The sequence below is a fragment of the Cydia amplana genome, chromosome 16, assembly GCF_948474715.1.
Source record: "Cydia amplana chromosome 16, ilCydAmpl1.1, whole genome shotgun sequence".
NCBI classification, from domain to species: domain Eukaryota; kingdom Metazoa; phylum Arthropoda; class Insecta; order Lepidoptera; family Tortricidae; genus Cydia; species Cydia amplana.
In genome coordinates, this window is record NC_086084.1 from 5,911,332 (window position 1) to 6,055,510 (window position 144,179).

The 144,179-nt window shown below is 37.5% G+C and overlaps 2 protein-coding genes and 4 non-coding genes across 6 annotated transcripts; 2 read left to right on the top strand and 4 right to left on the bottom strand.

The window, feature by feature from the left end:
* Window positions 1–421: 421 nt before the first annotated feature.
* Window positions 422–65,718, bottom strand: LOC134655342 (uncharacterized). Its single transcript, XM_063510793.1, has 10 exons — window positions 65,375–65,718; window positions 46,370–46,406; window positions 9,073–9,223; window positions 8,851–8,982; window positions 6,182–6,292; window positions 5,509–5,642; window positions 4,259–4,427; window positions 3,466–3,920; window positions 3,099–3,323; window positions 422–2,956 (listed from the first exon to the last, which is right to left on the bottom strand). The coding sequence occupies exons 3-10, from the start codon at window positions 9,167–9,169 to the stop codon at window positions 422–424; spliced, it is 3,858 nt and encodes a 1,285-aa protein (XP_063366863.1). The 5' UTR covers window positions 9,170–9,223; window positions 46,370–46,406; window positions 65,375–65,718.
* Window positions 65,719–73,637: 7,919 nt separating this feature from the next.
* Trnal-aag (transfer RNA leucine (anticodon AAG)) lies at window positions 73,638–73,719 on the bottom strand. The gene has a single exon. It is a non-coding gene; the product is annotated as a tRNA-Leu (tRNA).
* A 20,025-nt stretch (window positions 73,720–93,744) lies between these two features.
* Window positions 93,745–93,818, bottom strand: Trnai-aau (transfer RNA isoleucine (anticodon AAU)). The gene has a single exon. It is a non-coding gene; the product is annotated as a tRNA-Ile (tRNA).
* Window positions 93,819–95,180: 1,362 nt separating this feature from the next.
* On the top strand, window positions 95,181–95,254 carry Trnai-aau (transfer RNA isoleucine (anticodon AAU)). Its single transcript has one exon. It is a non-coding gene; the product is annotated as a tRNA-Ile (tRNA).
* A 7,996-nt stretch (window positions 95,255–103,250) lies between these two features.
* On the bottom strand, window positions 103,251–113,588 carry LOC134655282 (uncharacterized). The gene is made up of 9 exons (XM_063510733.1): window positions 113,335–113,588; window positions 112,686–112,829; window positions 111,919–112,029; window positions 110,716–110,849; window positions 107,044–107,182; window positions 106,545–106,810; window positions 106,135–106,248; window positions 105,777–106,070; window positions 103,251–105,692 (listed from the first exon to the last, which is right to left on the bottom strand). Exons 1-9 carry the CDS (start codon window positions 113,450–113,452, stop codon window positions 103,317–103,319), a joined length of 3,696 nt encoding a protein of 1,231 aa, XP_063366803.1. The 5' UTR covers window positions 113,453–113,588; the 3' UTR covers window positions 103,251–103,316.
* Trnae-cuc (transfer RNA glutamic acid (anticodon CUC)) lies at window positions 110,886–110,957 on the top strand. Its single transcript has one exon. It is a non-coding gene; the product is annotated as a tRNA-Glu (tRNA).
* Window positions 113,589–144,179: the final 30,591 nt, after the last annotated feature.

A 144,179-nucleotide genomic window follows, 5' to 3' on the forward strand; every position in this document is an offset into this window, starting at 1 on the left:
GTTAAATTGGCAATTGTATGGGTGCCGACATATCTATATAATTTATATTATTTTAAAGATTCAGTTCAAAAAATACACAGCATATACCTATGAACTTGTGTTTACTTTCACAAAAGTAAGAATAGGAATGAGATGAACTCCCTGTTTACAACATCATAATAACAAGCTTATTCTATTATTGCATTGCACAACCGGCCATTTAATTATCTACATTATAACTAACTAAATACTATTGCTTATTTGCAACGTAAATAAATAATAACTAATAACTATTAACAACTCTTAGGAGAGGTATCGTGTATCAGTACTTGTATATTTTACAAACATAAAATTATAATTTAATTAGAAATACATTTTATAATTACATAAAAATTGATATTGCACATTATATTGCACAAATATGTTTTATTGCGTATTGTTATCATTGGAAATGGTTTTTGAAACGTCTTCCACTACTTCTTGCACTTTTGTCACTTTCTACAACGTTTACTTCTTGCTTTCTATAGCTATCGAAATACACCGAATGTGTTTCTACGCTCTCCGCACCTGATTCACTTCTAGCCTCGTTTTCAGTGTCATCACTTTCACTACAACTCACTATTTTAGCTATCACTAATTTCCTTTGAATTTGTCTCGATCCAGCGGAGTCACTGCTGAGATACCCTGAGTCTTCAACATGTTGTCCTTTTTTACGTTTCATCCTAAAAGTTTTACCAGAAAGCTCTTTAGGTTCTTTTACAAATGTGTTGGTGTTTACTGGATTGCTGCTGTATCTTCTGTCTGTCCGTCTTCTATTAGATATTCTACAGAAATCTTCAGCCTGTCTTGCTACTTCTTCCCTCGCGTCAGTGTCAATGTTTTCGTAGTCCGAGAATGGCATTTGGGCAGAAGCTCTCGTTGGACCGCAAGGATGTCCTATACTGGATTTACGAACGTTACTATTTCTAAAGCTGAGGTCAGTTGTCGTATTCTTCGTAAATGTTCTCGGACTGAGGCTTCTGCCATTCAAGTTTTTTGGAAGATTTTCTTGTGATAGTATTGAACTTTCTACTCTCCGGGGTGGAAAGCTCGGCTGTTCATATATTGGATGGTCATTTGTTGGTGGAAGTGGAGGCAGAATGTCTGGTCTTGCTAAACTTTTAATTTGCTTTATAGTTGGCGGTGTACATTGTCGTTGTCTCTTCGAGTGCCTGAGTTCTAGAGTAAGAATACGGCCTTCTTCTGTAGCCCAGTCCGCTGCGACCTCTTCCCAGGTTTCCGACGTGTCATCTAGACTTTTAGAATCATTGAATGTGGTAGGAGATAGTTTAGGGCGTTCATAAATATTTTTCCGGGATTCGTAATCGTTTCTTAAACTATTGAATTTTGACGCACTGACCATTGCTTCTGATTTTTTGAACGTTCCGCTGCTGCGTAATTGAATACGTTGATTGACAGGACTACCGTCGATGTCAATGTTTTTAATGAGGTCCTTTCTACTGAATTGACTGTTTTCGTCTGTCTGTTTATATTTGGGATGTTTGCGATCCAATGTGTCGGGTTCAAATCCATCTGATTCATGAATCTTTATGTAATTTTCAGGAGGATCTTTAACTTCAATAGTAAGACAGCCCGGTTTTTCCTCGGAGTTATCGCCTGCGCGACGTATTTTTCTACTTCCCATTGAACAATCTGATCCACTTGGTGAAGTAGGAGTACTACCAAAGTTGTAATTATTGTTAACATATACCTCACTCACTAAACTATAGCTGTTATTTGGGCTGTTGTTGTTAGCTTCTATATTACTGACGTTGTTTATTACTTTCTTTGCCTCTATTATTTCATAATGATCGTGTTCAATGCAAACCTCTCTTTGTGGGGATGGAGTGTTGCTATTGCTCCTTGAATGCGTCTTATAAACTGCATTAGTCATTGTAAGTTCTTCTTCTAATGGTAAAGCATTGCTCAGGCTTGGACTAGCTTGAGAAGACGGCACGTCAGGGTATTCAGGTGGAGTTTCAAGCCCCTTTTTGGTAGATGTTCTCTCTAAACTATCAGTTTCATAGTCATTAATGGGTGGGCTTTCAGAGTTCTTTCTAGCAGCGTTCGTACTTTTCTGACCGACTCTTTCTTCGTCAGAACTGTTATGGTTGTAGGATTTGCTACAGTTTTCAAGAGCTATAGCTTCATTCACCATATCAGGGAGAGAATTTTTATTGATTATAAACTTATTTCTGTGTTGGTTAGTGATAGGCTTACTTCTCAGACTCCCGGTGCGATAATCGCACAATCCAATTGGTCTGATATCATCTATTCTGGAAATAGTCTGTCCGTAATAGTTCCTGTTGTTATTATGTGTAATTTTATCAAATTCAGGTAAAGGTAGATTATAGCTATATGTTCTCAATGGTGGTTCAGATCTCACATACATAGTTGATGTTTTTGTAATGTTTTCAGTAAAAGTCATAGGATTAGACGCTGTAAAACTATTTTGTTTTCTTACTTTACAATTTGTTTCCGTACTTGGAAGAGATAAAAGAGAGTTGACTAGGCCATTCTGGCTTGCTGGTTGAAAATCATTATAGAACGATTGTTTCCCAGTAGGAATATTTTCTAGCCACTTGCGAATGCTGTTTTGCTTTTCTCCTTTACTACTTAGACAGCTTGAGCAGGCAGGTATGTCATATTTTACGAAATTATGTACTTCGCTGCCATTTTCCGTTTTACAACCTGGACATCCTACGCAATTTATAGATCTCTTTCTACTATTTTCCCTCTTAAGGCTGACAACGCTTCCGCTTCTTTGACTGCCTAGGCCTTGGTATATGTCTAAACTGTTTCCATGTGAGGGATAGGTCTCTTCTTCAGGTATCTCATTTAGAACTGGCTGGAATCTTTTTGCTGCCATTTTATGTTTAGCGACTGCGATGACTTCTCTTATTTTAGTTAGGAATTCTAAAGCAGCGGGTGGTGGCTCCTGCAAAAGAAAACGTATTTTAGTTTTAATCTTTGGGAGCGTTCAAGTATTATGTAACGCAATTTTTGGACATTTTTGACGTAATACTTGAACGCTCCCTTTATGACTCCCGAATCTGAAACATATTAAAGACCATACTGACCGCCATTAGGTGTGGTTCGAAATAAGCCGGATTGAAGTATAGCTTTCTTCTCGTAGTGCCGACTGGTCGTGCTATTTCCCGGTCGTCAGTTGTTTCCACGATGGATACATGTTCATCTGGAAGGCGTTCGATTCCCGACTCGTCTCGGTGAGTTACGTCGGAGCAGCTATTTCTAATCTTCACTTCTGAATAATGGGAATGTATAAGAGCTGACGTTGTCTGATCCTGAAAAAAACATACATTAAACTTGACCATACGTTTATTTAGTTAAAATGTTTCAACGTTTTTTTGTTCATTAAGAGTTCATTCTGGGCCAATTTTGAAGACAAGCGGGAATAAAACTTTCTAATATATTTTTTCTACTTACGTTGAAAGTATGATCTTCGCTTCTAACGCTACTCTCGGCAAAGTCTTCCGAATCAGACATCGTACTACCAGAATCGCTTGGAAAACTATGCTTGATCTGATGAAACGAACGACTCATTCCTATCAAGGGATTATTTTTGACTACGCCGTCATCCGTATCCAAAGAACTCGGTATTGACTGGACTCTTTCATTGTTGATTCGAACTATGTCGCGTTCAGTTATGATAGAACCATTTTTATTCTTCAAACTTTTTAATCGTCTTGAGCTTGCTTCGGTTGCTTCAGAGCCTTTCTTTCTTTTCCGTATGTGTAGGTAGAGGAAGACTGATGCAACATAGATTAGACCGAGAAGGAGAGAGCTGATGCCGATCGCAACATATTCTGTGACAGTTAGTCCTGATGTGGTGGTTGCTCCTGATGTCTGCGCGTTTGGAGCAAATTGGACTTCAGTTACATCTGAAACAGATATAAAAGATATATCGATACTGTTTTCTCGATTCATAGCCACGTTTTCTCTAGATTTTGTAATAGTAAACTGTGGACTATACAAGCGACGCACTTGGTGAGGCAAGTCTGCGTGGCGCGGTAGCGCACTGACGTCATTCGTGCTAACTCTAAAGGGGCCCACTGATTAACAGTCCGCCGGATGATATCGGCCTGTCAGTTACAACAAAAAGTTGACAGCTCCGAACAACTGACAGGCCGATACCGTCCGGCGGACTGGTAATCAGTGGGCCCTTAACGCCATCCTTGAACTCCGCTCTGACCTAAGAATTTGAACAGTTTGTACTTACTTGAGAGTGGTTTAGGGGCGGTCCCTTGCACCCTGAAACCGACGCACGGCGTGAAAACTCCCCTCAAGTCGAGAGGAGAGGCGGGAGCAGCGGCAACATCTCGACACAGCAGGCGCACCACCATCATTCGGCCCGACATACTCGCTCGCACCTCGTCTTCGCCGCTCCACTGGAAATATTATAATAATTGGTCAGTTTATTCTTATTCTGATTCACTTAACTTGCGTGAATGGATCAAATTTATTAAAATTCTCATTACTATTTTTGGGGCAGTCAGTTTCCATCGGCTCAGGGACTTTATAAAGATCTTTATGGTAGGTATAGATATGGTTAAGAACCGAGTCTCATCACGTCAATTACATTATTTGTCAATTTCCCAATGTTGGTTTGGTTGCCGTCATTTCCCAATCTGAGGAGGCTGTTTTGTATGACTAATTCTCTATTTATATGTTAAATATACAAGTGAAGTAAAGTCATCTTTAACACAGACAGGTTATCCTACTGTTTACCTCTGAATTTAAGCATTCCTTCTCCCCTTTACCGCTTCGTCATCTTGTAAAACTTAAACAGTTTAACATTACTACTTACACTTTTTAGGGTTCCGTAGCCAAACGGCAAAAAACGGAACCCTTATAGATTCGTCATGTCTGTCTGTCTGTCTGTCTGTCCGTCTGTCCGTCTGTCCGTCTGTCTGCCGTCCGTATGTCACAGCCACTTTTCTCCGAAACTATAAGAACTATACTGTTGAAACTTGGTAAGTAGATGTATTCTGTGAACCGCATTAAGATTTTCACACAAAAATAGAAAAAAAAACAATAAATTTTTGGGGTTCCCCATACTTCGAACTGAAACTCAAAATTTTTTTTTTCATCAAACTCATACGTGTGGGGTATCTATGGATAGGTCTGCAAAAATGATATTGAGGTTTCTAATATCATTTTTTTCTAAACTGAATAGTTTGCGCGAGAGACACTTCCAAAGTGGTAAAATGTGTGTCCCCCCCCTGTAACTTCTAAAATAAGAGAATGATAAAACTAAAAAAAATATATGATGTACATTACCATGTAAACTTCCACCGAAAATTGGTTTGAACGAGATCTAGTAAGTAGTTTTTTTTTATACGTCATAAATCGCCTAAATACGGAACCCTTCATGGGTGAGTCCGACTCGCACTTGGCCGCTTTTTTTTACTATGACATTTAGCTGCCTATTTTGCTTGCGAAAGTATATCACGTAGATTGATTACTTACCTGTAGAAAAGTCCGTCCCTCATCGCGAAAAAGACTGAAAGGAACGTCTGCGTCTAGCGTGTTGCGAAGATCCACGAAGCCTTTTGGAGTTAGGAACTGAGCACCAGACACTGCGCATATAGGAGTCTTGACACCTGTCAATAATAATTTAAATGTCATTTTGAATTGGCTATATTTATATATTCCAAGTTACGTATTTGTTAGACTGCAAAATATTGGAATAAGTTTTTTTCACGACGTATTTGAAAATTTAATGGTGAAACCTAAATACATCTTACATAGGAATTCAAAAGTATGCAGTGAAACCTAGTTCAGCTATCAAGCGCTCCGAGATGTACTTGTGATTCAACATGTTCAGTTACCTGCAAATATGTTACTCTGCGAAGGCCGTAAAAATATGTGCCACGCTCTTATGGCTCTACAAATAAGATCGTGTCAGATATTTTTGCGGCCTTCGTTGTGTAACATATTGTAGGTGACTGTTACTAACTAAAGTTCTTTTGCCTAGATACTTACGGTACATATCACCTATTATTAAATAGGTGATAGGCATAGTTTAGAAACATATATATGCATTGAACAACGTTCTGGTAAGATTGAAGCTTTGTACGGCAGGCTTAGCGCAGAGTTCAACGCTTGAGCGCTGTCACACAAACAAAGACTAAATCCTCACCTTGAAAGGTAATATCCTTCGACGGATGAATGATTTGTCCTTTCAGCGGCAGATACACGAACGGTATCCGCTGCACGCCCACGCCGGTCCCGAAGCTTGCCAGCGAACATTCTGCAAATTAAATGAATCCCTTCATAACAAAAGGCTTAAGCTCGTATTCAACACATGTAATTGTCAAAGCCGATTAAGCCACTGAATTTTTTTGGACTATAAACACATAAAATGACACAAAACCTTAAGAGTATACTGTCGCTTATGGCGTTTCTCGATGTCGTCGCTTATTAAGCTCCTCATTTGTAATGGAATTAAGACTAATACCTGACCGTGCAAAAGATAAGCTCATTTCGGAAATTCATGTATTATTAACGGTATAAATTAAAACATATATTTTACGGGATCCGGTAAGGTAGTTGATGCGATTACGACTCTAATTTATGCAGATTAAAAATATTGTTTATCGCGAGCTTTAAAAGTGTCCCGCTGAAACACAGGTCAAATACTTCGGAGTGTGCTATTATAATGTCCTATAAAAGTTTTATCTCATTATGATATAAAATATCGTGGTGTCTTATCGTATGAATTAAAATATTTTCGAAGAGGGCCCAATTATATGAAAATCTACACCGGCAATATTGGTCAAAAAGGCCTTCGTTATTGGTCAAGTGATTCCCATCAAAGTTACCTCTGTCCTTTTTTTACGGAGTGGGAATGCATTTTCGCACGGTGTGTGGGACTCGCCGCAGTTCTGTCCTGTAAAGTGTGGCTACGAGGCTAATCGTGTAGCTTTATAAAATAAGGCCAATATTTTCATTAGTACCGTAGACGGGTTTATACTGGACAGTTTGAAGGGTAACATGTTCAATGTTCATGAGGGTTTGATAGTGTGGGCGAACGGAGTACGTGTAGTAATGCTTTCACATACAACCTATGCAGCAGGGCATTACATTTTATAATAATTGTAATACACAGCGGGAGGCATTGCACAAGTGGAGCAGGGTCTTCATGTGTTTAACTAATACCGTCGGTAGTTCGTCTAAAAGTTTTGTTGGCTGAATATAGATAATCGTCCCAATTTTGTTACAAGTTCATTTAATTTTCTTATAACTTAAGTAGGTATATGTCGTTTTTTTGAATTAACACATGTAATGTAAAGCTACTAAATCAATTCCCTACAAATAAATGAAAAAAATACGCAAGGTGATCATTTTTTAATGTAAAAAATATTTTGTAAATGAATTTGTCTTTGCATTTCTTGCCTATCAAAAACAGCCTCTGTGCGTCGCAAATACATAATTCATCTGAGTCCATAAATATTTTTATCAATTTCCGTGTGCAAATTTTGGTGTTGTTATTCCGATGAGAATGTTATGCGGTAAGATCGATACAAAATATATTTCGACCACCTTGGAGTTTCAACCTTGGGTTTGTAAAATGTTAAATTTTATATTCTTATGAGAAACATATTTACTTGGGTCAAAATATATTTGGTACATCAAATTGTTTACCTTTTTCTAGGGCACACCAATCTACAAGGTTTTCCCAAAAAATCCAAATAGGTACATATATTCCTATTAATCCAGCTTTGATGATTCATTTGAAGACAAGTCACATTTCCGGAAAGTGCAATCTTATTTGAACCTTAAATCGGAATGCTAAAGTTGAATTTCTATTCGAGCGTATATGATAATTCGTACGTACGATGCCTGGGAAAGGGTAAAAAGCACTTTTGATCACAGGATTAATAAAATTCTCACGGTCCAACAAAACCCTTAATTGTTTCAATTCAAAGCTTTAATTTAACGTATGAGTCGCGCGACAACACTTCTTAAACAACATCATCATTGACCCCATTCTATTTATCCGTTTAACGTTCATTTCAACACCTGTAGGGCTAAGATGGTCGGCTCTTTATCATTTGTCACCATGGCTGTCACCTTCTAACAAATATGTAAGTGCGAAAGTGACGCATGGCATGACAAGTGATAAAAATGCGACCATGATAGCTGGTCTGATCGCAACTACGATGACAATGCAACAATCAGAAACACTCCATTTAAACCGTAATTTTTACCTAAACTTATTTACTTAACGACATCGATGGGCGTCGAAGTGAGTTGTTACTCTAAAATTCTATGTTTGCCGGATTTTTAAGTATCACAATGTTTGGCCAACACCTAAATGACTCGAGTATTTTGAGACGGTGAGTAAATACGTGTCTTTGTAAAGCAAACGGAGACTTTCAACTGTGTCTACTTAAGAAAAAGCAGGTGTCTTGGCGTTGAAGACGTGCTCGTGAGACAAGCATCTAGATGAGATGACATCACGAGTAACGCGATTTCTTTTATGACGCATTTTCTTGTTTTTTGTTCGTAACTCTAGAAATTAGTGTGTTTCGTCATTTGACGTTAGCACGCTAAAAATGAAATAATTTCTTTCTAAACAGTTATGAAATTTTATTTATTACGCCCGCTCAGAATCCTACGCTTAGGTTGTAAAATTAAGCTGTTGGTTAATTTAATTCTTGGGCCTAAGTGACAAAATTGGTGAAAATACGCAAGCGCAGCCAGCGCAGATAGATAGCGGTGACGAGTTCGCATAAGGAAGTTCCAAAATTACCAAAAATACGCCTGTTGGTACCTACATGTTGGGTGTGATGAGGAAATACGTACCTGGCAGGTCGTCGACGCACAGTTCCCGGTCCTCCCTGAAGAGCGGCGCTCGGTGCGGGCACGCGCAAGTGCACGCGGCGTCTGCGGCGCGCGCGCCGTGCTCCGCGCATTGCGTGGGTCCGCATTCAACGCCTGGAATATGAGGAAATTACATGTTGACGAGCGGAAACTGATGTGAGAGGATTAGGTATTTATTTAATACCAAAAATAGACAAGCATTACCAGTGAGCGAGAACACGTCGCCCGTGTCCCGGCGCGCTAGCTCGCTCACGCTGGCGCCGGCCGCGCTCGCTAGCGCCAGCAGCACCAGCGGCAGCATGCTAGCCCCCGCCGGCGCCCGGCCATTCGACCAATCGCATCGCTCACTCCGCTTCTGTGAACAAGGAATAACTTTTGAGTATCTTTGTTTACAAGTCTATCATTTGGGAATTATTTTCTTAAAAAAAAAAACAACGGGTTGCACTCCGGGAGTGCCGACAGAAGTGAAAACTCAATGGCTAGTCCAAAATGTCTGCAGCACTATGTATAATTGACCCATCCTCCTTTCTATTGAAAAACTTTAGTTCCGAAATTTGTAGCGTTAATTGATTAAAATTCGAATAGAAATTGTAAAGTTACCTTGCAGACCTCGCATCTAAAGATATTTGGTCATGATATTTTGAGTTTTATTCACCAGTACTAGAGTTCACTTTTATTAGCGATTTCATCAAGATGTAGCTTTATTGAATTATATTTGAGTGATATAAAGTTAGAATGTAACTGTGAGATCCTCGTATTTCAGCCCGTACAAGATTAGAACCTTTTTCATGTAATGTCATTGAGTTTTTCTTTATTGATTTAAATGCCATTTAAATGAGTAATGAGTGGCCATCTAAACCTTACGGTCACGTGATCGCCTTACACTGTCTCGAGTTTATAATTATTTCTCCACCTCAAAGAGTGCCCAGCGCCGCTAAAGAAGTTTTCACTTCAAAAACTAACACATTTCTTTCGGTCCAAGTTCCTTGCCGAATCGACAGTTACGAGTTTGCTCAAATGCTTATACGTAATTATTGTAAGGTTTTTGTTGTGTTTTAGTGAATCCATACGCAACCTGTTAATTAATTAGTTAACACATCATAAAAGTGATATTCTATTCTATTTTGATTCTATTTTGTAAAAGTGTGAAAATGCAATTTTATTTCACACCTCAACCTCATTAACACACCGCTCTCTTCAACTTGAAACTCGTTTAATAAGATAAGAATTTTTAAGTTAAATTTACAAAACAGTATGTAAGCTCTTTATCTTAGCAATACATCTAACCCTAACCTTTAAATTCAATTGTTTTTCTACCACAACTACCTACGTATCCTACACACCTAACGATCACTTTCCGTTGGAATCAAAGTTAATATTTTGCATGACATCTGAATAGGCTAAATAAGTGAAAACAAGCGCTGAAGCGAGGCAAAAGGTAAAAAGAAGTGAGTGAAAGCTCGCAACGTCGCAAAAATTCATTCATTGTTGATGGGCGATTTCACTCGGTTCACATGATTTCCTCTACCTTGGATATGGGAGCTGTGGTGGGTAATTATTTTCCTCATCACTTAGTCGTATGTTACAATTGCTACTTATCGAAGGCGAGCCGGAAACTCGTCAAATAAGGCCTTTAGATAGATAAAAAGTCTGCTTATCAGGAGGCGCAGATATGATGGTCGGACTTATCTACGTCTGTCTCTCATCTTAGCGTTAATCACAGTTTTTACGGCGACGGAATTAGCCACATTGACCTTAGCCGTTTACTGAAGTAGCTGTCAAATAAAAGCTTATACAGACAAAAGGTACCTATAATAAAACATCTTGGTGTTTTATTACCACTATTACCACAGAATAAATAATAGTACTATTAGGTACAGAAGACTCACTCTCTAACAAAACGTGTCCGTTACGATCAGCACAGATATGGCCGCTAGGTGGCGACAGCGCCACGCGCGGCTTATGGCTAGCCACCAAAATTGGTGTGGAACGGATTTACTTTTAGCTACCTGTAGCAAAGCGACGAAATCGCAGAGTGAGCAACGCCTGCTATTACTCATTAATCTTTCTACCACGTTTGATAATTTTAGCATCAAATTCAATTTCTGCACGTTATTAAGGTAGCTGCCGCACGACCCGACATAGTAGACATTGTGAAATGCCCCTAATACCCATTAGCTGAGACCCTGCTGTGGTCATACACTATTGACAGTTTACAAAAGTTTAGAGATACGATGAGCACTTGGTCGTCTATCTTTGTAGCGAGAAACTTCCATATTGGTCCTCGATGTCGATGAGTCACAAAATCTTTGAAATCTCAGTGTCAAAAACTGAACCCACTACAACTCAGTCATAATACTCATAATACTCACAATAGCCCATCAAAAGCCTTAAACCAATCGGTACCTAACTTACTTCATTGATACATTTCGTAATATGTCAAATCCGATCAAAAATAACATATCGATCTATAATTACCCAGTCCAAACAGGAATTAGAGTGGTGGCAAAGTCAATGGACTAGCCCTGTCACTGAGGCACACGTCAAATTGTTGACTTTTTGTAAATCCGTGTTTGTGACCACAGATTGGTAGATATTTGCCTAACTGTCTCGCGCATGCTCTAACTCAACGGCTTTATATATTATTGAAGTGTTAATTTTCCGCGGTGTTAACTAATGACTTGAGCTAACTCGACGCACACGGCGGTGGGCATCCTTTCTGTAACTGGTCGTGTGAAATTACAATTACTGCTCAGTCGAACACCAGCGTAACCGTGATCTCGAGTTCCTTATCCACTATAAGCAATCGAAGATCGCACTTATAGTGGCTGGTCCGAGCAATCGCTTCCCTAATCGGATCGGGATACTTGCCATAGTTAGTTCGTCTTTCTTGCTCTCACTTGATGCTGCTTAAGTGTGAGCGAGAGAATTAATAGAAATGTCTCTTAACTCAAGTGGAAGATGCTCTGGACCCCCATGACATCTCGCACGTCTTTGCGCTAACTTGATATGAAAGCACACGATCCATCTTACAATATTAAGGTCTTAACACTCCTAGCACAGGTATGACTGTTTAGATGTAAGTAGATAGTGTTCTAGTTTGAGGTTGTCGAGAATGCTAAGCTTAACAAGCCTGAAAAGCGAAGGATGCAAGTGTTGGTGACGTTTAGCGTATGCAGATTTAATCATTTTAGTAACTATAGTTAATAAAAGTGACTATGTATATACGTAGTGACTGAGGTGACTAGTACGAGTTTTTTTTTTTAATTTTTAACTTCTTGTACTTAATAGACCAACTTGAACTGTTTCCAGTTTTTTGTTCGGCTGCCTAAACTTCTTGAACGGTTTTTTTTATTTACCTGACTGAAGAATGGAATCCATAAATAAATGACGGCAAACTAACTAATTATGGGCAATATGTAAGAAACTTTTAATTTTGAAGTGATATTATTTGTCTCAGTAAAGATAATGTCCGGATCGAATCAGAAGTCGTTTATATATTTCTATTATTACTTAATATATGCAATAAACATCAAAACAAAGTTAAACCTCAATATATTTCCCTTGGCTCTACAAATAGATAGCCTTATCACGGCTGCGCGATCGCATTTCAATATTCAATATAGCAAATATGGACAGTCATATACGGCACTGCAAATGCCTGTCTTTGCAGGGTGCTGTTACGGCCCGCCCCGGAAACGGGCCTGCTCTGATCTATCCGTCGATATCCAACGTAAAGATAATAATTGATGCATAACGACCAATGCAACTAGATCTGTACTGTCCGATGCTGAGAGCAGATACCGAGACAATTCAGTTGCTTAGGACTCGTATGAGTACGGAAAACATATGTTTATGATTTCAATCGATTCAATTCAGTACATTAGAGGATTCAATATTTCAAAGGAACCTAATCGCACTTAGAGGTATAGGTACCACCCGTACGGAAATTGCGCCGAAATGTATTTTATAAGTTTTTGTATATACATATTTATTTTCATTCGAGTCATCGCTGCTTTGAGTGAATAACGTAGGCTTAGCGATCTAATTATTTGGTTGTTTTAGCAATATTCTATTGTCAAGAAAATTGGTTTTCCAGAATTTTCACACCTTTACTGAAGGTAAAAAAGAGGGTTTCGACTTCGACGACCTACGTCTGTCAACCAGATAAATTTTTTTAACCTTTTAACGGCCAGAAATTTTTGATCGAGCGTGCTCGTGTCGCCACCGACAGTAATTGTACCACGCAGAGTAAGGTTGGCATAGTTACGGGAGTTATAAATGTGATGTAAAAACCAAATCAGATCTTTGTCTTATTTATCAGACTGTGGTGAAATGAGCTGGATATGTAATGTCTTATATATCAGACTCTGGCGGTTAAAGGGTTAATGCATTTATGTCCAATTGATGTTGCTATTATAGGTATTCATACAATACAATCAGCTTACCAACGTGTCTTTACAAAATTAAAAAAGACACGTTGTTTATGTGATTCTAGTTCCAATCCCTCGGTATTAAGGTTGACCCAAATCCTCCCATATATTTGTCATGTGTTTAAGGAGATTACAGTATTTGTGGGAAAGGCCTAGGGCGCAAGTGACACCGGTTCAACTGGTTAATGCCTAGTATTTATTTCTAGTTCGTCTTATGAAGATTAATGAGTGGTTAGGGCTTGCTAGTTCTTGCAATTAGGTGGATTCCTACGTGGAACTAGGATATGAGCGCTTTCCGGTACCATTCAGAAATTAGTATTGAGTCAACCCACGTAGGTAAGTATTACAATTAAACTGCCTATCGATTTTTTTTAAATCTAGAATAGGCCCTGTGCAAGTCCCAAACTTCTTATGCTCCTAAAAGCATCTCATGCTCTTATATTTTGTGCGTCATTATCGTGATCTTTAGATTATTTTATGATAAATGATTTCAAATTGACCAATGTTACGAATCGTTAACGTCCCAAGAATATGCGCCCTTTTATTAAAAATAAATTATGTACTTCTGCAGAACAATGCAGTGCGTTACTGAATAAATTTGTATAAACTCCGAAATAACACATTTGTTTTTATGCAAGGTCATCCGAATACAAAACCGGCCAAGAGAATCGGGGCCTTGATCAGTATAGACTAGAGTTAAGTGCATAATATACCATTTAGAGTTTAGACCTAGTACTTAAATAAAATATAAATCAACTTGAAAGTTATTATACTTACAATTTAAAAAACAGCCAACCAAAAATCATTTCAAAATTGAGAAAAGACAAGTGCTCTTAAGTGCACTTGTTGACTGAACTGTTCATCTTAAATGTACTGCCTACAAAGACGGAAATAACGCCATGTCGCTATGGATATACGCCATTTTGTTCAAGTAACGGCGCACGCGCGGCGACAATCCATCGAAATAAAAAGATTCTTGACCATCCCGATCATACGTAATAGCGCGTGACAGACAGCAAACGTACATGAGGCCGATTGTGTTTAATAATTTGATACGGTTTTCATCTAATTTTGATACGACCTTGAATCTTGGTCACCAGGCATCTCACGCGGACCAATAAGTGCGAGTGAAATGCCTTACGAGAGGACTTCTGAGGGACCGCAAAAGTAAAAATTCGAAATTTTGTTATAGCTCTATTGCTTGAATATGCAAGAGTGATAGAGGAGCAGATAAAAAAATCTTGATTTTCGGACTAGGCCCCATGATTACATTTAGATTCACAGTCAAGGCATCAAAAGTACATCAAGTTGTTAAAGCAGAATAGGCTTCCAGCATTTGAATCCGCTGTTTGATAAATACCAAGATTCCGATGCTTACTCGTACTAGACCGAACGCTTGTTATATTGGGATGAGAAATAATACTTTGGTCTCAATGGCGCGTGTCTTTAAAGCTTTGTCAATCCGTCTGTTTATGTTTATACACAAACAATCAAAATTTTATTTGTGGATCCTAATGATGCGTGACATGAGTTCAGTCGTTTTCTTGTGGTTCTTTAAACATTACCAAATGCAGTGTATTTTCATGCATTTTCTCCTGTTGCTATTATCAATTGCATGCATTATTAATAATATCTTATTTATTTTATTTAATCTTTATTGCACATAAGAAAATACACTGTACAAAAGGCGAACTTAATGCCATAAGGCATTCTCTACCAGTCAACCTTTAGGCAAAGCAGATAAGTTGTAGGCGGTGCAAAAAATATGTGGTATAGATGATACAATTACGTACCTGTACGAACACAATACAATCATAAGAAATACACAGACATAAACTTATATAAATATATGTATACAAAAATAAATAATAAATAAATAATATCGTACCTACTCAATTCGTCACGTTCTGTTTTTTTTTAAATAAGTATATATTTTCCTTATATTCCTTGATTTCTCGGCGGCATATGTTTATCGAAGGCGACGAAATCAAGGAATATACATACGGGAAATATATATATATGGAGGTAAAAAAAACAGAATCTGACGAATTGAGAAACTTCGAGATCTTAAATTCGGCTAAATATAAGATTTTTAGCAAAACTCTTACCATTTATTTCTACTAGTTACCACCTAAATTCAGGTAAAAAATTAAGCTATCCGATACCAGAGCGGTCATCGCTTGATCTGTATGAGTTACCGCTGTTCCTGCAGAAAACGACATATCTGACCACACATTCGTTTGTAGACTTTATTTCAGTGCTAAAGAGGTTACAATTGATTGCCCAAATAAATTAGTATAAAATATGAGCTTGTTTGTAAGTTCAGCACAGAAGCCCGTGCCAAGTGTTTGGCCCAATATTTGCAAATGTTTCCTACTCTAACTGTATTAAAACAGCCATAGAAACCATTAGCTAAGGCCGACTAGTTTTGTTCAACATTAATTATATGAGAACACAAATAAAAGCAGCAAACTATTTAAATAATACATTCCAGTCAGTTATTGAGTTCATGACCTGTCTAGGCTTAACCGTGGCAATGGTCACGTTAGAACAAAAAAGTTAGGTGACCCATGACCCAGATTTTCTAAACAACACTTATTTTATTGTTGGTGTAATCATTTGTACTATTTTTCTATCCGCTGCATGAATGCTAAAAATATACGGTATCAATAATTAGTAAGCTAACTTATTTGAATAGGTATCTTATATTGCAAATTCAGGTATTGCATAAAATAAACTACTTATTCAATATTTATGCTACATACCCTCGCCTTATACTTAACTTATACGTTATATTTCTGACATACATCTTGCCTAAAAAAAATACTATCCGTTATTGATTGTTTTATAATTGTACAGTCAAACCTGCTTAATTGGGACCTGAATAAATCGTAAACCTGTAACTGACACTTAAGTTTCGTAAATTAGGAAAATGCGACATAAATTACCTAAGTACCTAATGAATAAAATCTAGTACTAAGAGTCCCGTCTTTATTGCTCGCAATTGTCACTGTATATTAACAGTAAATTACAAAATATACTTATTTTTACAGTTATATTTGCATAAGTGACGCTTTTAAATACATCACAGGGTAGTCTAAACACACCCGAAAGATATTATCCATCGCTCTTAGTTGCTTTGATAACTTTTCACATTATGAATTTTAATTCATAACCATTATTAATTCCATACACAATAAATTATCATCTCCCGAGATTCCATTTGTCGAGGTTTCTCTATATAAACAACCTATCTTGTAAATATAAGTGCATCACGAAGTGCACTCAATTAAAACCCGATTACTTCGTCACCACAATCATCTGGGTGGGCGTCGAACAAATTAATAGCGTATGCTAATATTGCCTCTATCATCCATTAGGCTCGACAACTTATTAAACCAGCGTTGGCTTAATGCCGTCTTGATGAGCAGCGAGTTAGCGAGATTAGGATTACGGTAGCTGCTAATAATAGTTAATAATATTATGATAATGTCGAGGGTTCATCGATCATACTTCAGAATCTTAAGATGGGATAGGTCGAGACATCTTCGTTCGAACCAAGATTCTCTTAGTAGGTACTTTAGTGGGTACATAACTAAAACAATAGAAAGGTGAAAAACTAAGTTAGTTCTGCAGTACAAGTCTTGTAGGTTAAATTGTTATCCGAGCGATATACGTTCGTGTAGTCGTAATATTTAATTGTAAACATTAAACAATTCGACATCAATCAGATAAAACTATCGTCTAATAAAAACTAGTTAAGTTCGAATGCCTCCTTCCAATGTTGCAACTAGCCTCACGATATGTTGTTTCTTGTGGTCTTGTGGTACCTATACATAATTAAAATCCCAATTTACCCAACTAGTTGTTCGTGTACAGTTCATTGTAATCTGCAAGGTTCTTGTCACCTTATATCCTTTCTTAGTGTAAGGCCTGAGTGGACGCTCATGTTGGGCATGCAGCGGGGCGGGGCGTGCGGCGTGCATGTTAAACAAATGCAAGCGTATAGGAGCGGCCTTAGTGCACGCTGCTCAAATCCCTTGTGAGCCCGACGCCACGCTGCACGCCCCGCCGAACGCTCCGCTTCGGGCGTCCACTCAGGCCTTACACTTAAGCTAATTTCACCGCAGACAAATTCCAAATTAAATATTTCGTTAAAAAACACGTCGTTGAGTTCGATTTAGTGCCTATTCGCAGTTTCGCACCTCAGTACGTTAGTTAATAAGCGGATCAGTAATTACGGGTAACAGCTAATCATTTCTCGCGGCTTGATGTCAATGGGTATCGAATACCGAACTCGTATTCGGAAACGAACATTCGATAACAATATAATTCTTAATCAAGATGAAAATCAGTACAAGTATTTTTTTTGTATTAGCCTACTAGTGTGTCCTACTGCTGGGCAGAGGCCTTCCCTCTTTGCCGCCACTTGGCTCTGTCCAATGCACACTCCCGCCATTCCACACAGAATCGAGGTTGTCCCGCCATCTCCGTTTAGGTCTTCCTCTGCTCCGAGATCAAAAGTAAAAGGTAGTAGGTAGCTCCTTTAGTTTGGTAAATCTGAATAACTTCCAGGGTCCTTGCGTATGTGATGTTTTCCATAAGAAGATGTTTTGGTTAATTGCATTGCGACATAATTAAACATGCAGTAATTCTATATTGGTATCCCTTAAAATTGCAGTAAAATGTAATGGGTTGTAAAGTTTATCGATGTTATAATAAGTTGGGGCTGTGAGATGCGACGGTCGTTAACATAAAAGTTTTAAAATGCCAGCAAAATATGTCGTAAAAAATACCGACGAAATCATTTAATTTTGTCACAAGTAGAATGTTTGGTAATGATGCGGTACGGTGTGTCAACGTTCTTTCGGTGTGTGTATGATTGGAAGTCTATATTTTTTGCAAACTTTACCGTCCAAACGTCTTGACGATTTTTAAATGAAGATGATGAGAACGATATACGTAAGCAACAATATTAATTTAATTAGTGGATTTTTACACTTGTACAGAAAATATAGAAAGGAGGAAATTCTCGCTTGAGCTTATGACACGTTAAAATTTGATGCGATATAAATACGCGTCGATATAGTTGAATTTGAACTAAATTCCCATACATAACTCTTCAAATGCCACACTTAAATTCATTTACTCAAATTGATTTTTAAGATACTGTGTTCCTGTGTAGTGTAACTTACTATACTTACATTAATACCTAGTTATAATATTTTTGAAATGTCCGACATTACAAAGCTTATTCCGGTAGATGTGCATGTCACGACAAATATGACAAAGCATTTAGAACCTTACGAGCCCCACGGAAGAGTGGTGTAATTTCTTTTTAACCATTCAATCAATCAATCATGGCACAAATAGACATTGATTGCATGTAAGCAGCCGCATTCGCCTAAAGTAATTAGAATCAATCACTAGAGACGTCTTATTAGAATTACTGGATTATTAACTAAGCTTTGAGAATTCTTTGTCATTTAAAATTGTGTGCCATTGTGTATATTATAAATTTAATTTCGCACTCTTATGTCACCTACTTTGTAAATATTAAGTAGGTCGGTATCGCAAATCTTGTTCCCGTTGTTAGGTGACTATGCATTTATAATATACTGTTAGAACATAATATATTGTTAAGAAATAATTTGTAGTGACGGTCATTGATCAGCGAAAGATGTCTTTGTATTGGTAAGCGATTGATATTTTTATTGTGTTATGTGTCGTATCGCTGCGCTGAAGCGCTGGTGGCCTAGCGGTAAGAGCGTGCGACTTGCAATCCGGAGGTCGCGGGTTCAAACCCCGGCTCGTACTAATGAGTTTTTCGGAACTTATGTACGAGTGACCAGTGTTGGCCGAAAGTTAATGCAAATTGAAAATGCTGGCCATTAACCATTATAAATTGAATCGTAAACTATAATCGTCCGATACGGTTTAAGGTTCAATTTATAATGGTTAATGGCCAACATTTTCAATTCGCATTAACTTTCGGCCAACACTGTGTACGACATATCATTTGATATTTACCAGTCGCTTTTCGGTGAAGGAAAACATCGTGAGGAAATCTAACTAATCCCAATAATGGCCTAGTTTACCCTCTGAGGGTTGGAAGGTCAGATGGCAGTCGCTTTCATAAAAACTAGTGCCCACGCCAATTTCTGGGATTAGTTGCTAAGCGGACCTCAGGCTCCCATAAGCCGTGGTAAAATGCCGGGACAACGCGAGGAAGATGATGATCTGTCGTATCGCATTGTCACGCTCTGTAATCCAAACACCATTCGTCAACCCTTTTGTACGGTCAAAAATTTTAATTTATGACCCATTTCGTACTTCGTCACAGTGCCGATCAATATGAAAGTCGCTAGAAACCTCAGACTATTGTCACTGTGACAAGGTACAAGATGGGTCCTAAATTAAAATCTTTGACTGTACCTAGGGGTCTAGTCAAGATGGCAATCGTTCATGGATAACGCCAATCGAAACTTAAATAATGTATGGAAATAGTCACATGACTCATGAGGAAATAGTCAACTATAATTTAAGTAAGAAATAACTTACTTTACGATGGTGGAGGGTAGAATAAGTTTTCTGCCAACAAACTGCTATGCAGTTTGGCAGATAAGTAACAATAATTATGTAACTTCCCCTTTTAATAATAAATAAATAAATAAAAAAAAAAACTTTTCGTAGCATCTGTCATCCCGGTCAATTTCTAGTAGTAGTAGTAGTAGTAAACTCTTTATTGTACAAAAAGACATTAAAAATAACATACAATTAGTAAGAAGTACAAAGGCGAACTTATCCCTTCGCCTTCGCGGTTCTTATTTATTCCCTTATCATTTTTCTTTTCGTTTGGCGTTTGTCGATTGTACGATTGTCATCTTGGCTTGGTCTCCAAAGCTGTAATTGGTGGCTCTGTGAGCTGTAAGGGGCCCCTAGATTACCAGTCCGCCGGACGATATCAGCCTGTCAGTTAAACGCAAAAGGTGACAGTTCCGAACAACTGACAGGCCGATATCGTACGGCGGACTGGTAATCAGTGGGCCCCTGTAGACCTTTCGAACCCCCATGGCTTTGACATAAAAAAACTGAATAATCATTTGACTTGACATGCGTCAAACTACTGATTATATGCCCAAAAATTTCATGTCTACAATCTGGCTTTTCCCAAGAGCTTGACCCATAACATAACACACTACCTAAGTATGTTACAGCTACAAAAAACATATTTGTCTTCCAATAATAATGAAAGAGATCATTCAACCTCCATACCACCCATTTTGTATGCTAACAATCTATTCGAATACCAAATATTTAATTGACTTCTGTCATAGATGATAGCGTGTACCGTGTACACTGTCAACTATCTATAGGTGATCCTTATTTCTTTTGCATAAGGTTCAGATATGATATGTTAAGTGTTGTGAGATGCCGTGTGAACGTCGGTCTCATAGTATGTCGAATGGGGGCACGTCAATTGTCAATCGGCTGCCGTTGGGATACTGGTGGAACGGAGTTCCCATCACAGACTTAAATATTAGACCTCGCACACACCTTGCGTCTTCAGATTATTGTCAGCCTATTGAAAATGCCTTCCACGCATAAAACACCGTGTAACATGGTCAGCATCTATAGGTAAAATTTGGTTACTTAAAAGCAAACATTTTTTAGTTCCAATGGTGATCAAATCGTATATTCCTTGCATTGACAAAAGAAGGGTTATTTCATACTCATAACATAACTTAATGTAAATATTTCTTTCTTTGTCTATTTTGTTCAATAAGATTAGAATTAAGTCCGAATAATTTTTCGATACATGCTAAAGTTTTTTAAAGTCAAATATGTGACTAAAGAATGAATAAGATTCGTGCTTATTAAAATAGTTGATGCAACATCTACTTATTAAATATGTCTGTGGTTCCCGTGGTAGCGCCGAAAGCATTTCGCGCGAGCACGATATGTAGCGTAGACTTACTAAAGGCCTAAACTAAATAATGAAAAAGCATTGTTGATTCTCATACTTAACGTGTATAAAGGCAGTATGAATAAAATGGGCAGGAAATATAAGATACAAATAAATTTTTAGTAAACATGATATTTTTAAGGGGCCCACTGATTAACAGTCCGCCGGACGATATCGGCCTGTCAGTTAGAACAAAAAGTTGACAGCTTCAAACAACTGACAGGCCGATATCGTCCGGCGGACTGGTCATCAGTGGGCCTCTAAAACTTCGGAATGGGAAAGGAAAGATAAAACTAATCTCTCGTTTATCCTTATTCTTTTGGCATTTGTGTTTGTTAGAGCGCTGCGAAAAAAAGCGCTGGTGGCCTAGCGGTAAGAGCGTGCGACTTGCAATCCGGAGGTCGCGGGTTCGAACCCCGGCTCGTACCAATGAGTTTTTCGGAACTTATGTACGAAATATCATTTGATATTTACCAGTCGCTTTTCGGTGAAGGAAAACATCGTGAGGAAACCGGACTAATCCCAATACGAGCCTAGTTTACCCTCTGGGTTGGAAGGTCAGATGGCAGTCGCTTTCGTAAAACTAGTGCCCACGCCAATTACTGGGATTAGTTGCCAAGCGGACCCCAGGCTCCCATGAGCCGTGGCAAAATGCCGGGACAACGCGAGGAAGATGATGATTTGTGTTTGTTAGAGACACATTTTACCCAATATTTGCCAAGTTTTATTAAAAATAATACTTGTTCTGTATTTTTACTAGCTTAACACCATGCATGCATGGAGTCGCCATCAGATATATCGGAGAGGCCAAGGTGTTGACAAAATGTGAACAAGCACTCTAAACGCCTTGATAATAGAGGCGTGCTTAAATATTTGTGAACACCTTGGCCGCTCCGATATATCTGATGGCGACTAAGTATACAAATTATGAATGTATGTAGGTAGGTTTATGATTATTGTCAGGCAAATTATATGGACTCCACTGCGATAGACTACCCCGCCCCGTACCTAATACACAAAAAATAAGCCTACAGGAGCAACCCAATCACAGAACGAATTGAATTCCTACACATTAATAAAATGTCGTCGTTTCAACTGATTATTCGTGAACCTTATTGCAAGGCGATAAGGTTTAATAAAGGTCAAGTGTATAAGTGTCACGTAAGAAATCTGCTTTTATGTCGTTCAGCTGTCGGCCACCGAGTCGTAAAAGGTAAACCGTTGCCGTTGACATTTTATTGTGGCGTATCGTTGACAATTTAATCTTGTTTAATTATTATTTCTTTAGAGATCCGCGAGCGTTTTCTGGGTAAGTACCCTTTAAGGGTTCCGTGCTCCGTAGTCAACTAGGATCCCTTAAAATTTTGACAAGTGTGTCGGTGCTTCGGTCTTTCCACGGTTTAGGGACTATTAAATTCTTATTATTCTTAATTTGATTGTAATTGAACCTGGTTCTTTATGTCGCTGGGCTCGCTTTTTCTTATACAAATGTTAAAATCTCATTTCGCAATAAAACGTTTGTGTTATACTTACCTCATCATCTTCCTCGCGTTGTCCCGGCATTTTGCCACGGCTCGTGGGAGCCTGGGGTCCGCTTGGCAACTAATCCCAGTAATTGGCGTGGGCACTAGTTTTTACGAAAGCGACTGCCATCTGACCTTTCAACCCAGAGGGTAAAACTAGGCCCGTATTGGGATTAGTCCGGTTTCCTCACGATGTTTTCCTTCACCGAAAAGCGACTGGTAAATATCAAATGATATTTCGTACATAAGTTCCGAAAAACTCATTGGTACGAGCCGGGGTTCGAACCCGCGACCTCCGGATTGCAAGTCGCACGCTCTTACCGCTAGGCCACCAGCGCTTGTGTTATACTTACCTATCACTTCCTAAGTATTAAGATAATACATTTTTTGAAGTGAAAACTGTGCACTTTTTGAGGTGGGGAAAAAGTGTTAAACTCGAGACAGCGTAAGACGATCACGTGACCGTAAGATGGTCACGTGACCGTAAGACGAACACGTGACCTGATCGAAAAACTGTTACATGTAATGTCATTGAGTTTTTCTTTATTGATTTAAATGCCATCTAGTGAGTTTCGCTCTAACTGGTATTAATATAACTAGATAAGATAAGATAAGATACATTTATTGATAAAATTGTACAAATTTTACACGTCAATTCAATGTGGATTCTCTTACCATCATAATATTTAGTATGCTATTTACAATGTCAACCATGTTATTATAAATAGATTTATATAACATTACAATGTTCGTCTGTTTAGTTCGTAGTTAGAGTACTAACAGTGATGTGCTTAGGGGTTTCAAGTAATTAACGCTAACGCTAGATGGCGTTAACCTCAATTATACATAGTGCATTTTGCAATTGTCATTGAGTTTTCACTTCTGCCGGCACTCTCTGAGTGCAACCCGTTGGGTTTTTTTGGGCACCACAGATCACCCGAGGCAGGGGCAGACCAAAAATGAGATGGCGAAACGACCTGGACTCGTTCTGTGGCGACTGGCGGGAACATGCACAAAGCCGTGACGAGTGGCGAAAGACAGGGGAGGCCTTTGCCCAGCAGTGGGACACAATATAGGCTATTAAATTTTTTTTTTTGGTATAAGTATAGTAAAATTACGAACTGACGAATAATTTTGTTTTGGTTTTAAATTCCGCTGTATTTGGTACATTTGTTATTATTGATAGGTAGGTACTGTGCGTTATTTATATTTCTCGTAACTTTTTAGGAAGATTACCGCTAATGATTGAGGAAAAGTAATGTAGGTGGCTAAAGTTATTTACGAGGCTCTGTTTTATTTCTTAATTTGTCCAGGTCTTTATCAGGTCGTCAAATGTTAAACCCAATAAATTAATGTGATATTGATTTTATGGATTGAACATAAAAGATAATTGAATAAAGATATAAAATACTTGTATTTTTATAGCGGTTTTGTATTCGCGATCGCAATATATTTTTTAAATTGCCGCGAGCACAAAAAAAAGAGGAAAATACTCTGTCGGTCCACTTTTCATTTTGGATTTACATAGGTACTTATTTGTAGCGTCTCTAAACATTACTTTCACTGTTTGATCATTGTGCATGACTACATTAGAACAAAAAATATAGAAATATTCATATTCAAAAATAGGTACTAAATTAAATGATTATAGTAGTCGACCACACAGCGCGAAGTCTGCTAACTGTACAATTTAAATTTTAAAATTATTGTGTGGTTTTAAGAATAAATTACTTTGCTTAAAAAAATTAAACCTATACCGTAACCCGTGTTGTATGGTTTATTTTAAGAAACGAAAACCATTAATCATCTAAATTGTATTTCAGAAAATCTTGCAAGTAGAAAGAGTACTAATAATTATAATTTGTATTATCACGCAGATTCTATAAATACATCACCTATGACCGTAATCATACAATCATACCAGCTTGTAAAGAAAAAAGGCAGTAGGCAGTAGCGACTCGTATAAAAAGTTTACATTGGTTAACTTGGATTTTATAAACGTAACTGTCATAATTTTACTTCCAAAGCTTCTTTCAATAGGCAATTTAGAAATAATCTTATTCATCATGGAACCTACACCAACATGCTCATTACGTTTTAATTCCATTGATTGGCAGCAGTCACAGAGCAGGTAGGTTTTTTTACTTTTACACAATTTTGTATATACCTATAACTAAACCATCATGAGGGCATTGGTTCTTCGAAGTACATTAAAAAAGATTGTGTATGTACTTAACTTATTTAATCTACAATTTATACATAGACTCAGTACCTACACTAGTTCATTGGTAGTCTATCTCGCGGGCGAGATACTGTCGCGCCAATCATGTGCTATCCCGGCTGTATTAACATAGGTATAGTAGATAGCAGTGACATATATCCATGGGTAAACCGTAGAAAATTTGACTTACACTTTCGTCGGCTGGGTGGGAATCGGGCTGTATGTTCACCTCACCGCATAAAACTAACTAGTTAGTGGTTGTAGTCAAATAAAGATTAGCGGTCATCAAATTAGACTAATTTTACGACAGTTCCGTCAGATTTACGATTAAAATGAAGAGAGATTGAATGATTTTCTTGAATGAAGAGAGATACAAGAAAAGATTATGGGACAAACATATTCAAACCGACATATACCTAAAAGCAGGTATAAAAACGAACTTTACACACTACTAGTACCAGAGTTTAATACAGTACGTAGCTTTCTACCCAGGAAGATATTTTTGTTTTATTGAAGGCAGTTCTAAACTAAAGCGGGAAACGCGACAGTGCGATGTCATTAAACTATGAGCTGTAATGACATTGACATGACAATAACATTGACTGTCACTCTCACAAAGCCTTCGTTCCTTGTGGTCAAGTATACAACCTGCTAATAGTAACACTGTTGAGTAACCTGATGGACCTTCTGTTTATGCAATAAGGTTCACGAAGTGTCAATGAGTTCATAAAGTGGATGATGGTTAAGTGTCTCATTGCGTCGCGTATTCGCGTTGTTCTCGATGCCCACCTAGGACAGCAGGTCAGGCTAGGCAGCGTACGACAGACGTTTATGAATTCTCAGTAAATTTAGAACGTTACATGTTTTTTGCCTGGACTAGCACGAGTTTTGTCAAATTGTTTTGGACAATGACCATCGTTAGCCGCCGCCATAACGGCCATGCCCCCCTGACCCAAAGTTTTATTTTTTGTTTATGTTAAGATCCGGGAACTGGAGAAACTAGCTTCGGTTTTTACGACATACTTTACATTTTTGCTCAAGTATTATGCATATGTAAATGCTATTATGATTTAAGGGCACATGCTCTAGGGGTCATGTTTCTTGGGAACGATAAAAGTTCCAAATTACTTTTCTATTTCGCACTTAATAGTGTTTTATGTTAACTGACAGTTGTTAAAGTTAAGAATTGTGTTACAAAAGTAAAAGTGTTTTGTATTTACCCTAACAGACGGACATTCCATTCGTACCAATCCATTACATGTCCAATTTTTTCACATAACTTTATCAGGTGTGGTAAATCTGATCATTAACATACTTATGTTCATTATTTATGGGTTTTCTTAAATCTTTAACTCATAAACTGTCTATTGGCCAGTACACTCTGCTACATAATATTTCTAAAAACGTCAATAAAATCCAAATAGAGCACCTAAACAATTTAGTAGCCGTCATATGACTTCTGGTCGTCAAACCAGTATGTGAAGCTTTAGATTTTTATCTGAAACAATAAAACTCCCAACGAAAGCCGGGTTTGTCGTATTTTATTTTGCTTTTGCAAACTGGCTTAGATATATCGAATTCAGTCTCATATGGAATTGAGATTGCCGTCTATTTAATACAATGCCCGGTGAATGCACTTAGGTATAAAAATTGATTTTTTTTAAAGATATTAATTATTCCTATTAAGCTCCTTTTTTATTTCGGCTATAGATTATTATTATTACTGGCCACGCCAATTACTCGGATTAGTTGCCAAGCGGACCCCAGGCTCCCATGAGCCGTGGCAAAATGCCGGGACAACGCGAGGAAGATGATAGATTATTCTCTTTATTTATTTTTGGTCTTAAGTTAGGTTATTTTATAATATGGATATAAAAATAAAATACAAAAACACTTACAAAAACAATACAAAATACTTATAAACATATTATAAAAAACCTAACCTAGGGTGCCGCCAGCAGCGGGGCAAGGCCCAAGCTGCCGGTGGTCAGGGCTGCAGAGAGAGGAACCGGCGGACTATCCGCGCCGTGTCCAAGATCACCGCCTTCTGCATCTGACCCTTGATCCAACCACCTAGCGAGAGTCTCTCAAGATGTTGGTCGAGACTCTTCGCTATTAGACCGTTCACTGAAACGACTATCGGGACAATGATCGTCGAATCAACATCCCACATGGCGGTTATCTCGTGAGCCAAGTCTAGGTACTTGCTGGACTTGTCCTTCTCGGCTCTCACGAGATTCTCATCATGGGGGATGGTGATGTCAACGAGCACGGCCCGGCGTTGCGATCGATCTATTATCACAATGTCAGGCTTATTGGCTACAATAGTCCTGTCAGTGATGACAGATCGATCCCAATAGAGCGTGGCACGACCATTCTCGAGAACTGGCGCAGGTGAATACTTGTAGTACGGTACTTCGCGGTTCACAAGGCCGTATAGAAGAGCAAGCTGCTGGTGTATAATCCTGGCTACGAGATTATGTCTGTGCAAGTACTCGCCGTTCGCAAGATGAGAACAACCGGAAATGATATGCCTGAGTGACTCTCCGGGACGACGGCATGCCCGACAAATGTCGACCGTACCGTCCTTCAGGATATATTTCCGATAGTTGTTCGTCATCATTACTTCGTCCGCAATTGCACAGGCAAAACCCTCGGTTTCTCCGAAGAGGTCCCCGAATCGTAACCAGTTCACCGACGCGAGCAGGTCCACATCGGGTCCCGTGAGGGCCTTGTAGAACCGCCCGTGTAGCACCTTACTCTCCCATGCCGCCTTGCGATCCGCAGTACTTAGTACCACAGGTTTGCGCCAGTTCTCGTTTGCCAAGGAGAGCGGCGTGAGGTTCCTGTCTACTGCCACCACATCACGATGCATCCCACAGTCGTTGTTAAGGAAATAATTCCTGAGATTGTACACCTCGCGGTTGTGGAGATCCTTGGCGTTTAGGAAGCCTCGGCCTCCACATTTCCGTGGGATGTACAATCTCATAACTAAGATTATTATTATTAGTATACATTGTATAGCAACTACACGGAATAAAAGGTCAAGCATACAAATCAGCCAGTACAACAATCAAAAACAATAATTTCGATATTTACAGTTATTTACATAATGTCGTTTACATAATTATTAGACCGCAATTTGAATTCTAATCCTTGTATGGGTGTCCCTAGGCTTCAAGAAACCCAATGTTGCCAGGCTGAAAAGTGGTGCCCTTGAAGTTCCCCCTTACAATTATCCTTACATTCGCCATGGATCTGTTCAACTTTGATATTATTATTAGGGTCAAGTTTTTACTCTCAGTAGTTTACTCTTAGTGAAAAGACCTAAAAGTAACAGGCTCCCCCAGCAGTGATCTTTAGTTTTTAACCATTGATTTGATGCTTCGACTTAAAACACTTCCAAATAACAGCATCTAAGGACCACAGGAAATCTTAACAATCCGCGTCCGTATGGACCAAATTGACATGATAAATTTTCTACGCATTTACGTATCGATATTAGCTGTGCAACGGTGATCCTGAATCGAACACCTATCTGGGATCTGGACAACCGACAATGTACCTTATTTCCAAGGGTTAAGGCTTAGGTCTTGTTTTGGTTGAGGTGTAATTTGGATTAGATTACACACGCACTGTGCCGACGTGACATTGCGCGGACGCTGGTGTCCGCTCCTGTGGATATTAGGTACCAAGTAAATAATAAAGACTTCTCTAAAGGCCCGTCCAATCTAACGAAAGTGGAACTGTATGTTTGCTGCACACTGTATGCAAGCCTTAGATGGGTGGCGCTATTAGGCGCAATCTAAACTAAAGCAATCATTTGTGCGAGTTTTGAATTTGCTAGATCTGGTTGCACCTTGAGACCTATTTCAGGAACAGTAGAAATCTTGCATTACAATTAAGTGTTTCATTGTCATTTAGATTCCAATCATCAACGTAGTAAGATGTAACTAGGAACTTAGTTCTGGATTCTATAAAGTGCTATTTTTTTTTAGGCCTTTATCTGATAGCTCACATGTATAAACATTGACAGTCTGTGTAATTTTCTGGTCTCTGATAATGCTTATTTTAATCATAATCACAGAACAGAGAATTGGCTCGGGAAATTAGATCCGGTGGCAGAGATAACTTGCTTTTCTAGACCTTTTCCCGGTCGCACTGTCGGCTGTAGAACTTGCAGCAGAAATGCTGACAAAAAACAACGATTTGAATAGAACCTTACTTAATTTTCTCAATGAAACCATTTTTATACGGAAAATAGATTAAAGGAAATATTCCATCATATGGCTGTTTCACCCCAATTTATTTGGTATACTTACATCATTCAATAGATGGACTTTAAAAGCCTAATTTTCTTCTTGGACCCATAAGTGGAACCCGCATGAAAAATCCTACACCTTGCTTTTAGAAAAGGTACAGAAAGCTTTTCTCCGCTTCTTGTATAAAAAAACTTACTGGTATTACCCCTTTTTATACCCAACCAAATTTTTACTGGGTATGCTACGCTTTAACTCCCTCGAGATAAGGCGTAATGTTAATCTAATGTCTGCTACATTTAAAATATTAAGGGGAGAGTCAGACTGCTTAGACTTGGTGGCGAAAACGACTACCTTGTTTGTTCCCGACAACTACCTACGTTGTCGTGGCCATCGCCTCCTAGATAATGGAACCTTTCACACGACTGCACACCAGTACTCTCCAATTGTCCGTTCCCGGACACTCCTTAATAATCTTTTATCTTTTGCACCTGACTGCGACTTGTTTGCCGACCAAAGTCGTAAACTTTTTAAAGACTTTTTACGTTTTTGCGAATCAAACATGCAAAGGTAGCTTATTAATCGCTTTATTATTACTTACTTAATTTTACAGTGCATTGGTGTTAGCTGTAATGCTGTAAAATTTGATTTCAATAAATATCAATATCAATAAGTATGGGTATGTTAAAAACATGTTAAAAACTAACTTCTTAAAGCTGTAGGTATGATGAATGCTATAGTGAAATGTACCCAAATATTATTTACCTACCAATATGGGTTGTCCAATATATGACTATCTATCATACAATATAAGAAATATATATTTGATGAACTTTACTCATTAAATCCCGTTAGATTGACATGACAACATCAACATTTCACTCATAATTAATAGTGACGTTAAGGTGCAACTCACCCATCGTCGGCACGCGTCTCACATTCCATTATCGATCTTGTAAATACTGAATGGCATAAAGCGCTCGCTACACTCACGCGGTATTTGTCCGTCAATAACTTTATGGCTCCTCTACACGATGGCCCAGCGCTGGGCCAGCGAGATGGCCATGCGATGGTTGGAACGCAACTACACGATTGGCGACATTCAGTTGTGATCTATCCGGTTTCCAAAATGGACGTGGAAGCATTAGCCGTTGTAGCAATTTATCTATACGCCACGTACCAATATGTTCTTCAAGTAATTAAAAAAAAATGGCGTAGAAGCTGCAGAAGATTTTTGATGATACATACTTCCCGAAAAAAAATGTTAGATTTTTTTAAAGAATTAAATTAATTAAATATCTTTTTAATTTCATGTTACCATACAATTTGCTTAAATTATTTTAGATCATATTATAATTTTGTTACTAACTTACCAACATAGCTGTGCAAATTGTGCAGTGTAGGTACTTACTATGTATAGTTAGATATGTATCTAATATTCATTTATTTAGCTATTAGTATGTATTGTTTAGCTATTAAATGTACTGTCTGCGTAAATTTCCTATTCCTTCATTACTTCCATAATGAGGCCACGTACTCATCATTTTTAATAAAAAAAAAACGTAAATTGATACTGAGCGCAAACGTCCACACTGAACACTCGACCGCGTTCGAGCGCGTACTGTGGATTGGGCCACGTGTAGATGCGTACTGCGTACCGCCATCGCTGGCCCACTACCTTTGATGTGTGCCGAAAAACCGACACCGCGGCCATTCTATCGCCATTCGCCGCGCCATAAGCCAACCGACACCACTACCCTCTCTACACTTTGGCCCACCATATTGGACCACTAGATTGGGCCAACCTGTAGAGGAACCATTGGGGCCACAAAAATTGTTTCGAGCGAATTCGCTTAACAGTGTCGCTCGCCTTTACCCCGACAAATCACTTTTTTCTTCACAAACGAAAGCGTCGCAACGCAGTAATATATGTAGCAAAGACGGCTTTTATTTATTTATTTAAACTTTATTGCACAAATTTACACAAAAACAGTACAAATGGCGGCCCTTGACGCCTTGAGGCATTTTCAGGCAACCATTGGGCTAAATAGAGACAGTTTGTTTGGTGCAGGATTGTAAATAGTGAATATGAAAATAGACACAAGTCGAGACTACCATAATACTTTTATCAAGCGGGGTCGGTACTGCAAGCTGCTGCAATAACTAAATTGCATACAAACGAACCATGATGATGATACGAGTAGATATCGAAGAAAAACACGTAAAGAAAAGCATCTATATGGTGACAATCTGACAATTGACTTTGCCATATTTACGTCAAGTGCAATCTCTCGTATGTTTCGACTTCAACCTTTAGATAGGAATATATCGGCAATTCATGTTGTGGTTTGGGTAAGGTACACGTACCTCTAGGGTTACTAGTGTTAATAGAGAGTAATTTACTACAGTTAGCGTTACTTTCGCTTTACGTATACTACGCGTGGCACATGGCGTACGATGGCCAGGTGAAAAACAATAATATGTATTCAGAAATAAAGTGTAGTAAAAACCACCATTAGGGCTTATTAGGACGGCGCGCGAACTCGTATACGATTTAAGTTACATTGCGGACCATTGAGGTTACATCAATTCAGCCAACCGATCAAACGACGCAATGTAATCAAACTTGCATACGAGTTCTCGCCTTGTCTAAATGAGCCCTTAAAGTGATCGCTCAAGCAAATAAGATACGCTAGTGTAGTGGGCACATTTAATCGCCGATCATTAAATAAGGCGAGTTCTACAGCTGTCGTTAATCATCGAAACTAGCATTAAGTGATGTTTGTATCAAATCATGCCTCGTAATGACTTCTAAAAACTGCCTACTCGGATTAGGAATGATTTTTGTATGTAATTCGGTAGTAATTTCGTGACCCTGTAATTACTGTCACACAATCCTGTCGAGGTATTCGTATTTGATAAACAAATATCGATAAAAAGCGGTCCAAGTGCGAGTCGATTTCGAACAATGTGGTTATTTTTTTTTAATAAGTTTTCACCACATCAGCTCGTAAAGGCCCTATATATAATAGGTATATAAGTAATCTGATGAAGCTACCTATCTATTGCCTTATTATACCCCAAATTCAGATTATGTTAGTAAACGATATATGTAAAAGACATCAACGCGAACGTTTTATGATCTGCGTATCGTAACAGTAATTTCAGATTTTGTAATATCACGGACTTGTATAATTATAATTTAAAAGTGGTCGTGCTCTTTCTTTAAATTATCTTCATCATCATCATATTTTAGCCTTATCCCGATCCTGGGCTAGTCTCATCCAACATCCAAAAGCGACCCACGATTTTTCGAACGTCATCCACCCAACGAGCCAACGTGCAACGGACGCCAGACGCTTCTTTCATCCGAAAGCGGCCACCAATCCGTCAATATTTTGGTCCACCTGCCATCACTCTGCCTGGCAACATGTCCCGCCCAACTCCATTTAAGCTTGGTAATGGTTTGGCTTTTTTTAAATATTATATTTAAACTAACTAGCCTGCCACTGGATTGGAAATGAACACAGCAACAGATTTCCTTTCCCAAGGCAAGGCTTTTCGCATTGGCGTGATAGAACACATTGTCACCTCCTTGCTCAGTATTCTGCAACCAAAACATCAATTGAATTGTGTCCACAAATTGGGCCTACTTTCAACTCCTGCCGACAACCTTTAACGCCTTACTTGCTCACAAAGGGCCGGCTATGCAAACAAACCCAGGCGTATTCCCAACACTCGCTGGCTGAAACAACCACCGAATCAACGAAACCAGAATACAGGGCCTTTAAAAGGTCTAATAAAATGTATACGGCTGCCAACAAAATTTCCTGTCAAAGTGAACTAGCTAATAGTTGCCAAACGTGTAGACTCTGTAGACAGACGGTAGTTTCTTATTCTTGGCTAGGCCTTGGGTATGCATTACCTCAGATAAAGCAGATTGTTTGCACCAGAATTAAGTCTATAATCCAGTACAGTTTGTGTTGTGAATAGCTAGGTTAAAGTAAACGAGGTGTTATTCCAACGTACGCCGCATGTTCACATCTTAATTGGCAAGACGTCCTCTGAATCTGAATAAGGCCTATAAGTTACGGTTGTGAGTTTTACTGAACATGAAGAATAATAACTCGCACAAAGTCTAAGGCTAACGCTCATTTCAATTTTATTTTCTCATATGTATAAGCATACACAAAATAGAAATTATTATAGAAATAAAACAAATTCAGAACTAAAACTATTGAAATATAAGAGAGACAGAAGAGAGAAATATATCTCATGAACTGTGGTAGGATTACTAATAGTATAAGAGGGGTTGAATTGGTTGGGACCATTAAAATGTTTGACTGGGATGATGTAAATAGCTAATTGGTAGTAAAGATCCATTAATTAGCTAAGATCTTATCTTAGATAGCGTGGTATTAAGAGATTTACACTAGTTTTACCTCTTAATTGCAAATCACTTCCCTATACAATGTAATAGGTTCGATTAATAGCTATTAGATACGTATTAAAAATAAACTATATTACAAGCTTTAAAACAAGAAAAGCCGTCTTTAGAAAGGATAAACAAAATACCAAGTATATGTTTGAAGTCGGTGCCAAGCCGAACCGTGAATAACCTTTGGGTAGCTGATCGACTTATGTCAATAATTATCTGAATAGGTACTTAAAAACTCCAGGCGTCAATAATCTAGTCAGTGTCATAACTTAATCGTAACTCTAATTTAAACAACATTTTATCAATGATCCGGTTTTTCTGCATCAGAAACCTATTCAAGTAATTGCTATTTTGCAGTTCATTTTTGACTTATTATATACTTTAATAATAAGGAAGCGCAGATACTTCTTTTAAATGTCATGTCAGTTATTTCGATAATCCTTTAATTAGTTTAGATTAAAAAATGTATAATAACATCATTATGAAAATGATGACCAGACATTAGCAAACAAATGACCATGCATCACAGGTAATAAAACCCGTTATGAATAAAAATAAAATCCATTAGCTTTTTATTGTATATTAAATCCATCTAATTACAGTAATTACATAGATGAAACATAGATTATTAAGAGTTACTTACTCCCAAACTCACTCGGATGTGAAGCTTTTTATGTATAAAAAACACGACGTATGAAAGAAAATTTGACAAATAAAATCTTTAAAAAAAGTTTCCTCAATGCTGAGGATGGTACCTTCTGTTGAACACCAGGTTCCTCCATATAATAGTGTTTTGTTCCTAGCCAAGCCCATGGCTTGCGCAGTTTTAATTACATATGTGCAGTAATTTGAGAATCATACATTTTTTTATTTTATTTTTTATTGTCAAATTTTCATTAAATTTTTAACCTTTTGGACGCCAATGACCGATATATCCGCATCGTAGGTTCAACGCCAAAGACCGATTAATCGGTCACATATCACAGAGCAACATAGACCTACGTGCATATGCATAAAGTTCAATTTCAGTTTTGACATTTCGGTGACGTGGCGTCAGCGTGACAGCTTTTGTGTTTGACACGGCGTCGAAAAGGTTAAGCGAGTTTTCCTTGAATTTATGCTCTCTTTGTTTCTTCGTTTTATGATAGAAAATTACGTTTGTTTGTTGCACTTTTTTGTAAATTCTCAGTTCGTGCCAACTACTAGTAATATTTGTATTAAGTGTTCGCGTAAACTTTGTTAAACCGAGTGCGTTTACAACGGTACTGTTGCGGGTTAATGTGTAGTATTGAACACACAATAGTGCATTCATTATCAGCGCATTTGCTCACGCGTTTTTTGCCTCCAGCAAAAACTTTATTCAATAGAACCACGATAAGAGGGACTTCATTGAATAAATCTCGTTTACACAAAATAAAATTACATTTCGTTATTTTACAACCCGAAAACTTTGCTAAAAATATGGAAGAATCTTAATTGATTCAATGTCAATATTCTCCTTAACTTGAAGTCTTTATATTTGACCATCATATATTCATGTGAATATCTAAGACAAAATAAGCTCTGTAAATCATGACTGCATATTTTTGCACTTATATCTTCTGTAGATATTAAAATGTATTTTAATTATATTTATATCGTTTGAAGCATTAAGGCCGCGGACTGGACGCGTGCAAATCAAAGCATACATAGCACTCCCCCAAATGTACGAACGGGCTTGATTTGCCGATGCTGCTCGCCATGCCGCGCGCCGCTTGCGTCTAGTCCGCGGCCTAAGTCCAACTCTTATAAGCGCCGTTTTAAACGCTTTCCGCAAGATTCCTTTTACCGAAGCTCTACTGTGTAGTTTGCCTGTACAACCGCCGCCGCCGGCGTCTGAGTCGGCAACAATTTCGATGTCAACTTTTTCACATGAGACCCTGCAATCTACAACAAGCTTCTCAGTTTTTACGCACGGAAAGACACTTTGAAGCACAAAATAGAGCACCCGTAGCTTTGTACATGTAAATAGGTTTTTGTTATACCTGATAATGACTAGGAATTTAGAGTTCTTTAGAATATAAAAGGTAAATTGGCTAACGTTAACGCTACTTAAAGAGACAATAAGTGCTGCTAGGTATTCACGCGTTGGTTGCTTCTTTTAGGACCTTTTTTTATCACTACATAGTATAAAACATCCCGCTGTCTGTCTGTCTGTCTGTATGCTTAGATCTCTAAAACTACGCAACGGATTTTGATGCGTTTTTTTTTTATAGATAGAGTGATTCAAGAGGAAGGTTTATGTATAATTTGTTAACCCGTGCGAAGCCGGGGCGGGTCGCTAGTAAAATATATATTAAGTATACTTAGTTAAAAACCTTAATAAATAGAACAGAGTTTTCAGTAAAAAATAGTCCTCACTGAACACTGAAAATAAAATGTTTGAGTAAGAAAATATGTAATAAGATGAAATCAACGGAAGGTAGCATGTATTGTATAGGTACATTCTCATTTAATTAAGACTCAATCATCTTAAATTAAGAAATTAAAAGATTAATTCACATAGGTAGTTGTTTCATAGGAATACCAAACGAGATGTAAAAACATATCTATCACACGTATTGGTGCTAATTATTCCTTGAGAGCAAATCAAGCGTATATCGAGATCGAGTCGCGCGAATCAGTGTGTGATGTCCGTTCACGCATACATACTTAGTTGATAAAGTTGTCTAGGTCACACCAGTAGTATACGTCCTACCAGTATTTTGGTTAGCTAATAGTTCAGTGGATTGGCAACAAGTTTCTACTCACCAGTGGTCAATATTATTTATTGTATAAAGGTTTTTAAGAACTTTAAACACATAGGTACCTAATCCTTATTAATTTTCAATTAATAAAAGCGTTAATCGCACTCGACGTGTTCGTCGATTTGTTGATCGCTTGCGCTCAGTAGTTAAGCAAATGGTAATGGGCGTTTTTTTTTTGTTTTCCTTTACACTTTTTTTTCAAATTTGGGATTTTTTATGTTATTTCTACTCAGAATCACGAGCTCTTTCTATCCTAATAGGAGAAAAAAAGTGTCCCAAAATTTCCATACATTTTTCGATCTTTCCATTCCGCGACCGCCATACAAAGTCTATGAAAAATGGTAACGTAATGGAAATAAAAACCTTAGGACACTTTTTTTCTCGCCCATGAAGGGTTCCGTATTTAGGCGATTTATGACGTATTAAAAAAAAACTACTTGCTAGATCTCGTTCAAACCAATTTTCGGTGGAAGTTTACATGGTAATGTACATCATATATTTTTTTTAGTTTTATCATTCTCTTATTTTAGAAGTTAGGGGGGGGGGGGGACACACATTTTACCACTTTGGAAGTGTCTCTCGCGCAAACTATTCAGTTTAGAAAAAAATGATATTAGAAACCTCAATATCATTTTTGAAGACCTATCCATAGATACCCCACACGTATGGGTTTGATGAAAAAAAAATTTTTGAGTTTCAGTTCGAAGTATGGGGAACCCCAAAAATTTATTGTTTTTTTTCTATTTTTGTGTGAAAATCTTAATGCGGTTCACAGAATACATCTACTTACCAAGTTTCAACAGTATAGTTCTTATAGTTTCGGAGAAAAGTGGCTGTGACATACGGACGGACAGACAGACGGACAGACAGACGGACAGACAGACAGACATGACGAATCTATAAGGGTTCCGTTTTTTGCCATTTAGCTACGGAACCCTAAAAACACCCTAATACACCAGCCCTGCTTGTAATAAAAACTTATCTTGTTGATTTACTTTCTTTCACGTCCTTTACTTGCCTTTATTAGTAACATCCAGTTTCCAGACAAACCCCGATATGGAAACGAGTGTGCTCTATTGAAAGCTGTCTTGAGTAATATTCATTTAAAGCAGCGTTCCTGCCCTTAACTGGCTTTATTGACGTTCAAGCCAAATACTTGACACGCTGGACAAGTCACATGGAAAGTAATCCCGACGGATTTGAAAAATACTGTATTGCTGTTGCACCCATAATTTACACAACGCATTATAACCTGTGGTACACCTTAAACGGATCATATACACGGTGGCTAAAAAATTACTGCATTCCCGATGCCAGGGAGGTTTTGGGGTTATGGGAAAAAAAAAATATTACCCTCCCGTAGAAAATGGACCAGCCAAAATATATGAAACAGCCAAATTTCGGGATCGGTCCCATAGTAAAATAGTAAAAGTTGCTCAGTTTAATCCCGAAACCTCCCTGGTAACGGGAATGCAGTTATTTTTTAGCCACACTGTATACAGAAAAGAACAAAGTTGTTTTGCTTCCTAATAGTTCGTTTGGAGAAAGACCGTGAAGACTCCCTTTTGCTTATTAGGTATATCCACAGTATCTACAAAAACACCTTTTAAGTCTGTCTGCTGTGACGACCGGGCAACTAGTACGGAACCCTAAACTGAGCATGATCCGACATACTCGTGGCCACTTACCTATTTACCGAAAAGAAAGTAACTAACTAAATTTTATTGTAAAAGTGACATGTCACTCAATAAGCACCGTGACATTACAGTCTTTTCTTTAGGTATCACATGATGACGATACTGATAATTATCATTAGAATCATTAGTCACGGATTAGCTTGAGTCTTGTGTCTTCGTATTGCCTGTCAGTCAGACAGACAAACATTGGGTAGACAATAAAAGTTTCAAAAGCCAATGGAGTTTAAAAGAAATCTCAACTTTATTGGAACTCTCATAAAAATAGTTTTGCAGCGACCCCAACAGTTGAAGATTAAATCTTTCTTAACAATAACAAGATAATCCTCAATAAAAATATCAACGTATGCACATAACGAGACAAGCATTATATTCAGGAGACATCATTGTTTAATTTGTTTCCTAATACAATAGTCAATTAGTCATTTACATTCAACACAAATACCTAAGTTTTTCTCTTCAGGTCAAGCCTAGCATGAAACGATTGCTATTATGATTGTCGTCTATGAATTACAAATGACCCAAAAAACGAAATATTTTGATCATGGTACTAACAGAAAATGTTGATAAGATCAGTCACTTTTGTATACCTAACTCTACGATCGCTATTATGATTGTTGCCTATGAATGACCCAAAAAACGAAATATTTTGATCTAGGTCAAACAGAAAATTTTGATAAGATCAGTCACTTTTGTATACCTAACTCTACGGTTTAGTACTTAATTATACTCTGAATATAGGTGACATAGCTTGATTAAAATAATAAATATTCCACAGTCGTGATAAAATATGTATACCTAACAAATCTAACAATTAACAATAGCCGCGCCGCGTACTTCATAAACGGTTAACTAATAAAAAATGTAGAACAACACCACTTAGGTCTTTAGAAACGCTACGGATATCTATTTAATTAGAATTTTTACAATTTGACACAATGCAATATTTTATTTTGGCACGGCTATTTCTGAAATTCGAGCCGGACCATAATTTTTGACCCCTGAGAAAATACTTGTTTAAATTTAGTTGCGAAATCACGCACGACGAGATTTTTAAGAGAAAGCAGTGCGACAATTTTATACTATTGCCACAATCACAGTAATGTCGCCGACATGTGGCGTTCATGTGCGCAGACAGCGGTTTTAGACGCAATTTGCTGCAATTCCGTATCTGTCACATGACGACGCGGTGCAGCCGTAATTGAGGCTTTAGACGATCCACGGGCTATATATAAGTGTTTATATAATGCCACAGGCTCCGTAATCACATCACGCCAATACCCTCTGATGCTTGAACGACAATTTGTAGAAAGACTTTTAAATTGGGCCTTTCTTAGAGTCGAATCACGCTAAGTTTCCATGCCGTGTTATATGTACGCCAAGTATGGAGCTTATAGGGATATGTATGCATTTTTACTGCCAAGTCTATGCAAAGTTAGTATGGTCAGAGTCTAGACACTTTTTCACACTAAATATTTAGGCACACGAGCGTCTTTCAAGTGTACAATCCGTACCGCTAAACGTACCTCTGATGTTAAATTGCCAGTTTGTAGACATATTATTCTATTTTTCTGAAACATGTTTTTCTGTTAGCACACACACGGGCGTCGCTAATTTCCGCGATATTCCGACGGCAACTATTTAGATGCTTTATCAAAAGGACTACTTACCAAATCATGCATAAATCGCGACAAGGTCACAGGGATCATCATATCAAGGCTGTGAATAATTTGATGCGTTTCATATACTGATTAACTGATTAAATTAACATAAAATTAGACAGACATTAATATGACATGTCTCTCAAAAGTCATTACTCATTAAAAATTAAAAAAATGCGACTATTTAATTTAATACCTCCTTCATCTTTGTCGGTAGATATTTAAACAAAAGTAAGAGCATAAACAATTACCTACATCAAATGAATATTCAATCAAAGGCAGAACAAAAAAGATAGATGGCAAAATAATAGCTAACAAGTTGTGCATTCAAGTAGATGAGTAAAACTTTGATTTATCACACTTGTTAATCAAATATCTATTTGTGGGTTGTAATATATTGCTGTGCCTTATGAAAAGAGTTGCCTTCACCTATCTTTTGTCTAGTGACTTATATTCGTACATGATGGCAATAGACTAATTAAGGTTATCTACTGAAAGTCGACGCGGCGCCTTTAATGCTAAGATGCACATATCATTAGTTCTTTCTTCTCTTAATCTGACTTTAAGCTAAATTTTGATACTTAAGCTGTTTTAAAATCGTGATTAGGGATGTATAAAAAATCAATCTCAATTTAGATTGGTAATTTGACGTACGTTTTCAAACACATAAAGCCATAATAGAGCTTAAGATACCACCTGTGTGTTCTTATTAGAATAACGAAAATAAATTACAAAAAGAAGACCAGGTACTCATAAATAGATTGAGCACGGAACAAACTTATCTTCCGATCTAAATCGGAGTGAATCACGTAACCTATAGGCCGTATTCAGTTACGTTAATCTAATACCAATTTAAAATTGATATTTGTGAACCTATCGTCGTCATCTTCTACTTAAGGTATCCCGGTACTAGCCAGTATTTGGTTTTGTACTTACTTCTACACTCTTTACACGATCATGAGAGTCCTCTTTCATTAGCCTTTTTTTGGTACGTCCAGACATCGCTTCTCACGGCGCGATTCGGGAAATGATTTAGAGATTCACTAGATATGAAATAGTAACGATATGTGACGTTTCACGGCAAAAGGTACCATTGCCCCGGCTGAATATTGGAGCGGCGTTAATAATAGCGTAAGCGCCAGCTGCCATAAGGTACCTTTTGCCGTGGAACGTCACATATATTTACTATTTCATATCTAGTGATTCTCAAATTCATTTCCCGAATCGTGCCGTCAGTTTCTTACACAAAAAATATACTATCGATGACATTTGTTTACGCCAAACCTACATACCATAATAAAACCTCCAGAATGCGGACATGCGAAGCTGCCTTTAGTCATTTCCTCGCAGAAATATGACAGGGCTTCTGGTCAATCAGATGTGATGTAAAAAACCGCATGCCTTGCGCACACGCGCGACGACATAGATCGCGTGCTCGGAATCATGCGCAACTAATGGTCCACATTTGTGGTTGGACACACTGCCAGGGATATTACGGTTGAACGTTCAGGCTGACGATAAAAACTGCGCTCTCTGATTTCATTTAGTTGTTACGTATCTTAAAGTCCGATTTACACTGGTTTAACTGGTTGGCAAAGGGAATGCAATGCCGGCATTATCTCGGTAACGTAATGGATCGTGCGGTAATGCATGTGGCGAAAAAATGCGATTGGTGATGCTCCATATGTGCGAGACCGATGATTGTAATGGCTTTGTTGAACGAGCCGGCTTGTGGACGGGGCGGGTGTTTAAGTATATGTAGTTGTATTATTGTTTCACAGGGAAGCTTATTATCTATTTACTGTTAGGACGGCCAAAGACAAAAATAATTAGGTTTCTAAATGACACCTATGGCACCACCCCGGTCTATTCTGATTTGTTCTAAAAACGTTAAGATTTCAAAATGTCTAATTTGAGTTGAATCTGAATATCGTATTTTCCGTTTCAGTTATCCGGATTCAATTCGATTCCCAGACGTCTTTTAACCATACGGTTTCTAAACGCAAATACAAATCAAATATATTATGACATCAAGCGATCGAGTGGAGATATCAAGTGGTAGAGCCAATATTGACACGGGTTTTCCGAAAACCGTAATTATCCACGTAATTGTTTAGAATGAAATTCAATCAAGCTTCTGAATAAATTAAGAGGTGGTAAATTATATTTGATTAGTAAGTACCAAGATAACTACTAAAAGTAAGTACATAACAGGTAACTACTAAAAGTATTTTTACGGGCAAGTTCGACGGCGCTTATGTTGATCCAAGCGACCCAGATATATCAGCTCAGTCAGCTCTTTGTAGTTGGGTGTATCTAGATTGTAATATTCAACGTCTAGGTAAAACTGCATCAATATCATAAAACAATTCAAACGTACAACGTAAAGATACCAAAAAAAATACGAGATCAATATATTTTCCGTGGTAATAAAGTTAGTTTTAAACGTCATAAAAAAGTCTAGTCATAATTAAATCATAATCATAACCATATAAAATACGAGACTATTAGCTGTTTTAAATGAATTATTATTTATGATTTTAAAGTAATTATTATCTTCTCGAAAACTGGTACTGTTTTTGCCATACAAGTATGTGTGGAGATATAATTTATTTTATAGATATTGACACCATTTAATTTTTTACACGTATGATTTTGATTTAATCCAGCACCTAACGGATGTTTATTTTTGAATCAGCGGTTCTATATTTTGAGCCTTATTGATTTTATGCAAGGCTTTTTGTAACACTTGATCGGTCAATCGTTTGCATGAGTTACTGAAGAACATTCAGAAAAAAATTAATATGGTACTTAGTAGGTAGGTATAAAATTTTACTTCAAAAATCGACATTAAGGTAATAAGGTTAATATTATAGAATTTTTGCCGCGACGCCTTATTGTTATACTCGTACACCACCCCCTCGTCTTTTTCAGTATTTAATTTGCCGTTCAAGGCTTTAGTCTACCATTTTCAGGGTAAAAAATAAAACCATGTGACATAATAATCAAATGTCACCATTGTAACGCTCGGATTCAGTCACTTGCCCAGGAAGTCACTTGCCCTAACTGGTTTGTCCTAATGGGCACATGCCCTAACGATCAATTGTCATAACGATTATTTTCCATAATGTAAGGTTCTGAAAAATGATTAGGTTTTAGAACTTGCTGCCACAAAAGTGGGTTAGGTTAGGGTTAGAACTGCGACCCTCGCAAAAAAGAAAACATGCTTAATAACATTAGGATAAGTAATCAATAATTAGGGAAACCAGCATTAGTGTTTTTAGTGTTAGGACAACTGATCATTATGACAAACAATATTAGGGAATGCAAAGATAGGAGAAAATACTTTAGGGATTCAGATATAGATCCGGGCTAAGATGGCCGGCTCTTTATCATTTTTCACCATGGCTGTCACGTTCTAACAAATATGTGCGAAAGTGACGCATGGCATGACAGGTGATAAAAATGCGACCATGATAGCTGGTCTGGAGTAATTATGTAGCCAGTTAGTACTAGGTGTGTACCATGCATGTCACACAGATCACCTCCATAAGATATGCGATCAGTGACTTGTCATTATACCATGATCCAGCTATTTATCACTCCCCTGAAACCGCTGAATCATCAAACCGATTCACAACGATTAACCACATCACACATAAAGCCACTCTTAGTTAGACCTTCAATCACGCATACTTATAACTAAGATAGAGGTTGAGTTATAATGGTACACGCATCGTGATCTCGCCCTGATAACGGGCATGTCACACTGACTTTGATAGTTACTATTTACTGGCCATATGGTCAGCAAAAGCTGTAAAAGTAAGCACCTACGTCAGTCACCGTTAGATATGCCTGGTTTTGATACTGATCTCTGGTACGTTAGATTACACAGTTCTCGTATGTGTAAAATGAGAATGGTAAATTTGGTTTAAAAAAATATAACTTTATTATTCCGGTGACTGCTACCGGTGCTAACTATAGTAACTTTGGTAAGTTAATTTTATTTCTGTTTAAACACTCGTATCCCACTTCACAACTCGTACTACAGATAAAGACCTCAACGTAGCATTACGAGAAACGGTAGGCTTCAATTAAATGTATCTACGAACAACCAGCGCATTCCTAACACTTGACGAGCGTTGGCGAGTCAAAAGCTGCGGAAAACCGATATTTTGCAATATGAAAAGTGGAAAAATGGGAAATTCCATATGTCAAAAATCAAAAAATGTCACCTATTAAAAACTAATAATGTCTTCTATAACCACTAGTACGAAGTGCGTGGTGGGGGGAACTAAAAGCAACGGTAATGGGGTGAAAAAATGGTCCAAAGTTTTGGCCAATTGACAGATTTTTAACTGTCAAATAACTACTCACAACTATCTCCACCTCTTTCACTCTAATAATGCTAGAGCGATAGAGACATATTGAAGATGCACGACCAGTTGCCAGTGATTTTGAGTCGCGTGCGCTCTCGCGAGGGCCGCAATACACAGCCAAGCAGGATCAGACCCGACGCTTATAATCAGATCCTCGGGCAGTGTTACAATTGCTTTCAATACACAGTAAGCTGCGCGCGCGCGCTAAGCTGAATTAATAAAGGGATAAATACATAGCTGACCGTATCAATTACATGGCCCATCGTCGCCACGGGCGCTATTTTTTATGGTTGCGTTCGAATAGTATTTTATACAATCGTGATAGAGCTTTTCAGTCGAGTACCGTGTTTAGGCAACGAAGCTTGCTGAGTTGCCTAAGTAAAGGTACGAGATTGAAAAGCTTGATTATATCATTATTGTATACAATACTTTTTCTACGAGTCAACAAAAAAAAACTTAAAACTCGTAGAAGAATCATATATGTAAGTAGGTAAAAAACCAAAAGTATACAACAGCAGCCGCGATACCTTCATACTCGTACGCGACCCGGCCGGCGACTAAACTGTATCGAAATGAATATTATAGTTGAGTTGGGGTCCCATAGTGAAAAAAGTATGCGATTTCACTTTGGTATACGAAGTCTTAATTCAAGCATTGCAGTCGACAAGTAGAAAAATGTATTTTACGCTCTATTACAATTGAATAAAGTGCATCGGTGTTGTTGACGTTGACGATTTGATGTTGAGGATTGATCAGATTATCCATCCGTATCGATATACCATCATCAAATTTATTTTACTGTGATCATCTTCCTCGCGTTGTCCCGGCATTTTGCCACGGCTTATGGGAGCCTTGGGTCCGCTTGGCAACTAATCCCAGTAATTGGCGTGGGCACTAGTTTTTACGAAAGCGACTGCCATCTGACCTTCTAACCCAGAGACGGTAAACTAGGCCCGTATTGGGATTAGTCCGGTTTGGTATTTTACTGTATTCAACAATATTATATAATTGATTACCTACTAATCGTAATTATAAGTACAAGTAAATATATGGGGATTATGGGGTTATACAAAATACCGCTATGCAAACATGCAGATACAAAAAATTAACCATTTTTTGCATTTGCTTTGTTGTTTAATTAAAAACCGAGACCATTTAACTTTAAACCTTTAATTAAATGAGAATCCAAGATTTTCGTTTTAACAAGAATGGTATGCGAGTATTGTGTAAATAAGTACCAGCGTTTGAAGACAATCATTTATAATGAACATAAGACTAGTTATAATTTGATTGGTTCAGCTCCTTGGTTTATAACTACTTAGCTGCATTACATATAGTATTTTATACAATCGTGATATTAATGGAGAGCTTTTCAGTCGAGTACCGTGTTTAGGCAACGAAGCTTGCTGAGTTGCCTAAGTAAGGTACGAGATTGAAAAGTTTGATTATATCACTATTGTATACAATACTTTTCTACGAGTCAACAAAAAAAATACTTAAAACTAGTAGAAGAATCATAAATGCAGGTAAAAAAACCAAAAGTATACAGCTAAGATGCGCGAGCAGCCGCGATACCTTCATACTCGTACGCGACCCAGCCTCCGCGCCCCGCGCCCCCGGCCGGTTGGTCAACGACACCTGGCCCTGGTACTTGCTCCGCGCTTTCGATTGGTCAATTTCATTATAGTTGACTAAACTGTATCGAAATGAATATTATAGTTGAGTTGGGGTCCTATAGTAGGAAAAGTATGCGATTTCACTTTGGTATACGAAGTCTTAATTCAAGCATTGTTGACTAAACTGTATCGAAATGAATATTATAGTTGAGTTGGGGTCCCATAGTAGGAAAAGTATGCGATTTCACTTTGGTATACGAAGTCTTAATTCAAGCATTGCAGTCGACGAGTAGAAAAAAATAATTTCAATATCGAATACAAATTGTTGTTGGAGTAGGTACTTACAGATATATATATGAATACTACCAGTAGCTTGTTATAAAGAGCCACATTTTAGACACTTGACACCTTCTATTGTGCATATGTGCGAGACCGATTCGTTATTTTTTGTCCATACAATAATATTTTTATTATCTAGTATAACTGTATACAGTGTGCTTACACATATGAATAAGTGGATCTTACCTTAATACTTTCTTGTAGTTGTCATGGTCGCTGCGATCTGTAAAAGAAATGAATATGTAATTAATATAGGTACATAAATTGTCATTCTATGGAACTTGCTAACTATGTATACAAAAGTCACTAGTAAATTGACATTCGGAGACATTTTTAATATGGCGATTTGTTTACATAGTTAGCAAGTTCCATATAATGACACTTTACGTATTTAAGTAAATATGTAAATTTAAGAGTATTCTGTAGCTTGTGCCTGAACTCAGCAAGACCAATACTAAGACTAAATCTTTCTTAAATGCACTAATCCTTCTCATTATGGGATTCCGATTTCCACATTTAGTTCTATTGTTTAATTTCCATCCCGTTCAAACCAATAGAATCAAATTTCATTAATATTTATATAACCAGTAAACACTTCAGTAAACAGTAGGTAAACACTTTAGTGCCTTTTCATTAATATTCAAGTAAACAGTTTAGTGCTTTTAGCATGACATGTGTGTTCCATCTATTGTAATAAAACTTATCCATGCTTAATTGAAATCCAATGGCAGTTGGACCCACAAGCCATTCATGGTACTTTACTAACAACAAACATCTCTGTTGACTCGTCGGCCGGGTGGTCATTATCTATTTGAACAAAAAAGTCATATTCGTCGTCTGGAAATAGTAAAAATGTCTTTTTTTGAATATAATACCTGTGCCTTTTTTTCTTCTACACACCTTTTGCGTACGCAAACTATGTTAACTACTTTAGTTGCGCTTTCGTGTCATATTTGACATTTAAAAAGTTTATGTTTGCTCTCAAAATGAGTCCTTCCATTTATCAGTAATACCTAAAGTAATTTACTTAGAACAAATACTTAATATGCGCATAGTTCATTCACTTAAAAAGCGATGATGGATATGAGCTTTTGCTCTTCTTTGGCGTCTTATTTCTTAGTAATTAGAGGTGTTTTTGGGTTGGCAAGTAATGTCGTGTGCTTTATGATTGCCGGCCGGTGCGATATGGTAGGATGGTGGCCGCTCGACCGTGCTAATAACTGGCCAAGAATTACTTTGCTAAGCTTGCGTGGCGTGGCTAAGGTTGCTTCCTTATTATAGAACGGAACGAGATTAATTGTTAATCTATACAATCATAGGTCTTTGTTAAGATACATGTTTTTTTTAATAGTAACACAGGCTTAATTAGCTCGCTCTAGTAGGCAAGAGATATAACGAAGTTACGAAAAATAATTTTGTGTTTTTGCTTGAGGAGATCAGGTAGCATAAAATTAGATTTAGCCGTCAAAAACTTTTGGTTATACGGCCAAAATTTAAAATAAGACGTGTGCTTACTATATTTTAATTAAAACACGTAATGGCTCGTTATTATAGGATGTACCTATATAATAATTAATAGGTAACTGTTACATTGCAAATTACTTCTATAATTTTTTATCAGCCAGTGTCATACCTATGCCATGCTGTAAATACTTGAAACTGTAAAAATTCATGCGCCCTTGATCATAATTATTATGCTTTCGTCCATTAAAGTATTAATTATCGTCTAAATATTGCAAAATTATATCTCAGTAACCGCCTTGATTGTTGATTGACTAAATTAAACTTCAGTAAAGACCAATGTAAAAAAAATATTGCTGAATCGTTTTGTGTTTAAATTACTCTTACAGTCATTACACTGCTTTGTATGTTCAAGTAAAAACTGGTGAACGACCATAAGGGTGACATGACAGTGTTCCCACAGTTGAGTAAATTCACAAACCGCACCGACGCAAAGGGCAACGCATCGCAGCTAATATGATGTAATGAGCGGCCGTGCCACGTCGGTGCACTAAACCGTTTAAAATATTGCAGGCCTAGGCCAGAAAGCCGGTAATTACGTGATTATGTGACATTTCGACTTGGAAGTTCGATGTTGCGGTGCATTTGAGTAGTGTCTAAGTGAAATAGAAGAAGATAAGTTTTTTCTATATTTGTCCCTTGAGATTAGCAAGATAAATAACTTGTAAATTAGTGCGACAAGTATGTAATAAAAACTGAGGTCGGTGGGTGTTAGACCCCACTCTTTTACTATAACGCTTTGCCATTGTCTTGTATGCAGAAAAAATAAAACAATTGGGTAAGACAGATGACGGCACTGTTTTGAATCCAAATTGTGTATGATACTACCACAAATCTAGTTTAGTCCAGGTTCTTCTACTTTACTCGACATATTTTAAATACAATACTTATACTGAAAATGTTAAACAGAGGGCTATTACTTTTTATTAATATTTAAATGAACACGTTTTGCATAATTACAAATGAGATCAAGTGACAGCTAAAATGCTAATAGCAGACAGTCTGACCCGCTCGTAGTTCCTGTGAGGGGAACAGCAGGTCACAAGTTAATACTACACGCACGTGGAATGATTTAGAGATTGCTTTTAATGTAATGATCGTGTATGCAATAATGTGTTGAACCATAGAGTAAGAGCTAACCCGACTATTCCCAACAAGGCCTGGTTTCCCCTTTGGGTTTTTATAAAGGTTAAAATAAAATTTTAAATATTCTATGATCCCAAACTCTAAAAGGATTAGGTTGTCATTAAAATGTTCCTATAACTATTTTCCGAATTCACCGTCAGACCGCCTTAATGTCGTCGTATTATTGCAATGTCATCCAACTTTCACACTTACGTATCTATGCTATTTTATTAGCTTAAGTGAACAGCAAAAACTGAAGCAAAAAACTTGGCTGTAAAGCGGACCAATTAAATAAAAACATGTACCTAAACATGATGCTGTGGCCAGACTCTACTACAGATTTTTTTGGCTACTTTTAATGCTACTCATAATATAGTCGATAGAAATGTTTAAAATTTCACTTATTCACGTAAAACATGTGTTAGTCCTTAATTGATGAATTCGTATGCGCGAGAGATGTTTCTGTTCGTGATATTTGGTGATATCGGCCGATGGAGCAATCACATCACGATCGTTACAACTGAGGCGTGCCACGATTTTACTGTATATTTGGTTGTTTAGATTTGAGCTGAACTTTAACTTCATTTACTGGAGAGTAGAGGTAGATACCTAAAGGCATAGTTAGAACACGGTGATCGATTACCAACTTTATGAATCTAAACATACACCAATATTCATGATTTATGGAGACCCATGAATAAGAATCATGTCTTTATGACACCGACGACTGCGACCACAATTTTTTATATTTATTTAAATAAAAATGGGAAAGCCTCTTGGGCGCCCTAAATTTAAAATCTCTGTGCAAGAGGATTAAAAATTTAAAACCCTAGGCGGATGTACGAGTACTAGTACCGATGCAAGATATCTTCATAGGTACTCTTATACTGCTATTGAACAAACCTTATCTTTGACTGTGTTTAGTTACTCTAACCTTCCCGATTTTCAAAGATGTCCATATTATGCTTAACATTATGTTATGGGCAGTTTTAGGTGTTTTAAAGACTAAGCGAGAACACACTAATTCTGCAGTTTGCTTCATATGTAAATTGTACAGTGTTTGAACTCGGCGGCGGAATTTACTTAGCATAAAACTGAACATATTTAAAATATAGTTAAAGCTTTACCACCTATGGCGGCGGTTGCTTCTTAGGTGTTTGGAAATATAAGTAAAAGACTTAGTGGAAACACGTCTTATAGAATTTTTTTTTAAATTATGATCCCATATTGTCCCACTGCAGGGCAAAGGCCTCCCTTCTGTTCCTCCACGTATCCCTACCCCCTGAAGTCTCCCACCAGTCTCTATCAAAGGCGTCAAGCTCGTCTCGCCATCTCCGACGAGGTCTACCGTGATGCCTTTCAATTTGTGGGACCCAAAGGGTCGCTGATTTGGCCCACAGAGCATCATGTTCGATGAAATGTACGGTTGGCTGACGACACTTAACGGTAATTATTATACCTTAATTATTTTAAATACTGAAGTAATCGGCTGATCTTACTTAGGTGAGCTTTCTTGGTCGACGTTTCTAAATTCCTAATTATTTTACTTGTTTACTGTCTGTTGCCGGATTAGGTACTTCGAAGGGTCACTTCACTAATTACCGTTACCTATTCAATTCCCAATCTCAGTCAGTTTGTTTTCGCGTAAGCACATATTGTCTTGTCAAAGTTCCTGGTTCCGCGGACCTTAGAATCACTTCATTGTTCGAAGGGATCGAACAAACTGTCTACAGAGTAGGGATGATGATACATGCTGAATATTATTAACATACTTAATCTATTAAACAGTGCACCGGGACTTAATCGCGTATCTAAGTTTTAAGATTTACCTCCGACGTTTCGAGGACGGCGTTGTCCCCGTGGTCTCGGAGTTCTTCTTCTAGCTAGGCGTGAAGGCACGTTATGTATGATTTAATAAGAAGCGTTATCAAGCCCGAGTACGTATTTCAACACAAATTTTTGACTTTTATATTGCTTTAATGAAATTGGTTCCGTATAGACACTTTACCCTCACAATCACAAGGAACAGGATGAATCAACAAAAAATATAATCTAGTCTATTCTAGGTAAGTGCTGTTTTTCCTATACGTGATTGCACATTGGACTTGGCACTTGGGAGGTAAACACACACTTCGTGAACGATCGTAACGACATGTTTGCTAAAATATAATGAGCTGTTTTACTGTGCAATGTTAGAACCATCGTGGACATTGTTGACTGACTATTGGTAAGTAAGTCTTGTTATAATAGGATAAGGTCTACGGTTAGTTCCGTTTTGCTGTCAGACTTAGCTCCGAAATTTTACCTCTCCTCTCTGGGGCTAGAAAATATTTCCTAGATGAGAAAACCAAGACCAAGGGGACTAGCGTTTCGTTTCGTTTTCTGCAAACGATTATCATCTTGACTAGCCCCCCTGGGCTGCTATCTTATTTAGATAATGTGGCGGTAAAGTGTCATTCTATGGAAATTGCTAACTATGTAAACTTAAGTCACTCAGACACAATTGACATTCATTCTGAATTGACATTCAGAGACAATTTTAATATGGCGGTTTGTTTACATAGTTAGCAAGTTCCATAGAATGACACTTTAGGTAGGTACATTATTTTTAATGAAAACGAAAATCGAAAGCACCGGTCAGATTTTATAAATTTTCTTTTCATCGAACATTAATGTCTAAATGCATGTATGTATGTCCTTCGATCAAAATGTAAATATACCACTTTTATGGCAAATATTAAGAAGAAATCTTAACAGGTAGATGCTTTTATGTAAATATTAGTTAAGTCGATAATTACGCGCATTGCTTAATCAGTACAATTCATTTATTCACCTTCATATAAAGTACCAGAAAAAGTGCTCTCTAGAACTCCCGTGGTATTGAAAACAATTCTCATATTTACTCACTACCGATCAGCTATTTTAATTGTATTTTTAATGACTGCTGTGGTGTACCATTAGCGATCTGTATGCTTGAGAACGAACGTAGTTAACGCGCAAGGAAATACTGTGCTAATGATTAAGGGATAAATGAGAATTGTTTTATTTGTTAATTATTACTACATACATTGTTACTAATATTTTGCTAATACTGACCGTAGAATCGAGAAAAAGTTTACATGTTTGCGAAAAGAAAGTGATACTTACCACAAAATAAATCGTAACAATTAAAAAAAATCCCCGTTCATCCACACACTTGGCCTGGCCACGATATTGCGCGACTCACGCGACTGGCTTCTTCGGCTAAGGCGACAATTATAGGTTGGAGCGAGACACCGATCGGGCCTTTCGTTCTCACCATATGGTTTTGCCTTAGCCGAAGCCAGTCGCGCAATGTCGTGGCCAGGCCGCGCGGAATGGATCCGTAATGCAGAATTGTCGCGCTCGGTACGGTGTTTGTTAAAGGAAAATTTCTCTGGCGACCACTACGATTGTGAAACTGCCTCAACTGAATCCCTGGAAATGGATCATCAAATATATCAGAGCGGTCAAAGTACTAAAAAACGATCTGAAAAAAACCCTTTATAAAATAAAGGTAATGAAAAAAAAAACAGTGTTAAAGTCCTTATCTTTGAGTTTGTCAACTACTTGTTATAAGTTGTTCGCAGAAATCGCGAAGCGTCTGGTTGACGTAACTGGTGACCGAAGAGCTGGCGGCTACCTCGCACAACGTATCAGCATTGCGATACAGCGAGGAAATGTCGCCAGCATCCTTGGTACAATGCCTCAAGGGCCTATTTTAGATTTAATCTAGTTTTTAATTTCTTTTAGTAATACCACTGTATATTTATATCTTGTTTGTAAATAAATGATTATTACATAACTACTTGTTATGTATCTGTGACCCACGTCCACGGGTCAGCTGTACAAGCGCCTTACACCAATTTGCCACCAACGTGGTACAAAAACAGTAAACCAGTACATAAGGCACTCCTCGGATAAGTGATCTACATCGGTCAGTATCGCGTGTTATAATTGTTCTCCGTTACTTGTTATGGTTCCGTTACGGTGGCCATACGAGAGCCGAAATAACGGCGCGTGCTCGGATATTAATTTAATTATTAGGTAATGGGTTTGTTGATCTGATTTGCGTTTTTCAGCCCTTGGTCGAAAATATTGCTTCTTTTTTTGTTAGACCTTTTTTTTATATATTAAGGCTCCGTTAACGATTTTAGAGCCAAAATGTAAAATTGATAGATTTAGTCGTTGAAATTGTACTCCTTTTGTTACGTAATATCTAAATAATAAGTATTGCAGCCGTATTCGAACTTCAAGATATTTACAAGAGACGACACGTACTAGATCCATTCTAGATACGTTATAGTTTAGATTTCAACTAGTTCTCTTTTACAGCGCAATTCGGGCAACCAATGTCACTTTTACGATAGATCGTGTTAGTTATCTATTAGATGTGAATTAGATCTCTAAGTAATATCTTGTGGAAATAGTTCATGAGTATCTCCAGAATCGCGGAAATTTCAAATTTGACAGGTTAGATCTTAAACATATCGTTATCGTATTTTGGCGATGTCTAATAGATGTCTATTACAAAATCCGAATCGGGCCCTTGGTTTTTATTAACACGTCTTCTCATCTTGCCTTTTAATAATAAGGTCCCGTCGGTCCCGAGCGTGCGTCACCGGCAATATATGACGAGAAGTGGCAGTTTTTAAAAATTCATCAAAAAATTATAGTTATAAATTATAAAAAATTATGTATAAGAACAGTTTCAGGAAATGTTGTAGATTGTTTAAGTATCAAAATTACGTTGAAATTAAGTCGTATTTCACGAAAAATGTTCACATGTTTTGAAGTAATTTCTGGTGAAAATTGATTTCGTCTAACTTTCATTTACTCTTGTTCAATATCATATAACAAAAATGTAGTCTATGCAAGTTGGAGTACAGGATATGTGTAATACAAAATTAACATTTTTACCAGTCCAAACTTTACGAAATTTACAAATAAGATCGACTAAATCAGTGCTTTACGCACGTTTACCTAAACGTCCATCAGAAAAAAAATCATTACTAATTTAGTGAGTCAGTTTAAAAAAAATGATCTGTACAAATGCAAGATAAGAAGACGTGCTAATAGATACCAGTACTTGTTATTTCTATTACGTAACAAAAGGTGTACAATTTCATCGACTTAATCTATCAATTTTACATTTTTGCGACTAAAATCGGTACCGGCCTCTTAAGCTTAGAAATAAATAAGTGGAAAAGTAGAAATGGTTCGAACCCTGCCTGAGATAGTAAATTTTTCAACTTTTCATTTATTTCTAAGCTTATGTGTTTATTTACTAGGTATTCGCAGTTCTACCTATATGCTTTTGTCTTGATAGTAGGTTAGGAGTTGTGTGAAAACATATAAAAACTCAAAAATGCGCGTTTTCTCAGAGATTTGACCTAGCTAGATAATTTTTTTGCGCCCAAAAACCCCTATATAGAAAATTTCGCTACGAGCGTTTAAAATGTATAGTCGTCTACATTAATGTGCAATCAAGGACTTTAATTATTCAGCCATTTGAAGTTTTCTTTACATTGAACATTTCATAATGTAAATATTGCACAACCAAATTAGCTTAAATAAACTTTAAATTACCCAGTACTTTAAACTGTGGTCGTACCTAAGCCTGGAGTAGACAATGCTCATTCGTAGTTAATGTTCCTTAACAAATGAGTCTAGCCAAACGAATTATGAGATGAAAAACTATATTTATACTGTACTCCCCATACAAAAACATCAAAATTGAATTTGTTATCTTAGATGTTGATATGGTTCGTTAATTTTAAATTTAATGAGTTTACAATGCAAAAGTATTTGATGATCTAGAATATGAAATTGGTGTAGTGTAAGGATACTTATGCATGTTGAGAATATGTAGGGTATACCTATACTTACCTACTAATTAACCCCTCGTTTCCCAGGACCTCTCAAATTCATAATAATTCCGACTCATATTTGAGGCACTGGGATATGAGAGGTCAAATCAATAGATTTATACGCGATTACAAGTAATTCGACAGTCTAGAGCTACTTACTATGTTAATATAAACGATTTAAGTACTTTTTACTTAACAATTTTTTTGAACTCTATTGGCTTAAGTAAAACCTTAACAAATGCCCGTCATCCACCTAGTTTTCGGTCGGTGTAGACTGTAGAAAATTTGCGTTTCACGTCCGACTTTAATGTTCAACATTAACTCATGTTTACAGAAACTTTGCATAAATCACGGCTACTCTTAAGTTTTTGAGCTATACTATTGAAGTATTGACCACGAACGCTTATACCTGTGGCTTATACCAAACCACTACAAATAGTATCGTCACTCCTATTTCTGCCGTTTCCACTAAAAAAGTACGTACTAAGGTAGGTACGTACCTACTTATTATTTTTGATTCTCAATTAGGCGACACTGTTATAAAAAATCGATTAAAAATGAACCTTATCACTATCATTATTAACCTTTTCGACGCCGTGTCATACACTAAAGCTGTCACGCTGACGCCACGTCACCGAAGTGTCAAAAGTGAAATTGAACTTTATGCACGTAGATTTATGCTGCTCTGTGGTCTGTGACCGATTAATCGGTCTTTGGCGTTGAACCTACGGTGCGGACATATCGGTCATTGGTAGAGATGCCACGAATAGTGATTTTGGCCGAATACCGAATACCGAATATTCGGCCCCCATTCTCGGCCGAATACCGAATATTCGGCGACCGAATATTCGGCATGACATGCGAACATTTTGAGTCACAATTATTATGAAAACTGATCGCTAACAAAGCTCAACGTTAGGCAAGATATATTTTTTCTCAAAAATGGACGGCAAAGTCGACGTTGCCGGTTAAAAAATAGGTCGCGAAGTGCGTAGTTTATGGTCATTCAAAAAATTAAAAAGTTAAAAACATTGCAGTCTCGATTTCGGGACTGCAATGTCGCATACAAATTCCATTATTTAACGAGTTCCAAACTTTTTAAAACTTCAAATGGCCATATCAAATGAAGGCATAGGTCCCTTAAACAGCCAAACAGATGATCAGCACTTATTATTATAAAGCCTATAACAGACTATCGCACCGCACCGCGACCTTGGAGCGTCGCACCCATAAGTGAGAGCGAGAAACAGATATCTCTTTCTCGCTCTCACTTATGGGTGCGACGCTCCAAGGTCGCGGTGCGGTGCGATAGTCTGTTACAGGCTTAATGTTGGTACCGCGACTATTTAGGTGTCTCAAATAGGTTGGCGTATTTTCAGCAGAAAAATACACTTCTTTTTTTTTAAAGGCGGCAAGCAAATTTTTTTAATGGTTGTATTTTTTCTGTGAAAATTAATGGAAAATTAGAACGATTGCTTCTGTAAGTTGTGTAAAATATTTCTATTTCTTGCACCATTTTTGAGAAAAGCACTATATATGACTCGACTGGAAGGCTACTTGCTGGCTTCGGATTCAATTAAACGGACTCCCAAGGTCGTCCGTTTAAAACGAATCCTCAGCCTGCAAGTAGCTACTTCCGAACCTCGACAATAATGTACTATTATTGAACAGCATTAATAAATAGAGTCAAACAAAACAGACTCATGATAAAAATAAAATGTTTTTAAATCAACAAATGCTCAAAAAAGGGTCTTCGTATTTAACAACTTTCCAAGAACACATTCTAAATATACCTACATAGTTTTTGGTTATTTTTCTTTTTAAGTAGGTGCAACAGACATTCGGTATTCGGCCGAATTAGTAGGCAACATTCGAATACTGAATGTTCGGCAAATATTTGTGACATCTCTAGTCATTGGCGTCCAAAAGGTTAATCGATGACGATTCTTTTCGATTTGCTTTTTATCTTTCAAATTAAAATCATTGGTTTTCGTACATTCAAATAAATTAAAAAAAATCTGTATCCCTATGGTTGGTAACGCCACGGAACACGTCTATTTTTTTAACCACCTTGAAGGCTCCTTGATATGTAAGTCAAAAATCACAGACGATTTTTGACTTAGGCCCTTCTCTCACGAGGCTACTCTCAAGCGATTTGTGTTTCGTACGCGTCGCTTGTGAGTACCCGCCATATTTATTTCCTACGTTTCGCACACGACGAGACGCGTCGACGACGCGTTTGATATCAGTCGCACGCTACTGTCTTGCTGGTCGCACGCGACTTGAGTCGTATACGCGTTGTATACTCAAGATGGCGGCGGAACAAGTTTTTAATATAAATTTCGTTCAAGAGGTGGAAAAGTATCCATGTTTATATAATTATAAGCTGCCTGATTATGTAATAAAAGATGTGACAGAAAAGGCGTGGCTTGAGATTGAAAAAAAAAACAATTTGACAGGTCAGGAATTATATTTTTATTTCAATTAAATGTATACACAATAACTGGACGAATAAAGAATTGAGAATAGAGTATGTCTTCATCGCTGGAGTCACTAGACATCGTCGTACGAATGTTGTTCCGCAAATGATACAAAATAGTCTCATTTGCGTAGCACCGTGTGCGGAAACGAGTAGCATACCAGTAGGCGATCATGGTTTGCATCTCAGTCGCGTAGCTTTTGAATAGTCTCGTGAGAGAAGGGCCTTACATATTGTACTCGTACTCAACCTTATACATAAATATATAAGGTTGTTGCTTGATTCTTACAGAATAGGTTTCTAACAAAAATAATTCTCTTCACCTTGAAACCATTGAAAAATAAAATGGAAAAAGCCTCAGATAGTCAAAGAGGGGGCTACATAGGCACCGTTATGTTCGTCCACATTGGCCGGCCTCAGCACCGCTTTGATGGAGGCGGTGCCGATGACAAATTATACTGTTTATAGCTAACTTTAGGGCACTTACTCACTCACTTCATTTCGAACGGTAGATATACTTATTCTATACATCATTGTTTGGTTGCTGTATAAGGGCGTTTTTTTTTGTTGTCCCCTACACTTTTTTTTCAAATTTGGGATTTTTTATGTTATTTCTACTCATAATCACGAGCTCTTTCTATACTAATAGGAGAAAAAAAGTGTCCCAAAATTTGCATACATTTTACGATCTTTCAATTCCGCGACCGCCATACAAAGTCTATGAAAAATGCTGACGTAATGGAAATAAAACCTTAGGACACTTTTTTTCTCCTATTAGAATAGAAAGAGCTCGTGATTCTGAGTACAAATAACATAAAAAATCCCAAATTTGAAAAAGAAGTGTAGGGGACACCAAAAAAAAAAAAACGCCCATAAAGCCAACAAACACTATTAAATATTAGGTAATAGAATTCTTGATTAAAGTTCAAAAGAATTTTTACATGTTTATTTATTTTTTGCACTTACAAATTAAACAGCAAAATTGTCGTGATTGTTTTCATTTCATTTCATTTCATTTCATTTTTGACAGGTCTACTGACAACGGATTTTACACGACCCTCGCATTTCATTTATCTGTATTCTGTGGGCAGCAGTGAACGCATATCCACTGGTGGGCAGTTTCGACCGGCAAACTGAGTGCCTTTTGGTAGGTATTCGAAATATTTCAATAAACCTACAATCTCACTTGTCATCAGCAATTGTTTCGTATAAATTACGCATTCAATTGAACCAGGGATGGACAGAAACGGAACAAAATGTTTGAAAGACTCATTGGCATCAATGATTTCCACCAAACTGCCATTTTACACAACTCCTCACGACATTCAGTAGGTAGCTACCAAGAATTCATTTAGCTGCGAGGAAATTGTTTTGTATTTGAGAAATATTTGACCTCATGCATATGAATTTGTATGCAGGGGTTAGCAACACTGCCGCTGAATACATATTATATGTAGGTACCTATCAAACTTTGATCTGTACCTACTTATAAATATGAGTTTGAAATACCCTGTTCTAATTATATTCCTATTTGTAAAAGTAGCGTCAATAAATATCAGGTCAAAACAGTTCCTATTAGTTATTCACTCACTTCTGGTTACAGTCTACTATCTGAAATATTTGCCGCCATAGTTAATGATTAATCTCAATTTACCACAGGCAAAAATAATAGAAACAACAGCAGTAAATTAGTATGCAGATTGTAATCAACGCTCATAAAATGATACTGCACTCGGGCGTTACCCTTTGCAACTAAAAAACTAAAAGGCAAGCGCGGAAGTAAAACAATATAAATATGTATGGGTTGTGATAAAAATCGAGGGATAATTAATGTATTACGTAAAAATGCTAAAGTATACGTCGATTGCTCTTATTTGATGGACCGGAACATGGAGGGTTTTTATACTACTGCTGGTGTCTTGTTCCAAACGCTTGCGATATGATCGCTGAAGCTATGTAGTGTAAGGGAACTTTCGGAAAAGCATATTCACTTTAATAAGGATATTGTATGTAAAAATCGGAGTAAAATGTTAACACTACATCTACTTTTTTTGTTTTACTTTAAAGATTCATTAAGCATTTTCACTTAGGTTAACTAGACGTCAAATCATGTACGTAACTTTGTAAAAAAATATCAATAAAAACAACTCATAAATGAAAATGCACCGTACTTTCACGGATCCATGTAATGTCAAGCTCATATTACACTGGTTTGGGCAAAACCTTGCGCTCGCGCAGTTGGCAATACAAGCCCAGTTAGATCTTTATTACCATGTAGTGCCCACTCTGGGCGCTACGAGCCGTAATAAATATAATACAGGCGTTCGAAGCTACTTGGGTTTGTCTGGACATGATCGCTTCATAGTTACTTGATATTACTCGTAAATTCTATCTATAAAATAATTTTTGTACAAGATTTTATAAAAAAGAGAGGTAAAAAAAGGGTAAAGTGACACGAATTGCCTCATTTTATCATGGTACTGGCATTGGTCGTATAATCAATATTTAATATGCAATTTAATTATATTATAATTTATTGTACTAGTATATATTTTCACAATTGCCAACATCCTATATAAATCAGTAAACTTGATATCTTTGCATTACTCAATGAATAACTCTCATTGGGATGACTTTTTTACACCCAAAACGCATCGCGTCGCGTATGTGTTATACCTATGTAGATAGATCAGGTTTCAGGATTTAGGTTCACATAAGGTAAGTGAAGTAAGAAAAAGTTGTTCGGGATATTCGGGCTCATACTGTGCAATAAGGATCTCCAAATTTTTTGTCACAAGGGATGCTAGGTCTCCGCTTTCTTTTCGCGGGCCGGAGTTTGGCAATTTTTGCGGGCTGAATTGGCAAACTAGCCGGCCATATTCTAAATGCGGGCCGCAGTTCAGAGCTTCGTAGGCAGGGTCGTATTTACCCTAGGGCCATCCGGGCCATGGCCCGGGGCGCCAACCCTCAGGGGCGGCATGGGGCGGCATATGCCGCCCCTAGCAGATTGCGTTTTGTTTTTATTCCTTGACTTCTGGGGCGGCGAAACGTATTGGCCCGAGGCGCCAAATTTCAAAATACGCCACTCGTAGGTATATACTTTAAAGATTAGAGGTCTCTAGTCTCTATTAAATTTATTACAACTAGAACCAATCCTTCAAATCAATTTCATTTACGCGTTCACGTCGTGATTTCCCCGCTTTCTTTGCTCTCTCGTCGCGTCGGTCCCGTTTCAGCGCAGTTTCAAATGTAATTGGGAATGCATTAGCTGATTTCATGTTGATAAATTGCTAAGAGCTGTTTGCATTAATTGTTATTACACAGTACGAGACATTTGCAGATTACTCGCTAAGTAAGTCGGTGTATATGTATTTTGTATAAAAATGTCCATAAGTTTTAAATACATTCATGAATTGCATTAGTCATATAGATGTAACGATTTTATAGTGTTTGTCGAGTCACAACATATTGTGGTTATTATATATCTTATCTTATACCTTTAAACGAGCAATTCTTTTACATATATATATGTATATATATATATATATATATATATATATATATGTATACCGGTCTATATTTTGAGGATCTCGGAAACGGCTCTAACGATTTCGATGAAATTTGCTATATGGGGGTTTTCGGGGGCGAGTAGTCGATCTGGATAGGTCTTGTCTCCGGGAAAACGCGCATTTTTAAGTTTTTATAAGTTTTTAAAAAACAAGAGTAAATAGGTGTTGAAATACCTGTATATCTGCCTTATATCTCAACGAGGATTCTGGTTTTATTCGAAAAATTAATAAATGTCTTGAAATATGAAACGGTTCAATAATAAAATTACCGAATACATATCATGCTCAAACAATCTTCATAAAATGTTGATCATAAAAATAGGTAAAGTCTATTTTTTTTTTCAGTAGACTAAAATGACATTTCATAGTATGAAATGACATTTTATATTTATATTATGAAAGGTAGATCCTTAATGAACATTAACTACCGCATATGCTTGAGTTTTCTACTAGATAGATCAAAGAAAAAAGATAGTCTTAATTTTTTTTTAATTATTATGAAATGTCATTTTAGTCTACAGAATAAAAAAATAGACTTTAGTTGAACAGAAAATAAGTAATTAAGTATGAGTGAGTCGCTATATTTACTGCACTCAGTGGCGTAGCTAGAGGATATGGCGCCCGGGGCAGGCACCAAATTTGCGCCCCCCCCCCAAACGAAATGAACTAACGAAAGGGTTACTTTTTACTTATTAAAGTTTACTTTTGATTTAGACAAATAAGTGTTTTTTTAGTCCATCGGTGGCTAACAAGCTTACGACTCACCTGATCGTAAGCGGTCACCGCATCCTATGGACGTCTACACTCCAGGGGTGTTACATGCGCGTTGCCGACCATTTTAAAACTTATACACTTCTTTTTTGGAGATCTCCTTAGACTTGAAGATTCAATATCGCTTGTAAGTTTGGGATCGTAGACTATTCATAGCGCGCCTTTGGACTGATTTGAAGGGACCAAGGTGGCATCTAGGTGCTGATTATATGGGATCTGTCCATGGTCGTACGCAGCATTTTTTAAGGGGTGGGGCAGAAGTAGGGGAGGCTGGGGACGTTGTAACAGGGTACGGTTGAAACAGAGATTCTTAGCTTAGGGTCAGAGACCAGGGTGGGACAACTGCCTCACCTTGCCCCACCGTGGGTACGCCTATGAATCTGTCTGCCCCAGAGTAAAGTATCGCCTCCCTTTATTGAGCACACCGAGTTTTTTTGATATGAGCGCAGCCTACCCAGCAAGGTGGCTACGAAATTATTAGACGTCCCTGATGGAGATATCAACACCGAGGCTCCCAATACTCTCTGACATGGGAAGGGTTGTGCCTTGAAAGATGAGGTTTTCTTAGCGGTAAACGCGCAAAATTGAGCCTTGGATCCCACACCGATACTCTGGATAGAATGCTCTCAATACCTGACAGGTTTTTCACGGCATTCTAGTATCACAGAACGAGCGATGTTAGCACGGCATGTGTTATACAGGTTGGTCCAAACCTTGCCGTCCAAAAATTTTTTTTAGATTCCTCACGCTGTGGGCTATCAGAATATGTATGTTAGCCGACTTTTCGTAGTTTTCGAATTATAATTTTTATTTTTATTACTTTTAACTTTTGTTGAGAAATTCCGGGGTGAAGCAATTATTTATTTAAAAAAACTATTGAACTTTTTTGAATATTTCTTTTTGTAAAATAATGACAAACGGCGCAGTTGCTAAAAAAAATCAGCATCCTCACTTGGCTGAGTTAGGAAAAAAAGACAAACTTTTACGTTCAAGCTTAGATGTTGCCCTTACCTAAATAAATAAAAAATACAAGCGATTTCAAGGACTTTTGGTTATTTTAGAAACTGCTAGACCCTACGTTTTTTTAAAAGGTCAAAAAAGTGATACTTTATAGTCATAATTTGTCAGAGTCGCCGGTCAAAGGATCTGAGGTGGAAAGCTTCCAAATTAGTAATTCATTACAAAAATCCTCTTTTCTTATTTCAACTATTATTTTATGGGGTCACTTCCCCATCGCTATTTCATGTTATCAGTGCAATTATTAGAAGGACCACGAACAATTATTAGAAGGCATAAAAGCAACGCAAAGCTTCACCCCGGAATTTCTTAACAAAAGTTAAAAGTTAAACTCGAAAACTACGAAAAATCGGCTAACATATATCGGATAACCAACGACGAGGATTCTAAAAAAATGTTTTGGACGTCAAGGTTTGGACCACCCTGTATACAGGGTGGCTAAAAAATAACTGCATTTCCGTTGCCAGGGAGGTTTTGGGATTATACTGAGCAATTTTTACTATGAGACCAACCCCTAAGTCGCGAAAAAAAATTTTTCTGTTTCCTACTTTTTGGCTGGTCCATTTTCTATGGGAGGTCTTTTGCCCATTTTGGCGCCCCCCCCCCTTGGACGGCGCCCGGGGCACGTGCCCCCCCCAGCCCCCCCCTAGTTACGCCACTGACTGCACTAGTACAATGCAAATTGCAAATGAAAATTAAGCAATTTTCATAAAACAGTGTAGGTACTAGTATTGTTGTAACAGGCTGTAAAAGTCTAGGATTCTTTTCATCTGGTCCGCGCTACACACATAAAATGCACACTATTTACGCTATGGTACTTTAACTTAATTGAACCATTGAACCTACTACTCTAACACAATAGTTAAATAAGATACAGTGATTAAGTGCGTATTATTAAGCTTTCGTATAACAATCATGAATTTCAATTACGTACAAGTAAATTAATATTATCTATCTCTGTTTGTTTTGTAAAGACATAAAGAAATAAGTAAGTAACTAAGCTTATTTCTCTATTGTAAAGGTAAGAGACAGAAAATCTCATACAAGACTTTACATTAATATTAGTTGATATTAGTGCATGTTTTACTATTAATAATATTAAGACATTTGAAATGACAGGTCTAAGATTGACCTCTAACTCTTCTAAAAGGCGGGCAACAGTGCCTATTGGAATATTGAAATAGTGTAGAATTTAATTATTACTGCTTGTTGCGTATTTTCGATACTTCGAATCGTTGTCGCAATTAGAATTAAGGCGCAAAACATTTGTCTTGAACTATGAACACTTTTATTGGCTTGCATGGTCAGGTGACGTATTATATTTGATATATATTTTATAACATAACGTCAATAGTATCTAAACTTATTAAAATCGCTCAAGTTAACGCATAGGAGTAACATAATTGAATTCACGATATGATGGAATACATTCGACTTAAGTAAGTTTTGATATAAGTCGCCGGAATTTTAATTATGAGATCGTTTCAATTTACCGGCAAATACCTTATTCTTATTGACACGCTACACGTACAGCGTACATTATATTGTAGTGTGAGTGTCAATTATCTCTGCTTATTATCGAGAGCTCTCCTTTTTACTGCGGCGGTGGGAACGCGCCGGAACAATATTATCGGAAGCATTCTCCGCCGGCTGGTAAGGGTTCTAGGTACACACATGGCTTTATTGATTGTCTGTGAATCATATGATTACAACTTTCAATATTTACATCCATTGAGGAATGCACCAGACTGGCTGTAACCGTAAATAAATACTTATACATTCATTTGCTAAAATTGTGTTGAAGTTTGCATTATTTTAGTTCCCTGAGTTAAGTTAACCAACCGGCAGGCCTATAATGTTTCGACGGCCATAATTGCTCTACAAGCACTTTTTTTCGTTTATTCATAAATTCTGCGCTCTTGGATTTGCGATATTGTATACATTTTATGATAGCGTCTAGTCTTTTGGTGATTTATACAGTGTTTGTGTTTCCACTAAAACTTTCCTATTCCGTAGCAAAACTCGCAAAATGCATGACGTATGGGATCACATCAATTTTAAAAAACACCTGACATTTTTGTTGGTATTGGCAGATTTATTAGTATGTAAAATAAAAGTGAAATGGCGCTGTGATATTCCAAACGGATATGGATTGGAAACTTTCACAGAAAACATTCGTAAACAGAGGCTAGACTACTTTGATAAAGTAATTATAATATTAATGCGACTGTGAATATTTTAATAGTGTATTGGACTTTGACATGTGAGTTAAGGTATACTTTAACACCAGTGTCATCAGCGAAGTAGCTGGAAAATATATGTCTATCTTTGAGCTGTGTTTATTTCGTAGTTTATCAAGGCAAATTAAAGAATATGAAAATTAACATACCTTTAATAAAGACAACTCACGCACGTTTCTAAAACTAAAACTCGTCAAGCCATTTCAGTGTTGTGAGAAGAGTCATAAAATGAATACCTACATATTCTAGTAATATTACTATCCCTTATGCTCATTATATTTATCGGCATTTATCTTGGTATACTAAAACATACTTTGTCATATTACTATACGTAATGAATACCTACTCTGCAACCGAACATTGACCGGTAATTTGAATATTTTAAATTTAATAGTATTCAAGACTCGAAAATAATATGTCACATTAGAATTCATAGGTTTTAATAGCATTATTGACTACAAAGGCGATGTGCGGCAGATACAAAAGCTATAATTAATAGATAATATTACATGTATTACTTAGTTACTAAAGTAATGACTGAACAATGATTAAATAAATCAAAATAATATGCATTGGCTTACCCAGTCTCGAGCGCCGCGTGTGAACTTTTTAAATATTACAATACCGCATTGTTCCGGTTATCCTAGCAAATTAATAACACATTTTAAATTTTTGATTGGTTACACTATTAATTACTGAAAAACACTCATTCATTTGGAAAAAAAAACAAAATCATAATTTGAAAACGGAACTCGCTCTTTTTTCGTGCGGATTCGCGGTTTTCGCGAAAGTCCCGGGAGAGCGCGTGGCTCGTCTCGCGTGTGTCGTGTAAATGCCGCGCCGCAGAAAGCACCTGTGCATTCGCCGGTCTTTCACTCCCGACCCTTATCTAGCTCACACTCACAAAGTGACCAATCTAAGTGAGATCTCCGGTTACGCATAGTGGTTTCGGATCTAAAAATCACCGTGTCACTGGTTTTCCTGTAGGCATGCGATAGCCAAGCGATGACATTAACAAGCATGTGTAGTACGGCACGGGGATACTGCGCTTACAATGTAATTCAATTTAGCCAGCGGCGAATAAAAGAACTCTATTTGATTATGATTAATGCGCGATCGATTCGGGATTAGAGTCGAACTCTGGCAACATTCAATTTGTGTTATTAGCGCTTTGTGCAAACATAAGTGGATTTAGTCATAATTAAAGTTGATTCATGTCTGTCGCTGTCAAGGTTTGATGTCTTCTTATGTAAGAAAGTGTAATTACAACATGATTGAGGGGTCGGTCGCCGTATAAAATATACGGTATAACATTCATAACTTTTAAGAGTCCTCGTTTAAAACTAACTACTTATGTAGATACAGTTCATACAGTGTACAGTGTATTCTTTATAGCTTTTGAGCGTTAAGCTATCGATAAAATTAATTTGAAACGCATGAAAATTTACGCATCAGTGTAAAGTCAGGCGGTCTAGCATGCTCCATAGTCAATACTTGAAGTCGCGCTAGATGTATGGAGTCGCGCGCGAGAACGCACCTCATGCTAGATGCTCAGATATAAAAATATCAATCATTTGAACACCGCATTTATTTTCAACTCATAGTAACAAAAAAATATTGTGCAAACGAAATACCGCATCCTCTCGATATTTTTTATAAGGAAAGCTCTTTTAAAACAGGTATTTAGGTACATACTTAACTTATGAAAAATCAGGGGATAGAAACGAAATATATAAAAATACGGGAAATATAAAAAAGAAGTAGGTAGTAAAACTAGAAAGAAAACCGGCCAAGTGCGAGTCGGACTCGCGCACGGAGGGTTCCGCACCATCAACAAAAAATAGAGCAAAACAAGCAAAAAAACGGTCACCCATCCAAGTACTGACCCCGCCCGATGTTGCTTAACTTCGGTCAAAAATCACGTTTGTTGTATGGGAGCCCCACTTAAATCTTTATTTTATTCTGTTTTTAGTATTTGTTGTTATAGCGGCAACAGAAATACATCATCTGTGAAAATTTCAACGTCTAGCTATCACGGTTCGTGAGATACAGCCTGGTGACAGACGGACGGACGGACGAACAGCGGAGTCTTAGTAATAGGGTCCCGTTTGGGTACGGAACCCTAAAAAGTGACTTTAAGGTTGGCCGCGGGGTAAGGCAAGGAGACCCAATCTCACCCAATCTATTCACGGCTCTATTGGAGGATATTTTTAGAAACCTGCCCTAGTAGCACGGTCGCAGTTTTATCATTTATCACCATGCCTGTCACGTTCTAACAAGTATGTAAGTGCGAAAGTGACGGGCTTAGTGATAGTGGATAAAAATGGAACCGTGCTGAGCCCGCTGGACTGGTCATATTGCGGTAAAAAAGTAGACGGGCGTCGCTTAAATCACCTCCGCTTCGCGGACGACATAGTTTTAATGGCAGACAATCGTAGAGACCTTATCTATATGCTCAACTCACTAAACTACGAGAGCGAAAAGCGAGGTCTACAGATGAACCCAGAAAAGACCTGCGTTATGACAAACGGCAACCCCGAACCGATTACAATTAACCAAAAAAATGTTCAATATGTAACTGAATACGTGTACCTAGGGCAAATAGTATCATTACAGCATTGTTTCCCTGAAAATGAAATAGAGCGGCGTATTAAAAAGGCATGGAGCGTTTTTTAGTCAAACAAGCATATACTTAAGTCAGGGATGGATATCAAACTCAAAAAGAAAGTTATGGACTCTGTTGTGACTCTAACTCTGCTTTACGGATCTCAACCTGGCCAAGAACAAAACATACTATAAATAAGCTTAAAGTTTTCCAAAGAAAGACTGAAAGGATTATTTTAGACATTAAATTGAGCGACAGAGTGAAGAATACTGAAATACGCAATAAAACAAAAATAATAGACGCAGCAGTAAAGGCATGTCAATTAAAATGGCGGTGGGCTGGGCATACAGCTAGAATTAAGGACGGACGATGGAGCGAAAAGATACTCCACTGGTAACCTATAAGTACTTCGTTTTTTTTTAGCATTAGAAATAAGGTAAACAATCTTGATGTGTCTTTTAATTGAAAAACACATTTTAAAAATAAGTTACGGCAAATATGTAATAATTATGAATCTAATACGATCATTTATATTCTTCTGCTTTCATAAGTAATAGTTACTGATTTTTAAAAAGCGTTTTTCAATTAAAAGACATGTCAAGATCGCTTACCTTCTTTCAAGTTCTTTCTAATGCTAAAAAAAACGAATTATAAAAAAGAAAATTAATCTGTTTATTTTCAATCAAGAGGTTAGTTGTACAATCAATCTCAGTTACAATCTCTATATTTGGAGATTATTTAAACTAAGCTTAGCCTTAATTATATGTAAACTTATATTGTTTTGTTACAGTTAGTTAGTGCTTACATGTTAATACTAGTTATATCTTACATTAATTCATGTTAATCAGTGCTTTCTTAAGTGTACTCTTTGCTTTATCAGGATATTTTTCTAAAGTTTCTACTACTTCTATAGAGACAGCCGCCGCCCGCCCGGCCGCCCAAGACGCCGCTGGAGAGACGACATTCAGGCCGTGGCCGGCGCCACATGGACCCGTGCTGCCACCGATCGAGAATTATGGCATAAAAAAAATCGTTTCTTTTTAGGTACCTAGTTTTTTTTCTTTGCAAAAAAATATGTCTTTATCCGTGATAAAAATTGTTACTTACCTACTTTATGCATATTCATTTTATTTTTCTGACGTCAGTTAATCATTATAATTATAGAAGACTCATTTCAATAGTGCCTCTTAAGCGGGCATTACATACTTGTGACATGGGTACACAACGCATATTTCGTGGTCGGCCGACCTTGTAATAAAATTTATTTATTTATTGCTCAAGACACAAAGTATTTTTTTTAAGCGCGCAAACATACTTTATATTTATTCATTCAGGCAGTTCTTTTAACACATCCTTACATTATATCCTTCCATGCAGGGATCGGATACCGGTATTTTTTGTATGGGAACGGAAACGGTATTTTTTCGTTCTTTGCTAATTACTTCATTTCTAATTGGGCAATCTAATAATACGAAGTCGTAACCTAAAAACACAACCGAGTCCTACATTTCTAGTATAAAATAATTCGCAAAATATGGTTATTTCTAAGTTTTTGCAAAAAACCGGTTCCGATCCCTGCTTCCATGTGTTCAAGGAGTCTCCACGATTGATGCTCGATCGAATCATGGTCAGACCTCCAAGGATTCCCTACCTGCCTTGTGTCTTGGTGTACCCATGCTAACCTAATCGCTCAAGGCCGCCTCTCGGGCCACCGAAGAAGCGATTGGCATTTTTTTTTTCAATTATTATCATTCATAATTTCCCAATCTTTACAACAAAAAAAACCCATTCAAAATCGCAGACAAAATACTCATTCATTGAATACTTTAACATATATAAGAATTTCAACAACTCTTAGTTGATCAGGCTAATCGTCCTTTGAAAAGCTTACATATATATCAGTTTTCCCAACAACAAATGCTTAATCGCCATCCAAAAATCTAACAAATTCCATCATACCATTTATAACTCTAAAACCAAACCATTTACGTATTTATTTTACCTCTACACTACACCATTCTAACATACAATAACAAAACATTTAACGAAACATCTACCCATATAATCCATCATTGAAACAAACCAAAACATTCTTTTACCAACAAAACTACATCCTTTCATAAATTCCTATATTATCTCGATACAGTACCATCCCCATATATTTTACTCATTATTATAACGAAGCCACTTCGTAACTCTGTATTAATATGTCACATCCGTATTAAAATGTCAAGTCCGATACACATTATGATTCATAATAATAAATGTCTTAAAACCCAACTAAAATTATCCTAAATTGTATACAATGTTAGTTTAGTATAATATGTACAGGGGTCGGACAAAACGTGCGGATGACGTAAAAATGACGTAATCTCGCACACAGGATGATGTTTGAGTTTGTATTTAAACTTCCGTGTGACATGTAGTAACAAAGTAGTATTAATGAAGTAACAAAATAATCGTAAATAAATCCATGGAATTAATAATACAGGTGGTAGGGTGATGTAGTGAATAAAATAAATTTCACGAAACTTGCCACAATATTCGAGTAAAGATGACATTTTAGAGCGTTTTCTTATACATTAGTAAATATAAATTTTAGCTAAATATAATCGTGAAGATACAATAGCTAAACAATAACGACGTCAATTTATTGTTCATCTGATTGACAATGTGTCAGTCAAAAACGTACTTACTCATTTCAAGTGGCGATATCGTTTAATAAAGAGGTTGATAAAATGATAAGTGATAATTGTTTACTATTTGAAATCATCCTATAAGTGGTTTGACGTCATCCGCACTTTTTGTCCGACCCCTGAATATGTATATGGTTAATAGTAGGCACATATTGCGTCGCATTCTTAAATTTTAAAATATAAGTGTGCTAAGTGTTAAGTACTCTTTCTACTTTTTAACTTTAATATTACAACAAAAAAAATATTTGATTCAAAACAGTGCACGACGACTATGAAATTTGAGATGTAATAACAGAAGCTACATACCAATTCCTTATATGTGAACACGCGCCGCGGATGGCGCGCCTCATTTGTAGGCTATGACAAATATTGTATCTAAGTGTAGAAAAGTTCTATTGTTAAGTTAAACAGATGAAATAAAAACACGAAATATTAAAATGAGATTAAATTACCTATACATTCAATTTACTTGGAGCTAGGAAACGTTATGAATATGTGCCATTCCTTTAACCATATTGTTATTTCGTCATCAAGCATACATATTTAATAAAAAAAAATAACACACATCAACAAAAACTAGGGAAATTATTATTGAGAAACTATATAAAAACACTGTTTAAAAATCCAAGATAGCAATTGCTAATATTACAACCAACGAAAAAGAAATTTAAAATAACTGTTGAATATAACACGACGTTTCCCCGAAAAAAAAAGAATGTCATCAACATCAACCAAGTCAACTGCTTAGAACCTAAAATAGTCATACTGCTCCTGGCTTTCCCCAAATCTCTCAATTCCATTTCCGTTGTGGCGGGACCGGGACAACTCATATCACACGCCATTCTCCTCGACTCCATCTCCAGCAAGGTCACGTCTGGGTCCCGGGACGCGAACAAGCTCCCTGCTGCAACTTCCAGCTTCACAGGCTTTTATTTAAAAAAATATAATTTGTTTTATTTTAGTCCATTTCCACTTCTGGTTTTTTGCCACTTGTCCAATTTTAAATATTAATATATGTATTTTAACACTTATACTATTTAGTTACGTCCACATTACACATAATGTTTATTTGTCGTAAAACACCAAACCAAAGTTCTATTAGTCTTTCAACCTTACACTTTCACTTTTTCTTGTATTAGTCCTTTTATTATATTACATTTTTTTTTATTAACTTCCCCTTTTCATTCAAATGGTCCAATATTTTTCACCAAGGACAACGGCCATTATTTCTGGCTGGCGCAGCGCACCGCCAGTGCAGCACGAGGCCGCACTGGCAGGGTCGCCATGTAGGGATGGGCGTTGAGACAAACAACTAGGTTCGAGTATAAACGTATAATGCATTAAATAACACTTACAAGGCCTTAAATACTATAGTACCTATGCGCATGTATGTGTGTGGGTATGGTGTAATATACACACTACAGTATGGAGGAGGCCTATGTCCATAAATGGACATCCAATAGAATTTAAATTATTATAATCGCAATATAAATTAATAAATATTTCAATAAGATAACAGTACATATAATATAGGTAATCGAAAAAAATGACATAAAATAATTAGTGTCCGACCGAAGGTTCGGTTTCGTTTTCGGTTTCGGCCAGTTTCGGCCAAAAAATCATGTTTCGGCCGTAGTTTCGGTTTCGGCCAAAAAACGGCCGAACCTTTCGGCCGGGCCGAAACATACGCAATGGTACTTCGTTCTATGAAACTAAACTATGTGACAAAGACCAAAAGTTGTGGAACAAGTAGGACAACAATATTAATAGTATTAATACATATACCTAGTCTACTGATTTATGTATATAGAAATTAATCAGTCTGTCGCATGTTACTGGGCCTGGGCTAGGGAATAATAAGAAAACTCATCATCTTCCTCGCGGTATCCCAGCATTTTGGCCACGGCTCATGGGAGCATGGGGTCCACTTGACAACTAATCCCAAGAATTGGCGTCGGCACTAGTTTTTACGATAGCGACTGCCATCAGACTGACCTTCCAATCCAGAGGGTAAACTAGGCTTTATCGGGCTAGTCCGGCTTCCTCAATGGTAAATATCAAATGATATTTCGTACATAAGTTTTTTTTTAGTTCCGAAAAACTCATTGGTACCAGCCGGGGTTTGTAGTGTTTGTACCTGCGACCTTTGGATTGAAAGTCGCACGCTCTTACTCACCGCTAGGCCACCAGCGCTCAAGGGAATAATAAGAAAACTATTACAATAAAAATAAATGTGGATTATTTGTGTAATATTACTCGTTAGCGGTTTAGGTATAATTAAATGTTTTAACAAATTGATTTTAATATCAGACACATAAATTGTTCAACTTTGATGGCAAATATCTCGAAGACAATGAACTTTGAAGTAAATATGGAATACTAAAATGTCATTCAATAGAAATTGCTAACTATGTAAACAAACCGCCATACTAAAATTGACACTGAATGTCAAATTACTAGTAAGTTTTGTGTACATAGTTCGCAAGTTCTATTGAATGACACTTTATATTGCTGTTAATATGGTAAGCTACAAAAAACATAAGAAAACTAAGGGATTCAGATCGAAGGTCATTGCCGTGGCGGAGCCCCTGTCACATTTCGGTTTCGGTTTCGGTTTCGGCCGAAACTAGAGCCAAAGCCGAACATTCGGTTTCGGTTTCGGTTTCGGCAAAAAAACATGTTTCGGTCGGACACTAAAAATAATATAGTTACATAAAATTAGGTCCGTGGGGTCCGGGAGCTCAAAATCTATTTACATATTTGGCCAAACGGCTGGTTGAGGTCACTGGGGCAAAAGAGCTGGCAGCTTCCTCGCTCAACGAATAAGCGTTGCAATTCAGCGAGGAAATGCTGCCAGTATCTTTGGTATTATGCCCCAGGGGCCCTCTTTAGATATAGATTTTTAGTTTTCCTTTTTTAAGTAGTAGTTTTAGTTTTGTAGGTCATAATTAGATTAATTTACTGAAAAATGTAAATAGTATAAATTAATGTTTTTTATAATGAATCATGCATGATGTATCGTTTTCTATTGGAAATAAATGGCAAAATTATAATTAATTATTATCATTATTAACTTATAAAAGGTCCAATGTTCAAAGTTGAAACAAAATATTACTATTCATATATGTATGTATTTTGGCTACAAGGTTGGAAGTTTGATACCCTTATAAAAATAAATATCTGGTATTTTTGTCGGTAGTGGCACTTTTATTAGCAGATAAATAATAAAATGCTGCTGTTTTTTTTTTACTATTTCGAATATTATCAAATAATCATTGAATAAGCTTTGATAGAAACCGTCATTCCAAATTATGTTTTGCTACTAAATATACCTTTCACTTAACTAATATCTACTTAATATATAGCTGGTCAACCAGATCTTGACAGTAGAAAAAGGCGGCAAATTTGAAAAATGTAGGCGCGAAGGGATATCGTCCCATAGAAAATTTGAATTTCGCGCCTTTTTTTACTTCACAAGATTTGGTTGACCAGCTATAAAAATAACAATAAAATAGAGCTATAATAAAAAAGTAAAAAAGATAATGGCAGCGGTGGGATTCGAACCCACGCCTCCGAAGAGACTGGTGCCTTAAACCAGCGCCTTAGACCGCTCGGCCACGCTACCTGTTGTGAGCCGTGTCGAAATAGGCGTTCAGTTGCCTTTAGTCATTCTATCTTTATCTGTCCCCATTTTGAATGAACCTGATAATAGATTAGGTCTCCTCTGTTTTGTACTTGCTATAAATGAACATTTGTTTTGAATAATGTATCATCATTTATTTATAGATTTACATTTGTTTATTGAACTGGTAAGTTAATATTGTCATACGTAGTCGGTCCATAAATTCTGTCACAAAGGTTTTTACTAAAAATGTTATAGATACAATTCCCTTATTATTCACATACATGGTTTAAAAGCTTATTTTATGATACATTACTTACTATATAATTCAACGTAATTTAGTGTCTCAGTTTTGCATAATTTTATATAAGTAATATTTAAAAGAATTTATGATAAAAATACCCCAAAATTACGTGCTCTGTTCAAGGTATTTTAAATTGATCCATATTTATTAATTTATATTTTTTTAATGGTTGAATCTTACATAGAATAAAAGCTAGGTCTTTAAAATTTATTTAGATATACATATAATACAAGTGTATTGGACTGCTAAAATTACTTCTGTACACATTTTACCAAATGTACCTACTCGTTGTATGGCAATCAAAAATAAGCGTACTGTTACTGAAAAGTGTCCTAAGTTGAAAGGGTATTTAGTAGAATTGCAGACTGATCGGATAACTAAATGCTGGTGACAAAATAAAGTTCTAATAAAGTAGGTATAAGTTTTCACAATCCGGCCGCGTGTTCGCGTCTAACGACAATCACAATGTAACCTGACCAGCTATCATGGTCGTATTTTTATCACCTGTCATGCTATGCGTCACTTTCGCACTTACATATTTGTTAGAACGTGACAGCAATGGTGACAAATGATAAAGAGCCGGCCATCATAGCCCTACAGGAATAAATTAAAGTCACGATATAAGTTTTATAGCGGGTGTAGGTATAATAAGAATAACCGGCACTGAAGTTAAACAGTTTATTAAACTTAAGACACGGTTTACGATACACAACAGTCCACTATACTTTAAAATACTAAAATTATTACAATTGAACAAAACTATGATCGGTCGTAGGGTCGGATACGCGCATACGTTTGTACACCAAGATCTCGGCTACCGAACTAACTCGCGCGCAGCGCCCTCAGCGATCACGCGATACAACTTGGCGGCGCACGCGCCCATTATAAGTTGACCCGCGGCTTAAGCTGTTAAGAAGCGAGCCGGGGTCGACCTCGATTGGTTCTCTTGGGAAGACGCTCACAAGGCGTGATATCCCTTTCTAACGCACGCGTGGGCGTGCTGTCTCTGTCACACGCTATAGACTCCCCCTCGAGTTCATGAAGACGCCCACGTCCATGGACTCGCACAACACTCTGGTCTCGGTTACGTGGACGACCTCTATTTCGTTTAGGCACTACGGGAGAAGGAAGCACATCATCTCTACTATTAAATCGAACGAGCTGAGAGGAGTGATACTTGCCCAGAACCTCACCGGGTGAGTCAGGAACAGCGACCAGGTAAGTTGTAGGACTAACCCTCTTAACAACCTGGTAAGTACCATCCTTTTTCGGCACACACTTGGCCGAGACGTTCTTTGCTGCATTGCTAAGAACACGTGACTTAATGAGGACACTGTCCCCGAAGTCAAATACGTCACCTTGCTGACGAGACTTGTCAGCGAGTTCCTTACGCCTGTCTTGCTGAGCTTCTACCCGATCTCGTACCGCTGACAGGGAACTAATAAGCGAGCGAAGATATGGCGTAACCTGAGGAACAATGTTTTCCTTGTCGAGGACGGCTCTCAAATCATAACTAACCTTTATGACATCCGCCAGCAACTTCTCTACTTCCGCTTGCATGACCTCCTTCTTGGCAGGCGTGACGTGACAAGGCGGCACCGCGATAAGCGCACGGTCGCCCGCGTCGATCCTGTGCTCTGGATAAAAAGTTAGCCCTCCCCCTAGCTCAAACAGGTCCTTGTTTTCAGGGGGCAACTGGGCAAGCAACTCGTGTTGTTGCGCACCGAACAAAGTGGCTTCGTCCTCCCGAAGTACCTCTAAAGCAGCAATACACAGAGCTGGAGATGACACGCTTTCAAACTGTAACCCATACTTTTGTTTACTATTCTCAGCGAAATACCAAAGATCGTCGCGAAAATCAACGATTAAACCGAAATCCTTAAGGAAATCTATTCCTAGGAGAGACTCGTTACTAACGGCATCAGGAAAAATCACAAAACTAGTTTTTCTTGTCTTGTGTTTCAGTGTCACCTCCACCTCCGCGGTGAGTACAGTCATATCCCTACTAACACCGTCTGCCAACCTAACACTCATTGTTGACGACACTAACGGGTGTCCTTTACTTCGCAGGAAAGCGTATAACGTGTGACCGGCAACACTAGCCTTAGCCGCAGGATCAACAAGTGCTGAGCCACTCGCCCCAAGAATATTTATAATCATAATAGGACGGGGAGAAGCCTTGACACTGACCTGACAAACATTAACATTATCACCACAAACTTGATTTTCATTACAAAATAAAGTTTGACTAACATTACTACAAGACACATTTTGACTTTCATCATTACAAAATAAAGCTTGTACGTAACTAAAATCACCCACGGCATGCGTAGGGTTACCTCCTCCACAGTGCGCAGGCGAGGGGTTAGCGGTCGGCGCGGCGCTTGTCCCTGGCGCAGGCGCCGCCGCTGCCCCGTGACCGGCGGCGTAAGTATCGCGTTCTCGCAAACACTCGCGAGCACGCGCAGGACTTTCGCAGAGCCGTACGCCGGAAGTTTCGCCGCCCCGTACCTGCGCCGTCACGGCGTCGGGCGGCGGTGATGCAGGTTGCGACGAGTCGTGTCCGCTCGACCCGCCCTCACGCGGGTTGGCGGCGCCGTCGACGTCACAGGATACTACGTCGAGCGAATAAAACGACAGCCCCGATTTAGAGTTACAATTAGGACACTTAGACCGAATAACATCAGGGGCACCGCAACCGTAACACGTAACTTTCTCAACGACTTTATTTTCTACGCACTTATCACTTTTTTCACCTTTATTTAACCTTTCACAATTGTCTTTACTGTGCCCGCCGCGACGACAGTAAACGCAAAACAAACGACGTGGTTTGGCGTCAACTTGATCGGAAGAACCCGGCGACGACGCACGCGACGTTGAAGCGTTGGCGCCGTTGGCCTCGTCGGCGGCGCGTTGCGTAGCAACGTCGCTCGCACCGCTGGCGCGCGACCTTGCGCGATTCGGCGAAATGCTCGCTGCCGTAGTACTTTGACGATCGCTCGACTTCTTTGCTGCAACGGGTACATGATTCTCTTTGCGTGAATCTTCAATACTTTGACAATGTTTCAACAAAGTATCAAACGTATCTATCTTTTCTCTTTTTAACCTTTTTCGTATGCGGCGGTCTAAGAGCCCGAATACCATATCTATTTGGACTCGCTCGCTAAGGTCTTCTGGTGGCAACTTAGCTAACAATGCTCTGGCTTTAGAAACAAATATCTCCGTATTTTGTTCACCTTGAACCAAAGAGAAAAGCTCTGTGTATATTACAAAAGGAGGGCGTCGCTCGCCGAAAGCACTTCGCAGCTTATCGAGCGCATCTTCCCACGTCCTTACTTGTGATTTTACACCTTGCCACCAAACTCCTGCATCCTTAGTAAGCAGTAGCGACAAACCGCGAACAGCATTTTCGTCCGTAATATGCATGCACGACTTGTAACTTTCGATGTTATCCACGAAGCTTTCTAGATGCTCTTCTTTGCTGCCGCTGTAACGAGCCGTACATTGTGCAAAGTTACCATTAACTGAAGCGAATGTAGCAGCCGCAGCGATGGCAGCAGCCGTGGCGTCAGCCTGTGACGGAGTTGAAGACCTCACCTCGCGAAGCAGTTGCTGACAAAACTCGTTCTGAGATTGTTGCAAGGTGGTCAACATCGTCGTTAGGGCTTCCTGGTTCATCGTGATGTTCTCGTTGACAGACTCGTTGCTCCCCAACGAGAGTCTACCACCACGACGCCGACGTGTTTGAGGCATTTTCGAGACAAGTCACGGCCGGTAGATACTCTTGGTAAACGCGCGATCGAACATTCCAGACCCAAAAACGTTGGGCGGCCAGAATATAGCGGGTGTAGGTATAATAAGAATAACCGGCACTGAAGTTAAACAGTTTATTAAACTTAAGACACGGTTTACGATACACAACAGTCCACTATACTTTAAAATACTAAAATTATTACAATTGAACAAAACTATGATCGGTCGTAGGGTCGGATACGCGCATACGTTTGTACACCAAGATCTCGGCTACCGAACTAACTCGCGCGCAGCGCCCTCAGCGATCACGCGATACAACTTGGCGGCGCACGCGCCCATTATAAGTTGACCCGCGGCTTAAGCTGTTAAGAAGCGAGCCGGGGTCGACCTCGATTGGTTCTCTTGGGAAGACGCTCACAAGGCGTGATATCCCTTTCTAACGCACGCGTGGGCGTGCTGTCTCTGTCACACGCTATAGTTTTAAATTAATTAAGTATAATACGATTTGATCAGTAATAAACAAGCTTTCAAATCATGGGTATATTATTTTATTAAAACCTTCGTATTACATTTTATCAGCCAATACCTTTATGACAGGACTTATGGACTGACTACGTAGTTATATCTCTATAAAAATGCAATACAAGATGTCATAGACAAATAAGTACCTAATGTTTTGCTTACGTTTCTTTCGAATTCTTTTTATCATTTCGATCGAATAACATCCAATGGGTTTAGGAAAACCACGGAGTAGGGTAGACCGGGGACAATTGAAACAATTTTCCTTTAACCGCCTGTAACCGTTATATTTTTATGAGTAGAAAGATGTACGCCCAAAATATTTCAAGGTTAGTTATCTGGTTCCTAAATGAAGTGTATTTGGATGGTCTATAATCCATAGTTTTTTTACAATAATTTAATAATGAGAATGGGGCAGTATGGTTCAATTGACCTCACATGACTGTCAATTGAAACACTATGTGAGGTCAATTGAAACACTCAAATATCTTCGGCACAATGAAAGACCTTATATCTGTTTTTAATCTTTTTCATCACTACATCTGCATACAATGAGCTCATCAAAAGTTCGCAAGCATAAAATAAATATTTACAGTACATATGGGGCTACTTTTCCGCACTAGTGCGTAAAATAGCACTTTTCGTGCGTATGTCGAAACTTTAAAGTGCCATATGTACTGTAAAACGTTGTTCGATACACGTGCGAATAGGTAATTCGCAACTCGTGTCGATTTAAAACACTCCCTTCGGTCGTGTTTTAATTTATCGCCACTCGTTTCGAATTTCCTCTTTTTCGCACTTGTATCGAAAATAACTATTCTCAATTTATGAGCATCTGAACATCTCGATCAAAACGAGCGGGAAAAAACAAGAGTATACGACTTTTAGTTTTCTTTCTTGCTGCTACCTTATACATTTATCTTAAGCAAAGTCGTTTTAATGCAATTATAAAATATAACGATATAGAATCGCAGAAAACAAGCATAATCATGTTTCATACAAAAGTGCTTGTTTCAACTAAGGTCACTGCGGGCAAGACCGGCATACTTTTTTTTTTCTACTTTGGAGTGATCTAGTTGCGTTAATTATTCACCTACGTTAGGTACCGTTTGTAATCGCATACGATGTAGAATTTAATAATTAATAGTTATTATGTATGTATGTATAAACTCTTTATTGTACAAACACAAAACACAAATTTATTAGCCATAGTGACAGATCGTTTTAATCATAAATTAAGCAAAAACATTAGTATTTTTAAAAAATCGGCGAGTAGACGGACTTCCCTTGTAGTTTAAGGGATGTCCGTCTAGTAATGATATGAGCCAATCTATGGGTGCGTATATGTTCGTAGTCGAATTCCTAAAAAGAATGAATCAAGACAATGAAAAGTGTACTTTCAACTTGTTAATATAGGGTTCTGATTCGAAATAAACGCCATTTTTCTAATATAAAGGCAAGTCTAATATACTACGAAAATGGGGTAGTAAACCTTTTATGGCTAATAATTACACGTAATCATTTTTTAGATTTCCGAAATAAAAGACCAATAGAAATTTTAAAATGTACTTTATTCGTTTCTTTTAATTTACTGAGATGAAAATTTAGGAAACTAACATCATGCGTAATGTCAGGAGGATTTGTCGATACCTTATCAAATCGTTATAATATTAAAATCGCAAAAACAGTTGGTAATCTCTGATTTAACGAAAGTGACGGACTTGCCTTGTAAATAATAGACGGACTTTCAAACTTAGTCAAATGTTAATGTGATAAATGGTGGAACGTATAATTACAAAACTAAGCCAAATTCTGATATTTTAAACACAGAATTAAGATAACTGGTTCTTATGCTACTTACGTAAGTACTTTCTGATGCACAATCTTTTCAAAAACTATTTTTAATAAAAAAAATTCGAACGGCTGTCGAACTATGACTTCGAGTTCAAAACACGAAGTTACTTATTTAGGCGGATTGCTCTGAAATTGGTTGTCACAGCGCCATCTGTTTTAGAGTGAGAGAACTAACGCGCAAAGCTGATTAATCGACTAGACTCCAAAGCGGCATACGCCTTCAAATTCAAAAGTTATAACGTGTTGACGGACTTGCCCTGTAGACGGTCTTGCCCGCAGTGACTTATAACAATGTTTCAATCACAACCATTCCGTGTACGTAGTACCTACCCTGTGACAACGAGTGTTCGGAGTGTTGCAAACTTCTGGATGTAAAATGAAATAATACTTAGACGCAATAAAATAATCAGTTTAAATTGTTTTATTAAACAAAACATTAAAAATTAAAACATTAAAAATCAAACATTTGGGCCGCTTTTCTGAAGGACTTTCCAGAGATCACTTAAATTCCTCGCCTGCTGGACGTTTTCGGGGCATCTAAAAAAAACGGCTCAATAAATGTATCTTACAGAAATAGGATGTAGGTAGACTAGGTAGTAGTGTAGTATTATATTTTTAATATGAAACTAATAAACCTAGGTAGGTCAAAAACTACATAAATATAGTCCGTCAACCAAATCTTGTCAGTAGCAATGTAAAGCAAACTAAAGTAGGGCAACACTCAAAGAGCAGTATTGCGCTAAGAAAAGCAGCAATGTACATCGAACCAACTGATTTTTTTTCCGCTGAGCGCGCCCTGTGTACGTCAATTCAAATTGTCACTCGCGGTTTATTGAAAAAAATTGAAACATGGACGGACAATTTAAAAGCGATGTTAAAACAATGTTAATCAAAATGATGAACAAATTTGAAGATATCAAAAACAACTCCCTATCGTAGTGCTTATATTCTCTTTGTTCCCTAAGTCCCTTGTCTTCTAAGTTTACTAAAATAAAATCATATCAAAATGCAGATAATTAGATAGTGCATATATTTGTTATTTACAATATAATATGCCACTTGTTAATGTAAATTAGTGTACTGTTCTGGATAAATATGACATACCTGTGTAATTTTTTGATTGGTATATATTGTACAATATACATATTAAAAATAAAACAACTGATATTTGGGTGTTTATTTAATTTAAAGGTAAATAAGATAAGGGTCACTTTTCGACTTGGTTGCGTTGTACACGTACATAAACCGCCATAGGTAAGTATTGTCTGAAAAGATACTACCTACTACGAACGCCTTATATTGGGCAAGATTTAATCCTGCAACAAACATGTATGGATTAGGTAGATATTGCGAAAGAACGGCGATATAATCAAGGCTCTTAATACTGTTTAAAAGGTTTACCTTTGTAAATAGTCACAACTGATTGCTGAAAATATTAGACATGTGGGCCTATGGACGGTTTCCAGGACACAATTTATGGTCTTGTTAGATAGATTTAGGTATACGTTTTAATTTTATTTATGCCTTTTAACCCTAAAACAAAAAAACTGAACATAATCTTAAAAGTTCGAAAGAGTTCTTCCAGTACTTGTCATAACCGCAATTTTTAGTAATGTTTACCATCAACGAGCATGATTGTACATTGTAGGCCCCTTAGCTTTGCTTATTCTTATTTAATGTATTGGTATTTAATGGTGACAGCAGAAATATCTCTTGAAACAGAAACGATTCAGAATGAAAACAAATAAGGTGACGGCTGTCATTCACGATTCCACATTCCACAGATAAAACACAGATGACACGCGTTTTGGGTTTTGGAATTATTTGAACACAGTGTTGCTAACCCGCGATTTTTCAAATTTGCCGCCTTTTACTACTGACAAGATTTGGTTGACGGACTTTAATAGTGAACATTAATAGAACAAACATAATGTGCATCTAATACAGAACCTCCTTATATTTTAAAGTCGGCTATTTTTGGGGACGATTAAAACGCGAAGTCGATTGAAATGTTTCAATCGTCCACAAGCAAGTTGTTTCTATCGTCCCCACACCTCGTTTTTCACTTCAAAGTCAAATATAATATATAAAAAAGACTCGAACGCTGATCAACGGCCATTAAAACATTCGTTTATTCCTAACTCGAACACCAACATAATTTGATTAGTCAAAATACAAGAGTAAACGAAGTTATAAGAAAATATACGAGAGCACAAATACTTACTTTTTACCGCGAAAAACTGGTTTGGCTCGTGGACACTTCTGTCTCGCACCGTCGCTCGAGGGCTACAGTACGGTTACCATCGGTTTGTAACTGACATAAACGCCGTCGAGAACGTAATTTACTTTCTATACATCCCGTTTGCATGAATATGCGAGTGCGAGCGAGATGTATAGAAAGTAAATTACGTTCTCGACGGCGTTTATGTCAGTGACAAACTGATGGTAACCGTACTGGTAGAGGATTCAATTCAAACATGGTCGACCGCGTGTACCGAGTGTTGCGACTGACGCGTAGGTATTATAGTTTTCGAGAAATTTGACTTGTTTCAATCATGATGTGTTTCTATTGTCCTCGGTCTACCCTACCTTAAGTACCTACCTATGCATGTCATAAGTGCTATGTCACAAGCCCTCATAGAAATAAGTCAAATACAGCCTACAGTATCGATAGTTCTCGGAATCAGTGCGCACACGTTGTTTTCCGTGGAAAGCTGTAAACGCGCATTTGCGCGAACAGGGAAATATGCCCGCAATTTACGAACTCCGATTTTCGCGGTTATAGCCCATCAGGTTTACGGAATGCGTGTCCACTGTGGTAGGTACACCTGGTACACACTTTAATTGCTAGCTGTGGCTTTCTTTGTGCAATCTTTCACTATTAACACATTCGCTGCGTTACGGGAAGCATTTAGCCGTATTTGACTTACCGTCGGTGCGGCGGTGGTTTTTCTATGTTCTCGTGTGAGTAAGAAAAAGATGACTATATTCCCGATATTCTTATTTCATGTATATTCTATTTCAAAAGAAAAAATGTACGGGAAGTATTTTTGCGTAACGCACTGAAAGTTTTTTTTTCTTTAGCGCGGCACGGGTGCTATTTGTCCGTACTCCATGACCCCGTACCGCACCGAAAGGTGGGTATTAGGCAGCGCTCAGATTGGTCATAGTGCTGCGCATTGTTCACGTTTCCGCGTCGATACGACATTTTATTAATGCGACAATTCAAGACTATGACATCTATATTGAAAATTACCTAGGTACTCTAAAAGTCCAACCCCTTTTTATAATTGTATGAGGATGAATAATATTTGTTTTGAACACTTACAGACACGATGACGATAATAAATATGTTGTCGATTATAAAAGTCGTTATCGATTATTTAGTATCCCATCACTAGTGTTATATACGGCCTGTGCGGCAAGGGAAGTATATTCCCGTAAAATTAAGGGTTTTGAATAATTCCTATATCTTTTGGAATTTTATACAGATCCGCGGGCGACGGCAGCTGTATATAAACAAGGATATAGTATATTGATCAGAATGACTTTTAGTTCAAATCGGTAACATTCCAGGTCTGTAATAGAGACCTTTAAAGTCAGGATATGGTACGGGAAAATGTAGGTCGTGTCGCAAATTTGGCTTTTTCAATACGGGAAGTATATGACTCGTAAAGCACTGGCAGTAAGTTTGGGTTATGTGTGGGTTATTATGGCGAATGTGTTAAATTAAACGATTCGAACAACTTAATTGGCCTAATAAATCTTATTTTACTTGTGCGATCCAATTGAACACACCGAAGTTGAAAGATAACTCACAAATAAAACTAAATGCCGCAATACCACCCAACGATTGTCCTAAAACTCCCAACTATGGTTCATAAGTAAGTGTTTTCGTTCATGGGACTTTTATGTAAACGTCGTAGTTCCGAGGCTAATTTTTTTTTAATGGAATAAAAAACACAGACTAAACCAAAAACGGTATTGGTATTGACCATGGACCTAGAATATTACGGACGGACTGTCACCTAAGACAAACTGTGACACTGCAATGGCGGACGGTTTGAATGTGTGCGTGTAGACAAGTGTTACCATGTAACACAAATTCTCCCCTAATGGTGAAACAATTATTTTTAATATCGTCCTTGTTTTCAAATAAAAAAATTAGGACAGTTTTACGTTAGACAATAAAAAAGGTGTGTACGTATCTGATTTTATAGGTCTTGAAAATGCGCAATATTGCACAATTACTTTGTGCAAACATTATTTTCAATACCTAATGATATTTAGCATCGTAATGAAATGAGTTCGTCATGTTTTTTTAATTTATACATTTAACTTGAAACATATCTGGTTTTCAACAAAAAAATTATAATACATAACAAACAAACGTTAAGTATCGCTCCTTAGTATCGGGAAATTACCATACCGACCTAGTTTCAAATGCACAATCAATAATTTAACCATTTACCTAAATGATCTCTTAATACATAATGATTTAATAAGAAGGGTATCAATTACCCTACTTTCGGGAAATTACCCTATTCATGTTACTGGTCACACTCCTGTTTTGCAGTTTGATAATTTCTAAACAACAAATTATCGTGATTTTACGTACTAATTGATAAACTTAAGTATGAAAAGTTATTCCGTGACTTTTTTTCTTTCGATCGGTACAATTCTAGCAGGATTTAACTACGCATGCCGGCATATTTTATATTTTTCTTCGACATGTTTACTTCAATGACGTTTCGATTCGTCTGACGGCAAACTGGTGGATGTGGGCTGTCAATGTGTGTATATCACGCGTAAATACTTAGAAACTGGTGGATGTTGGAATCACAGTTGTGTTGTAAGCGAAACTCTGTCCGTAATATTATAGGTTCATGGTATTGACACTTAATTATGTACGTATTGAACTTGTGACTGTGTCGTAGTACCTACAGGACTATAGTTAGGTGGTTGATGGTTAATTCAGTATAGAAAGAAATAAGCTTACTTAAGCCTATTGGGTGAATTGTACAGTAAATATTATATTAGATCAGGTAAGTACCTAGGAGTTAGAATGTCGCAGTCCTTTTTTCCAAGTCAGGGCCTTGGATATTGGTTATATGCCATGCCAGTGGTGGCAGAAATACGTACAAGCGAAAACAACGCACAACTGGAAAAGTGTGAACTTTCGTAGGCCATTTCATAGTATCATTTCATAGGTGAGCCATATCGCCAGGAAGTGGACCAAAATGTTGACGGATTGGTTGCAGCTTTCGGTTGAAAGAAGCGCCTGGCGTCCGTTGGCTCGTTGGGTGGACGATATTCGGAAAATCGCAGGACACCTCTGGATGAGACAAGTTTAGGATGAGGATAAGTTGCGTACTTACACGAAGAGAGGTAGGCTCAGCAGTGAGCGACAGGAGGCTAATGAAAGGTGATGCCGTCAGTAGATATATTGGCAACATTACATTGTACGCAACGTATTAGGAACGTAATTGATAGTTCGTCATAAACCAAGTTTACGGTAGCCGATTTTGTAGCATTGGGGTAATATCCGCGCTGTCAGGACCCGTTAATGTCCATTGAGGTATATAGAAGAGACGACATCTCGAACAAAATGTTTCTGCACCTCAGAGAAGTGCATGCATTTCTTTGCTTTTAGTACGTCACCGACCACTGAGGAGATGCCACACATGTACAGAAAATTTAAAAATAAATTTAAAAATGCCTTCGTGCGTGTTAAAAAGTTGCAACAATAGCACAAGAAAATATAATAAAAGGGATGGAATAACATTTCACCGGTAAGCAATGGAATAACTGTTGATTTACTATTATTTAGTTTTCAAAGTAAATGTTTGGTCGTAGAAAAAGTATTGTATGCAACGTTGTTTAACTGAGTCAAAAAATACTTCTCTGAGGTGCGGAAACATTTTGTTCGAGATGTCGTCTCTTGTTATATACCTCAATGTTAATGTCGGGTCAATATAGTGGCCACAATGATGCAAGATTACAGTCATTAAACGTAAGCTGTGTCTAGTTTGAATTGAGATATTTGATGGTTTGTAAGTACGAACGCGCTTAAAGAAATGTGTACCTACTTGTATAACTACACTTTCTGACATAGATACTTTTTACGCTACTCTACTTTTTAAATTTAACTATACCTATACATCATTTGTGTCGCTTCCAAGCAAAAATTCCCACTTCGTCGCTTGCCTTATGGACGCTTTGACAGGTTATTTGTATCTAATCTATCTATCTATCCTTTAAACGAGCAATTCATATTTATTTATATATTATATTTCGGGATCTATGAAACGGCTTTAACGATTTCGATGAAATTTACTATATGGGGGTTTTCGGGGGCGAAAAATCGATCTAGCTATTCTAGCTAGGTCTTATCTCTGGGAAAACGCGCATTTTTGAGTTTTTATATGGGGCATTATCGATGAAAAGGGACCTTATTGTCGACGGCGCTTACACCGCACAGCGTCGCGCGGCATTGTATTTATATCAGAGCATCGTTAATAATGATTTGTATATAATATTCCAATATTATTATGGAATAATAACATCAATAAATTGCTCTGATAATTAGCTTAAGATAATATACAGGGTGGCCCATTTAGATCGGTCAGTATGGGAAAATCTGAAACAATAAGACATACGACGATCTCTTCTTAGGAACCATGTCATCGATTTTAGTAACAAGAAAAACTGCATGGGCCACCCTGTATATGTTACGATTCATAAGTGCTTGTTGCTAAGCGCCATCGACAATAAGGTCCCTTTTCATAGATAATGTCACATATGTTTTCCGAGCAAAGCTCGGTCTCCCAGATATTAAAGATAAAAGCAAACAAAGGGACCTTTGACTAGACTTCGACACATTTATTTTTATCAATATCTGGGTGACCGAGCTTCGCTCGGAAAACATATAAAAACTCGAAAATGCGCGTTTTCCTAATAGCAAATTTCATCGAAATCGTTAGAGCCGTTTCCGAGATCCCCGAAATATATATATATATATTATATATATATATATATATATATATATATATATATATATATAATATATATATATATATATATATGTCGGCGGCAGATCGTAAAATCGGGCATATCGAGATATTCCTAGGCATATCATGAAACGCCGCCATTTCATGATCTGACTAAGTTTAACCCAGGCGTATCACGATCTGCCTTATAAAAGAGGCGGCAGATCGGTCAGACCAATGTATTCGTTGATATTCCTAGCTTCATACCGGGCGCATCGTAAAATAATTGATGAGATATTCCTAGGCATATCATGAAACGCCGCCATTTCATGATCTGACTAAAATTAACTCAGGCATATCACGATCTGTCTTATAAAAGATTCGGCAGATCGATGGGAGCAATGTATTCGTCGAATTCCTAGCTTCATTCATACCGATCGCATCGTAAAATAATTGCATTTTTTGCCACTGGTGGCGCTGCATTCTATATGGCGCTGCGTCCGAGTCCAGTGTTGCCAGATCGTACCTTTTAATACAAGTTTACGTTCCTTTTGAGCCTTGAGGTTTGCTCGATACGGCTGGTGGTCGCTAGGCAGATCATGAAATGCCGGCGTTTCATGATCTGCCTAGGAATATGATCCATTGAGGTTTGCACGATATGGCTAGTGGTCGCGCTAGGCAGATCATGAAATGCCGGCGTTTCATGATCTGCCTAGGAATATCACCCCTTGAGGTTTGCACGATATGGCTGGTCGTCGCTAGGCAGATCATGGAATGCCGGCGTTTCATGATCTGCCTAGGAATATCACCCCTTGAGGTTTGCACGATATGGCTGGTAGTCGCTAGGCAGATCATGAAATGCCGGCGTTTCATGATCTGCCTAGGAATATCACCCATTGAGTTTTGCACGATATGGCTGATGGTCGCGCTAGGCAGATCATGAAATGCCGGCGTTTCATGATCTGCCTAGGAATATCACCCCTTGAGGTTTGCACGATATGGCTGGTGGTCGCTAGGCAGATCATGAAATGCCGGCGTTTCATGATCTGCCTAGGAATATCACCCCTTGAGGTTTGCACGATATGGCTGGTCGTCGCTAGGCAGATCATGGAATGCCGGCGTTTCATGATCTGCCTAGGAATATCACCCCTTGAGGTTTGCACGATATGGCTGGTAGTCGCTAGGCAGATCATGAAATGCCGGCGTTTCATGATCTGCCTAGGAATATCACCCCTTGAGGTTTGCACGATATGGCTGGTGGTCGCTAGGCAGATCATGAAATGCCGGCGTTTCATGATCTGCCTAGGAATATCACCCCTTGAGGTTTTCACGATATGGCTGGTCGTCGTTAGGCAGATCACGAAATGCCGGCGTTTCATGATCTGCCTAGGAATATCACCCCTTGAGGTTTGCACGATATGGCTGGTCGTCGCTAGGCAGATCATGGAATGCCGGCGTTTCATGATCTGCCTAGGAATATCACCCCTTGAGGTTTGCACGATATGGCTGATGGTCGCGCTAGGCAGATCATGAAATGCCGGCGTTTCATGATCTGCCTAGGAATATCACCCCTTGAGGTTTGCACGATATGGCTGGTGGTCGCTAGGCAGATCATGAAATGCCGGCGTTTCATGATCTGCCTAGGAATATCACCCCTTGAGGTTTTCACGATATGGCTGGTCGTCGTTAGGCAGATCACGAAATGCCGGCGTTTCATGATCTGCCTAGGAATATCACCCCTTGAGGTTTGCACGATATGGCTAGTCGTCGCTAGGCAGATCATGAAATGCCGGCGTTTCATGATCTGCCTAGGAATATCACCCCTTGAGGTTTGCACGATATGGCTGGTCGTCGCTAGGCAGATCATGAAATGCCGGCGTTTCATGATCTGTCTAGGAATATCACCCATTGAGGTTTGCACGATATGGCTGGTCATCGCTAGGCAGATCATGAAATGCCGGCGTTTCATGATCTGCCTAGGAATATCACCCCTTGAGGTTTGCACGATATGGCTGGTCGTCGCTGGGCAGATCATGAAATGCCGGCGTTTCAGGATCTGCCTAGGAATATCACCCCTTGAGGTTTGCACGATATGGCTGGTCGTTGCTAGGCATATCATGAAATGCCGGCGTTTCATGATCTGCCTAGGAATATCACCCCTTGAGGTTTGCACGATATGGCTGGTCGTCGCTAGGCAGATCGTGAAATGCCGGCGTTTCATGATCTGCCTAGGAATATCACCCCTTGAGGTTTGCACGATATAGCTGGTCGTCGCCAGGCAGATCGTGAAATGCCGGCGTTTCATGATCTGCCTAAGAATATCACTCCTTGAGTTTGCACGATATGGCTGATGGTCGCGCTAGGCAGATCATAAATTGCCGGCGTTTCATGATATGCCTAGGAATATCACACCCTACCCTACTATTTGATATGCCTAAACGTCGCTAGGCAAATCATCAAACGTTGATGTTTGAACGATATGGCTGGTAGTCGCTAGTCAGATCATGAAATGGCGGCGTTTCATGGTATGCCTAGGAATATCTCGATATGGCCGATTTTACGATCTGCCTCCGACATATATATATGTCGGCGGCAGATCGTAAAATCGGGCATATCGAGATATTCCTAGGCATATCATAAAACGCCGCCATTTCATGATCTGACTAAGATTAACCCAGGCGTATCACGATCTGCCTTATAAAAGAGGCGGCAGATCGGTCAGGCCAATGTATTCGTTGATATTCCTAGCTTCATACCGGGCGCATCGTAAAATAATTGATGAGATATTCCTAGGCAAGTAGGCATATCATGAAACGCCGCCATTTCATGATCTGACCAAAATTAACTCAGGCATATCACGATCTGTCTTATAAAAGATTCGGCAGATCGATGGGAGCAATGTATTCGTCGAATTGCTAGCTTCATTCATACCGATAATTGCATTTTTTGCCACTGGTGGCGCTGCATTCTATATGGCGCTGCGTCCGAGCCAGTGTTGCCAGATCGTATCTTTTAATACAAGTTTACGTTCCTTTTGAGCCTTGAGGTTTGCTCGATATGGCTGGTGGTCGCTAGGCAGATCATGAAATTCCGGCGTTTCATGATCTGCCTAGGAATATCACCCCTTGAGGTTTGCACGATATGGCTGGTCGTCGCTAGGCAGATCATGAAATGCCGGCGTTTCATGATCTGCCTAGGTATATCATCCATTGAGGTTTGCACGATATGGCTGGTGGTCGCGCTAGGCAGATCATGAAATGCCGGCGTTTCATGATCTGCCTAGGAATATCACCTCTTTAGGTTTGCACGATATGGCTGGTCGTCGCTAGGCAGATCATGAAATGCCGGCGTTTCATGATCTGCCTAGGAATATCACCCCTTGAGGTTTGCACGATATGGCTGGTCATCGCTAGGCAGATCATGAAATGCCGGCGTTTCATGATCTGCCTAGGAATATCACCCCTTGAGGTTTGCACGATATGGCTGGTCGTCGCTAGGCAGATCATGAAATGCCGGCGTTTCATGATCTGCCTAGGTATATCATCCATTGAGGTTTGCACGATATGGCTGGTGGTCGCGCTAGGCAGATCATGAAATGCCGGCGTTTCATGATCTGCCTAGGAATATCACCTCTTGAGGTTTGCACGATATGGCTGGTCGTCGCTAGGCAGATCATGAAATGCCGGCGTTTCATGATCTGCCTAGGAATATCACCCCTTGAGGTTTGCACGATATGGCTGGTCGTCGCTAGGCAGATCATGAAATGCCGGCGTTTCATGATCTGCCTAGGAATATCACCCATTGAAGTTTGCACGATATGGCTGGTGGTCGCTAGGCAGATCATGAAATGCCGGCGTTTCATGATCTGCCTAGGAATATCACCCCTTGAGTTTGCACGATATGGCTGATGGTCGCGCTAGGCAGATCATGAAATGCCGGCGTTTCATGATATGCCTAGGAATATCACACCCTACTTATTTGATATGACTAAACGTCGCTAGGCAAATCGTCAAACATCGTTGATGTTTGAACGATATGGCTGGTAGTCGCTAGTCAGATCATGAAATGGCGGCGTTTCATGGTATGCCTAGGAATATCTCGATATGGCCGATTTTACGATCTGCCTCCGACATATAAATAAACAAGAATTGCTCGTTTAAAGGTATTAGATTAGATAAGCTAGCCCAAGAAGTTGGTTTGTATCAGAACCCTTAATCTTAATTAAATTATAGCGTAACACGGTTCATCTTCACCAGCGTGTGCTTAGGCAACCCTGACCAAGAAAGTCGTAGGCGCCATGAGACCATTTTACACATGACTTTTAATGTTAAATAAATTAAATGAATTCCTTTTTATTCTAATGTGTTTTTGTAAAAAGGATTAAGTCTCTTCGCGTTACTACGCCGCTTACGCCCTCTTTGGAGCGGGACTATTGATTATTTCGAATTATTTGTATGCTTGGAACTGATCAGCGGCTGCTTTATAATTAATTATACATTATGTGCGCGTGTTTTGATTGGCCGACGCTTACACCGTAAACCGTTTTAAGTCAGGTCCCCACCGAAATGAAAACCAGCGCCACGGATTGCCGCGGCATTATGCTGAGTGGGTTCTATTTAAGCGTCCAATGTTTTTTACGTCTGTATATCTTCTTTTCCATATGTTGTGGCGTTAAATAAATGTATTTTCTTTCTTTCTTCTTTCTTTACATTTCCATAGATACTATTTTTACCTGAGTGTGTATGGTTCCATCCAGTCATCTTTTTCCCATATATGCTTCAGCAACTATGAGATGAGTGATAAAAGTTTTCGGTGTGACAGTGGCCGTCTGTATCTTCCCACGCACTACACCATACGAGTACTGGCCGATTATTGTAATCAAACTCGGTGTAAAGCCGGCTTTAATAAAAGTGTTAACTAAATGGTTATCAACTTACTGACAGGTAAAAATTAACACATAGTTCTTCGCTTGTCTTGTTATTATGGACCGAAAATGTAAACAAGTAGGAGATCGTTGGGTAAGCTTTTTTGGATGTATTTACCACCACTGGTTATTCAAATGCAATTTTTTTTATTGTCAGATAACAAATGATCCATTTTTTTGTTACTGCCTAGGTAGGTAGGTTAATTAATTGATTCATAAAAAAAATATACTCGTACTTTATAATTGCATACTTTATCGTAACACATATACTTTTGGTTTATTTTAATTGTGATCACTGATTTCAAATCAATAATTGTCGTCTTAAAATGAATAGATAGAAATAGGAACATTAAACATTAGTCATCAGAGATACAAAAAAAACATAATTTTCCTTTTTCAGATTAAAAGTCCATTCGCGGGCAAAAGATAGAAAAAAATTATTAGTAATTATATATTTTCTAACGTCTTTTTAAAGAATTGATCCAAGTACCTACAACGTTTTTGGTGTAGGTGCCAACATGTAGGTACCTACATGTACGTTGCGTAAGCATGTCTGCATGAACATAGCTCTACAAAATAATTTGTATTGCTGCCAGCTCAACGTGATTCGGAAGTATTCGAAACGCGATGAACAAACGGCGGGGCGAAGTTAGCTACCGACAAAAACAAAATAACACACCTTATCTTTTGTCTTATCAACCACTCTCTTTAAATAGATACTGTTGGGTTAACATGATTTAATCAAAGGCTATCGTTGGTTTTACTTTAGATGTGCAATTAGACTTACCAGACACATATTAAAAATATAACTAAGCCATACTAGGCAATAAGCTGATACTTTATCGTGTAATAAATTAAGATTGAATAGCCTCGCCCATCCCATCGTATTGGTAGATCTGAAATCTACACTTAATAGCAATTCATTTTTTTTATGTGAAAGTTCTATTTAATAATTATAATATTTAACCTTATTTCCTCACATTTTTAGTAAATATAAAATAGTAATTCGTGGATTCGTCGTCTTTTTCGGACTCAGCTCCGAATGACACAACCGAATCTCATCCACACATTTCCCGACCTCTTCAAACATAGTAGTAGGAACTATAAATTCAGTTAAAATATAATGAAAAATTCAAGTCGCTAAGTAGACACAAATAGATTAAAGCAACTTTTATAGATAATTATGGGAGGGTAACATGTTTACTTATATACCTAATATAATAAATTATAATCATTCAGCCTATATATAGGTCGTCAGCCTATATATAATCTCATGCGCGAGAGGGCTTTGGGTATAGTCCCCACGCTAGCCCAATGCGGGTTTACTTACTGCCAGATATCACTAATGTAGGAAATGCATATTAATGTGTTACTAATGATGTCAAGTTTACAAGAAATGCGATGACTTGACATGATTAAGTTGTTACGTAGTGAAAAGTCAATATAAGACACACATCAGTCATCTAAATGAAAGCAAAACAAACGGAATAAGTGTTGAGAAAGTTTCGAGAAAACGTCTAGATATTACTTTTGTAGCTTGGCAATAATTGGCCGAGCGAAAGCGAAGATCTCCGTTTCAGTTTGGGGAAAAAAATGCTCTACAGGTCGCATTTCTCGACCGATTTTCTTAAAATTTTATTAGTAGGTATCCCACTTCTGATGTCGGTTATTAATAAAAAACATTTTGGCCCATGAGGGGATCGAACCCGCGACCTTCGCGTTATTAGCACGACGCTCTAACCAACTGAGCTAATGGGCCGGTTGCGTTTTTGTATGAAAGTCACCAAGTTATGTTAAATTATATTTTGTATCTATATCCTGTCATAAACAGACGTACAATGTTAAGATAAGAAAGCTATAGATATTAATCTGATAGGTACGTGTAATAATAGAAATCAATGTCAAAGCAATGCAATGCACTTATTAGGTCCAGGCTTGCTGCACCCAAAAGGACGTGAAAATATATAGGCCATATAGGACCTTATATCCAAATGTTGAGTGAAATTCAGATAGTGCAGTCGCCATCATCTGATACCTATATCGTAGCGACCGAGGTGCTCAAAAATATCTGAACACGTACTTGCTCGACTTGGCTGCCCCCAGATACACATTACATAATGTAGGGCCCGGCCACATGTCAGCGGTGCGACGCCGCCGCCGAAATCTGCGGCGCCGCAGACCGCTCTGCGGCGTCGCCCGCCGCACCGCAAAATTTAGCGGTGCCGCGCTGCGGTGCCGCAATGCAGTGCGCGGCGCCGCGCGCGGTGCCGCCGAGCGGCGAGCAGTGCCGCGTGCGATGCCGCGCTACATAGTAAAGAATACAAATTCGACTACCAGTTGTTTGATCAGACATGGATCCCTTCACACGTGTTCTGCTCTTACTGTTGTTAAGAAGGCGCAGAAATAAAAAACAATTGAAAAGAAAATTTTGGGTGAACCCATATGTTCGTATAAAGAATGAAGATGGAAATCAAAAGAAAATACGAGGCGTTGAAGATAACTGAAAATAAATTTTATAACTATTTTCGAATGTCTATGCCGTGTTTTGAAGAACTTTTAAGCTTTTTATCACCTCGACAACAGCAAGAGCAGAACACGTGTGAAGGGATCCATGTCTGATCAAACAACTGGTAGTCGAATTTTTATTCTTTACTATGCAGCGCGGCATCGCACGCGACGCCGCGCACCGCTTTGCGGCACCGCGCGCGGCGACGCGCACCGCTAAATTTGCGGTGCGGCGGGCGACGCCGCAGAGCGGTTTGCGGCGCCGCAGATTTCTGCGGTACCGCGCCGCGCGGCGGCGGCGGCGTCGCACCGCTGACATGTGGCCGGGCCCTTAGGCATACAAAATACAATGAAAATCGACATCTAAACCCTCATCCAAAACTATACTAAAATTAAATGTCTGGTTGAAATCACGCGATCATGATCCTTGGCGTTTACACCGACCTACTCGATGTTAACATACAACATTAAACGTATACGAATAGAGCAATATTCAGAACAAACAAAATTATGTCTTCATTTACGCTGATTGACCTTTTGTTTCAGTTATCACATAGAAACATTAGAAACCCGCCGTGCACAGGTACGGGTCGCGTATTTCGGCCGCTATCCCGCCGGCCCATTAGCTCAGTTGGTTAGAGCGTCGTGCTAATAACGCGAAGGTCGCGGGTTCGATCCCCTCATGGGCCACTCTTCTTTTTGCTTTTATTTACTTATTTTATAACGGTTTGTGTTGTGCAGCCGATATCAGATATATCGGAGCGCCCAAGGTTCTCAAAAATATCTAAACTTGCACGTTTGCACTTTGCACGTTAAGTCTTTGTAATAGAGATTTTGTTCAGATTCAGGTTAATTGTGAATATCTTGGCCGCTCCGATATATCTATATTATCTAAACGTATCTAATGTTTATCGCAGAATAATCATGCCTATTCGAATAAACCCATTCCAATTATTTGAAACAATTTTAGAACGACACCTGCCAATTTTAGAATTCGCGCATGATTCTCATTATTCCATTTTATCCCCTATTTGTTCGCCATCCTCTCTACGTTGCCAAGATTTCTAACTTCCTCTTATCCTCGAAATATTTATGTTAACGACTAAAGTCCGTCATTAAGTATTTCAGCTGTCCTCAAATACCGACGTTTCTTCGTCCTGCTGTAAATAATGTACCTATACAAAATTATGCTACTTCTAATATTTATTAATTGTTTACGTTTAAGTAATTTCATTTATTGTCTACCACGAGTACTACGGCTCTAAATATACAAAGATAATGAGCTTCTGAATAATCCATTCTTCGATATCGCGGCTAGTAAAGCAGTCAAGCAAAGATACGGCGTGAAGCGCCTGTACCTAGTAGCTGACTACAGGCTGGTAATGAATTGATTAAGTAGTCAATCTAATCGCACGCACTATGCTAGTTTATATGGTTGTCGGAACAAGTAACAATGTTGCTTCTTTGTTTACCTTCCAAAAGAGAAAGAGCTCTTAAGTTTAATGGCCTTTTTTTAAGCTTTAAGTATTAGGTATACTGTACGAGTATTTATTAGGTAACCCTACCTTACCTTAGCTGAAAAGGTGAATAGGAAAAGGAATGACACACACATGTTTTTTTTGCCGTTTTTTGCGTAATGGTACGGAACCATTCGTGCGCGAGGCCGACTCGCACTTGGCCAGTTTTATTTAATTCATATTATAAAATATAATTTTGTAAGTAATAATGTAGGTGCATTTCTTATCTTAATAAATCCTTATCCTAATAAGAGTTTGATACAAATTTCTTCATTAGGATTTTGAGTTTTGTAGGTGTGGTGTGCAACAAAATTACGTCGAAACATCCCAATACATTTACCTTAAGGTGAACTAAAACATAGCATGTTAACTGTTTTAAAGCCTCTAGTCAAAAGACAGCTAGATTTAGCTTGTTGTTGGGGCGTTAGTCAGACAGACGGACAAACAGCGCGTCGGCGTAATGAAGATTAACTGGGTAGTTAGTACTCATTAGAATTCACACGTCGATCGAAACGCGGTTGATTTTTGCCTAGTTTGAGATTTGTTTATACCTTTTGATAGCTGCGTGGATTGAATACAAGTGCTGAAATGATTAGTTATCCATCTTATCCATCAAACTGTATAACAGCTTAAACAGTAAATACTACATTGATTCCATTTAGTTACGCATACGTTTCAATTATCTGCAACCTACTTTACGCTGTTGTCGATATTTTGCATGATAGGTAACAGGTAACATTTGATAACTTACCTTAAATTTAACGTTAGGTATAAATATATTACAAACTTCTGCAGGTAATTAAGGAAGCTGTCATACGCGTTACGTCCCCGACAAATTACCTAAAATTTGTTGTGGAATGTAATGACCTAATGACATTTCAGTCCGAAATGTTCCGCTTCATAATTCATATTTTTTGTTCAGTCTAAGAAAAATATACAGACACCACATAAGTATGTACACTGTGCAGTATTTTCAACGAAATAAAAGTGATGTTCCTACCTACCTTACCACTAGATGAATTTTATAACAAAAGTACCAATAACGCTTTAAACTTACCGATTTAAATTAAACTGAATATATTCTACCCCGAGTATTTCAACTTTAACTTACAGCGTTTTTCAGAAATACATGATTCTATTATAGAATATTACATAAACTCTCCTTAATAAGTTAATACCCAGTATTTATTTTCAATTAAAATATAATAAGTAGAGGTAAATTAAATATAGGTACCTAAAAACCCACAGAAATATTTGTATGTAGTTTTTTTAAGTAAATCCAGAGTCTAGGTTTGTTTTGCAATAAAGAAGTTTGGTTTTTACGGCGTACTCCAGGGTTCCTGTTCCTACTACTAAAACTAAACGTAAATTCTTAGAGAAATTAAAGGGCGCTTTAGGACCGTTTTGAACTGTTCCTCATTACGCAGGTTACGGCCTTATACGATCACAATTCCTTTCCAATAAGAGTTACGAATATCATTTGGATAAGACTTAATTGCTGAATTTTCGCGCTTATGCTTTTGATGTACTTAATGAATAAAGGTACTTAATAACCGGCTTTGCCACCTCGTGGTGTGCTCCGTATCATAATCTTAAATGTTAACGCTTATTGAATAAGAGTGTCTACCTTTAAGCGGGTTCTTAACTCACTTCAGAAATGCTCCCTTTTTTAGACAGCGTTGAAATTCCTGGGCCATTTATTTATTTATTTTTGCATTTTTTTTATCTCACCGAGTATATTTTCAAGTACGTCTGTTTGCTCGCTGCTACACCTACCTGTATGATAATTTTAACGTAGGATTGAGCATAGACTAGGAATCCTCTAGACTGAGCATAGTAACGCTACCCCCTCTGCTACTTATACGGTAGTTTTACTCCATCTTCGAGTCAATCCCGTGCCGTGATTGGTCTGTGCCTTTGAACGGACTAATCACGGCACGGGATTCGCTCACCTCGTCCCCCCGCACCCCCATATTTTTGGTAGCATCTGTTTCATGAAATAATTGCTCTAAACTCAGTCTAGAGGACTCCTATTAGTCTATGGGATTGAGCGATGTCATTAGATTCAGCTGTGCAGTTGTGGGGGTTGACATCCATTATTATTAATGTGGATGGCAAAACGGCAATAAATATGAAACTATTAAGAAATCGTACCTATACAATAAATGTACAGACCACTGTACCTGGTCTACAAGGGTAATTTTAACTGTCTTAAAACTTCCACTACATAAAAAAAAAGTCATTTATTGTCGCAAAACACAGTAACAAAATAAAACAAACAAGGAAAAAGAAAAAAGACACAATAAGCACATAAGTCCAATAGGGTTGTTGACTGTATAAATATATATATGTTTAATTATAAATATGTAGAAGGAGAAGTTAATTTGAACGTGACGTCGTGTGTGCGTTTCATATACACTAGTATCTAACCGTTCCGACAGTTCGAGAAAAAAAAAGAACTTGATTTGACCTGACAGTCAACCACCCTATAAGGGCAATAAGCATTAATTACAGCAGCAGTAAAGTAGCGATAAGTATACATACATCTATTAATAACTACTTATATAATAGGTATAACATTTAGAACTATTTGTTAACATATAAATACCTACTATTTAAGTGCGACAATAGGCTCGAGACTCAGCTTGTGCCGCGAGTCAGGTGACTGCACAGCGCTGTTTTTCAGCCCGTACCTGTTTCTTTGCGTATATAAAAGAAAATATGAATTGCTAGCTATAGGGGAATACATGCCTTCATAGCCTTTATTAACATTTAAGTAGGTGTTCATTTAAATCTAAATTTCAATTTTCTACCTATAGAAATATTTGTTCACGTCCAGCAATGGGGCCCTAATATGTTTTACTTTAATTTGATTAAAACCTTAAGTATTCCATTTTTGGAACCCAAGCTATTGGAAAAATACTATTGTACTTCTACAATATCTACAGATTTGTTATAAGGTCTACAATATTTGCAGGTTATTTATTAAACATTATATTCTATGACAGAATTAGGAGGTATTTTTACCAATTTTTAACTAATTCTTGCGAGAAAAATCACCAGAAAATATGCCGCCACATATTGATTGTAAAAGATAAATTTAATTTAATGCGTACACCGGCGGCGCCATCAAAGACATTACGGGGACCATCGATACCGATTTATTCAGTTAAAGTTTCAATTTGTCAAGATTCTTTTAATCCTCGAGTTTAACCTTTCAATTTGGTATTATCAGCAATGATTACCGTTTCTCACCGACTGGCGAAAAATGGAGGGTAAACTAATTTGTCATTCAATTATTATTCTGAACACTACGCGGACTACCGTAAAACGGGGTGAGTAGGTTTCGCGGGGAGAGGTGGGTTATGAATGGGGAGAGAAGGTTTGAGAGGGGGGTGAGAAGGGATTTTAAGGCTTCTGCTACAAAAATAATGTATTCCAATTTAAAATGGAGCTATATAGCTACGCATAATAAAAAAAATCGATCCAACAATCTTCCAAAATCACCTTTCTATGAAAACCCCTCTCACCCCAAATACGGGGCACTACGGGGTGAGGTGGGTTTTCCTCTTTATCGCCTAAGTTATGAAATATAACTACCCAAATAATACAAACGTCCGGAACACTTATTGTATACACCATTCAGTTTTCATATGTAAAAATAAAATGTTATCGAGGTTTGAATTTCAGTTTTGACCCTACTCACCCCATTTTACGGTATATAAATATCTAAGTATTGTCTACTTACTTTAGTCGCCTAAAATATGGGAAGTATGCAAGCAACAAATTATTTAATTTATTTTCTTGTGAATAAAAATTTTGCTTATGGTAGGTAGGTATAAGCAGTTAGCCCGTGGAACGGTTTTTAAAATTCGGGTACTAAAATTAATATAAAATAATTTGGATCGCCTTACTAGTAGGTATATGATGTCAAACATTTTGATACTTTTATTATTCTTTTTTAGTTAAAGGCTTATTTCATTAGCAGCACTTTCTTTCATATCTGAAAATATTAATAATACGTTGGGTTACTTGCCCGGGAACGAATAACTACCATATTGCTAAGGACAGGTGGATACCTACAATTTCTACAGGATGTTCTTATACCTACTAAGTACTACAAAATATATTTAGTGATTTGATAAACATTGTCATTTATATCGTTATGTTTTCTTATTGATAAAATATTATCACTAGTTTATGATATTAACTACAAAACTCTCGTAAGACTCGAACATGTTGAAATTAAGTAAGTATTTAAAAGGATAACACACGTAAAATTAAATATTAGTCAAAAACTTAATCTCTCGCCATGTTACGATCCGTTAAGAGGGTTCTTAAGAACTCGAAAATAATTTGAAAAAAAACATGCTCATAGCTGATATGTTACGCTTTATACTTTTAGTTTAATATTTGCTAATATTCAACCAGTACAAATGAAGGTACAAAAAAATCCTTATTTCTTATAAAATTATTTTTATTTCTTTAAGTAGCGGTTTTTCCTACTTTTACTAACTACCATGTAGAACTATTTTTATTATTATTTATTTTATTTTATTCTCTTTTTTCTCGGCTTTCGCCGATGTAATACTGCTATGCACGGGCCTAGGCCAAATGCATGTCAGGTAAGTATTCTTACATTTTCATTCGTTGAATGTGATTTGAGTTTGTATGAGTGATGGCTTGTGTGGTTGGCCTCGTTATTATATTAGAGCTTTCCATTTTTCTACAGATAATTTTATTTTTAAGTTAATTATATTATTTGATACATATTTTTAAGTTTTATTTATTTAATTTTTCTCCTGTAGACCCCTGGGTAAAAGCCTCATCAAGCTGTTTCCATTTCGACCCTCCAGCCAAAAAGTAAAACTATTAGTTACCTAATTATAATAATATTCTCCTGTAAAATATACACCCTGCATGTCTAAGGCTCTTATCGAAAACGGTGGACATTTTCGTAAACTCAATACTTAATAAAAGGCGTTTTGCATCATTAAGCGAATTTAGGCCCGGACCAGTTTATTTGAGTACAATCATTCTTTTTACGATAATGTGCCCAAACTTAATGGTAGTTCTTTGTACGCGGCTCGGGCCTAACACTGGCTTAAATAAGTCGAAAAAATTCGACTTGCGGATATCTCGAGTAATTAAATAGCATTCCGATAAGCAAGGCCTTAAGGCTGCTTTTCCATTAGAGGTCTCCGTAATTACCTAGGTGGTTTATTTAAGTTTGGTCACAGAGATGCGAGCTGGATGCGGATTTTGAAGATAGCAATTTTGGAACATCCATACAAACTTGTTTCCTTACACTTTAAAATGAAACCTAAGAACTTTAAAACCGTGTATACGAATATAGTCGTCTTTTAAAGGATGTTTAGTTTAATATACGTATGGGTGGGTATTAATGATACTAATGATTTTAATAAAAGATTTCCCCTAGAATTCCCGGACTAACGGTATCGTTGGTTGATATGTTCTAAAGCTGTGTTTAACTTCACCTTATTTAATAGTTCTAGAACATAAACCTTGTCTTGAATAAGCTACGCCTTTTGCCTACGATTGCTTAGCGCTTCAACAGAGGCAGCAGTCATAGCACATGCATCTTACTTTAGAAACTTGGTGCGACGACACTTAACGTGGCAACAATTTAAAATTAAGTTAAAAAATAAAATCATGTTCATAATAATCGACACCTGTTAAATGTCAAACAACAAATACGTTATAAGGACCGCGCTTCTGTAGCACACTGTTTAACTTAGCTTCCAGTAACAGTAACAAACATTTATATTTTGGCCACTGTATACGCAGCCAAAACTGACAAGTTTGAGAACCAGTAAGACTGGACGGCTAAGCCATTTGCTACTTGAGATTACAGGCAAAATAACTGGCGTGCCTGCAAATATTGCGTTATGTTATGCCGAGTGTGTAACCGTTTTCCAGACGATATGCTAAACTAAGTAGCTATATATATTTTTTTTTGCATTTTAGCCGACGGACGAGATGTAGGTAGACTGAGTAAACCTATATGACATTCTTCATTTTCGAGAATTGCAGGTACAGTCAAAACAACTGTCAGCTTAGCATCCCTGCATACAAATATTGTATGCTTCAGGAGTGCTAAAGCTAAATAGTATTGCTGATTGTACACGTACACCACCTATTGGGTTACGGGATGTGTAAAAATAATTATAATCATAAAAAAAGAAAACCATTTATTCATACAACAATTAATATTTTCATAATCGCTTTGTAGAAAAACAAAGTAAGAAAATATTCATTTCTCTAACCTACGTATTAATTTCCTAAATAATTAACAACTGTTTAAACGTAATAAATCCAATAAATATTTGAGCCTCTAATCCGTACCAAACACCGAAGAACAATCCATCGAAAATGAATTTAAAGAATATTTTACAATTAAGTATTGTCACTGTCGTTCTATCTAAGTACAACTTAAATAATTACACTGAGAAACGAACGTTACCTATTGAAATGTATGACTAATCTTCGTTGTTCAATCGAAGTAATATAACTGAAAAAAAAAAGACCTTATCGCTGTACAATATTTTTTAAATTCACCCAAATATTTCCATCTCGGATCCACTAGATATAAAATATAATTTAATTGCACAACCGGCCGGTTATTGAATATACATACATCATTAATATCATTATCAACAACATAAACTAAGTAAACAAATAATTTTAAAATTAAAAAGAAAACTATAATTATTTTTATGACAATCTCCAATTTAGATGATATAATCTATTTTTTAATTATGTTTAAACAAGAACATACAATTACGTCAATGGTGGGCTGTATGATTATAAACTAATATTTATACAATTTTCTTGATTATTTTGTGGATTCCTCCAAACCACGTACGTATATTGAGGTAAAGTCGGACTTTAACTAGGTATTCTTTTACTAGGCACTTGTTTAAATTCTGTTGTTCACAACAATATCAAACTTCATAAAACAAAAGATAATGATATGATGAATAATAAAAATGATAATGACACTCTTAAGAAAAATAATCTCATACTTGACACTTACAACATTATTTACATTTAAACATTGAGTATTCTGTACATAATTGTGACACAAGTAAAGAATAATGACTCCTAATCAGCATACTTCTAACTGATATGTGTACCTTTTTTGTGTAGCGTTGGGTTAAACACTCAAATTAATAGATTAGCAATCTTTAATATTTACTCATCTCTGGTATTCATTAACATTCAACAGAGTGAACGAATGGGGGGTCATCTAATTGTGCAATGGAGGCGGCCGAGGCGCGCCCGTCGCGACCCGCTATTATCGAAATTACACTCCTGTGCTCCGAGTCACTGTCTCCGCTTAAAATTATATTCGTCTCACCCATGAACCCAGAATCAATCTGCTCTTGACTTTGTATCCTTTTCTGACCTTCATAACTGTACATTCCTAACTCAGCCAGCATTTGTTTGGATTCGTCAAAGTTACCGAAGAACACTGAATCTGTTTCAACGCTCTCTCCTCCAGATTCACTACGACCGTCGCAAAGCGATTCTAAATCATCAGTATCAGATTCAATTTGAAGAGGCGGTGTCTTATTAGTTACGGTTATAGATGGCATCATTATGTGTTCAGGTACAACAGTTTTTGGCGGTCGCAGTTGCATCAAGTATCTGGCCCTGCGTTTGGATTCGTTGGAGTCTGTGCTCATGTATCCAGAGTCTTCGGTTTTGTAAAGTTTTCTCAGATCTGTTCGACGCGATCTGGTTCGGGGTAGTCTGCGTCCGGATCGTCGGGCGTTGAGGTTCTCGGCTCTCGAATATGGAGGGAATCGATCCCTCTCTTCTAAAGCTCTTCTCCTTTCACCTGGTGGACTATCTCGGGTTGGAGCGGAAAATTTAGGAGAAAGATTTGGCTGCCGCTGTTTTGGTGGCACCGGTGGCCTAACGTCTTGCACATTGACTTGCCTTATCAGATCAGGAGTTTTAAGAGCAGCTACGAATCTTGATACTTCTTCGCTTCCATAAGGTACACTACCTCGCCTTTCATAGAATGACAAGCGTAATGAATCATCTTGTACCTTTGTTTTAGCTTCATAGATTTGTCTCAGGCTGCCAATCTTTCTCGTGAAACCAATATCGGGAGATTTTCTCTCTTGACTATGTATCTCCGTAAATTTGTGCTTGAAGCTGCCTCCAGATTTCAGAAGAATCTTGTCCACGCGTTTTTTAACTTCGCGCCTTGGCTTCCTGTCTAGTGTATCAGGATCAAAGTCGTCATTTAGGTTACGCCTCTTCTCTACCGGAGAGCCACTCACTTGAATAGTCAATGCCCCGGGTTTAGGTAAGTTATTATATAAAGGCTCCATGGTATTTATAAATACTTCGCTCACTGGTAGACTTCGGTTTTCATATTCAGAATCAACTGAGGCCGCGCTTGATACTTGATAACCTTCCACCGCTTTTCTAACATCGCGCCAGCTTTGTGACAATCTCTGTTTAGGAGTGGGTATAAGTGGCTGATATGGTGTTATGTTTTTCATTGTCATTTCAGGACCGCAAGCTAAAGAGAATCTCCTCTTTTTCAATAAATTATGGCGCTCTAAACTATCAAAATCAATTAATGGTTCACGTCGCCTCGTTTCTAAGAGATTATCGTCACTGAAATAATGCGAATCTGCTGCTAAAACGGGAATAACAATTTTGGGGGCTATTGGAGCAATCCTTTCAGTTTTCGTTTCTTCTAGTTCTTTGGGCTCGCCTCGACGACACTGATTTAGTTCCTGTATAACGGCTTGCATTTTAGCTTTTACTTCAGGGGCGACTGGTTGTTCTTCAGTTTTCGGAATTTGTGGTGGCATATCAGGAGGTGGAGGCGGTGGTGGTAATCTTTTTCGGACACGTCGAGTAGCGTGACTCGATGGACTTCGTTTATCAAGTGTAACCATTGTAGGAGCTTTTGTTTTTGGTTCTTCTTTTGCACTGTCTATCGCATTATCCTCTTTAGTAATTTTTTGATCAGACCCCCGTCTAACTTCTTTTCTACTGTCTAAGTGCACATGGGGAATGACATGTAAAGCTTCCTTCAAATTGGATTCCATGATCTTGATAGGTTTAGGTACCTCAATCATGATTGGTTCTGGGCTTTGACGAGGTAGCTCAGGAGTTTTGGGATCACTAACCCTCGGAGTTCCACTGACTTTAGCTACAGCAACTGGTTTAACGGATTTTGTTGAATTTGGCGGTAAAGGTACGTCATCTAACCATTTACGCACAATCTTCTGCTTGTAGTCATCACTAACGCACGTTTTGCACGAGTTAGATCGAGCTAAATCAACTTTGGCTTTCTGTTCTTTCTCGCTACTATTGCATCCTGGACACCCACCGCAATGGACGGCTCTTCGACTATTTTCTCGTTTCAAGCTAATAGCACTGAATCGACGTCCACGCCTCGCGCATGGAATATCCCAGCCTAGATCAATAGTATGATACAATTCTTCCTCTGGAATATCTGACAAAATCGGGATAAATCTTTTAGATGTCATCTTCTCTTTGGCAATGGACATGACTTCTCGGATTTTCACGAGGAATTCAAGAGCGGCTGGAGGCGGATTCTGAAAAAAGGAAGAAACTGTTAATGTTCTGTTAATATTCATATAATAATTATCTCAATTGAAATTATTTATTATTTCATGTACCTTCAAATGTTCTATTTCAAAGAACACAGGATTGAAGTACAACTTCCTTCTAATGGCCGGTTCACCATTCGATTGGGGCGGTTGATTCGCTGCATTTTCTACTCGATAGTCCACAATAGACAAGTCGGAATGCGGAGCTCGCTCGAAGGTGTCCGGAGAAGCAGAACGTCTTTGCAGTCGTTCTGTCACGCGTTCCGGTGTCGTGGCGGTTCGCACTGAAGGCCGGGCGGGCTTTTTCTTCATACGACTATTGTGAACCATCGCAGATACAACGTTAGGATTCATTTTCTGGAACTAATAAAAGATTATTAGTAATGTGTTATACACAAAAGTGGTCAATATAGGTGTCTTTATTTACCTTTTCTGAAGTATATGAATCCATTGTTTCTTCGGTGCGTTCACTGACATCTGACAGCCCGGCGTCATTTAGGAAATCTCCATCCAACTTCATCAAGGGATTTGTTTTCATTCTCTGCAACGACAAAATAGTAAGTCATGATGGGTAAGAGGAACATATGTATCTTATTTTGTCGGGGCAGTGTAAGCATTCCTTACAAGTGTTTCTCTTGCTCGGATCTGAACTTATTTAGTTAGCTAACAGTTTCAACATGTATTATATTAGATTTCAGTTTCATATTTCTCTCATTTGTACATTCATAAGTTCCAAAGATTTCTGAGTGATCTAATAAAACAATCGCAAGGAACTTAGTACATTATTGATCGAGATAAAATTGGTGGGTCAAAGATAAAATCTTTTAATTTACTTACCATGCTATCCAATCCTATTCTAGAGTCTAACGTAGAACCATTATCAGTGGACATGGTCGACGAGAAGTTCATTTCGGGGTCCTTCTCCTTTCTCTTCTGCCTCTGTTTGTAATGAACATAGAAAACAATGCCTGCTGCGTAAACGAAGACCAGCATTAAGACACAAACTCCGATGGCTAAGGATTCCAGAACGCTTAGACCTTGGCTTTGTGTCGCAGGCTCTGCTGTTACGACTTCTCCGGCATGGAAAGGTATCGAACGGACGTCTGTGAAAAAATAAGATATAAGGTAGATCCGAGTTGGACAATGCAGCAATGTTGGACATGGACATACAAATTCTTCATCAGCTCATCTAGGTAATGGAGATGAGAGTTTTCATATTGAGCCTTAAAGGAGCTCTTCTTTGGACAAATAGCTCTTTCGAGAGCTTAACTGAAAGACTGAGAAGTATCCCTTGCCCGCTGGTTTAAAAACAATTGTATTATTTGAAGGTACTGACCGATGTTATGTGAAGCGCCAGCCACGCGGAAGGCCGCACAGGAGGCAGCCAGGCGGGTTGGTGTCGGGGCCGAGCACAGCACATGAACTGCCACCAGCCGGCCCTCCAGGCGGTTGTGGAGCGTTGTCGAGCCTCGCCACTGGAGAAAAAAAGAATGACATCGTTAGTATCGTCAGCGGTTACAGATTAGGCGCCGATTATAAAACACGATACACTCACGACACTACCACCACGATAGGTTCACTAAGAGTTATTCAAGCGCACGCTGGATGTGGAGACGGAAAATCTAGGAGCAAAATTATTCCAAGGTCGTGCTTATTACATATCAAAATTATGCACAATGTGTTGGGCCCACATGAAATAATTAGCCTGATTTTTTTTCTCATTTACTCTCGAAGCAAGTTTAGTTGGATTAGAGTTTAGACCAAGAAAGCAGACTAAAAAAGGTTTTTTACAAAATGGGCTGTGCTGGCAAATATTTGAAAGTGTAAAGATGATATCTTCGGAGAAAATGTCGTTCCTTTTCGGGCGGCTTTAGTAAACCATTGATGGCATCAATCGGACAGCGGTCAGAACGCCGGGCGTTGAAATGCAGCCCTGATGAACTTTCAGATAAACACAAGGCGTGAAGGAGCAATTTGTACAATCCTTCCAAATATACTGCATTTAGATGTCTACACCGTGATAAAATATGTGACCGTATCAGGAGCCTTGCCGTGGCTTCCCAAATGCAGACGAATATATGTCTTGTAAGAGCCAACCAGCTTAAGAGTAACCATAAAACGAGAAATTATTGATGATAAATTGCTGATGAATAGTTTTTCTAGGTCAGTATCAGTTCCCAACTTTAACTAGCTACAATTCCAGACAGATTATGGCCAAGACAACGTATTAATTTAAGATGTTGTTCGCCTGTAAGTTGCATTAAGTATGTAAGTACCAAAAGGAAGGACGCCAAACTTATACCTACGGTTTTTTTGACACACTCCACAACGATGTTGCCTGGAATCGCATTTTATAGCCTTTATTTTTCTAAACCAACTGGTCCACTTGCCTGCGCTTGGCGAGGCATGTAGAATAACAACTTCAACTTAAAGATCAACGAGTACGTATTAAATGTACGTTCGCAACTTTTTTGGCCACATAAGTGATATTAAATGGCTGCGATGACATTAATATTACAATGTTATTAATTGTAGCAGATTTTATGAGGACTCTACACATTTTTTGCGGTACAAAAACTCAAGTATTATAGTATTATATTGACTTTAGATCTGATCATAAAACTGCCGTTTTTATGATAGTTTGTTTGGTCCATGTTTTACTTGTTATATTACTTATATTGTACTGTATGTAGCCTTATAAGGGTAAAGTACTCGTTACTTTCTTTTTGCGTTAATTTTATTAAAAATATTGATCTTTCTCCGACACAGTTTTCAAAAAAACTGGGGTATTTGACTTAACGTGAAAAGTAGACATAATGGTATTAGCCACTACTCAAAATGACCTCTGTTACTCTAATGAGTCGAATAGGCCCCCTGCTCGTTTGAACCACTCTGATTTAGATCACCCAAAAGCATATACGTACTTTGCACGCCTAAAAACATGTACTTTAGGTGCTTTAGGTATGTATACATTCCATAGTTCTATAAACCCTCACATTTTGGTTAAGACTGGATGAAACATTTGAAAAATAGATATAATTGTAAGCTACACAGCCACTTTTTCCCATAGAAAATTTTAATTTCTCGCCTTTTTCTACTGACAAGTTGGGTGTGTTTGAGTATATTTTCTTTTTCAATTAAATCATCATCAATATCATCATCGTAACAGCAATCTACTTATACAAACACAACCGTATGAATCCACAAATCGATACAAATATAATCTCCCGTATACTATCTGGATCATAAAAACGGTATTATCGTTTATCAGCATTTATTAGTGATCTCGTTTATTTGGCAGTGACTTTTATTATGCCTTCTGCGGCCTTGTAGATGATTGGAACTGGTTTTGAAGAAAACCAGCGACAATTCGAAGACGTAATTTTTGTTTATTTATATTTATTGTAATAAGTACAAGCTTAATTTGCATCGGACGGGTCTCTGTACGATAGGACATAATCAGATAAACGATTACATGACTACTGTCTTTCCTTTTTATTGGTACCTACCTACATAAATGTTAATTTGGGCCAATTTTTATGTGGTTGGAGTTTTTTCTTCGGATTTAAATTAAATTAGTCAGCTAAGTAGCCTTTACTATATTAACGCAATATATTTTGCACTATAGGAATAATAATAATAATAATAAAGGATGCAGAAGGCGGTGATCTTGGACACGGCGCGGATAGTCCGCCGGTTCCTCTCTCTGTGGCCCTGATCACCGGTAGCTTGGGCCCTGCCCCGCTGCCGGCGGCATTCTAGGTTAGGTTTTTTATAATGTGTTTATATGTTTTTTTTTTATTGTTTTGTAAGTGTTTTTATATTTTACTTTTATATTCATATTATAAAAACCCTAACTTAAGAGAAAAGATAAATAAAGAGATAATAATAATAAGCCTGACATTGTGATAATAGATCGATCGCAACGCCGGGCCGTGCTCGTTGACATCACCATCCCCCATGATGAGAATCTCGTGAAAGCCGAGAAGGACAAGTCCAGCAAGTACCTAGACTTGGCTCACGAGATAACCGCCATGTGGGATGTTGATTCGACGATCATTGTCCCGATAGTCGTTTCAGTGAACGGTCTAATAGCGAAGAGTCTCGACCAACATCTTGAGAGACTCTCGCTAGGTGGTTGGATCAAGGGTCAGATGCAGAAGGCGGTGATCTTGGACACGGCGCGGATAGTCCGCCGGTTCCTCTCTCTGCAGCCCTGACCACCGGCAGCTTGGGCCTTGCCCCGCTGCTGGCGGCACCCTAGGTTAGGTTTTTTATAATATGTTTATAAGTATTTTGTATTGTTTTTGTAAGTGTTTTTGTATTTTATTTTTATATCCATATTATAAAATAACCTAACTTAAGACCAAAAATAAATAAAGAGAATATAATAATAATAATCTTTATTTATTTACTTGAAACCTAATACAGTAAGTATTACAGCCTTATACAATTACAAAAAAAAAGGAAACAAAACAAAAAAAAAACTTATAAGTATTAGGTTTGTAAGTATTACTGGAATAAGAAATATTCCAGTAATTACTTCCACTGACATAGTTGTAAAGTGTATGAATGATTTTTTATTTCCTCTTTTTGATTAAATTCCTTCTTTTCACTACCATGGACATGGGAGACAATTAAATTTTGTTTTTCAGCGCATCTTGTTAGGTTATTATTATTAGATAGATACCAACTTTATAGCAAGATGTTGGGAAAGTCAGAGCTCTATATTTTAATTAAATACCTATATATGTATTATCAATAGGACTGCTATTAGTATGAAATCCATCCATGACTATGACGATATCCAAAGCCCACCTGTACATAATTTAATTCACCACGTTTTGATATCAACAATAGCCTAAAAATCGTGTCTCCGACCCTAATCCTGCCGCTTACAATTTTTTTTATTAAGAGCCAATGATATTAAATATTTTATTGTACTACTAACCCTTGTACTAATTCCTTGTACTAACTCCATAAATTCTCGTTTTTTTTACAATCTCACCTGCAAGAAAGTGCTTCCCTCATCCCGATACAGCCCAAACGGCACATCATTGTCGAGGAGATCTCGCAGCGTCACCCACCCAGACGGGGACAGGTACTGCGCACTGGTTACTGCGCACACCGCGTCTTCCACGTCTGAAATAGAGGGAAAATTTCAGTGGCTCCGACAAGTCCGGTATGGTCTAGTGGCTAGGATACCTGGCTCTCACCCAGGAGGCTCGGGTTCGATTCCCGGTACCGGAATTATCTTTTGCTATAGTTTTAGTTACATCCAGTGCCAGAAATAGCATTCTATTTTAAAATTAAGTGGCTAGAAATCGCTGCCGGAAATGTTGCTTTTGTGCTTCTTTTTGAGTGTGTTATTGAACATTTCTCAAAAAATCTGTACATTTCGATCACTACTTACATTTCTATAAAAATTGGTATGCTGGTAAAGTACATGAAGCTGAACAATTTGCACCATATTTCCTAAAATGTCCAAGAAAGTTTGTATGAAACATCCTTTTTTGTTACCAGATTTCCTTACACATTTGGTACCAAAAAAGTGATGTTTCATACAAACTTTCTTGGACATTTTGGGAAATATGGTGGAAATTGTTCAGCTTCATGTACTTTACCAGCATACCAATTTTTATAGAAATATATGATGTGATCGAAATGTACAATTTTTTTGAGAAATGCTCTTATCTGATCTATAGAATAAATACTACTACTTCTTCATCAAGCAGACAATAATGGGCTTTTTTTTTTTGTTGTCCCTACACTTTTTTTTTTCAAATTTGGGTTTTTTTATGTTATTTCTACTCAGAATCACGAGCTCTTTCTATCCTAATAGGAGAAAAAAGTGTCCCAAAATTTCCATACATTTTTCGATCTTTCCATTCCGCGACCGCCATACAACGTCTATGAAAAATGGTGACGTAATGGAAATAAAAACCTTAGGACACTTTTTTTCTCCTATTAGGATAGAAAGAGCTCGTGATTCTGAGTAGAAATAACATAAAAAATCCCAAATTTGAAAAAAAAAGTGTAGGGGACAACAAAAAAAAAAGCCCATACACCTTTTCATTCATATTATAGGCACATACCTACCCACTTTCATTCAAATGTTTATAATTTTTTTGATATGGAATTCTATATTTTTTTAAATATTGGAGATAAAGAAGTCTCTCGGAGCATTAAAATTGTAAGAAATTATATTTACCCGTAAAAACAATTTCTTTGGAAGGATACATGATTTGTCCCTTCAGCGGCAGAAACACCAGCGGGATCTGCGTCTTCGTCGCGCCGCGGCCGAAGCTCGCCATCACGCATTCTGAAAATATATGTCTGTTAAAATAGTTATTTACAGTACATATGGGGCTACTTTTCCGCACTAGTGCGTAAAATAGCACTTTTCGTGCGTATGTCGAAACTTTAAAGTGCCATATGTACTGTAAAACGTTGTTCGATACACGTGCGAATAGGTAATTCGCAACTCGTGTCGATTTAAAACACGACCGAAGGGACACGTGCGAATTACCTATTCGCACGTGTATCGAACAACGTTTTATATGGCACTTTAAAGTTTCGACATACGCACGAAAAGTGCTATTTTACGCACTAGTGTGGAAAAGTAGCCCCATATGTACTGTAAAGTATAATTTCACTTTCTTTTTACATACTTCTCGGAATTCATTATCGGAACAGAACAGATTATACCGTCTATATGGTCGACACACGTCCTCTGGTCCTCACGGAACGGACGTATATCTCTGCCGCATTTATATTACCTACGCAACCCTCGCCTAAGGCAGCGCGTTGCCTTGAGACATATACTGAGTCTACTTGGAACATAATTATCATACCGTCTATATGGCCGACATTTCGTCCTCTGGTCCTCACGGAACGCGCGTGTATCTCTGCCTCATTTACCTACGCAACCCTCGCCTAGGGCAGCGCGTGAGTCCACTTGGAACATAATTATCATACCGTCTATATGGCCGACACACGTCCTCTGGTCCTCGCGAAACGCGGGTGTATCTTGGCCGCATTGACACACACAGCCCTGGCCGCCCATGGGCAGCGCGGTGCCGTGAGACTCCTCCATGCAGCGCGTCATTCCGCAGTCGGAGCCTGAAATACAAAAATATACCTATAGGACTTTTAGGAGCCATTATTATATATCCTACTTTCAAAGCAAGAAACTTTACACGCATGTAGCTGATGCCAGGAAGAAAAAAATATATGTGGAAATAATTTGTAAAGAGGGTATTTGTGCCCCCTTTTCCTCTTTTGTATCACATTTTGCAGATTTTCACCGTTATTAGAAAATCGGCTGTAGTAGAAAAAAAGTTACCTACATCAAAATTGTCAATATACTTTTGAAGTTAGAAAAATGAGCCGTACCTACTAATATGTAAGTAAAGTAAGAAAAATATTTAAATGAACATTTGAATTATTTTCGCTAAACCTGTACAAAAATAAATTAAATTTAGATAATAGCCTTTCTCCAATAAATCACTGCCTTAGCAAAAGCTGTTAAACATGTGGGTCAAAGTGAAAGTGACCCACTTAGGCATACGCCATCAATAAAATATTTGAAAAATAAAATAACATTTAATTTCGTTTTGATACTTACTGACAAGGGCAAAGGCATCTCCTGTAGCGAATCTCGTAACGTTCGCCAGCGCCACCTCTCCGCCCGGAGTGGAAGCGCCAGCACCGACCGCCAACACCAGAAGCAATACCAGAGCCATCTCTGTTGGAGTACGCGCAACTAATTCACAAATACGCTCGGCCAGTCATTCTCTGCTTGCTCACTAGGTGGCTTCTGACTTTTGGACTCGCATCTTGTGGAAGTTTTGAATTTTCGCGCTCAATCATCTTCGTGTTCCAGCCCAATCTGCGAGAGAAAATTTCGTTTGTTAGACTTTTTATCATAATATTGTTCAACTACAATCCATTGTCACTCGTACAATTTGAATGACATAGGTATATAAAATTTATATTGATTGCCCAAAATTTGGTCGAGATTATAGTTTTGTTTTATTTATAGAGACACGTGTTGTTTAGTCGAAACGACTCAAGTTCAGCTTAGGTAAGCGTAATAAAGTGCTAAAAAAGTATAAAAATCTTGAATTACAAACACCTTTGGAAAATATTCGATAACCTCAACCTTCCCATCCTCAGCAAAATGTAAAGATGAAGTTTTGTTATAATTATTTCGAAATTAATTTTAAATCCTAGGCATCCTAGCAATTTTCTTTGGTTAAATCTAACGGTTTCATTCAAACCCTCTTCAAACCCTTTTAATTTAAATATGAGATTTAAAATTATGTACCTACATTTGCTGCGAGTATTGAGTTACATTACAAGAGATCCGACCATGTAATCCAATATGAATTTAAACTTTATACCTCTCATTTAGTTTTGGTTAGACACGTAAATAATGGCTTATTAATGCTAACGAGCGACCTAATAGGTAAATAAATAAGAGAATAAACACAAATTCATACAGCTAATCAATATTCATGTGCACGAAAAATTCAGTTATCACACAGGTACGCTACTTTCCAAAACTTATACAAATCGCCTAGCTCATGAATAATGTATGACATATAATGAACATCTGTAGCGTTTTAGCTGCTAAAATAAATAAAATTCCAGTTTTTCTTGATTTGCTAGGTGTGTCAAATCAATAGACCACGCATAATTTGTGCGATATAGGTATCCTAGCGCAGAACATTTTTAGTGTTTATTATACCAATAGGATTTCGTGACTTGCAAATATAAATTAATTTTCAGTGATTTTTTGAAGAATTAAAGTTATGTTTAGTGGCTGATGATTTTGACTACCTATACTTATTATCTACAATCTACATAATGGTTACTATACTCGAACAATAGATGTAAATCTGTAAACTGTACAGAACTGCAATTATATCTAAACATGCTTTTTAGTTATATTATGTTACAATATTCTAATTGGACGCATTATCTTTAAGGAGCTCATTTGCACAAATAAGTCCTTATCAACCGGTACTTACATAATTTTAGGAATTGTAGTAAAAAAAAACAAAGTATGTAAAATATATAGAATTCTACCTACAGAGTTGTTTTTTTTTTCGATATTATCTGATTCAACACAATGCAAAAGATTTCAACGCTACTCTTGCTCTTGTTTCCTAAAACTATGCCAAAACAACTTGCACGCCTATGATTTATCATACATAACGAAATAGGTAGTAGAAATGATTTTGTATTATAACATATTTAACTTTTAAAAGGTGCCTTTACAACAAGTAAACCCACGCACACATTATTTCAACGCTCAAATTCGAATGGGCTCCCATAAATACAGTTTTATTGCAATTTAGTAGCTTAAGTTCTTCTTTTAGAAACACGAAGCGACAACAAAAGGTGACAGACAGAATAGCCGCGCATACATTATTAACACTTATCTCATCGATTTGTTGTTCGAACACGCATATTTACGAGCCGGGTCGTGGGTCGAGCTACTGCATTGTTGTCTTTATTGTTTTATTCTTAGAACGTTTGCCGCCTTCACATTAATCAATGGATACGAGTACAATTTAATTCATTGATGACAAGATTGATCGTAAATGTGACTGTTATTTATCCATTAAATTGATAATCTTGTCTGCGCTTAGGTGTCTCAAGTGTTAAATCGATTGTTGCGATACTTTTACAAATTGCTTTATACTTTTACACTTTTGCTTTCTTTTACAAATTGTTTTTGTGTGTTAAGTGTAGTGTGTGTGTGATGTGTTTAGATGCTTTTTTCATATGTATTCCTTTGAAATGACTTGAAGAATTTCATTCTTTAAAGGAGTCGTTCGGTAAGCCTCAGTTGCAAATGATAAAATAAAATAAATTACCCCCGTTAAATTGAAATTACATAAAAAATTATAAATAAATTAAATTAAAATACTCTAGACTTACCTAAAAACCTGATAAGGCTTTATTGAACTGCTTTTATATATATATTTTCTTGTTACTATGTACTAGGTATTATTAAGATAAGATAAGATAAGATAAAAGATAGTTTATTCAAGTAGGCATAATTACAATGTGCTTATGAACGTCAAATAAAGCTAGGTAGACCGGCTCCAACCCTACACCTCTGCCTCGAGAAGATTTAAGTCCCCCCTCAATTGGAGGAGGGTATCCCAATATGGGACCGGCAACAAACTCGGCGGGACACATCTTTAAAAAAAAAATTACATCTTATAATTAACATGCATTACGAGAAGATAAGTAAAAAAAAATCAATTTAAATTAATATAGAATTCAAGCAATTATACACATAAGGTGTAATACAATTTGTATGGAATCATACAAATACGTAGCTTCTTAAACTGCGAAGATTTCGAAGTAGTTAACCATTAATTTCGTTGTCCCTATTTTGCAGCCCGTTATTTTTTATTGAAATTGATATCGATGATTAGCTATTGGCTTCATCATCATTTATATAGACGTTAAAACTAATTTTTAAATCTATCGTTTTTAGGGCAGCTCATTAAATTTTCGTTATCTCATTCAACTATTGACAGCCTTTGCAAAGGTTCAATCTAAAAATAATTGATTAGCAGCAAGTAGCCGTAGTCATTAAGAGGTTATGAAGTTCAAAATGAGTAATAAACTACAGCTACGAGGAGAATGTAAAAGTAATAAAAAGACAGCACTAAATTCGCTGGTAGCTTGTTGTAGAGTTAATGTATAAAGAGCTTACACTTTTAATTTACTCTAGTGTGTATTCTGGGTATTATTTTAAATTAATGACGCGCAACCTTCTTAATTATCTCTATCCTTGTTTTCCTCGTATAAAATGTCGTATGCATCACCAAATCTAACCAAAGAACACCCTTTTTTGTTTTAGCACTATAGACAGTCCGCTTCGTTGATTAAAAGGTTAATAAACATTGTTAGTTAGTTTTAATTGCGGTCAGAGGCCGTTTTTATTCGCTAAAACAATCTCACGGGGTCAAAGATCACTTAATTATTTTTTTAATGGGAGCAACGTTGCTCGTAAGCTAACTTTCGAGCATGAACAGGTTCAGTTTTATTACCATCTGCGAGGACATTAAGTACCTAACAAGGACTCAAATTTCTCCCATGCGATTTTTGAAATAGGAACTGCGCCGCTTGACCCTCACATCCAGGTCCTGAGCATCCTTCCGCTTTCTGGACTCGAGACGTTGTGCGCTAACCTTATTTGTAATGCAACGATGCCTGACTCTAGAGTACTTTACTGAGCTTGCAAAGAATTCGCAGGAACAGCTATGTTCCGTTAAATCCTACAGAATCTCTGCCAAGCCAAATTACTGTTCCGCGTCAAATTAGGAAAGCTTAAATTAATATACGGCATGACACCTTAAGTTATTATCCAAAATCGGTATTATTTGTTATACCACCGCCGCGCCATCTATTTTCACTTTTAATCGAAATATTTCACACGCATCAACGGTTTGTAATTATAGAAGCGTTTGAGAGCTAGAGATTTCTTTCACCATTTAAGAACCAGTAATTCATGTGAATATGCCTGTATTTGCGTCCGTACCGCCCAAACCACTCAGGTTAAGATAGGCAAAGTATTTATTAGACTATTCATCAATACCTCTTCGTAATTAACCACAGTCGTTTTAAGATGTCGATCCGAGTACCAATAAATTACTTCGCACTAATATTACATCGCATCTCTCTGTGTTTTCACTTTTAAAGAACCCGATTGAACTCTTCACCGCTAATAATTCGTGTTTTAAAGTTTATAACACCGTGACCTTTGACCACCTAATTATTAGTTAATGCATTTGAGGTTTACTATGTTATCTACTTTGTAATTATATTTTATATGAATAATTATAACAGACTATGCGTAGATACTTAGGTATTTTGCAAATCGTAATTCTTAAATGTCTGTAAAAACCTGTTGCATAGGACTTAAGAATATAAATTATAGGTAGACCTACTTATGTATTGTATCGTGAAATAAATATCGCAGGTATGTTATTGAAAAAGCAGCTACTTACTTATATCTTATTTATTATATGAAACTGTTAAATTCTTCTAGTGATTGCATTTACCCTAAACATACCAGGGTATGTAGACATAATCCAGGGATTATGCCTTCATTCATTTCACAAAACAAGTCGGTAGGTATTATTTATATTTGAAGCATCTTTAGAAATTTAAAACGCAAAACTTTTGCCTTAAATATAGAACCCGAACCTCGTAATTTTATATATTCGTTGAATATACCAGCACTCCGGGTATCTCTGCATGAGAAAATTATGTAAATAACTATATTAATATATTTAACATCTAAATCGACACTTTCCTAATCTCATACATGACATAGTTATGGTATAAGTCCGTTTTACGATATTATAGGGCCAATAAAAATTTGAACTTTCAATGAATATTATATTAAAGAAAGTGGTAAGAATATTCAACGTTTAATAACAGGTGTGATAAATCTTAATATTCCTAATTACATAGCATTTTGTTTTAATAGTGCCTTATACATAGGGGTACTTAAAAAGTTCATAGGTTGAATCTAGTCGCCAATTCAGAAGCTATAATAATAAACCAGCACTTTACAGCTGCTTTTAGCAGGTAACTGAAAATGCTATAAATTAAATACTTTATGTTGGGACCCATGTAATAATTTTATATTAGCCGTGAACCCCGATGCGAGTTGCTAATTTCACCTCTTCACATCGTAAAGGTTGCAGGTGTCAAGTTTTTCATATTGTAAATGAAATATTCTTTGAGCCGCCTAAGAGTGGCTAAAGGAAAGCACCTCTAAGTCTACCATAATATTTTCATTATATTTAGCATGTTTTCAGCATGAACTAGAACTCTCCGACACGATCGGCAGAATAAAACGAAGACAAACAATATTTGATATTTTAATGTAGAATTAAATATAAAGTTTTCAATATTAGGCATTTAACACTTTTCTAATGTTATTGAGAATTTTCTCACTTAAGTGAGTAAATTCTCAATAACATTAGAAAAGTAGATTTCATGTTCAAAGATTCCTTCCTGTGTTCCTGCCAGTATTTGATTGAGTATAGAAAACGTTTTTCTGAAGACAAAAGATAAAATAAGTTTTCAGATAAATTTTTCAAATGTTTGCATTAGCCATAGAGATTATAGTGATGTATAAATTTGCAGATTAAACTATTTAATGATTAATTAATTTAAATTTAAGTAGACTACAAAAGTTACAGATCAATACTAAAAACTAACTTAACTACAGTAAATATTATAAAATTAAAACTAGAAGTAAACCTCATCTTGTACCATACGTATTCTGGCAAATAAAGAAATTCTATTCTATTCTATTCTATTCTATTCTAACAGGCACTTATGTACATAGGCCTATGTCCCGTTCCGACTGTCACCTGTTCCAAAAGTGCCAAAAATGCTAGCTGCATAATTAGTTATATTGGTTTCCAATCTGGATTGGTGACAAAAGGCATTATAAGCATAGTAACATCTCGTAAAATCGAAAGGTAACATTTTGAAAGGCAGATTGCAACAGAGTAAAGTCAAAAGGAAAGTGCACCAGTTCTAAATTACCCTTAAACGATTGTTTATTTGTTACACGTAATATTCTTCCGTGTTCGGATATTTGGATGCGCCATTACGTAAATATTTGATATTTTAGTCCAATCGAATGAGGTTGTAATATAATTATATGAATTGCTAATTGTGCATTCTTGTGCAATGTTGATCTGTTTTATACGCAATAATGTTGAAACGTGTTTTACAGTACATATGGGGCTACTTTTCCGCATTAGTGCGTAAAATAGCACTTTTCGTCCGCATGTCGAAACTTTAAAGTGCCATATGCCGCATATGCATAGTGCATATGCTGTGAAGCCGCGATCCTGGGTTCGAATCCCAGTAAGGGCATTTATTTGTGTGATGAGCACAGATATTTGTTCCTGAGTCATGGTTGTTTTCTATGTATTTAAGTATTTGTATATTATATCTATCGTTGTCTGAGTACCCACAACACAAGCCTTTTTGAGCTTACTGTGGGGCTTAGTCAATTTGTGTAAAAATGTCCTATAATATTTATTTATTTATTTATTTATATGTACTGTAAAACGTTGCTCGATACCCGTGCGAATAGGTAATTCGCAACTCGTGTCGATTTAAAACACTCCCTTCGGTCGTGTTTTAATTTATCGCCACTCGTTTCGAATTTCCTCTTTTTCGCACTTGTATCGAAAATAACTATTGCAAAGCTCTAATTTGATACGAGTCAGTCTGTCTGGTTGTTATATTGTACCCCTTTATTCATAAAATTTTACAAGCCTCATTCACATCAGTTAATTAATTTGACTTGACCGTTATTCGAAGCTTATTAATTGAGAGTGGCACGTCGTTTCCCGCCATTGTATTGCTATCTCTTTTTAACTTATGGTTATATTTCGCTCTTTTTCCCCCACCATTGGTGGACCACCACCTGGCAGTGGGGATGAGTTTCTATTTAAACGAAATCCCGGAATGGCTCGTCATTGGCGTCTCGTTTCCCGCCGCGATAGGTCGTGCTAGCAAAAAGGTACGACTTTAATCAAAGTGTTCTTTCCTAGCAAATATAGTGAAAGGTTATTTGTGACAACTTATTCACGTAAGTAATCTTCGAGTAGCTATTCATTTGTTTCTAGTACTGTTGCACAAAGGGTTTCGAATCTACCCTTCAATTTTATCGGAAAATTAATAAATTTATATTTAAACGGTTTTTGCCGTTCGATACTTATTAGTGTAGTTTTTTATTGTAGAATCATGGATGATGTAGAAGGGAAGCCTGAAGACAAACCAGATGTCTCAAAAACAAGGCGTAAGCATGTTTCTAGCGAGTCAAGCAGCAGTGACAGTGACTGCTCCAGTTCCTCAGATTCGTCGAAGTCAGATTCGAAACACAAGCGCCGTTATCGCAGCAAAAAAAGGGGGGCCGAAAAAAGTCCCGTCGCAGGCTCCATACGTTAACCAAACAAGTAAACGAGCTGCGAGCACTTGTTAATCCTGATAACTATTACGCTCGTGTCGATAATAGTGATGCATATTCTGTGGTTTCGGATAATGTCAGTCGAGAACTTTATACCGAGGCGGAACCTCAGCCGGGCCCATCTCAACCTTTTGTTTTGGGCCTCGGAACCAAATTAAAGGAACCAACAATACCCGATGCTACGGAGGAGCAAATAAAACTTTTGTGTGAGGTGCAACGCCTCGATAATAAAGGCTGGAATGACATACGCTATTCCGAAACTCAGAAAATCTACAGTAGGTCCCCGGGTTACACTGATTTAGAGGTTAACGAAGAGGTTAAACAGTATGACACATATCCACATTTGGTGCATTCCGACAAAGCGTATGGCGCCCTTACGTTTTGTTTGATAAAACAACAAGAAGCCCTGCACGCTGCAGTGGCAGAAATACTTGATTATACTAGAGCTGGTGGAGAGTTTTCGTACGAAAGCTTTCGTGAGAAGGTAAGTAGCGTCCTTTTGGGTGGTGACCTTTTCAAAGTCTCTGAAGACATGTTACAACTGGTTTGTGGACACAGAGCCGAGGTGATAAACATGAGACGAAATGGAATCACGAAGCATATCAAAGAGCCTTTGCTTAAAGCAGCTATACGCAAGATACCGCCATCTAGTTCGTCGTTGTTTAACGCCGAAGAATTCACAGCCAAAATTGAGCACCATGGTGGAGTTCGTAAGTGTTTCTGGCCCCTGAAAAAGACCACTGTTTCGCAAACAGATGAGTTTAAGGCCACTACAGGCGTTCCCTCGCAGGGAACAGCGCCTCATAAAGCGCCCTCGCAGGGCTATTGCAATCATGCACATGCAAGCAACACTTTCACATGTAATGCTCATGCATGCCAGGAAAATGCTGCCGCGCAGCCGTATATGCCCCAGCGGGGTAATTACAATCATAATTATCCTTCGCAAGGATATAACAGTGGATTTAAAGCTGGGCCCAGTGGTTCCTTTCGGGGACGTCGGTCAAGACAATACCAGCAGAAGTCCCAAAATCAGCCTAGAACCGCTCGAAAACGAGGAGCTTCCCCCGCGGGGTACAGATACAATAAGAGAGGTAAATATTGACATGAGGTTCAGGGCAGGCCGGTTGGCACAGTTTTACAGCATATGGGAGAACATGTACGCACCGGTCCATGTGCTACGGATGTTAAAGGGGTATCGCATACCCTTCGTACAAAAGCCACCTCTGGTTTATCCGAACCGTTGCGACAACAGTTTAAAATGCCCACAGTCAGACGAGATGTCGCACATCATCAATCAGATGAAAGAACAGGGTGTGCTAGAGGTAGTGGATCCGTCTCCCAGTTTTATTTCAACAATGTTTATAGTGCCCAAAAGCGACGGCTCGCCCCGGCCCATTTTCAATTTAAAGGCTTTAAACCGGTATGTTATGACCGAAAATTTTGGATTGATAAACGTGCACCGCGTGCCAAATTTCATTCAGCCGAAGGACTGGCTATGCAAGATAGATTTGTCCCAAGCGTACTTCCATCTGCCGATAAGCCCATCACACAGACGATTTCTACGCCTTATCTATGGCCAAGAGCTCATGCAGATGACCTGTCTACCGTTCGGGCTCAGCACTGCGCCGAAAACCTTTGCGACCTTTACCAATTGGATAGCACAGGTTCTAAGGGACATGAATATAAGAATAATAGTATACCTCGACGATTTCCTTATTGCGCATCAAGACGAGAACACGCTCGCCGAGCATGTCAAGGTAGTCGTAAAGAAATTAGAAACACTAGGGTGGTTAGTCAATTATCAAAAATCTCTATTGACTCCCCAGAACGCACTGGTATACTTAGGCGTCTGGTGGGATGCCTGGAAAAACCAGAAAAGACTTCCAGACGAAAAAATCCCTATTTTGATTGGCAAGATTCAACAAATGCTTTCCGCTGCGAAAACCAACCGGAAAGATTTAGAGAGGTTAGTGGGACTGTTGAACTTCGCAAGTTTTACGGTTCCAAGGGGAAGGTTGAACTACCGAGCCCTGCTAAACCTTCTGAATTCTGTGCCGCGATTTTCAAGCCAGACTTTTGCTATTCCCGTCAGGGTAAAGGAGGACTTGATGTGGTGGTTGCACCATTGTCGCACGCCTTCACCAATACACCTGCCTCCACCATCCCACTTCTTAACAACGGACGCGTCGGACCTGGCCTGGGGTGCCCAATTAGACGATCAAGCTCTGACTGGATTTTGGACAAAATCGGAGCAAATGTTGCACTGCAATCAGAAAGAGATGCTAGCTGTTCAAAGGGTATTAGAAGGTCACTGTCAGTACCTGAGCAACTCTACAGTACTTGTTCAATGCGACAACAAAACGGTGCTAGCTTACTTACGCAACCAGGGCGGAACAAAATCGAATCCACTCATGGAATTAACATTCCAGATATTTTGCATCCTAGAGCAATATCGCATCCATCTAAACTTAGTGCACATACCGGGAAAATACAACAGCCATGCAGATCACCTGTCACGATTGCGTCAGACTCCGGAGTGGCATCTGCTTCCGGGGGCTACAGAAAAAGTATTTTCAAAATGGGGTGTCCCCCAGATCGATCTGTTCGCATCTCACAGGGCGCATGTAGTGATGAACTATGCCTCACTGGACCAAAACGATCCGAAGGCATTATATCACGACGCGTTCTCACAAGTATGGAATTACAACCTGGCTTGGGTGTTTCCACCTCCTTACCTGGTCCCGAAGGTGCTAGCCCATCTCAACCAAGCAACGGGCGTATATCTGCTAGTAGTTCCACGTTGGAGTCGCGTTTATTGGAGAGCGGACATCAGGTCACGCGCCCTAGCAGCCCCGTTCACTCTACGATCCCTGGAAAAGTTCCTGATCGACGTCACGACGGGATTATCTCCACCGAAAGTTCAGGAGATGATCCTAGAGGTGTGGAAGTGTGGGGGTGGTCAGAGAACCTAACTGACTGGAATTCGGATCAATTGGACTTGCTGCAACAATCTTGGCGTACGTCTACCAGGAAAACGTATGATATAGCGTGGAAGAAGTGGGTCCTCTGGGCCACTGGTCATAAGGTAGACTATAAGAAGCCATCAGGTTCAGACTTAGCAAAGTATTTATCCGATCTTCATTTGATAGATAAACTTTCGTACAGAACTATATTACTTTACAAATCGGTAGTGTCAACATTATGTAATTCTGAGGATTCTGGCCTATTGAGTTCACACATTCTTGTTAAACATGTTCTTAAATCAATAGCTTTGCAGAAACCTATTGGCCAAAAACCACCTATTTGGAATATTGACATTCTTCTGGATTATCTGAGTAAATGTAAAATTAATTTAGAAAGTTCTTTCGAATCATCCAGGCACACGGCAATGTTACTACTTCTTTGCTCCGGCAGACGAATCCATGATTTAACATTGTTAAAAATTGATTGTAAGCACTTCGTGGAATCTGATAATGCTGTTATTTTTTGGCCATCATTTGGGTCAAAGACGGACTGTGCTGATTATAGGCAGTCTGGATGGAAATTGTTGCCGAACCCTGCCTGTCAAAACTTAAATCCTGTGTTTTGGGTGAAGCATACTATTTCCTTATTAAGAAGTAGGCGTGAGTTAGCCAACATAAATGATTTATTTGTTACACTAAGAGGTGCTGTTAAAGGTGCTTCCCGAACGATCATATCGGGATGGATAAAAAGCTTGTTTAAGGTAGCAGGCATTACAGCATCACCAGGCAGCATTCGCTCTGCTGTGGCATCAAAGCATTGGGTGGATAATTTCCCTGTGGACGACATTCTAGTGCGTGGTAATTGGCGCTCAGAGAATACATTCTGTCGGTTTTATAGGCGTGAAGTAATGCCTGTAACCTCTACTGTTGATTCTGTATCACACTTGTTTGAACCAATTAAGTAGTAAACTAATCTATTTTTTAATAAAAAATGTGATGATATAATTTGTTTGCTTATTTTAAATGGCAGTAAATGATTATGATGATGATGATACCTGTACTGAATCTAAGGTTTTATACATTTCTGTCCTGTCAATTTATCATCACATATAAGGTCACATTGGCGTCTTCTTTTTCACCACCACCAGGCGATAACAAACAGGTCTCAATTAATAAGCTTCGAATAACGGTCAAGTCAAATTAATAGACGCGTTTTACCTACCAATAAAACGCATATTAATTTACTTACCTTATTCGAAGCTTGTGAGTAAACTCTGCCTGGTGGCATTAGATAAATTTCGAGCCAATGACGAGCCATTCCGGGATTTCGTTTAAATAGAAACTCATCCCCACTGCCAGGTGGTGGTCCACCAATGGTGGGGGAAAAAGAGCGAAATATAACCATAAGTTAAAAAGAGATAGCAATACAATGGCGGGAAACGACGTGCCACTCTCAATTAATAAGCTTCGAATAAGGTAAGTAAATTAATATGCGTTTTATTGGTAGGTAAAACGCGTCTATTTATGATTTATCCCTGTTTTACAAGTAAATATTAAAAGTCAAAATGACAGTTTTATACAAGCGGTACATAGTTAATTGAGGTCTGTAGCGCTTTTATGAATAACGCCATTATTTGATTAGCTATTAAAGTTGATTACCTGTAATATTTATTTGCGCTTTCATAATAGATTTTAATTAAATGTATTATGTTATTTATACTGCGAAATTTTCCAACTTTAAGGAATTTATGGTTATTGGGGTATATAACATAAGCAAAAAATTAAACTGTATGTATAATATGTGAAGGTATTATACATATTATACATAGAGTTTAATTTATTGCTTATTTTATTAGCCCCACCCGGTATAACAAGTCCAATTCAATTCCTATTTCCAATAGTTGTTTAGCTGTAACTAATTCGCGTAGTAAATCAATCCAATCGCATGATTTAAATTAAATTTTCAATAGCTAATAAGTTTATCCTTAATATAGCAAAACAGTCAGTTTTACGGTAACTTTATAAACTATAAAACCGGCGTTTGAATAAAACAATGACCGTTTTTATCGGAAATTGATTGGGTGCAGCATTGGATTGGATAATATAAAAACTATGAAATCAAATGTAAACCATTTACGGTTAGATTACATCTCATCTATAATTCATAAACACACCTGGGTTTTTGTATCAACATAAAAAATAAATACAATGAATACAGATAATTTCTTTCTTTTCGTTTACAAAGTAACTGTACCTATAGTTCGTTTTTTTAGCATTAGAAATAAGGTAAACAATCTTGATGTGTCTTTTAATTGAAAAACACATTTTAAAAATAAGTTACGGTAAATATGTAACAATTATGAATCTAATACGATCTTTTATAGTCTTCTGCTTTCATAAGTAATAGTTATTGATTTTGTAAAAGTGTTTTTCAATTAAAAAACTTGTCAAAATCGCTTACCTTCTTTCAAGTTCTTTCTAATGCTAAAAAAAACGAACTATAGATACTTGCAGTTTATGTTATGAATCATAATAGTGCAATAAACATATTATTCTAGTTAAATAGGTAATATATAGAAACCGTATTAACGTCACATCAGTGACATTTATAACACGTATTCGAAATCCTTATAAACACCTTTTCTTTATACTATGTAAAGTACTTACACGACCAATACACAACAATGTGTTAAACATGTAAATAGGTAACAGTGACGCTTGGTAAGACACGCGATACTGACTATACAACCACTAAGATTGCCATCAAACTCAGTGGCTCGACTATTAAACTACCTATAATGAAAAACATTATGCCTTTGCATCTGACTAGTCCGAAGTAGGGAAGTTTAAAGAAGGAAAATGTAATTTGAATAGCAATATTTAACCCTTTAACAGCCAGAGTCTGACATATAAGATATTACATATCCAGCTCATTTCGCCATAGTCTGATAAATTAGATAAAGATCTGATTTGGTTTTTACAGCACATTTATAACTCCCGTAACTATGCCAACCTTACTCTGCGTGATACAATTATTGTCGGTGGCGACACGAGCACGCTCGATCAAAAATTTCTGGCGGTTAAAAGGTACTGTCCTTTCCCAGGAGACTTAGTATGTGAAATTTTCGATTTTAATTAGCGAACGTCATGTCATCTAACCTAGGATAATTAAATATCAATGGCTCTAATTGCGAGCATATATTAGTAACATTTTCATGATTACACGACTAGCGACTAGTTACATATTTAGAATCGTTAAATTCTAGAATATAACTCTTTTCGATGACTTTTAATAATTACAGGATATCTATTTAGGAATGTGAAAGGAAAAATAATTATTTGTCGCCTAAAATGTTGCTATGGCATAAAATCATCGTGCACTATGCAAGTCTATATGTATTTATTGAAATACTGGTTTTCCAGACTTAGGAAACATGTGCCTATAATGGCATAGCATAGTTACGAGACAATAGGAGGAGTTTTAACTATGTGGAGCGTTAACTTACTTGTCTGACGAGTGGTACCTAAAACTGTGCGTACCGACTATATCTTTATGTAACTGTTGTTGCAATGGTTATTTAATGAAATGCATAGACAAAAGAATAAAGTTGTATTTTAAGTAAACCGGTAACGGAGTAGGAATCAGAGCCGCAATATGTAATATCACAAATCTTGTGATAGGTTCCATAATTTGCCAAGATTGCTTACTTTTTATGATTTAATTTAATAGAAATGACATACCTACCTAATACAATTTACTTGTGCAAAAATTGAACTGAAATCACGAATTGTTATTGTTAATGTAACATAACAGAACTCTACAGTATATGAACAATTTATAGTATTTAACAAATATTTTTAATTCAAGAAGTAGCAAAAATGGAGGGTACTGGCGGGAAAAGAATGAACGAATGAATGAAATTAAAAAAAAACATGTCTATTATGGTTCACTTATTTGTCATAGATGACATTTAAAATAAGGTTGGCAACACTGTATTTCATTCAATATTTTATTATTGGTCATTACACGAAGTATCGTAAAATCGCCAAAAAGATACTGCGTGTATGCACAAATTCTTTCTTGGGGAATAGACTAAAGACTTGTCTTGACAACTATAAAGTAGGGTTTTAAAGGTGTGTGCACGACCCTTTAAATGACAAATAAAAGTACGGGAGTAGAAAAACTATTTTAATGGCGTTTTGTTTTGAACGTAAACTAAGGCGATAATCTAAAAATTACACATGAAAATGGGTGAAGTTACCTTCGAGTTGAAGTTTTTATAAAATCCATAGTAAACAAGCAGTTTGAATGTTTAAAAATAAAAGTTGGACCAATCTAATAGCGATTAACGATAGCATAGCGTTAAAATCTGTAATTGATGAAGGAAATCGATTTAGAGGCATTTCAAACTCACACAAGCATGAATTGCAGCGTTCTAATGATCTACGGATATCGATCCAACATGGCGCCCGTCCGGCTAGATCTTTGCATAAGTAGCTACCTATGAAACATTTAAATTTCGATCTCAATAATATGGAAAGATCAGTAAAAGTATGTCAATTATGCGTACCTGGTGAAATATTGGTATAATTCCGTAAACTATGCCAAAATTTGCATTAGCTACAAATTCGTCGATTTAATTAGACGATATGCCACAGAAATTTATGGCGATAATAAAGATATTAATTTCTTAGTCGCATATATATATTTTCCTTCCCGTAGCCGAGCGGTGATGTGTCCGACTTACAAAGCGAAGGTTGTGCTTCTACTCTTGGCTCAGAGCTTTGTCCGAATTTTAATATGCTACATTATTAAATTGTACAACGGGGCTTAATTTTAATTTGCTGTTTCTATGAAAGAAAACCGGAATGATGAGCCCGGAATAATCCCGACAGCCCTTTGTTTGGACGCTTTCGTAATAAGAAAAATTGTTAAATAAAATAAACATGACAACGATAGCTAAACATTAAATCGCTATAGATCGTAAATGGTCATTTATAATTAAAAGCAATGAATGAAAACTAAACATGATTTTGAAATTCCTACAAAATTATACCGGGACATTTTTTTCTTTTTCAAAATATAGGTGTCTGATTTTAGCAATGTTGTTTATTTCTTAAGAGTGTCACGAAGGGACAAACATACATACATAGACTAATAAACACTTTACTTTCCCTTGCGTTTCCCTTACGGTTAATTATTGGGATTAGGTCTATTGATATACCTAATCGAGTAGTAGGAAATATCTATATATAAAAGTATTTTTTTATATCTTTACAAACGTTGTCGTATAGAAAACCGTACTTTAAATTGGTGATTGCGTCACGTCGCTTTGAAATTGCCTTGGATGTGCCGGAACGAAATGAGTATGGGTAAGCATGCCATTGATTCCGTTTTACAGTTTCAACTTTTATAGGAGGAATGTAATGACATTCATGTGCACTTCCGATGTTGTAAATAACAGTTCCATTGTTAGCAGTTTATAATTAATGACACGTTCACTCTCATCGTGAAGTTGTCAAAAAATGGTTTTCAACATTAATCAGCGCTTAATGTAAAAATTAATTAGCCTATGAATAATGAATTATGCTACAACTTGTGTCGCCTAGCGTAGGTCAATGGTTATACTCATCCCTTGTTTCAATCTTAATCATGTAAGAGACACAATAAGTTCATTAAACCTAAATAAAAAAGGTGTATATTGTACTTAAGTCAAAATAATTGCCACGGAACATCATATTAGTTGTGTTTTTTCTTATGCAGATTATTTTCTTTGTGGCAATAAGACTTAAAAAGAGTCAAAAGGTTAAACCGCGAAGTAAGTGAATGTAGATAACTTTTATTTGAGCGCCCCGGTGAATGCACAACACAGTAGTGACAGTGCAGATTCGGCAGCATTAATCATTTTAACCGCACGACATTGATCATCTGATATCTTCTCGGTTTTTGGTTCAGCGGTTTAGTCATTAAAGTTAACAAATAGCCTAGACTTTTAGATTGCAGTATTAATATCGATGACACTCTAATGATCTTTTTTTATACCACGTCGATGGCAAACAAATATACGGCCCGCCTGATGGTAGTCACCATAGCCTATAGACGCCTATTACAACTCCAGAGGTGAGGCTCCAGTGGCGCCTTACTAAACAACATCCAATCCAACATGTCGATATTTTTCTGTGAATAATATATACCCATAAAATAAAAGCCAAACAATAATGTGTTTTAGTTGAGTCAACATTAGAGACTGACAGGTTATTTAAATGATCAAATGATCATTAAAATTGATTGGGTTTACATTTTAGCTAAAATATAACTTTTGAAAGGCATAGTCGAATGTTTTTATGATCAGCATAATTATCACAAAGTGGTCGACCATTTCACCAGGTACCAGTGTATCTCGACCCTGAAATTGGTCATAAGTTATTGTGATAGTAAAACTACATAATGGCAAAATGTACAAATATATAAGCGACGACATCTGTAACTGACCATTCAGAAACTATCAGGTACAATATGATGAGATCTTCTAATAGGCAATTCTGAGAATAGATTGGCAGGTATTACTGTGAAACTTCACGCATTCGTCTAGCCTGAGGACACACGTGACTGTCACTTGTTAGGAGACTACGCTTCCAGATACGTGGGAATGACGCGTTTCGCTTTTTCCTATGACATAGAGAATATAATATAACTAGTTACCTATTTTGAAAAGTCCCCTGATTAACAAAATTAACTAGTTAAAAATAATAGAAGACTATAAATGTCGAATCGTGTAGTTCTTTTTAAATATTAAATTATGTATTACAATAAAAAAATAAAGAGTATTAGGTAAAGCAGGCGGTCTAGCATGAGTTGCGTTCTCGCGCGCGACTCCATACATCTTACGCGACTTCAAGTATGGAGTCGCGCGCGAGAACGCAACTCATGCTAGACCGTCAGATACGAGTATATCAAAAATGGCGGAAATGACGTGCACAGGACTCAGGAAAAAAAGCTTTTGCCCAGTATTGTAGTAGGTAATATTTAGAATAAGAATAAAGAATAAGAATTGTTTATTGCCACATACATGAACATAAAATAGAGTTAGAATTACTTACATAATAAAATAAAACAGTTGTTATCATATACAAAACAAAAGTGATAAGATCTTTGTATTAGGCAAAGGGTTCCAGTCTCAGCGTGTGCCGGGCCTAGGTGCCCGGCGCTGGTTTTCAGACCGGTCCCAGACTAAGGACGGTCGGAGAATATTACCTACATTATTTATGACAAATTACAGTACGTTTGTGCTCGTTTGTATACATAGGGTTTTACTACTAACATTTCAGATGAAAAATACAAATTAAAATACTACATTTAAAATACAGTAAAAAAATAGTACATAATTGAAATGAGAGAGAAAACGAAACACTTGCTAACATTTTAGACACTTAAAAGTAATACCAGTTGTACTATATTGCAACAGTGGATTTATATAAATTGAAAACTAATATTATGATTGGTATTACAAATGCTCGCGATTGTGTTTGTATGGCGGTGTGTGTGTGTGTGTGTGTGTGTGTGTGTGTGTGTGTGTGTGTGTGTGTGTGTGTGTGTGTGTGTGTGTGTGTGTGTGTGTGTGCGTGTATATGTCTATGCGTCTGTGAGGTGTGAACACATACATTGTTTAACTTTAGTGGGGAGGGAGGGTTCCACTCTGCTTGTCTAATAAGTGAGCCTTTACTAAACGTTTGTAATTAAAAAGCGGTATAGGCTCACGGAGGGGCGGAGGCAGGTCATTCCACACTTTGGAAGCAGCAAGTTTAAAGCTCCCTCTAAAGAAAGCTGTTTTATATTTAGGCATGGCAAGTTTAGTGCAGTTTCTTAGCGGCCTGGTGCGTGTGTCTTTTATCCATTTTAGCTTTTCGTATAGATAGTAGGGCTCCTGGAGGTCTAAAACCTTTCTAACTGTATTAGCTAGTATAGTGTGTGTACTAGGTAATATTATTGTGTAATAAACCGCGGAGAAACCTATTTTACTGCAGTTTTGCTTCCTTAATGCAGGGGGAGACCTAGTAAATAATTGTAGGAATTTACTCAAAAATTCATTACAGTCTCTATTAATTACTACGAACACACTTTACACTTTATCTTGTAGTAGAGACAACATGCCTGTATTACCTGTCAACAACTGATCTCAGTCTGTGAAACATCTATAGCTATAATTAAATATAAAAGTAAAATTAATTATATGTTAATAAAAATCTTACAATCTACAATACAATACAATACAAATCTAAAAATTACTAATGTCTTAACCTAAACTAGCAACTATACAGAACAAAAACTATTCACAAAATTCGCGAGTCCCTCCAGATGCAAAGGAGCCCATCACGCTCCCCGCGTTGCCACGCTGAACCGCGATGGACAACCTTTGCATAAGGAACGACCCGGAACGAGGGTCCTGACCCCCCTCCCTCAACCGCCTGCCCACTTCCCCAATGAAAGTTCCAGTTCCATTTTTATCGACTATCACTATGCCCGTCACTTTCGCACTTACATACTTGTTAGAACGTGACAGGCATGGTGATAAACGATAAAAATGCTACCGTGCTACTATGCTACTAGGGCAGGGATTAAATATAAACGATCTTGTTTTGGGATTTTAAAATAACGTACAAAAATAAGGCAAGACACAAAAGCGTTGACAACCGGCACGCGGAAGATAAATGAGAGGTGAGAACTATGTAAAGAAAGCCATAATAGAATTACAGCGCCTATCGAGTTTATAGTGCAAAAACGCATAATCCTCTTTCTCAAGAACTAATTGCTACCAAGCAATTGCTTAATAACGTTTTTAATAGTTCAATGCACACCTTAAGCGGTATAATATATAAAAGATCCAGCCCTAGTAGCACGGTCGCATTTTTATCATTTATCACCATGCCTGTCACGTTCTAACAAGTATGTAAGTGCGAAAGTGACGGGCTTAGTGATAGTGGATAAAAAATGGAACCGTGCTGAGCCCGCAGGTTTTACACGTATCTATTCCGTTTTTCGCATGTACGTGCTAAAGGTGCAGTTACCTATTATACTTTGCGATATAACGCTTTTTTTAGGCTACCTTAATTTAAATCAGTATACCTACCTAGTTTAGTAAAAAGAAAATATGTTATGCCAGGGTAAACAAACTTTTATTGGAAACTGATACATGTATCAATTTCCTATAAAGTAGTAATATTAATATACTATAAATATTAAAGTCAAAATGCTGATTTATTTAATTAAACGAAACAAACAACAGGAAAGTGCTTGAAAGCTGTATAAACAATAAGTCGTAAATATACATACTTATAATATGAACTAGGGGGTTGTAGCACGTATGATGTAATATACATTTGCATAATAAATACTTCCAATCCAATTGTAACTCAGTCCCTCAACTGATATGAATGTAGCCAACATAATGTAATAAACAGCCGAAAAATATTAAATACCCATCTTTGCTTACAAACAGGTAAATACATAGGTAAATCACAGGCTAGGATACTGTTATAGATACAAAGATTAAATAGATAAGAAGAAAAATAGACACCCTATAAATAAGGTAATAACGTATTTTTACCGTAAACACGGATTAATTAAGTACTTGTTAACGAGTTGCAATTATTTTTATGATCTGTCATAGTTGTTCATATACCATGCAAGAATTGTAGTTTTCCGGTACAACACAATGAGACAATAAAGTGAACATTATTATTAACAAAAAGGTTGTAAACATTCTAAATTATACGTCATATAACAAAACATGCTCGGACAGACAAATAAAGCAAGTCTTACTAACTGACAGACTGAAAGGTGAATAAGAAGATTTATGGTTAATAGAAAACCTACTCTATTTTGAAAAGTGCAAAGATCTTTGGATTTTTCAGATACAGATGATGATGATGCTAATGTTGACACTGTCTCGAATATTATTCATTTAATAACGGTGATTAAACTTTTTTATGTCATCCTTAATTATCATCACTGTATACATAATTATTATAACAGTCCCTAACAAATTATTTTTACACAATACTTGTAGAAAATTCTTGGAATACGAAGTTAGTATTTTTCACAACAAATAAGCGAAACACAGGATCAGGACATTTGAAATTAACACTCACCTTAGCATCACATTTAATTCCGTTATTTTAAACTCCACTTAAAATTCAATCCAAACCATTAATCCGTCCACAGAAAAAAAAACACTTCAAAACCATAGACAGCCCGAGTTCCCGCGATTCCCGCGTTCGCGTCCGACACGACCGCCCTTCGGCCATAGAGTTTTCAATCTGCATAGAAGCGCAACGCGCGGCAACGCCATATCGCTCAGCACAATCCGGACCTTTCGGACCACGAAATTAATGAAATGAATCACGGTCAAAGCGTGATCTATTGACATAAATATATAATAGTTTCGGGGACAGATTTGCTTAAATTATAACTATTTCTGCTGCGTGCGTGCCATGCGTTACGCATTTCTAGGTCGTTAAATGTCTCGCACGTCCAAATAAATTTGTTTGAGAATACATAGTTCATTTTCATAATTTATTCGCACTTTAGCTGATAAGCAAAAAGTAAAACTATTTGGAAAGTAATTAAAAACGAATACCTGTTCAATAATACTAACCCTAAAATTAATTTCGAACACTTTATTTTAATAACACATAAATTTATTTTATTGCAAGCAAAACTTGCCCCTTGGTTAACTAAAGATAAAGATAAAAATAACTTTATTGCCACAAAACAGATAGAACATTTACAGAAATTGATGTGACATCGGGTAGGTGCATAGCATGGGTTAAAAAGTACAGAATTTCCAGGGGTCCTAGAAAGGCTAGGCCTGTATCGCGGGAGACCGATTGTGCATTTGTATGTCATATGTGATGGTTGGAGTAATAGAAGATTATGAACTAAAGGTACAAATTTTAGTTAGTATAATAAATAACATTACAGTTTTACAGAAACTGCTTTCCTAATGGACGCAAGTTTATATATAAACTATGGAGTTAACCTCAAACTACATTTAAAAGTAAATTATCAGTCTCCTGGTAGTCCAGAGACAGTAACCATTTAAAAAGAAACCGTTTAGCCTCCGATACCGTGCAACGTATCAACCCTCTTTGTAGCTTTACAGCAGAATTGTAAATCTTAGAGCTAAGGACATCACCGAAACGCCTACCAAATGCAGTGTTGACTATTGGAATAGGTAATTTAAAAATGCGTCTAGCCAATTCATAGAAAGAGCTCGTGATTCTGAGTAGAAATAACTTAAAAAATCCCAAATTTGAAAAAAAAAAGTGTAGGGGACAACAAAAAAAAAACGCCCATTTACACGTAACTTCAACCTATTATTTGCCCACATCCCGCCAACGTACCTACTATATTGCTTGAAGCTATTCGCGACGTGTAACTTTCTGATGATAACTAGAAATAAAAAAAATATATTTAAATTAACTTTGTAAAAGTAACGATACAAATGATAAATAGTACCTACATTACGATACAAATTCGGAATTACCTTTTCGCACGTGTATTGTACAACATTTTTATTACTTTCATTAATCAATTTTATCATTAATGCTTACGTTTCATCACAGTGAGTAAAAAATATTTAAATTTGATTTCACTTCGATTCACAGTGTAATGTATTAAATAAACGGTAAGTTTATGAACTAGCGTATTGATTTGATTATCATATGTAAATGCCTTATTTTGACTACGTTAGATGGAGGTTCGTAAATATAAGTGAATTTCAAGAAGGCATACGATGAGAAACATGGCAGAGTTTGATGACATGTTTGATCGATTAAGTGAAACATGTGAAAGTTTTTATACCAGTAAAATATGCATTTCTTTCATGCATAATTCATGGTTTTATTTTCGTAGATACTCGGTAAAAAAAGTACTATTAAAGCGTTCCTATATAAAAATAGGACAGTCTTACTGTAATAATTCGTACCTACACATACTCGTAGTCTGTCTTATTTATTTATTTTACTGACACTACTTCACAAACTCTGCATCGACAATTTTGTTCTGTTCAGCCCACGGTTGAAAATGCCTTGTGGCATGAAGCCTGCCATTTGTACTTTCTTTTATCGTGCAATGATGTTTCAATAGGTAAATGATAAGTTTAACTCCAAAATATTAATCCAGTAATATTTTGGAGTTAAACTTATCATTTACCTAACCCCGCCCTAACCCGCGCTTGAAGCGGACCGATTTAAATCCAGACAGCAGTGTTGGGCGTAATTAATTACTTGTGTAATTTAATTACTAGTCGAATTACATTTAATTAATTTTTGTAACTTAATTACATGGAAATATGATTACATGTAGTTCAATTTGGCGTGTAATCTGCAATTGCGATTACATTAATTCGTAATTTAATTATTCGACTACTTTTCGTTAACCTTTTTATTCATTTGCAAAAATGAACAAATTTACTTGGAGTATTATAAAGAAAAACTTTCTAAAATCCACTCTTACCTGGATAGGGGTTGTGCACAAATCACGCGAGGTATTATCGGCTACTTTGTGACTTTGTTATTTTTCTATTTTCGTTAAATATACTATATTCTTTCATCATCTTCATTCTTTATTATTTTCGTTATAGACGTATTTTAAAGTGCGAAGTGAAGGTTTATGTTTAACGAAACCGAGAAAAAGTATCTACTCATGTGGTAGGTATTTCTTCCTAATTTCGTTCACTGTTAGAAAAATACACGTGAGGTCTCTTTATAAAAAAAATGCTTGGATTTCTCATTAAATTATTTTCCCTTGTACAAATTCTTGCAAGAATACCTATTTGCATTTTTTTAAATTATGTATAAAAACATTGTCAATAATGCACGATTGACAAATTTAAAGTTCATTCAAAATTTTCATCTGATTTTGGAAATAAAGATGATTGAAAATTTGCATTCAATAAAAGTAATTGTAATTTAGAAAAGTAATTAATTTAAAATTTTAATTTAAAAATGTAATTAAAAATGTCATTAATAATTACATTTTGTAATTGTAATCGTTAATCGAATGCGCGATTACTTTCTACATGTAATGGAAATTATTAGTTGAAATTACATTTTGTAATTGCAATTGTTAATTTATAATTTAATTACTTTTTGCCCAACACTGCCAGACAGCCAATAAATAAGGCGTAGAAAGTAAAATTTTACAGTTCAGACACTCAGCCATATTTGAACTTTAAGATTACGTCAAATATTAGATACGTTTTGTTTGAAGAAACGTCACTTATAACACTTGTTTGACACTGGCATATCTTGGTGATGTCTAATGGATATCTATTTCAAAATCCGAATCGGGCCCTAGTTCAGAGTTCAGCCTTCTGTCGCTCCCTCAAATTAAATAGGTAAGTCGAAGCATATCTAATATAGCCTCCTAAGGCCCAACGAAAAATTGAGTATGTAGTCAGTACGGCCCGTAGTCCTACCAGTACCTAGTACTATTGTTTTATACTCATTCAGACCCCTGTATTTAAAAGACTTTTTTTAATGTTACTGTACTTATACAGCACCTTGTACAGCGCTTTGATTTTTTTTTACAAACTTGTTAAAGGGCTCACAGACAAAACAAAACAGTCCTTTAGAAGTTCGTACACGCCAATTTCGATAAGCGCAAAATTTGAAATGGGTTTTCTATTAAGTCCTACTGGTAGGACCGTGGTACGCTATGACTACACAATTGTTGTAGGAGCTGGGTCTGAATAAGAAAGTTAATAAGTACTATGGGTAGGACCTTCGGCCTTAGGAGGATATAGAACAACGACGTTACTTTCAATTTGCTATGTTGGTGTCTTACCAGATAAGTACAGTACAGCTTTATTTCAATACGGTTAATGTTAATCCAATAATTACCACAGTAAGTGAATGTTGGCGCTTCAGTAAACATTCGAGGTACGTAAGATAATTTCGTGGAAAAAGACATGTAATTTCCTCCAACACTTTCATATTGTGGCGTAAATAATAACATATGAACGTTCTTATACGGTTGCAATGTTAATAAATATTAGCTACCTATCTATAGTGTACTGGCAATCACATGTACTAAAGGAACACAGCACAATCATAAAAAACTTACTTGTCCCTTAAATTAGTCCTTTAACGACGTTGTTCTGCACATGGGCCTAGCCAAGGTGACAATCGCTATCGCTTCGCCAACGAATTTGTGTCTCTCTCTCACTCTTCCATATTATAGTGTGACAGTCGGCGCGATTCGGGAAATGATTTAGAGATTCACTAGATATGAAATAGTAAAGATATGTGACGTTCCACGGCAAAAGGTGCCATTGCCCCGGCTGAATATTGGAGCGGCGTTAATAATAGCGTAACCGCAAGCAGGGTGCCGCCAGCAGCGGGGCAAGGCCCAAGCTGCCGGTGGTCAGGGCTGCAGAGAGAGGAACCGGCGGACTATCCGCGCCGTGTCCAAGATCACCGCCTTCTGCATCTGACCCTTGATCCAATCACCTAGCGAGAATCTCTCAAGATGTTGGCCGAGACTCTTCGCTGTTAGACCGTTCGCTGAAACGACTATCGGGACAATGATCGTCGAATCAACATCCCACATGGCGGTTATCTCGTTATTATAATTATTATACACCCATATTTTTACACTAGACTGTACCAGTGGCGGGGCATGCTTAGAACATGATCTAGATCTTGCCTATTTGAGCTACCTTTGTAGGTATACTAAAGGAAAAATGGAACCCTAAAACGGGCCAAACTAGCCTACTTCGGATTGCCCTATGATGTGTATATTTTACCTGATTTCAACTACTTATTAGGTATAGGTATATATCGTTTTACGTTTGTGAATACTCCTCACAGTAGCTTACCTATGCGCGGTTTAAAAACGGGGAAAGCTTCGGAAAAACCGTAAAGACCTTTAAACTGCGGCTTGGTGTTTGCCACTTTCTTTACAATCCAATCACCATATATTATACTTAAAAAATACGTGTAATTGATAATACAGGGATCACGTGACCTTCCCTTAATAGACATAATCTAGTCTTAAAAGATCGCGTTACCATACTGAGGGAAAACATTCAGTTAAAACCTACGATGAGTGAAATGCATGCGCGAATGTTAACAAAACGACATCATTTCGATAGGTATTGGAATCTAAGTTCGAATTGGTCTCCAGTACGGTTACCATCAGTTTGTCACTGCCATAAACGCCGTCGAGAACGTATGTAATTTACTTTCTATACATCCCGTTTGCACTAATATGCGAGTGCGAGCGAGATGTATAGAAAGTAAATTACGTTCTCGACGGCGTTTATGTCAGTGACAAACTGAGGGTCTACCGCGAACCACGTTCGACTTGTTGCCTCCCTGTCACACTTACGTACGAATTTACAAGTGCGACAGAGAGCCAACACTAGCCCTCTGATGGTAACCGTACAGATCGAAACACATCGAGCGAGAAACGGCCGCCGTAAGCGATCTGTGTTGAAAGGTCATCCAGGATTTCTAAATAAATCATTATTAATACTGCTTTTATCGTCAGTCTATGCGGGAGTCTGCAAGATTTCCCCCGTCAATATCCATAATGAAAAGTAATAAAATATAAGTATTACATCTGTCAGTATAAATAACTCAGTCAAATAAGAGAGATAATAAGCTGGAAACTCTCGTATACTTCATGATAGCATTCTAAAAGTTGTCTTGAAAGTCAATGAAAACCTCGTGTCAGCGTTGGAAGTTATTCAACGTTTAAGTTCACAAGAATAGGGTTTTCGCGAATATCAAGGTTTTAATAGCTCAATAGGTAACTATTAACTATGCACATAAACTTGCCACGGCTCATAAGAGCCTGGGGTTCGCTTGACAACTAATCCCAAGAGTTGGCGTAGGTAGTCGTTTTTACGAAAGTATCTGCCATCTGAGCTTCCAACCAAGGGGGGGGGGGGTTATTGAGATTAGCCTGGTTTCCTCACGAAGTTTTCCTTCACCAAAAACGGCTTAAAATACATGATTTGGGACACTCTAGGCCAGTGGTTCCTAACCTGGGGGGTAATTACCCCCGTAGGGGTAAAACTGGTATTTTACGGGGGTAATAAGCTAACCTAATATAACAATAACAATACAACAAACGAACACGTTTTATTTTTTACTACCATTGGGAGGAGGGGGTAAAATCAGGTTCCCTAGTTAGTCATAGGGGTAACCGGACTGAAAAGGTTAGGAACCACTGCTCTAGGCTCATATGAATAAATAAATAAATAAATTTAAAAGGCCCCATCGCAACAGGGAAAAATTAAAATAGACAATTAAAAAAAACTTGGTTAAAAGTAGGTATATGAGGCCTTCTAATGAGGATTACCACTAGTTTGTACCGCTAAGCTACCTCAAGTACTAGGGCTACCTACTTGGACCTTCATGACTTGGTCCACCTACACACTGGGTCCGACGATAATAAAAAATGTATGATCGCTCAGACACGAGTCCTCAACATTTTTACAAAAACCGGCCAAATGCGAGTCGGACTCGCGCACGGAGGGTTCCGCATCATCAACAAAAAATAGAGCAAAACAAGCAAAAAAAAAACAAGCAAAACGGTCACCCATCCAAGTACTGACCCCGCCCGACGTCGCTTAACTTCGGTCAAAAATCACGTTTGTTGTATGGGAGCCCCACTTAAATCTTTATTTTATTCTGTTTTTAGTATTTGTTGTTATAGCGGCAACAGAAATACATCATCTGTGAAAATTTCAACTGTCTAGCTATCACGGTTCGTGAGATACAGCCTGGTGACAGACGGACGGACGGACGGACAGCGGAGTCTTAGTAATAGGGTCCCGTTTTTACCCTTTGGGTACGGAACCCTAAAAATCATCATCAACACCCAACAACTGGTTGAACAATAAACTATAATTTCAATTACTCTCGAGCGCCGTCATTACCGACATCCATCAAGGGGGCCATCAGCGTCTGCAAATGACGGCGTGCGCAAAAACTAAGCTCTAGATCTAGAACCTATGTTGTAACAGCATAGCGAGACAGGCGAAGGTACGTACCACCTCGATGTGATGGAGATGGTTTGAAAAAGGTGGAGAGAAACTAGCTCGTCAAAATCTGTGCACCGCATCGACTGGGCCCAACCAATTTGCTGCGTCCTGGGAGCCGATTTTTGAAATTCGACCGCTGTACGGATATGATGGTGGTTCTTGTCTACGTGACAGCGTGATAAAACGGTGTCCGTCACTTTCTATCCCACGGTGTTAAACAGTGACAGTTATTTTATCACGTGGATAAAGATGGATAAAGCTATCCATAATAGGCCGGCTGGATTTCGTGTATTTCGTTCAGTAATATCTCCACTACTAAATAGGCATGTAAATTCTACTAATAGAATTAAAAATGAGTGGTCAATACCACTAGATTTCCAATTTCTATCGCTCGTATTTCAAAAATCAGCATTTCGTCGTTTTCCACCGATTTTCGAGTGACAAGATCGCGCGATCGAAATTCAAAAATCGGCCCCCTGCAACACCGACGACGTTGCTGCTGTATACATGTGTCCCGTTTGCACTACCTTACGAAGGTCGAGGACATCGTAAAGTATGTACGAGTCAAGTCCGGAGTCGTTCTGAGGGTCGCGAAGTTGGAATGTCGATAGAATGCGAATTGTAATTCTTATGTGGTGACCGTTCCGTACCTTATTATACTGGTTTCCCCAGTCCTGAGAGAACGTTCTCGGTAAGCCATGACAAGTAACAACTCTGGGCCAACGAATGCATCTCATTGCCCTTCATGTTTTCTAATACTGATTAGAATGTTATAAATACTTGTGAAGATGAAACTAATATGAAAATATTTGCTTTCTTATGTTATGATTATATAGTGCCGCACGGAGAAGCATTGCATTTGAGGTGCTTGAGAAGTAAATACCTACATAGGTATATCGATAATATAGTTGCTTCCTAAATTAATAATTATATTTCTATAATTAAAGATAATATAAAATTTTTACAGAGTCATAATTACCTAACAGCCATGTTAATTTCAAGATTATCTTATTACTTATTAGTCATTTGCATCTTGCTTGTGGTAGTTTTAATATTATTGATAATTATCCTGACTGTAATATGAGGTTGATTACAAGTAGATACTAAATTACATATTATGTTGAATTATGGTTGGATTAATTAGTAGGTAAAATAGCTCATAATTTATCGGAAAATATCATTAAGCTTGCATAAGCCGTATAAATCATTGCGTAAAGGTGTTTTGAAGTTTTGATACATTTACGCACTTGGTTGGTAATGCTACTATTTATTTGTATGTTTTTTTATAAGAACATGTTACTCACAATCGGTTTCGAATATGTTTTCTATACCTAGAGCATGGTTTTCGTCGCGACTTCAAAACTTATTGTTAGACCAATAAATATCATAGTCAGTCTGGGTATATCTGTTGTCTAGTTTAAAGTTTAAATTATCATTAATTATACTAAACATTATGATAATTTTACGATATAACTAACTTAATTTCAGTAAATCGCGCGACCTGTCAACATTTTCAAGAAGAAATAAGGCTGAGCATAGGTTCACGTTGTCCGCACTGTTAATGCCTGAAAATAGTAACCTAGCCTCTCAAAACATGTCGTGCATGACGTGAGACCAAAATTACGTGAGCTGAGTATTAGCTTTAATAAGTATGTAGGTATCGGTTGTCATTGCCGTTTCAATATATGTAATAGTTACATATTATAATTATAACTTATGCTTTTCTCATACTATCATAATTTTAATAATTTTAATATTTAATAATACTATGTTGATAATTTTAATATTTAATTTCATATAGACAAATAGCAGTATGTAAAAAAAAAGAAAAGACATGTAACAATTATTATCAATAAAATTTTCATTTTCATTTTCATATCATATGGCATAGCATGGAACAACTTATGCAGATAGGTATGGAGATATGTTTTCCTCGAAGTTTTAACGCTTGGCTATTATTGAGCGGTTTCTCGGCAACGGGATACGGGAAACAAAATAAGTGAGATCTGCTATTACGCATAATTGTTACAGTTACAGAGTTCTAGTTATGTTGGATACCAGCTTACATTCGAGACTCGTTTTGTGAAGATGCCTGAGAACAATGCAGCTATTCCATTGATTAAGGTGTCGGCTATGACTTCCTGGAAAGAGTGTTTTTCTCATAACTTTGCAGACCATTTCCTTTACGTTCGATGGTTATTCACATATTTACGAAACAAACAAATACTCTGACTTGAGTCGTATGGCCACCGTAGCTACCACGTTTACTCGTACCACGGATTCCGCGGAGTCGGAAGAAGCAATTGACAGTAAGAAGGAAATTTTATATACCTATCTAATAAGCTGGTATGTCATCAAGAGAAAGCAACTAGACAAGACCTCGAAAGATTTATAAACAATTTTATGCCTGGCTTGGTGGCAATTCATGATCAGGAAACACCAAGTGGAATCATTATCATTGCCAACCTTTACACTTTACAACAAATGCTGGTCACCAGGTCACCACCTCCTTTCTTTTCGTAAAATGTTTGAAATTCGATTGCTACGTAATATAATTCAAAAGTAAAACAACCGAGATAAAATCTGCCTCTAATTGCTGTGTGGGATCTGCTTAAACCTTTCCCCATAAAGATTTCTAACGATACACATTAATGAAATAGATTCGGTATGGTACCAAATTGCTAGGTAACCATAAATCTTCTTTCTAAACTATTAAAATGTTAAAACAGTAATGTGTACCCAAATTTTATCGTCTTAACGTTTAACCAGTTAAGTTTTGAATCGAATTAACCAAATGTCAGTAAAGTAGGTAGGTTGTCGATAATCTATGTAAGACTATTAAAAGCCGCTTACACACAATTATAGAGAAATCTAAGAATTTAAAGGTTCGCTAATAGTGATGTGCGTTGGAAACATTCCACGGGAAAAATGCGTTGTAACGTCACAGAATAAATAATAGTACTAAGTACAGAAGACTCACTCTCTAACAAAACGCGTCTGTTACGATCAGCACAGATATGGCCGCTAGGTGGCGACAGCGTCACGCGCGGCTTATGGCTTTCCCCAAAATTGGGGCCGAACGGATGTACTTTTAGCTACCTGTATATTATTTATATATTATAATATTTTGGCCTAATTGATAGTTAATACCCATATTTTTTTTTATAATCTTTCATATTATTGTTTAACTTAGTAGGTATCTGTGATTGTTATTGAAAGATATTTTTGATTCTATGCTTTAGAACAGTATATTTTATGATCTAACTAATATTCTCGAGTTTCCCCAAAAGTTTAGTGCCAGAATTACTTACGAAAGTCTTAAAACTGCCCGAAGGCCCAGTTTAAAAATCTGACCACAAATAGGCTCAAAAACAGACCATAGATTCTATTCTTCACTCCTCTAAAAAAATAATTAAAT

Bases quoted from the DNA above. Each gene is read 5' to 3' on its own strand.
- LOC134655342 (XM_063510793.1), bottom strand. From the start codon at position 9,169: ATGCTGCCGCTGGTGCTGCTGGCGCTAGCGAGCGCGGCCGGCGCCAGC. The intron at 5,643-6,181 runs GTGAGGATTTAG...TATTATTGACAG, and splicing joins GAAGGATATTACCTTTCAAG to GTGTCAAGACTCCTATATGC. The intron at 4,428-5,508 runs GTAAGTAATCAA...TAATATTTCCAG, and splicing joins AGGGACGGACTTTTCTACAG to TGGAGCGGCGAAGACGAGGT.
- LOC134655282 (XM_063510733.1), bottom strand. From the start codon at position 113,452: ATGGCTCTGGTATTGCTTCTGGTGTTGGCGGTCGGTGCTGGCGCTTCC. The intron at 110,850-111,918 runs GTAAATATAATT...CCTCTATTTCAG, and splicing joins CAAAGAAATTGTTTTTACGG to ACGTGGAAGACGCGGTGTGC. The intron at 106,811-107,043 runs GTCAGTACCTTC...ATTTTTTCACAG, and splicing joins TGGCGCTTCACATAACATCG to ACGTCCGTTCGATACCTTTC.